At 52.5% G+C, this 112,603-nt stretch overlaps 1 protein-coding gene across 28 annotated transcripts; it reads left to right on the forward strand.

Moving 5' to 3' along the window:
- The first annotated feature begins 6,375 nt into the window (after positions 1-6,375).
- SMARCA4 (SWI/SNF related BAF chromatin remodeling complex subunit ATPase 4) lies at positions 6,376-109,399 on the forward strand. Of its 28 annotated transcripts, none has more exons than XR_012428389.1 (36): positions 6,376-6,551; positions 30,533-30,782; positions 31,687-31,819; positions 32,599-33,003; positions 33,327-33,425; positions 34,030-34,342; positions 35,734-35,860; positions 37,633-37,806; positions 40,858-41,031; positions 42,251-42,418; positions 42,532-42,582; positions 49,683-49,813; positions 49,994-50,051; positions 54,257-54,378; positions 56,738-56,888; positions 59,645-59,808; positions 65,894-65,960; positions 66,506-66,616; positions 68,617-68,859; positions 70,420-70,533; positions 71,236-71,343; positions 72,315-72,401; positions 73,193-73,239; positions 74,985-75,151; positions 77,491-77,654; positions 80,034-80,261; positions 80,513-80,611; positions 80,869-80,946; positions 81,659-81,877; positions 86,713-86,808; positions 88,368-88,621; positions 105,029-105,137; positions 105,563-105,664; positions 106,231-106,673; positions 106,833-106,975; positions 108,910-109,399. XR_012428389.1 is itself a non-coding variant. In XM_065535365.1 (36 exons), exons 2-36 carry the CDS (start codon positions 30,561-30,563, stop codon positions 108,940-108,942), a joined length of 5,094 nt encoding a protein of 1,697 aa, XP_065391437.1. In that variant the 5' UTR covers positions 6,376-6,551; positions 30,530-30,560; the 3' UTR covers positions 108,943-109,399. The 28 variants fall into 28 exon arrangements, 21 of the variants coding, with proteins under 21 accessions (XP_065391437.1, XP_005588045.1, XP_045236277.2 ...); XR_012428390.1 differs by having other exon boundaries at positions 105,032-105,137; XM_065535365.1 differs by having other exon boundaries at positions 30,530-30,782; positions 106,541-106,673.
- Positions 109,400-112,603: the final 3,204 nt, after the last annotated feature.

Consider the following 112,603-nt stretch of genomic DNA (forward strand, 5'->3'; position numbering starts at 1 on the left):
GCGCCCGCCACCTCGTCCGGCTAGTTTTTTTTGTATTTTTTAGTAGAGATGGGGTTTCACCGTGTTAGCCAGGATGGTCTCAATCTCCTGACCTCGTGATCCGCCCGTCTCGGCCTCCCAAAGTGCTGGGATTACAGGCTTGAGCCACCGCGCCTGGCTTTTTTTTTTTTTTTTTTTTTTTTGAGACAGAGTCTCGTTCTGTTGCCCAGGCTGGATGGAGTTCAGCGGCACGATCTCAGCTCACTGTAGCTTCTGCCTCCTGAGTTCAAGCAATTCTCATACCACAGCCTCCCAAGTAGCTGGGATTACAGGCGTGAGCCACCGTGCCAGGAATTTTTTTTTTTTTTTTTTTAATTGAGAAGGAGTTTTGCTCTTAGTTGCCCAGGCTGGAGCGCAATGGTGCAATCTAGGCTCACTGCAATCTCTGCCTCCCAGCTAATTTATTTATTTTTAGTAGAGACAGGGTTTCTCCATGTTGGTCAGGCTGGTCTCGAACTCCCGACCTCAGGTGATCCACCCACCTCAGCCTCCCAAAGTGCTAGGATTACACACATAAGCCACCGCACGCCTGGCTGATTTTTTTTTTTTTTTGAGATGGAGTCTCGTTTTGTCGTCCAGGCTGGAGTGCAATGGTGTGATCTCAGCTCACTGCAACTTCTACGTCCCAGGTTCAAGCGATCCTCCTGCCTCAGCCTCCAGAGTAGCTGGGACTACAGGTGTGTGCCACCATGCCTGGATAATTTTTGTATTATTATTTTTTTTAAAGTAAAGATGGTGTTTCCTCATATTGGCCAAGCTGGTCTCAAACTCCTGATCTTGTGATCTGCCTGCCTTGGCCTCCCAAAGTGCTGGGACTACAGGTGTGAGCCACTGTGCCTGGCCTACACTTACGATTTTTAAGAGGCTGTTACTGTCTTCTGTTTTCAGAGCAGTGCATTTCAAGTTTACAAAATTGCCTAGCATGGTAGCTCACACCTGTAATCCCAGCACTTTGGGAGGCTGAGGTGGGAGGACTGCTTGAGCTCAGGAGATCAAGACCAGCCTGGGCAACATGGCAAAACCCCATCTCTACAAAAAAAAAACAAAAATTAACCAGGTGTGGAGGTGCGCACCAGTAGCCCCAGCTACTCAGGAGGCTGAGGCGGGAGGATGGCTTGAGCTCTGGAGGTTGATGCTGCAGTGAACCATGACTGTGCTACTGCACTCCAGCCTGGGTGTGACAGAGTGAGACCTTGCCTCAAAAAGTAACTAACTGGCCGGTGCGGTGGCTCACACCTGTAATCCCAGCACTTTGGGAGGCTGAGGCAGGCGAATCACGAGGTCAGGAGATCGAGACCATCCTGGCTAACACGGTGAAACCCCATCTCTACTAAAAAATACAAAAAAAACTAGCCGGGCGAGGTGGCGGGCGCCTGTAGTCCCAGCTACTCGGGAGGCTGAGGCAGGAGAATGGCGTGAACCCGGGAGGCGGAGCTTGCAGTGAGCTAAGATCCGGCCACTGCACTCCAGCCTGGGCGACAGAGCCAGACTCCCTCTCAAAAAAAAAAAAAAAAAAAAAAAAAAAAAAAAAAAAAAAAATTGGCCGGGCGCGGTGGCTCAAGCCTGTAATCCCAGCACTTTGGGAGGCTGAGACGGGCGGATCATGAGGTCAGGAGATCGAGACCATCCTGGCTAACATGGTGAAACCCCGTCTCTACTAAAAAATACAAAAAACTAGCCGGGCGAGGTGGTGGGCGCCTGTAGTCCCAGCTACTCGGGAGGCTGAGGCAGGAGAATGGCGTGAACCCGGGAGGCGGAGCTTGCAGTGAGCTGAGATCTGGCCACTGCACTCCAGCCTGGGTGACAGAGCGAGACTCCATCTCAAAACAAACAAACAAACAAACAAACAAACAAAAAAATTAGCCAGGTGTGGTGGCGGGCGCCTGTAGTCCCAGCTACTCCAGAGGCTGAGGCAGGAGAATGGTGTGAACCTGGAAGGCGGAGCTTGCAGTGAGCCGAGATCACGCCACTGCACTCCAGCCTGAGCGACAAAGCGAGACTCCCTCTCAAAAAAAAAAAAAAAAGTAACTAACTTAATAAATAAATGTTTATAAAGTCATTAGAAGAATTGGTGTGCAGCCCCAGGGAAAAGTAATAGCTGGATGAGACCAGCACAGCAAAACGCCTTTCCTGAGAGAAGCAGAGCTGCTGAGGCCCAGACTCAGCCGGGCTTACTCTCTCACATCTGCAGGTGATGTTCGGGAAAGCCCGGCTTGATTTGCCTTGGGACAGCTTCCAGCAGCTCCAGTTCAGGGTTGGAAAACTTGTTCTGCCACTGTCTTGTGGATGCCACTCCCAGATTTATATATTTATTTTTTGATGGACTCTCGCTCAGTCACCCAGGCAGGAGTGCAGTGGTGTGATCTCACTGACTGCAATCTCCGCCTCCTAGGTTGGAGAGATTCTCCTGCCTCAGCCTCCCAAGTAAAACTGGGACCACAGGTGCCCGCCACCAAGCCTGGCTAACTTTTGTATTTTTAGTAGAGACAGTGTTTTCCCATGTTGGCCAGGCTGGTTTCAAACTCCTGGCCTCAAGTGATCTGCCCCCCTTGGCCTCCCAAAGTGCTAGGATTACAGGAAAGAGCCACAGCGCCCAGAGCAATCTTAGGTGGATTTTCTCCATTTTAGTTGTACTCATTTGTGTGTGTGTGTGGGTGTGTGTGTGAGTGTGTAGTAAATTTTATACGATTTGCTTCCTACGTAGGTTTGCATATTCACCCCCACATTCAAAATACTGATCAGGGCTGAGGTGAGTGGCTCACTTGAGGTCAGGAGTTCCAGACCCACCTGGCTAACGTGGTGAAACCCCGTCCCTACTAGAAATACAAAAATTAGCCAGGCATTGTGGTGGGCGCCTGCAATCTCAGCCATTTTGGAGGCTGAGGCAGGAGAATTGCTTGAACCCAGGAGGTGGAGGTTGCAGTGAGCCAAGACTGTACCACTATACTCCAGCCTGGGAGACAGAGCAAGACTCCATCTCAAAACAAAACAAATTAATCAGATAGTATGTAACATTTTTGAGATTGGCTTCCCGCCCCTCCCCTCCCTGCTCCCACCCAGAGCATAATTTCCTAGAGATTCATTCATCTCAGCTGTTGTGCATCTCAGTAGTTTATTCCTATTTAGTTTTTTGAGACTGGGTCTCGCTCTGTGGCCCTGGCTGGAGTGCAGTGATGAAATCATGACTCACGCAGCTTTGATCTCCTGGCCTCAAGTGATTCTCTCTCCTCAGCCTTCCGAGTAGCTGGGACTATAGGCTGAATGAGCACCCCTTGCTCATTTTTTTTTTTTTCTGAGACGGAGTCTTGCTCTGTCGCCCAGGCTGGAGCGCAGTGGCCGGATCTCAGCTCACTGCAAGCTACGCCTCCCGGGTTCACGCCATTCTCCTGCCTCAGCCTCCCGAGTAGCTGGGACTACAGGCGCCCGCCACCTCGTCCGGCTAATTTTTTGTATTTTTTAGTAGAGGCGGGGTTTCACCGTGTTAGCCAGGATGGTCTCAATCTCCTGACCTCGTGATCCGCCCGTCTCGGCCTCCCAAAGTGCTGGGATTACAGGTTTGAGCCACCGCGCCCAGCCGAACCTTGCTCATTTTTAAAAGTTTTCTAGAGATACCGTCTCATCTCCCTATGTTGGCCAGGCTGGTCTCAAACTCCTGGGCTCAGGCGATCCTCTTACCTCGGCCTCCGAAAGTGCTGGTATTACAGGCATGAGCCACCATGCCTAGTTTGATGATTACTCTTGATGGAGACCCAAAGTGCCATAATTCAGAGCCAGAATCTTTTTTTTTTTTTTTTTTTTTTTTGAGACGGAGTCTGGCTCTGTCGCCCAGGCTGGAGTGCAGTGGCGCGATCTCGGCTCACTGCAAGCTCCGCCTCCCGGGTTCACGCCATTCTCCTGCCTCAGCCTCCCGAGTAGCTGGGACTACAGGCGCCCACAACCGCGCCCGGCTAATTTTTTGTATTTTTAGTAGAGACGGGGTTTCACCGTGGTCTCGATCTCCTGACCTTGTGATCCGCCCGCCTCGGCCTCCCAAAGTGCTGGGATTACAGGCGTGAGCCACCGCGCCCGGCCAGAGCCAGAATCTTAGAAGAGCTTAATAAATTCAACTTAAGATAAAAAAAAAAAAGGCTAAAATAAAACACAAAATTTCTGACAAGTGTGGGCAGTCAGGTTTCCATATGTAGTTGGTAGAAGGGGTATGCTTAGTATAAACATAATGTGAAATGCTGGGTATTTCCTGAATTGTGTTAAAACCACAGCTACCGGCCAAAATAAAACTATTACCCTGAGTTTCTGTCTTGGAAGAATTGTTTTCTGAACTGTATATCTCACTGCTAGGTTTAGGGAAATCACCTTTTCTTTTTTTCTTGTGAGACAGAGTCTCGCTTTGTCACCAGGCTGGAGTGCAGTGGCACGATCTCGGCTCATGGCAACCTGTGCCTTCTGGGTTCAAGAGATTCTCCTACCTCCGCCTCCCAAGTAGCTGGGACTACAGGCGCATGCCACCACCCCCAGCTAATTGGAAAATCACCTTGAGGCCCAGATTTGAGGGCAAGAGGTCATCTTCCCTCCCTCCCCCTCCTTTCTTTCTTTCTTTCTCTGTCTTCTTTTTTTTGAGACGGAGTCTCCCTCTGTCAACTCTGTCACCAGGCTTGAGTGTAGTGGGGTGATCTCGGCTCACTGCAACCTCACCTCTGCCTCCTGAGTTCAAGCGATTCTCCTGCCTCAGCCTCCCGAGTAGCTGGGATTATAGGTGCCCACCACCATGCCCAGCTAATTTTTGTATTTTTAGTAGAGACGGGGTTTCACCATGTTGGCCAGGATGGTCTCCATCTCTTGACCTCGTGATCTGCCTGTCTCGGCCTCCCAAAGTGCTGGGATTACAGGCCTGAGCCCGGCCAATTTTTTTTTTTTTTTTGGAGGTGCAGTCTTGCTGTGTCACCCCAGCTGGAGTGCAATGGTGCGCTCTCGGCTCACTGCAACCTCGCCCTCTGGGGTTTAAGCAATTCTCCTGCTTCAGCCTTCTGAGTAGCCAGGATTATAGGCGCCTGCCACCATGCCAGCTAATTTTTGTATTTTTAGTAGAGACAGGGTTTCACCATATTTGTCAGGCTGGTCTTGAACTCCTGACCTTGTGATTTGCCTGCCTTGGCCTCCCAAAGTGTTGGGATTACAGGTGTGAGTCACCGTGCCTGGCCTCTTTTTTTGTTTTTTGAGACGGAGTCTTGCTCTGTTGCCCAGGCTAGAATGCGATGTTATAATCTCGGCTCACTGCTAGCTCCGCCTCCCGGGTTCACGTCATTCTCCTGCCTCAGCCTCCTGAGTAGTTTAGGACTACAGGCGCCTGCCAACATGCCCGGCTAATTTTTTGTATTTTTACTAGAGACCGGGTTTCACCATGTTAGCCAGGATGGTCTCGATCTCCTGACCTCATGATCCACCAGCCTAGGCCTCCCTAAGTGCTGGGATTACAGGCGTGGCCTACCGCGCCCGGCTAATTTTTGTATTTTTAGTAGAGACGGGGTTCACCGTGTTGGTCAGGCTGGTCTCTAACTCCTGACCTCAGGTGATCCGCCCGCCTCGGTCTCCCAAAGTGCTGGATTACAGGCGTGAGCCACCAAGTTCAGCCTCTCACACTGCGCTCTTTTGCTTATTAATCTTGCTTCTTGTCCTCCTCCCCCACTAGACCGTGGGATCCACGGTGGCTGAGATACAGTAGCAGATCAATAAATATTTGCTAAGCTAATTAACGGCACTCGGGAGGTTTTGCAGAGAAGGCGGCCACGGTCGGGCCCCGCCTAGCTCCCCAAACAGGCCTTGCCGCCCCAGATCAGGGATCAAAGCGGTTCCCAAGCGCGCCCTTGGTCCGCGGAAAACCACTGCCCGGTCTTGGCCCAGGCGGCCGGTCCTACGGTCCAGGGTTCCTATTTCCGAGCCTCAGGAACCTCCTTTCCCCATGGATCCCACAGCCACCGGGATCCCATCCCCCAATTGCCCCGCCGCCACCGCCGTCGCCGTCGCCGCCGCAGTGGCGCCCGCTCTGCGCATGCTCCCGTGCGTCAGGACGCGCGGCGTGCGGAGGGCGAAGCTGCCCGTGCGCAGGCGCGAGGCCTCGCAGCCCGAGTGGGGCGGTGCACGGGACGCGCGTGCTTCCTCCGGACCACGCCCACCTCTGTCAGCTCTGGAGCGGGCGCGCACGCGCGGGGGGAGAGGAAGGGCGGGCTGGCGCGCGCACAAGGCTGGGCAGGCGGCGGAAGCTGGAGAGGCCGCCGCGGTGCTGAGGGGGAGGGGAGCCGGCGAGCGCGCGCGTAGCGGGGGCGCGGGCGGCGCGCGTGTGTGTGAAGGGGGGGCGGTGGCCGAGGCAGTCGGGCGCGCGCGCGAGGCTTCCCCTCGCTTGGCGGCTGCGGCGGCTTCTTTGTTTCGTGAGGAGAAGCGAGACGCCCACTCTGCCCCCGGCCCCGCGCGGAGGGGCGGGGGCGGCGCCGGGAAGGCGACGGCGCCGGCGGCTCCCGGTAAGGAACGCGGGCCGCGGGGGCAGCGCGGCGCGGGGCCAGGGAGGGCGGTTTGAATGGAGCCGGGGCGCCGAGGGGGGAGGGGGCCGCCGGCGCGCCCTGTGCGGGACCGGGGTACGGCGGCGCCCGAGGGTCAAGAAGCGCCGCCGGCAGCCGCGCTCGTGGGGAAGGCCACAGCGTCGCGAGGCCGCGGCAGCGGCGGTCCCCGCGGAGCGGCGGGGTGGGTGGGGGGCCCGGGCCGCGTGGAGGCCGCGCGATCCTCTCTGCGCGCGCTCTCGCCGGGGTCGCCGGACAAAGCTCGCCCCCCTCGCCCGGCACCCCTACAGTAGCCCTCCCAATTGCAGCGGCTCCAACAATAGGCAGGCGTTGGGGCTTTTCTGGCTGCGTGTTAAGGGGTCCGACCCGAATGTTGCCTTTTTGGCGAAGCTACGATCTGGGCTCAGTAGCCAAACCTCCAGATATGTCCGGCGTCGGCCGGACACGGGCATTAGCGGCCCCCTTGGGCTAGCCGACTTCAAATTGTCTTAAAAACGCGTCATTCCAGATTTTCAAGGAAAGGTAAAGGACTCCCCCAATGACTTTCAGTTAGTGACTTCAAAATGTTTGCCCGGAATTGGGGTTGGGGATGGGGTCGGCGGCAAGTAAGGGAGCACGGTGGAAATCCTTTGCTGTGTAAAAGCATTGCTTTTCTTTTGCATCCTTTTTCCTCCTTCCCAATTGGTTTTTCAGATTAAGGCTTTTATTTTCAACGTGGACCTTTTAGGCGAGTGTTTTGTCCGGATCTTGAAGACACCAGTCTTGATTTTTTTTTTTTTTTTTTTTTTTTGGTCAATGTCTCCTTGGGGAAAGTAGAAAGGGAGTAAGCGGAAAAGCCACTTCGCAGGAATTTGAAACAAGTTTTCAGTTTGGATTGATAGGGTGCATTAAGCTTGATTCCTGGTGCTGTCAGTCACTTAGCACACTGTCACTTTAGGGAAGTGCTTAACCTCTCTGAACCTCTTAGTTTTCCTCCTTTGTGAAAGCTCCTTTGTGAAAGGGGGTAATCTCCCAAATGCAGTTGGTAAAAGCCTGTAAAATGGTTCCTGGCAAGTGGGAAGCACTGTTGTTACTGTCTGGTTCAGTCTCCCTCATTGTTCAGCAAATAACTTCTTGAGGTCCTACTAAGTGTTGGATGGTCGGGGGGTTGGATCCTGGAACCTCTGCAGTCTTGGAGGGGATCGGGTGGTCAACGTGGGAACAAACACTCTTGGCCTGTCATTTAATGCTCTTGACCTGCGCTGTGAGAGGGACACAGCGGACAGGCAGGGGATCGGTGGTAGCCAGAGATCACGGGGGCTGCCTGAAAGAGGGGCCCTCAAAATCAGGGAGGATATATGTAGGATTGTATTTTGTTTTTGAGACAGTCTTGCCTGTCGCCCAGGCTGAAGTTCAGTGTCCCGATCTCCGCTCACTGTAACCTCTGCCTCCTGGGTTCAAGCGATTCTCCTGCCTTAGCCTCCTGAGTAGCTGGGACTACAGGTGCCCGCCACCACGCCTGGCTAATTTTTGTATTTTTAGTAAATATGGTGTTTTACCATGTTGGCCAGGCTGGTCTCAAACTCCTGACCTCAGGTGATCCACCCACCTCGGCCTCCCAAAGTGCTAGGACTACATGTGTGAGCCACCGCGCCAGAAGTGTATTTTGACTTTCCCTGGCCACCTGGGACTAGCCATTGTTCCCCTCAGCTATACTCACGCATCACCTTGGTCCTTTCCGGTGTAGCTGTCACCCCCAGCACCGTGAGAGCTGGGGTTGTGTCTGCCTGGCTGACCCCAGAGTACTCTGGGCCTGACACATAGTAGGTCTTTAGAGAAATTCTGTGGATTGAATGAGGGGGGTGGGGTCCTGTGGAAGATCACGTGACCATCTGTGTAAAAGGCTTGGTGCAGGGTGGGGTGCAGTGGCTCACACCTGACATCCCAGCAATTTGGAAGGCTGAGGTGGGGGAATTGCTCGAGCCCAGGAATTTGAGACTAACTTGGGCAACATAGTGAGACCTCATCTCTACAAAATATATAAAAATTAGCTGGGTGTGGTGGCATGTGCCAGTGGTCCTAGCTACTCAGGAGGCTGAGGTGGGAGGATTGCTTGAACCAGAGACGTGGAGGCTGCAGTGAACCATTCTTGCGCCCCTGCATTCCAGCCTGGGTACTAGAGTAAGAATGTCTCAAAAAAAAAAAAAAAAAAAAAAAGAAAAAGGAGAAAAAAAAGCTTGGTGCAGAACTGGGCATGGGTTGTAAGGGATACAGGTTAGTTATTTTAACAGTTTTGGAACTTTCCAAGCCATTGTTTCCCGAACCTCAGTTGTCTTCCTCTCCCCTACAAAGTGTGGGGTGGTGGTTAGCGTGGGGCGGTGGTAAGGAGTACCCATTCTGGAATCAGACCTCCTGAATTCACACCCAGCTCTTGAAATCCTAGCTTAACCTCAAACGAGGCGCTTAGCAGTAGGGCCCCCACTTGTGAAACAGGTAGGACGAGGATGCCTGAAACTTCACAGGCTTCTTGTGAGGGTTGAATGAGGTCACATGGGAAGCCGCTAACACACTGCAGCACCTGATGCATAGTGAACACTCGATTTTTTTTTTTTTTTGAGATGGAGTCTTGTTCTGTCACCTGGGCTGAAGTGCAATGCCCCTGTAGTCCCAAGCTCCTTGAGAGTCTGGGGCAGGAGGTCCAGGCTGCAGTGAGCCGTGATTGAGCCACTGCACTCCAGCCTGGGTGACGAAGCGAGACCCTGTCTAAAAAAAGAAATAAAAATTAATGCATACCTAGTTAGGAAAGTAATAAATGGTTTTGCATGGGCCACCTAAAATCATTTTGTGTTCAGCCCTTTAGGAGATGTAAATGTTGATGGTGCAGGCTTTTGAGCAGGGGAGGTGGTATCATCAGAGGTAGGGTGATACAGGGCAATGCAGTGGTCTCCAAACTTTTTGTCAGTGAGGAGCATTCCAACATATGTGTATTTATTTACAATTTATTTGCATACCTTTGCTTCTCCTTGGGGACCCTCAAAACACCTGGAAATAACCTTAGACCAAATCCATGTCTTGGCTGTTTATGGGAGGTGGGAGCATGGGAGGGACTAGGGTTTTGGGCAGATGTCTAGTGGAACTTTCTTTTTTTTTTTTTTTTTTTGAGATAGAGTCTTACTTTTGTTGCCCAGGCTGGAGTGCAATGGCACGATCTCATCTCACTGTAACCTCTACCTCCTGGGTTTGAGCAATTCTTCTGACTCAGCCTCCTGAGTAGCTGAGATCACAGGTGTGTGCCACCACACCCAACTAAGTTTTGTATTTTTAGTAGAGACGGGGTTTTACCATGTTGGCCAAGCTGGTTTTGAATTCCTGACCTCAACTGATCCACCCACCTTGGCCTCCCGAAGTACTGGGATTACAAGCATGAGCCACTGTGCCCGGCCCTTTTTTTTTTTTTTTTTTTTTGAGACAGAGTCGTTCTGTCGCCCAGGCTGGAGTATAGTGGCGCGATCTTGAGTCACTGCAGCTGCCGCCTCCCGGTCTCAAGCGATTCTCATGCCTCAGCCTCTCGAGTGGCTGGCACTACAGATGTGCACCACCACGCCCAGCTAATTTTTGTATTTTTAGTAGAGACTGGGTTTCACCATGTTGGCCAGGCTGGTCTCGAACTCCTGGCCTCTTGTGATCTTCCCACCTCAGCCTCCCAAAGTGCTGGGATTACAGGAGTGAGCCACCGTGTCCGGCCAGTGGAACTTTCTATCAGTAAGGAAACTTTCTATCAGTTCCATCGGTGGAACTTTCTATCAGTAAGGAAACAGAGGCCTAGGGTTATTTTCTTTCACAAGCGCTGTCAAGTCAACTGCCTGGGTTTGACTCCTGGGTTTGTCTTTTTCCGTCCCTAGGTCATCAAGGCTGCCGTGGCACAGAGGGACCCATTCATGGTGCCTATAGACAGAACACAATGTGAATGGCGCCCCCTGGAGTTGTGCAAGAAATGACCCAGTCACTCTGCCCCATTTATGTGGCAAACAAGCATGCATTTAGTGCCTGCCATGTGCCAGGCACTGCTGGGGAGCTGGGTGTTCCGTGGGGAATGGGCAGACAAGGGTCCTGTTCTCAGTAGCTCACATCCCACTCTTGATTTGCAAAGCGGGGCAGTATTAGTACCCAGGTTGTAGGATTGCTGCAAGAGCTCAACAACCAGTGACAAATGCGAAGTGCTTAGGATGGTGCCTGGCATGTAGTGCTAAACAGTTGTTAGGTCTCATCATTTATCGGGATTTCTGCAACAGCCTGGTGGGATGACATAGATAATATATTTTTTCCTCTCGTAAGAAGTTCTATATGTTTCTTTTTTTTTTTTTTTTTTGAGACGGAGTCTTGCTCTGTGCCCCAGGCTGGAGTGCAGTGGCGCGATCTCGGCTCACTGCAAGCTCCGCCCCCCCGGGTTCACGCCATTCTCCTGCCTCAGCCTCCCGAGTAACTGGGACTACAAGCGCCCACCACCTCGCCCGGCTAATTTTCTTGTATTTTTAGTAGAGACAGGGTTTCACCGTGTTAGCCAGGATGGTCTCGATCTCCTGACCTCGTGATCCGCCCGTCTCGGCCTCCCAAAGTGCTGGGATTACAGACTTGAGCCACCGCGCCCGGCCAGTTCTATATGTTTCAAAGTGGTAGCAAAGGAATTAGCTCCTCCATTTTGTCCTTAATGGTTGCGCGTTAACAGCAGGGATACATTCTGAGGAATGTGTTGTGAGATGATTTTGTGGTTGTGTGAAGATTGTAGAGTGTGCTACACACATCTGGATGGTGGCGCCTCATCCACATGTAGGCTCTGTGGTATAGCCTGTTGCTCCCAGGCTGTAAACCTGTACAGCATGTCCCTGTACTGATTATTGTAGGCAATTGTGACCCGATGGTGTTTGTGTATCTAAATATATCTAAACATAGAAAACATATGGGAAAAATACAGTATTATGATCTTTAATAAATTTTTCTAACTAGACAATTCAAAGAGGAAGGTATAATCTTATGAGACTATTTTATATTTGGTCTGTCATTGGCCAGAATGTTACGTGGTGAAGAAAACCATGCTTTGAAATTTCACCATAAGGCATTGGAAAGGGGAGAGTGTCTTTAATGGCATGGGTTTTGTTTTGTTTTGTTTTGTTTTTTTGAGACGGAGTCTTGCTGTGTCGCCCAGGCTGGAGTGCAGTGGCGTGATCTTGGCTCACTGCAAGCTCCGCCTCCTGGGTTCACGCCATTCTCCCGCCTCAGCCTCCCAAGTAGCTGAGACTACAGGCGCCCGCCACCACGCCCGGCTAGTTTTTTGTATTTTTAGTAGAGACGGGGTTTCACCATGTTAGCCAGGATAGTCTCGATCTCCTGACCTCGTGATCCACCGGCCTCGGCCTCCCAAAGTGCTGGGATTACAGGCTTGAGCCACCGCGCCCGGCCTTGTTTTTTTTTTTTGAGGTGAAGTTTCCCTCTTGTTGCCCAGGCTGGAGTGCAATGGCGCGATCTTGGCTCACTGCAACATCCGCTTCCTGGGTTCAAGCGATTCTCCTGCCTCAGCCTCCCGAGTAGCTGGGATCACAGGCGCCCGCCACCACATCCGGCTAATTTTTTGTATATTTAGTAGGGATGGAGTTTCATCATGTTGACCAGGCTGATCTTGAACTTCTGACCTCAGGTGATCCACCTTCCTCAGCCTCCCAAAGTGCAGGATTACAGACATGAGCCACTGCGCCTGGCCGGGTTTTTAAAAATATCAAATGTTCAGCCAAGTGTGATGGCTCATGCCTGTAATCCCCACACTTTGGGAGGCCAAACAGGGCAAATCACTTGATCCCAGGAGTCCAAGACCAGCCTGGGCAGCATGGCAAAACCCCATCTCTACAAAAAAGTTAAAAAATTAGCCGGGCGTGGTGTTGCACGCCTGTAGTCCCAGCTACTTGGGAGGTTGAGGTGGGAGGATCAAGCCCAGGAGGTGGAGGCTGCAGTAAGCTGTGATTGCACCACTGCACTCCAACCTGGGTTATGGAACAAGACCCTATCTTTAAAAAGCCGGATGGGTTGGGCTGGGTGCAGTGGCTAACGCCTGTAATCCTAGCACTTTGGGAACCTAAGGCAGGTGGATTGCCTGAGCTCAGGAGTTTAAGACCAGCCTGGGCAACACGGTGAAACCCTGTCTCTACGAAAATACAAAAGAAAGTAGGCGGGCGTGGTGGCATGTGCCTGTAGTCCTAGCTACTTGGGAGAGTGAGGCAGGAGAATTGCTTGAACCTGGGAGGCCGAGGTTGCGGAGATTGTGCCACTGCACTCCAGTCTGGATAACAGAGCAAGACTCCGTCTCTTTAATAAAAAAAAAAAAAAACAAAAAAAAAAACCCCGGGTGGGAAGGATAACAGCTGCTCTAATACTGGGGGAAGGTATGAGAGGGAACAGGTCAGAATGAAGCCTGAGGCTGAATGGAGGAGCTTCAGGTGCTGCCACCCTCATAGGTGTCAACCCTAAGGAGACATAGCAGACTCATTAGTATGCCCAGTGATTTCTTGATTGAAGTTTTCTGTTAACTGCATCCTGAGGAGATTAATTTTTCAGGGTGTGGGATTGACGGGCATGTGAATTGTGGCCTCAACTCTTTTTCATATATGGGAAAGGGCCTGGATGGAAGTGCCAAGTGTAGCTGGGTTTGTTGTTACAGGGCAGAGAGAAGGGGTGCATTGATTTCCCTCCAATTCCCTCAGGGAAGGGGGCTTTCTTTTTTTTTTTTCTTTTTTTTTGAGACGGAATCTCGCTCTGTCGCCCAGGCTGGAGTGCAGTGATGCGATCTCGGCTCACTGCAAGCTCCGCCTCCTGGGTTCACACCATTCTCCTGCCTCAGCCTCCCGAGTAGCTGGGACTACAGGCGCCCGCCACCAAGCCCGGCTAATTATTTTTTTGTATTTTTAGTAGAGACGGGGTTTCACCATGTTAGCCAGGATGGTCTCGATCTCCTGACCTCGTGAATCACCCTCCTCGGCCTCCCAAAGTGCTGGGATTACAGGCGTGAGCCACCGCGCTCGGACGGAAGAGGGCCTTCTTTAGAAAACAGTTAAATGTTAGCAGGGTGGAAACCATCCCTGGCCCCTTTCAATTTTTTTTTTTTTTTTTTTTTTTTTTTGAGACAGAGTTTCGCTCTTGTCATCCAGGCTGGAGTGCAATGGCGTGAGCTTGGCTCACCTCAACCTCCGCCTCCCAGGTTCAAGCGATTCTCCTGCCTCAGCGTCCTGAGTAACTGGGATTACAGGCATGCGCCACCACGCCCGGCTAATTTTCTATTTTTAGTAGAGACAGGGTTTCTCCATGTTGGTCAGGCTAGTCTCGAACTCCCGACCTCAGGTGATCCACCTGCCTTGGCCTCCCAAAGTGTTGGGATTATGGGCATGAGCCACCGTGCCCGGCCTCAAATTTTTTTTAAGTCCCAGACTGGTTTCCAGAGCTTTACTGTTGGGGACTCTGTTACCTCCCTAAAGGGACATAGCTTCATCTATGTATGTGGACACTTGTCACTGTGAACCGTTTTGCCCTGCGTGCAGCCAGCTGTGAGTGTGATAGAGGAGCACGAGCCCCATTTTTAGTGGCAAACGACTTTAAAATGGTTCTTTGAGGTGCTTTTTTTTCCCCCCCACTTTTTATTTTTTTAGAGACGGAGACTTGCTGTGTTGCCCAGGCTGACCTTTAACTCCTGGACTCAAGTGATCCTCCGGCCTCCACCTCCTGACTAGCTGTAATTACAGGCGTGATCTGCTGTGCTAGCTCTTGGGGGTTTTTTAGGTTTTCTGTTGGCCACTGACAAGTCATGCCCCAGTGGCTCAGGAAGCAGGTGGCTGATGTGACAGTTGCTGCTCACCTGTTCCAGTGGGAGACTTGAGGGGGAGGGTCTGCTGTATGCGACCCAGCTTGCCCCGAAAGTCCCAGTAAAGGGGCACAGTGGATGTCTCATTGTGCCCAGGGAGCTGAAACTGGCCCTGTGATGATCAAATGTGATTCTGGCACAGCCTGGACTGGCTGGGCACCAGAAGGCCTTCCCCACCTCCTGGAGGCATCTCCTGGGTGCTCCCGCCTGTGGGAGTGGCTCTTGGCTTGCCCTTCCTCTTGGCTCTGCCCTTCCTCGATCTTCAAGGTTCTCATCCTATCCCTTTTGATCCTCGGCCTGAATCAGTTACTCAGGCCCTGGAGTCAGCGAGACTTGAGGTGGGATTCTCTTCTGCATGACTTAACCTCTTTGAACTCAGAATTCCGTTTTCCCAACAGAATCTCCCTGACCTCCACCCCCCACCTCAGGAACCAGGGGCTGAACCCTGGCCCTGCTTGGCTTTGCCAAGCCTTGCTCTAGGGCTTGGTCAGCCTCGAGGAAGGGGGGTCTTTTTATGTTTATTTAAAAATTTATGTTTTAGGTTTGACTTTCTTTTTTTTTTTTTTTTTTTTTTTTTTTTTTTGAGACGGAGTCTCGCTCTGCCACCCAGGCTGGAGTGCAGTGGCCGGATCTCAGCTCACTGCAAGCTCCGCCTCCCGGGTTCACGCCATTCTCCTGCCTCAGCCTCCCGAGTACCTGGGACTACAGGCGCCCGCCACTGCGCCCGGCTAGTTTTTTGTATTTTTTAGTAGAGACGGGGTTTCACCGTGTTAGCCAGGATGGTCTCGATCTCCTGACCTCGTGATCCGCCCGTCTCGGCCTCCCAAAGTGCTGGGATTACAGGCTTGAGCCACCGCGCCCGGCCTTAGGTTTGACTTTCTTAGAAGTGGAGGTCTTGCTGTTATCTCCCAGGCTGGTCCTGAACCCCTTGGCTCAAAGGATCTGCCTACTTCAGCCTCCCAAAGTGCTGGGATTATGGGCGTGAGCCACCACACCCGGCCCCTTTTTATATTTCTTTCTTTTTTTGAGGCGGAGTTTGGCTCTTGTTACCCAGGCTAGAGTGCAATGGCATGGTCTTGGCTTACCACAACCTCTGCCTCCTGGCTTCAAGTGATCCTCCTGCCTCAGCCTCCCGAGTAGCTTGGATTAAAGACATGCGCCACTACGCCCAGCTAATTTTGTATTTTTAGTAGAGACGAGATTTCTCTGTGTTGGTCAGGCTGATCTCAAACTCCCAACCTCAGGTGATCCGCCTGCCTCAGCCTCCCAAAGTGCTGGGATTACAGGCTTGATTCACTGCGCCCGGCCCCCTCTACGTTTCTAACAGCACGTCCCAGCCGAGACCCTGGTGCTCACCCTTGCCTCTTCTCTTGCCCTCACCTGCACATCCATTCCATCAGCATGTCCAGAGAAATTAAAGTCATCAGACCGTGCCACTCCTGTGCCTGGAACATTCTAGCACCTCCCCACTGCACTGGATGCTCCTGGAGCCCCTTTACTGCGGCCCTCAAGGCCTATGACTTCTCCCCTACACCCCACTTGCAGCCGCACCCACTTGTCCTCTGAGGTATGATATGAAATATATTTGGTCTTTGTGCCACATGTCATAGGAGTGATAGGGGTGTCTTTTAAAATTCATAATGAGCCCCTTTTGATCACAGCTGAGTTTATGCTTATGAGGTGATTTAGGGTGGGGCTCCTAGATAGCCCAGGATGGGGCTGGTCACCAGAAAGACCAAGTGGTTAGAGGGTGGCATGCGCAGAGGGGGTGGTGAAACTCTGCATCTCTTCCATCTGGTTGACTGCGAGTCGTATCCGTTATAATAAACCATTAATGGGAAGTGAAGTGCCTGCCTTAGTTCTGGGCGCTGCTTTAGCAAATCAATCAAATTGAGGAGGGGGCTGTGGGAATTCCCAGTTTATAGGTGGCTAGGCAGAAGCACTGGACCCTGGGATGTGCAAGTGGCATTTGTAGTGGGAGCAGTCTTGTGGGGCAGGTCTTCTTTTCCTTTTAGAGACAGAGTGTCACTCTCTCAACCAGGCTGGAGTGCAGTGGTGCAGTCATAGCTCACGGCAGCGTCCAGCTCCTGGGCTCATGTCATGCTCCTGAGTAGCTGGGACTACAGGTGCGCACCACTGCCAGGCTTAGCTAATTTTTACATTTTTTTGTCAAGACAGAGTGCTATGCTTCCCAGGCTGGTTTCAGACTCTTGGCCTCAAGCAGTCCTCCCTAAGCGCCGTGGTTAGGCGAGCCCACTGCATCTGGCCGATAAAGTCCTTAACTTGTGGGAGATAGGGTCTGAATTGAGTTAAATTATAGGACACCCAGCTGGTGTTTGGAGACTTGGAGAATTACTTGGAAAAGACCCATGCGTCTGGTCACAGAAGTGTTCTCTGTTGTGAGAGTATTTTCTCTGAGTTGGTTTTCTCTGAGTTGGTGTCAAAAGTGCTGTGTGAGAGTGTAGAGAAACGAAGTGTGGGCCGGGCGCCGTGGCTCACGCCTGTAATCCCAGCACTTTGGGAGGCTGAGGCGGGTGGATCAGCTGAGGTCAGGAGTTTGAGACCAGCCTGACCAACATGGAGAAACCCAGTCTACTAAAAATACAAAATTAGCTGGGTGTGTTGGCTCGTGCCTGCAATCCCAGATACTTGAAGGCTGAGGCAGGAGAATCGCTTGAACCCAGGAGGTAGAGGTTGCAGTGAGCCGAGATCGCACCATTGCACTCTAGCCTGGGCAAGAAGAGTGAAACTTCATCTTAAAAAAGAAAGAAAGAAAGAAAGAAATGGAGTGTTTTCCCACCCTCCCTGCTCCAGCCACACTGGCTGACTTGCTGTGCTTTGGAATATGCCAAGCACGGTCCCACCCCAGGGCCTCTGCACTTGCTGCTCCTCTGTGGTAAATAACCACATGATGCCCATGTCACTACAGATCTCCGCTCAGACATCATCACTAAGATGTCCCAGGCCACCATAGACGGAGTACCTGTCATCTGTTAACCCTGCGAACCCTCCTTGATTAGATTTATAGCACTCCCACCGTCTATGTGGCATTGTGTCTTTTTTTTTTTTTTCTCTTTGAGACAAGGTCTTGCTCTGTCACCCAGTGGGGAGTGCAGTGGTGCAGTCATAGCTCATGGCAGTCTGGACCTTCCCACCTCAGTCTTCCAGGTAGCTGGGACTACTGCTGCATGCCAGCTAATTTTTGTATTTTTAATAGAAACGAGGTTTCACCGCGTTGGCTAGGCTGGCCTCAAATTCCTGGCCTCAAGTGATCTACCTGTCTGAACCTCCCAAAGTGCTGGGATTACAGGTGTGAGCCACCGTGCCCACCCTGAGTACTTTTTTTATTTTTATTTTTTGGGGGAGGGGAGATGGAGTTTTGTTCTTGTTGCCCAGGCTGGAGTGCAATGGTGCGATCTTGGCTCACTGCAACCTCCGCCTCCTGGGTTGAAGCGATTTCGATTTTCCCGCCTCAGCCTCTGGAGTAGCTGGGATTACAGGTGTGCACCACCACGCTCGGCTAATTTTTGTTGTTGTTGTTGTTGAGACGGAGTCTCGCTCTGTCGCCCAGGCCGGAGTGCAGTGGCACAATCTCAGCTCACTGCATCCTCCGCCTCCTGGGTTCAAGCGATTCTCCTGCCCCAGCCTCCACACCAAGTAACTGGGATTACGGGCGCCCGCCACCGTGCCAGCTAATGTTTGTATTTTTACTAGAAATGAGGTTTCACCATGTTGGCCAGGCTAGTCTCAAACTCCTGACCTCAGGTGATCCACCTGCCTCGGCCTCCCCAAGTACTGGGATTACAGGCATGAGCCACCGCACCTGGCCCTGAATACTTTTTTTTTTATAACGCTTCCACTTCCTATGTGACATTGTTTTGTGTTTGGCTGTTTCTGTCACTCTGCTGTCCACTCCGCCAGGTAGGAACTATGTTGTTCTCTGCCAGATGCCCGGAGTTTGGATCCGACTTGGTGCATTCAGCGCTGTTAGTATTTGGAGGTAGTCATCAGTAAGTCCTCTGCTGTGGCGGTGGAGAGGGCCTGTCACGAGTAACACTGGGCAGGTGTGGATTCTGCATCTCCCTGCCCACTCTTGGCCTTTGCGTGCCCCTGTTGTGGGGACTCCTCTTGCCCTCTCCACACAGTGTCACTCATCGTGCTCAGTGTTGCATATATAGCTGATAACAGCAGACCCAGTGGTGGCGCAGGACATACATCCAGTGGGCCTGGGCCAGCCTAAACAAAAGAATAGGGACTGGGCAAGTGGTTCACGCCTGTAATCCCAGCACTTTGGGAGGCCAAGGTAGATGGACCACCAGCTCAGGAGTTTGAGACTAGCCTGGCCAACATAGTGAAACCCCATCTCTACAAAAAATATGAAAATTAACTGGGCATGGCGGCATGCGCCTGTAGTCCCAGCTACTCGGGAGGCTGAGGCAGGAGAATTGCTTGAACTCGGGAGGCGGAGGTTGCAGTGAGCTGAGATTGTGCCACTGCACTCCAGCCTGGGTGACAGAGCCAGACTCCATCTTAAAAAAAAAAAAAAAAAAAATGGGGTTATTGGTGTTCCATAGGGAGCATGGGTCAGGATGGATTTGTAACACTTGATGCAGTTACTGTATGTGTATATTTTTGCTGGGTCACATTGTCCCATGGAGACATGGTCAGAAGAGCTTGACAAACATCCATCTAATTAATACATAGGATAGTATTTGCAAGCTTGCAGTGTAGACACCACACATCCCTGTGGGGTTAGAGGGCCCCTTAAGGCAGAGAACTGTCCTGGATGCTTTTAGGTCCTCTGTGTAGGTGCTCTTAAGTGGTTTTCTTTTTTTTCTTTTTTTTTTGGAGACGGATTCTTGCTCTGCAGCCAAGGCTGGAGTACAGTGGCGTGATCTCGGCTCACTGCAAGCTCCGCCTATCAGGTTCACACCATTCTCCTGCCTCAGCCTCCCAAGTAGCTGGGACTACAGGCGCCTGCCACCACTCCCGGCTAATTTTTTGTATTTTTAGTAGGGACGGGGTTTCACCGTGTTAGCCAGGATGGTCTCGATCTCCTGACCTCGTGATCCGCCCACCTTGGCCTCCCAAAGTGCTGGGATTACAGGCGTGAGCCACTGCACCAGGCCAGCGGTTTTCAAGTGAATGAAAATAAAGGGGGAGATTTCAGCCAATAAAATCATGCGTAATTTCCAGTGCTAAGAATAATACTTGGTAACAATTTGGCTCTTGTACCTTGTAGGTAGAACTGAGAAGACATTGTAATTTATCACCATTATATGATTTAGTTTCTGAAATGTATTCCCTTTTAAATGTAGGGCAGGGCTTTGCTACTTAATTATATTGCAAGTAAAATGCCACAGAGCAGTCAGCATTGGAAAAGTGCGGTCGCCTCACGAGGAACCCATTTCCACTCATTCTCTAAGACCACCACATATGTAATTTTAGGGTTCACAGATGAGTGCCCTGCACCATCAGGTCAGATGGGGGAGGTTTTCTTATAGACCACCGAGGGAAACATTTTGTTTTGTAGTTCACGCATAGTAAACGGGCTGGCTCTGCCGAAGCCATCCTGCCCATTGCTGCTGTTCTGCCTAAGCCCCTGCCATAACATGACGCCCATGTTCGTCTGCTGCTGAAATGTGTCCATGAACAAATTTCCCCAAGCCCCAAAAAACAAAATAGCAGATGTCCTGGGGCCAAACGTAAATATAATGCTGGTTTCTCAGGCAAGGTGAAAACAACCACCATAATTCCAACAAACAAATTTCCAAGGGATCCCATTGCCTGTTAGCAACCTGCCGTGCCTGGGGCTGGTCACCGCAGTGCTTTAAAGACAAAAGCTAGGGGTGGCGTGAAAGAAGAGACCAGACCTCTTCCTCAAGCAGTCTGGTTCCACATTTGAACATCAACAGATGTTTCTATTTTAGATGATAATTTTGATGAAGTTGAAAGTAATGAGAACATGATAGTCCTCACATCCTTTGATCTTTCTGTTTTATTTCTACAGAGACACTTCCTGGGCATCTCCTGTGGGTATTTATTTTTTCTTGGAAGTTTTTCTTTAAAAATCTGAATATAAAAAGTAATAGATGGCTATTGTAAAAAATAAATAAAAAGCGCCAGACATCTGTGATATGGAAAGTGTAAGTTCCTCATCACATGCCATCAGAGAGAGCTACTGACTGTGCTGACAGCAGTTTGTTCATGTTTTCTTTTGGGTAATCTCTATGCATGGATTAACACGCATATGTGTGTGTGTGTGTGTGTGTGTGTGTGTGTGTGTATATATATACATTTTTTTTTTTGAGACAGTTTTTTTTTTTTTTTTTTTGAGACGGAGTCTCGCTGTGTCTCCCAGGCTGGAGTGCAGTGGCGTGATCTCGGCTCACTGCAAGCTCCGCCTCCCGGGTTCACGCCATTCTCCCGCCTCAGCCTCCCAAGTAGCTGAGACTACAGGCGCCCGCCACCACGCCCGGCTAGTTTTTTGTATTTTTAGTAGAGACGGGGTTTCACCATGTTAGCCAGGATAGTCTCGATCTTCTGACCTCGTGATCCACCCGCCTCGGCCTCCCAAAGTGCTGGGATTACAGGCTTGAGCCACCGCGCCCGGCCAGAGACAGAGTTTTGTTCTATTGCCCAGGCTGGAGAGCCGTGGTGCGCTCTTGGCTCACTGCAACCTCCGCCTGCTGGGTTCAAGTGATTCTCCTGCTTCCGCCTCCCAAGTAGCTGTGATTACAGGCACCCACCACCATGCCCAGCTAATTTTTGTGTTTTTGTAGAGATGGAGTTTCACTATGTTTGCCAGGCTGGTCTCAAACTCCTGAATCCAGGTGATCCACTCGCCTTAGCTTTCCACAGTGCTGGAATTACAGCAGTGAGCCACCACGCCCGGCCATATGCACATATAGTTATTCTTTCTTTCTTTTTTTTTTTTTTTTTTTTTTTTTTTGAGACAGGGTCTCACTCTGTCACTCAGATTGGAGTGCAGTGATCTCGGCTCACTGCAATCTCCGTCTCCTGGTTCAAGTGATTCTCGTGCCTCAGTCTCCCAAGTAGCTGGGACTACAGGCGCATGCCATTATGCCTGGCTAACTTTTGTATTTGTACTAGAGACGGGGGTTCTGTGTTGGTCAGGCTGGTCCCGAACTCTTGGCTTCAGGTGATCTGCCTGCCTCAGCCTCCCAAAGTGCTGGGATTATAGGCATTTGCCACCACACCCAGCCTCACTTTGTTTTTTTTTTTTTGTTTTTTTTTTTGAGACTGAGTCTTCTCTGTTGCCAGGCTGGAGTGCAGTGGCACGATCTCAGCTCACTGCCACCTCCAGCTCCTGGGTTCAAGCAATCCTCTTGCCTCAGCCTCCCAAATAGCTGGGACTACAGACCAGCGTCACCATGCCCAGCTGATTTTTGTATTTTAGTAGAGGTGGGGTTTCACCGCGTTGGCCAGGATGGTCTCAAACTCCTGACCTTGTGATCTGCCCACCTCGGCCTCCCAAAGTGCTGGGATTACAGGTGTGAGCCACCATGTCCGGCCTCTGAATTCTTTAATGGTGCCAGGACTTCTGCAGCATGGGTTGTGTGGGGGTTCTGATTGCTGGGCAATTGGAGCTTCTCAGGAGAAACTGAGGCAGTATAGCCACACCACTTCCAGACCTTTTGGCCCAGGGAAGCTGAGAGCTTATTTTTATCTCCTGTCCTCCTGGACGTTTGACTGAGTGTTTTAGATTTTTAGCTTTTACATTTTCGTGCCTGAGTAGTTTCATTTCTGGTCATTCCTTCTGGCCACTGGTCTGGATTCCCAGGCTCTGTTTTCTCCTTGTGGAGGCCCCTGCAGCGCCCGATCCAAGGGCCGCACACATCTGGATTTGGCTCCCACACACATGTACTAACTATTCTCGCCCTTTTGGCCCCTGAATCCCCTTGTCCTTTGCTTTTTCCGCCTGAGTAGGTGTGGCCTCCTGGTCTGCGATGAATTTCAGTGCTGCGTGAATTTCCCCTGCTAGTGACTTATCCTTGAGGTCTCCATCGCAGGAGTCTAAGTGGCATCGTGTAAGACACCTTAGGGACAACCTTTGGGGACCCCAGGACTTTGCTGAAGATGCCAAATCCTTAGTTTCCTGTATAGAAGGGCAGGGATGATTGATGATGGGGGAAGAAGGGGTAGAGAGAGGGGTGTTCCTTGTCCTTAGACCTCTTTCCTGGCTGTGCTCGTTCGGCCTTCCCATGTAGACATCTCGCTGGAGCAAGGCGCACCTGGCCCCACTCTCCATCCGGCTTCTACGGGGCTGGGCTCACACCGGTCCTTCAGGGAGGGTTAGCTGGCCAGGAGGAGTTTGAGGACTGAGAACAACACCATGCTTATGGCTGTGGGAGCAAGGAGGGATAAGAGATGTTTGTGCGTCAGGCACTGTGGCTTGGGCTGGGTGCGGTGGCTCATGCCTGTAATCCTAGCAGTCTGGGAGGTTGAGGTGGGTGGATCACTTGAGCCCAGGTGTTTGAGACCAGCCTGGGCAACATGGTGAGACCTCATTTCTACAAAGAAATACAAAAATTAGCTGGGCATAGTGGCACGAGCCTGTAGTCCCAGCTACTTGGGAGGTTGAGCTGGGAGGATCACTTGAGCCCAGGAGTTCAAGGCTGTGAGCTGGGATGGCGCCACTGCACTCCAGCCTGGGAGACAGAGCGAGACCTTGTCTCAAAAAAAAAAGGGGGGTTCGGGTGTGGTGGCCCACATCGGTAATCCTAGCACTTTGGGAGGCCAAGGCAGGCAGATTGCCTGAGCTCAGGAGTTCGAGACCAGCCTGGACCACACGGCAAAACCCTGTCTCTACTAAAATACAAAAAAATTAGCCGAGTTTGGCAGCCTGCGCCTGTAATCCCAGCTGCTCGGGAGGCTGAGGCAGGAGAATCGCTTGAACTCCAGAGGCGGAGGTTGCCGTGGGCCGAGATTGCGCCACTGCGCTAAGCCTGGGTGAGAGAGCAAGACTCTGTCTCCAAAATAAGCAAACAACCAAACAACAAAAGAATTGTTGGCAGCTGCCCAAATCTGTGTTCACTGATTGCCAGGGTGGGCGTGTCATGGCTGACAGCAGGTCCTGGATTGCACCTGGGGGTTTGCTGCTCTCCAGCCAGCCACTTCTGCCTAATGCGTCCCCAAAAGGGGAAGCCAGTCTGTTGTTCCTGAGCAGCACTTGGCAGGAGTGTTACTCGCGGTTTGTGCTGGCGGGAGGCTGAGTTTCGGACTGGAGCTCTCAGGAGTGTCACTCATCTTATGGCTCAGGTTTTTTTTTTGTTTTTGGTTTTGGTTTTTTGAGACGAAATCTTGCTCTGTTGCCGAGGCTGGAGTGCAGTGGTGTGATCTCGGCTCACTGCAGCCACTGTCTCTTGGGTTCAATCAGTTCTGCCCCAGTCTCTCGAGTAGCTGGCATTACAGGCATGCACCACCATACCTGGCTACTTTTTGTTTTTTTAAGTAGATACGGGGTTTTACCATGCTGGGCAGGCCAGTGTCGAACTTCTCACCTCAAGTGACCCGCCCGCCTCGGCCTCCCAAAGTGCTGGGATTACAGGCGTGGGCGACCGTCCCCGGCCCATGGCTCAGTTTTCTCATTTCTGTTCAGGGAAGGGAGCCTCTGCTTCACATTTTGATAGGAGCGTTCGAGGACCTCATCCATGTGATGCTCCTAGTGTGATACTTTCACGTGCTAAGCAGCTGCTCAGTAAACCTGGGGAGAGATGGGCACCTTGATTTCACCAGCTGAGTAGCCGGCACTTCCTGCCGTGAGTGATCGTTTGATGTTCCAGCCTGTAGAGGAGGAGGTAGAGCCACAGGGAGGTTACCCGTGAGGCAGGTGGTACTGTGGCTTCACAGTCCATGTTCAGAGTGTGGGATGCATGGCAGTGAGTTCCACTGTGGCCTTGGCCTTGTGACCTGAACTCTTTCACTGCCCTGCTGTGTGGCCTCTGAGCCTCAGGGACTCATCTGTCAGCAGGACCACTGTAGTCCCTGTACTAGTGTGGCGGGGAGGGCCCAGTGGCTGAGTCTCAGTTGTTACTGTCAGGTAGGCTGAGGCCCCTACCTCCTGGCTACATCTTCCTTCCTTGTCATTTCTTTGTGACTGAGACATCCTCAGCAGTTGTAAATCTCTGGGAGGGGAAGGCAAGCCACAGTGCCCCCTGGATTTGCAAATATCCCTTCGCTTCCTCTGTCATGACCTTGGGATAGACGAGAGTTTCTTAAATAGGACTGCAGAAATGTTAAACCTCAAAGACCAAACTTGATGAACTGGCCTTCGTTAGAATTAAGAGCTTCTTTCTTTCTTTTTTTTTTTTTTTTTGATATGGAGGTTTACTCTTGTTGCCCAGGCTGGAGTGCAATGGCACAGTGTCGGCTCACTGCAACTTCCACCTACCGGGTTCAAGCAATTCTTCTGCCTCAGCCTACCAAGTAGCTGGGATTACAGGCACGCGCCACCACGCCTGGGTAATTTTTGTATTTTTAGTAGAGACAGGGTTTCACCATTTTGGTCAGGCTGGTCTCGAACGCCTGACCTCATGATCTGCCTGCCTCGGCCTCCCAAAGTGCTGGGATTACAGGTGTGAGCCACCACACCCGGCTGATACTTTTTACTTTTTAAAAGTGGATACCGGCCACATACATGGTGGGTCACGCCTGTAATCCCAGCACTTCTGGAGGCTGAGGCGGGCAGATCACTTGAGATCAGGAGTTCAAGACCAGCCTGGCCAACATGGCAAAACCCTGTCTCTACTAAAAATACAAAAAAAAAAAAAAAAAAAAGAAAAAGCCAGTTATGGTGGCGTGCGCCTGTAATCCCAGCTACTCGGGAAGCTGAGGCAGATAATTGCTTGAACCTAGGAGGTGGAGGTTGCACTGAGCCGAGATCATGCCACTGTACCCCAGCTTGGGTGATGGAGCGAGACTCTGTCTCTAGATAAATAAATAGATAGATATCTCAGTAGCCAGTAAGCATACGGAAAGGTGCTCAGTGCCATTAGTTGTGAGGGACATGCAAATGAAGACCATAAAAAGATGCAATTGGACATTGATGAGAATGTTAAAAGTTGTAAAGACTGACAGCAAGTTTTGGGGTTGATGAAGAGCAACTGGGATGCTGTCCCTGTTTGGGAGATGGGACCATGTGTGTAGATGATACGACTATTTTGGAAAACTAGCAAAGCTAAGTTTATGCCTCCCTTATAACCACCAGTTTCATTCTTGTACACCCAGGAAGAACCAATGTCAGTGTCCACCAAATGACTCTCATAGCAGCTTGATTTGTGCTGACCAGAACCTGGTAGAGTACAATGTCTATGAAAATGACAGTGCTCAGATAAAAAGAATGGATGACTGTCCCAGACATGGTGACCCTGTGATTGTCTTTTTTTTTTTTTTTGAGACAGGTTCTTTCTGTGTTGCCCACGATCATGGCTCACTGCAGCCATGACCTCCTGGGCTCAAGCAGTTCTCCCTACTCAGCCTCCCGAGTACCAGCTAATTAAAAAAAAAAAAAAAAAAACTTGTAGAGATGGGGTCTTGCTATGTTGCCTAGGCTGGTCCTGAATTCCTGGACTCAAGTGATCCTTCTGCCTCGGCCTCCCAAAGTGCTGGGATTATAGGTATGACCCATTGCTCCCAACATTACATTATTTATATAGTTTATAAATTAGGTATCATAAGTATATACTATATATCATATTATATATATTATAGGTGTGACCCACCACACCTGTCATTTTATTGGAAGTGCAATAACAAGTGAAAGGAAGCTACAGTGGTAGTCAAAATAGTGGTTTCCCTGGGAGAGTGGTATTGACTAGGAGGGGCTCAAGAATGCCTTCTGGAATGTCGGGAGGGATATCTGACGCAGTGTTCTTGAAGCTGTTCACCTGTGATTCTGCGATCAGGGCGTGTACAAGTCAGTGAGAGTAAGCAGAATCACATGCTGCTGCCCTCAGTACTGAGCTGAGGACATGGAGTAGCTCCACGGCTCTCCACTTGGTGCTGCAGGTTGGCCAGTGCTTGTTCAAGTGCAGGCACCAGCAACTTCATCACATGCTTTGGCATTGGGTGATACTGCTGGGGATGGCTTTGCATCATGCCCAGGCTGTTTGGATCCCCTTTTCTGTCACTCCACACGTGTCTGAGCTTTCAATCCAGAAAGGAATTTGTGGATGCCGGTGGCACACGCGTTCCTGCTTCACTGCAGTCTGACTCTAGAGGCAGCATTTTCAGGAGCAGAGGCCATTCTAACAAGCTTCTGTGAAACCCCTGTTTCTAAACAGCAGACTTGCCATATTCGGGCACAAAATGGTTTTTTGAGGCAGCACCTTCGGTGTTCTCTGTGTGTCTGTTGACGAAGTTAGCACTGCTGTGAGTCGGAGCTCTTCCTGGAGTACTGTGATGGCATCGCATGATTTGATGGAAGGGAGAGGGAAGAAGTTCTAATGCTGAGTGTAAAGTATGATTAGGAGATCTGGGGGTGGTGGCATACATCTGTAGTCCCAGCTACTCGGGAGACTGAGGCACGAGAATTGCTTGAACCCTGGGGACAGAGGTTGCAGTGAGCAGAGATCACATCACTGTACTCCAGCCTGGGCGACAGAGCGAGACTCTGTCTCAAAAAAAAATGTACAATGAGGAGAGCTATAATTTCATTCACTTCCCAGTGTACACTCATTGGCTTGTCCACCATTAGAGAGGGAAAAGATGGTTTGCACTTAATGACCTGGATCTTTTTTTCTTTTTCCTGTGAGACAGCATCTCGCCCTTTTGCCCAGGCTAGAGTGCAGTGCGCAGTCATGGTTCACTGCAGTCTCAAGCTCCTGGACTCAGATAACCCTCCCACCTCAGCCTCCCGAGTAGCTGGAGCTATAGGCATGTGTCACCAAGCGCGGCTAATTTTTGTATTTTTTGTAGAGATGAGGTTTTGCCATGTTGCCCAGGCTGATCTCGAATTTCTGGGTTCAGGCCACCCCCCGCGTTGGCCTCCCAAAGTGCTGGGATTACAGGCTTGCTCGATTGTATTTTGCTGTCAGTTTCAGTTTATTTGACTTAGAATACAGACCTTCAAGTGAGGAAGAAGCTATAGGTCCCTGAATATCACAGGATCTGTGAAGTATGTGGCAGTCCTGTTGTCCCTTTTCCTACCTCATTGCAACACTCTTTGGGCCTGAGAAGCCTATGGGGACAAAAGGCCCAGAGGGAAGCGCCAAGGAGCCAATGCGTCCCCGCTGCCCTGGCCATGCCCACGTTGCTGGGCTTCCCACCTATATATAGAGGCAGCTGCAGGCGCATCCTCCCTGAAGACACACCCGCGGACCAGAGGCTTCAGGCTCCAAAATCAGCATCTTAGTAACGTAAACACAAGGTTCAGACTGTTGTCACATGGCAGAGGTGAGGGCGGCATCTCATAATCAGACAGTCCTGTTTCTGTAGCAGAATGTGTGAATATCCACATGGAGAGTCAGGTCAGATTTTGCCTCCAGATGAATTTCCTCGCAGTAACATATTTAGATGTTTTTATGTCAGGGTTCGCTGGAGTGCCAGTCACTGGTTCCTCCCCTGCTGAGTTTCCTGGTCCTCTCTCCTGCTGTTCGCCATGAAAGTGGAATGAGGTCGTTTTGAGCCTTTCGTCTCTTGTCTAAGAATATATCCCTATGGCTGGGTGCGGTGTCTGACACCCGTAATTCCAGCACTTTGGGAAGTCCAGGCTGGAGGATCCCTTGAGCCAGGATCAACAAGAGTTTGAGACCAGCCTGGGTAACATAGAGAGACCCCGTCTCTACAAAAAATTAAGAAAAATTAGCCAGGCATGGAGATGCACTCCTATGGTCCCAGCTACTCTGGAGGCTGAGGCAGGAGGATGGCTTGAGCCCCTGAGGTCAAGGCTGCAGTGGGCTATGCTGGCTCCCCTGCACTCCAGCTTGGGTGATAGTGTGAGACTCTGTATACAAAACAAAACAAAAACCCCTACCTTTCAAATTAAACTTTTTCCCCGAGATTACCTAATACAATGTAATTTTTGACCAGGAACGGTGGCTCACACCTGTAATCCCATAACTTTGGGATGCCAAGGCAGGTGAATCACCTGAAGGTCAGACATTCGAGACCAGCCTGGCCAATATGGTGAAACCCCGTCTCTACTAAAAATAAAAAAATTGGCCAGGCGCGGTGGCTCACGCCTGTAATCCCAGTACTTTGGGAGGTTGAGGCGGGTGGATCACGAGGTCAGGAGTTCAAGACAAGCCTGAATAACATGGTGAAAGCCCATATCTATTAAAAATAGAAAAATTAGCCAAGCATGGTGGTGCACACCTGTAATCTCAACTACTCAGGAGGCTGAGGCAGGAGAATCGCTTGAACCTGGGAGGCAGAGGTTGCAGGGAGCCAAGATCATGCCGTTGCACTCCAGCCTGGGGAACAAGACCGAAACTTCGTCTCAAAAACATAAATAAAACAAAAAATAGAACTTTTTCTTTTTTTTTTTTTTTGAGACAGGGTCTTGCTCTGTCACCCAGTCTGGAGATCTCAGCTCACTGCAAGCTACGCCTCCTGGGTTCATGCCATTCTTCTGGCTCAGCCTCCAGAGTAGCTGGGACTACAGGTGCCCACCACCATGCCCGGCTAAGTTTTTTTGTATTTTTAGTGGAGATGGGGTTTCACTGTGTTAGCCAGGATGATCTCGATCTCCTGACCTCGTGATCTGCCCGCCTCGGCCTCCGAAAGTGCTGGAATTACAGGCTTGAGCCACCGCGCCCGGCCAAAAAATAGAACTTTTTAAATCAAGATAATTAAAAATGTTCCTACACGTCTTACAGAATTTATCCTTAGAACCGGAAGTATGCTGGAGAGTTCAGGGGCAAAGAGATTCATTCCAAAAGGCACCTGAAACAAAAGACAGATTTGCGACGTGCTTAACCAGAGAGGGGCTATCAAAAAACCCAGGGTGTCAGAGCCAGGAAATGCAGTGTAGCTGTTAGAATTTGTGTTTTAAAGACTATTAAATGATAAGAATCGCCACAGGTAAGATTATATGAAGGAAAGCCTAGAATATATTGAGAAGTTCCACAGAGCGTGTGTGCGTCTTCAGCCAGCAAGGACCTTCAGCCAGTGAGGCGGGGAAGCCTCTTTATAGACACAAGTATCTTTCCTCTCCCACGTGTCCCTGGGTGGTTGGAGGACATCTCCTGATGCATATTAGCATCTAAAGGAAAAGGTGACGTTTCTAAGTGTCAGGGACCAAAAAGTGCCATTATTTGTGTCATCCTTTAAATTATCCTTTTTAAATTAAGTTCATTTATTTTAAGGGAAACTTGGTCTTACTACTTTCAGCGGAAAACCAGCAGAATTTGCCATAAATATTTGTTTTGGCTGAATTGATGGCATTTCAGTCAGAGGCGGTTTTTTTTTTCTGAGACAGAGTCTCACTCTGTTGCCCAGGTGGGAGTGCAGGGGTGTGATCTGGGTTCACTGAGACCTCTGCCTCCCAAGTTCAAGCGATTCTCCCGCCTCAGTCTCCTGAGTAGCTGGGACCACAGGCGTGTGCCACCATGTCCGGCTGATTTTCGTATTTTTAGTAGAGACGGGGTTTGCCTGGTTGGCCAGACTGGTCTTGAACTCCTGACCTCAAATTATCTGCCTGCCTTGCCCTCCCAAAGTGCTGGGATTACAGGTGTGAGCCACCGCACCCGGGCAGTCAGAGGCTATTTGAGCCATAGTCCTGCTCTTTCTGTTAGGAAGATAAGCAAGTGGAGAGCAGTGTGAAGGGTAGACCAGCACCCCGGTGAGACATTCTCTGCCGTGATCAGGAATATGGCAGGAGACCCTGAAGGTCCCTGTGGGGCAGTGCTTGTCTGTGAGCGTGGCCCACCTGTGCCTGAGATGTTGCACTTCCTCTGAGAGTGGTCGTGAAGAAAAGGTTCGGGTGACTGGGGTGAAAGGTGCTGGCTTCCTGTCGGAAGGAGATTCTGATGTCCCTTGCTATCCCTGTCCTGCCTCACCCTGGGTCGTGAACCCCAGACTGACTGGGACTTTCTGCCAGCAGGAGGCCACTGTCTGCAGCTCCCGTGAAGATGTCCACTCCAGACCCACCCCTGGGCGGAACTCCTCGGCCGGGTCCTTCCCCGGGCCCTGGCCCTTCCCCTGGAGCCATGCTGGGCCCTAGCCCGGGTCCCTCACCGGGCTCCGCCCACAGCATGATGGGGCCCAGCCCGGGGCCGCCCTCAGCAGGACACCCCATCCCCACCCAGGGGCCTGGAGGGTACCCTCAGGACAACATGCACCAGATGCACAAGGTAGGGGCCCCTGCCCCCTAGGGCTGCAGGCAGCCTCTGGACCGAGGGCCTTACTCAGAGGACGGGGGGAAGCCTTCTTGTTGGAGGTGGCATGCCTTGGCTCAGCCCCCTACGCCGGGGCCCATGGCCGTGAACAGAGGGGTCAGCTCGTCGGACTCCAGCCTGTGCTGGCACATGATCTGGGCCTGAGCAGCACATCGTGGCCCGTGCGGACACCTGCCCCACCGTTCCCGCTCCCTTGCTTTCTGCGTGGGAAATTTGGGAATATCACTCCAAAGTTTTCTTTTGGTAACGAAGAAAAACATCCAAATTACTAAAAAGGCTTTTAGCCACGTTGTTTCCCCCGTTCTGGCTGTCGAGCTCACCTGTGCCGCTCGCAGAGCCGAGCAGCGGGTGCCCTTTTCTCCAAGGCGCGCCCCTCAGCCACTCTCTTTACCACTCACCTGCGCTGAGCAGGACCTTCAGTCAGCAAGGCGGAGAAGCCTCTGTATGGTCACAAGTCTCTTGTGTGTGTCCCTGGGCATGGTTAGAGGACATATTCTCTTATACATACAACATCTGAAAGAAAAGGTCGTATTAGCATCCATAAGAAAAGTGATGTTTCTAAGTGTCGGGGCCACAGGAGGTCCTGGGTGGTGGAAGATGAGGATTGCCTGGCCACAGTCTCCCAGGTGCTCGTGCTCCACTGGGTGACATTTATTTTGTGTACCTGTCTTGAGGCCTAAGTAGGTGTCAGAACCCTGCCTTAGAGCCGAGCCGTGTAGTAACGCTGGGGACTGGGGAGATGCATGTTGTCATAGGTGGCCATTCTCAGTGCCCTCGAGCTTCTCTTGGGCAGCGCATAGCCGTGCCACCACCTCACGTTCCACATGCTCACCCTGCCTTGTCATGGTCCCTCTCGCAGCCCATGGAGTCCATGCACGAGAAGGGCATGTCGGACGACCCGCGCTACAACCAGATGAAAGGAATGGGGATGCGGTCAGGGGGCCACGCTGGGATGGGGCCCCCGCCCAGCCCCATGGACCAGCACTCCCAAGGTACCAAACTGCTTTCCTTCCTGTCTTGTGTTTGTCATACACCAGAGTCCTCAGATCATTTTCTTCCCCTGGGTTCCCACAGGATGGATTCCGGGAGTACCTAGGATGATTTAGCCGGGTGGGTGGCCTGCCACAGAGGGCTGTCTGGCGTGTCATGGCTGGTGCTCTGTTCTGGCCACCTCGTCTTGGAGCAGCCCCAGAAGGGGAAGTGCTGGTTGGGGGGCAGACCGTATTCAGCATGGGTGATAGAGGACGGCTGTGCAGGGCAGCAGCCCCATGCCACCGAGGAACTTACTGAAAATACAGATTCCTAGGGCCTGGGACTCTGCTTTAATGAGCCCAGCAGGTGCCTTTTCTGTACGAGGACAATTGAGAAGTGATATGGTGGGTGACTTGCTAAGTTCTTGCTGTCATCAGGGGTGGGAAGCTCAGGGGCTCCACTGGGAATGGAAATGTTGGGAGCGGGCCCAGCCAGCCCGAAGATGTGGACCCCACCTGTGGACAAGCAGGCGGAGGCCGGGAGAGAGCCGTGATTTCATGCACAGGTTCTCAGCATTAACCAGCAGCACCTTACTGAGACGTGGGTTAAACCAAATCCACCATGCCGGCTACTGGGCTGAGGTGTCTCCAGCGCGTGCCCTCCAGGTGCCCCTGATTGACTCAAGAAGGATGCCATTTGGTCGTGCCCTGTCTCAGAGTAGGAGCTGGTGTAGGGAAGAAGTTGTAAAAATCACAGACGTACGCTGCCTAGTGACCAGTGGGCTGGCCTTTCTCTGCAGGTTACCCCTCGCCCCTGGGTGGCTCTGAGCATGCCTCTAGTCCAGTTCCAGCCAGTGGCCCGTCTTCAGGCCCCCAGATGTCTTCCGGACCAGGAGGGGCACCGCTGGATGGTGCTGACCCCCAGGCCTTGGGGCAGCAGAACCGGGGCCCAACCCCATTTAACCAGAACCAGCTGCACCAGCTCAGAGCTCAGATCATGGCCTACAAGATGCTGGCCAGGGGGCAGCCCCTCCCCGACCACCTGCAGATGGCGGTGCAGGGCAAGCGGCCAATGCCTGGGATGCAGCAGCAGATGCCAACGCTACCTCCACCCTCGGTGTCCGCAACAGGACCCGGCCCTGGCCCTGGCCCTGGCCCTGGCCCCGGTCCCGGCCCGGCACCTCCAAATTACAGCAGGCCTCATGGTAAGGCTGGCTGCCCTGGCCCTCAGGTGTCTCAGAGCGAATGGCTGGGGCGTGAGTGGAGGAGTGGACAGACTGGGCTCTGCTGCCAACTGGGTTCCCCGGTTTGGGATTGCACGGGCCCATGCTGCACTTCTGGGTGCTCGGGTGGTGGGGGCAGCTGTCCTGCTAAATGCTGTTTCCCCAGCTCCCTGCTTCCCCTGGGGGTGCTGGTTAATAGGTGTATCTGCTGTGTCCCCTGAAGCCAGGGCTGCCCACGGGGCTGGGCGCAGGCATAAACCTGGGGAGCACTATTTTCTCTTTTGTTTGTTTCTCCCTACGTGTAGGTATGGGAGGGCCCAACATGCCCCCCCCAGGACCCTCAGGCGTGCCCCCTGGGATGCCAGGCCAGCCTCCTGGAGGGCCTCCCAAGCCCTGGCCTGAAGGTGAGCTCCCTCTTCTATGGTGGTGCACCCATGCCCTGACTCCCCGTTGCAAGCTTGGGTGGCGCAGGCCTTGAGATGAGCCCTGGCAGGGAGGAAGGGCCAAGGTGGCCAGCCTGAACCGCAGCCTGCACTTTTCTTGTGGTGGTCCCCAGGTCTCCCCTGTAGCCAGTCAGTTCCCAATGACTGTCATTTTATCCCATCCCTCGTGGCCTTCACCCAGTCCCTGAGCCCTGTATATGTGGTTGCTCAGTAAGTGCTGCAGGCTCCCATCTGGTGGGCTCAAAGAGGCAGTGGGACTCATTACCCACCCTCTTGGAGCCTGAGGTTTAGCGATGGGCATTGAAGGGCAAATTGCTTCCGTTGGATTTAGCACTGGGAGGAGACGACAGGAAATGTTGCTGTAGAGCCACAGACAGAACACTGAAGCCTCAGGGGTGTGGGGCTGGCCCCAGTGAAGGGTGTGAGGGACAAGGGTGAGGCTGAGATCTGGAGGAGGTTGGCGCCCAAGGCGGGTGTGAGGGACACCCCTAGGTGAGAGGTGGGAGATGGGCGGGGTCTGCCTGTCCCCAGGGCCTCGAGCAGCCCAGCAGCTTTCTGTTTCCAGCCTGGATGGGCCCCAGAGCTCAACACGATACCCTGGCTCCTTGCCTCCTCCCAGGACCCATGGCGAATGCTGCTGCCCCCACGAGCACCCCTCAGAAACTGATCCCCCCGCAGCCAACGGGTCGCCCTTCCCCTGCGCCCCCTGCCGTCCCACCTGCCGCCTCGCCTGTGATGCCACCCCAGACCCAGTCCCCCGGGCAGCCGGCCCAGCCCGCACCCATGGTGCCGCTGCACCAGAAGCAGAGCCGCATCACCCCCATCCAGAAGCCGCGGGGCCTCGACCCTGTGGAGATCCTGCAGGAGCGCGAGTACAGGTGAGGGCGTAGCCCCAGTTCCCATATGTCCCATATGTCCCCCTGGGGAAGCCACTCAACTTTCTCCCCCGCCTTAGGAAACAGTGCCCTGTGCCCACCGCTGCCACTTGGCCTACACCTCCTTCCTCACCTCCCTGCTCCCACTCTGGCTGCGGTCTGTTTCCCACACAGCAGTCTGAATTCTCTTTTTTTTGAGATGGAATTTCACTCTTGTTGCCCACGCTGGAGTGTAATGGCACGATCTCAGCTCACCACAACCTCCATCTCCCGGTTTCAAGCGATTCTCCTGCCTCAGTCTCCTGAGTAGCTGGGATTATAGGCATGCGCCACTGCGCCTGGCTAATTTTATATTTTTTTAGTAGAGACAGGGTTTCTCCATGTTGGTCAGGCTGGTCTCAAACTCCTGACCTCAGGTGATCTGCCTGCCTTGGCCCCCCAAAGGGCTGGGATTATAGGCGTGAGCCACGTCGCCTGGCCTGAGTTCTCTTTTCACGATTGATTGACGTCAGATCTACTCCCTAGATTAAAACCTGCCTGTAACTCCAATTATCTGCCCAATAATCTTTGCCTATGTCCACTCCTGCCCAGCATCCTTCCTCACCCACCCCACTCTCTCTGTTCCTCTTTTCATTTATTTAATAAGTTAGGCTTTTTCCTGCCCCAGGAACTTTGCACAGGCCGTGCTGGCTCCTTCTACTCATTCAGGCCTCATTGCTGGGATTCCCTCCTTATGGAGGCCCTTCCCGTCACTTCCAGCCACTCTCTGGAATTGCAGTGGTTATTTTATTTTTTTAAATCTCTGTTATGGACTGTTTTTTCTAATGAGGCTGAGAGTTCCTTGACTTGCTGATCTTGTTTAGTGGTAAGGCCCTGCGCTCAAAATGGTCCCTGGCATACAGTTGGTGCTCAATGAGTATGTGCGGAAAGACTGATTAAGAGGATTAGTTCACATAACCTTCCTATGTAACCTTTGTAATCTTCAGACCACACCTCTAGGGTCTCTCCAAGGGGTCGCCTCAGTTTTGAGATGAGAATGCTGAGGTGTGCAGGTGAAGTAGATTCTCACGGCCCTGTGCCTCATCCATGCCAGGGCTGCATGAAAACCCCGGCCCACCTGATGCCAGAACCTGGCTCACACCACTGAACAGGCATGAACTGGGCGCGCCTATCAGGAATCTTGTTTGCTGCCCCCTGAGGCCCGGTCCTGAGGAGTGTCCCTGGCTGCCTCCCTCTCTGCTCTGCCCTGCGGCCAGCATCCTCTTCTGAGGCATCTCTTGCCTCATGACCAGCACCTTCCTTCCTTGAGGGATGGGTCCCCTGCAGCTCCAGCTATAACCGGGTGCCCTGGCAAGCCTCTCACTGCCTTTGCTCCTTCTCTTCTCTGCCCCCAGGCTGCAGGCTCGCATTGCACACCGAATTCAGGAACTTGAAAACCTTCCCGGGTCCCTGGCCGGGGATTTGCGAACCAAAGCGACCATTGAGCTCAAGGCCCTCAGGCTGCTGAACTTTCAGAGGCAGGTGGGTGCCGGCACGGCCGCAGCTTTCCAGGAAGGGCCTTTGTCACCAACACTGCTGTTAAGCCTCCAAGTATGGCTTGCTGGGCTGGTATTACACCTGCCTGGGCTGTGAAAAGCAGCTGTGGCCACCCATGGGCACTCATTCACTGCAGAACCTTCCTCTTGCGTCCTGCACAGTGCTGGAGACATGGACCTCTCTACCCTAAAGCACTTGCCTCTTGAAGCAGACTTGCAAGGGCTTCTTTCTTCCTTTTCTTTTCCTCCCTTTCCCTTTTTTTTTTTTTTTTTTTTTTGGGAAACAGTCTTGCTCTGTCACCCAGGCTGGAGTGCAGTGGCACAATCTCTGCTCACTGCAGCCTCCGCTTCCCGGGATCAAGCAGTTCTCCTGCCTCAGCCTCTCAAGTAGCTGGGATTACAAGTGTGTGCTACCATGCGTAATTTTTATATTTTTAGTAGAGACAAGGTTTCACCATATTGGCCAGGCTGGTCGCAAACTCCTGACCTCAAATGATCTGCCTGCCTCGGCCTCCCAAAGTGCTGGGATTACAGGCATGAGCCACCATGTGCTGTCCCGCATGGGTCTATTTCTGAGGGTACTGTTCTTAGTGAGACCCTGGAGTGCAGTGGAGAGATCACAGCTCACTGCAAACTTGACCTCCCAGGCTCATGTCATCCTCCCACTTCAGCCTCCTGAGTAGCTGGGAGTATAAGCGTGCACCATTACACCTGGTGAATTTTTCCTTTTTTTGAAACAGAGTTTCACTCTGTTGCCCAGACTGGAGTGCAGTGATGCTATCTCGCCCCACTGCAGCCTCTGGCTCTGTGGTTCAAGTGATTTTCCTGTCTCAGCCACTGAGTAGCTGGGATTACAGGTGTGCACCACCATGCTGGGGTTATTTTTTTTATTTTATTTTATTTTTTTTTTGAGACAGAGTCTCACTCTAGCCCAGGCTGAAGTGCAGTGGCACGATCTTGGCTCACTACAACCTCTGCCTTCCAGGTTCAAGTGATTCTCCCACCTCAGCCTCCCGAGTAGCTGGGATTACAGGCATGTGCCACCACGCCTGGCTAATTTTTGTATTTTTGATAGAGATGGTGTTTCACCATGTTGGCCAGGCTGGTCTCGAACTCCTGACCTCGGGTGTTCCTCCTGCCTTGGCCTCCCAAAGTGCTGGGATTACAGGCGTGAGCCACCACGCTGGTTTTTGTGTTTTTAGTAGACTCAGGGTTTCTCCATGTTGCCCAGGCTGCTCTCGAACTCCTGAGCCCAAGCCATCCACCTGCCTCGGCCTCCCAAAGTGCTGGGATTATAGGCATGAGCCATTGCTCCTGGCCACCTAGTTAATTTTTCGGTTAGTTTTTGTAGAGGTGAAGTCTCACCATGTTGCCCAGGTTGGTCTCAAACTCCTGGGCTTGAGCAGTCCTCCCACCTTGGCCTCCCAAAGTGTTGAGATTACTGGTGTTAAGCCACACACCCAGCCAAGGGTGCTGTACTTCTGAATGACTCCTAAGAAGCTGTGTGTGTGGTAGAGGGGGGCAAGCTGGAGGTCTGAGAGGACCCACTGGCTAGGTGTCCAGAAGTGATCACCTTCTGTCCTGTGCTCGCCCTGCCCGGGGACACCTATTAGATGTCCCCTGCACACACGGACTGGGTGTGTAAGGCACTTAAAATGCTCCTTTAGCGGTGTAGCATGTGACGTCATCATGCGTGTTCGTCATTGTGGATGCCACAGAGCCGTGCAGCGCATGGGCATGTCCTCTTCCCTCCTACAGCTGCGCCAGGAGGTGGTGGTGTGCATGCGGAGGGACACAGCGCTGGAGACAGCCCTCAATGCTAAGGCCTACAAGCGCAGCAAGCGCCAGTCCCTGCGCGAGGCCCGCATCACCGAGAAGCTAGAGAAGCAGCAGAAGATTGAGCAGGAGCGCAAGCGCCGGCAGAAGCACCAGGTACACCCCGGTGGCCCCAAGGCCCTGCAGCCCACCCACCTGGCTGCCTGGCTTGTCCCAGCGGTTGTCACGGGGCTGTGTTTGCTTTGTTCCTAAACATGCTGCTTGTCTCTCTCTTTTGCTCATCGTAACAGTATTTTAGGCACTGAGAGCGTATTGGTGTAAAAACCGAATGGTAGGGAGAAGATAGTGATCAAATCCCTGCATAGTATGTCTGGAAGGTGATAGGGCACAAAGAAAAATCAAGCTGGGATAGAGAGAAAGGAAAGGGCTGTTGTAGACCTGATGTTGGGGGAGTTCTTTCTTTTGGAGGTGACATCTGGGCAGACCCCCAAGGGAGGGAGCCACACAGATCTGTGGAAAGAGCTTTCTGGGAAAAGGAGAAGGTGCAAGGGCCCTGGGGCTGGAATGTGCCTATGTTTTCTATGGAAAGTAAGGACCTGCATGTAGCCAGAGTACAGTGAGTGGCGGGGTGAGCTGAAGGAGGGGAGGGCAGGGAGGTGACGGGCAGGTGATGTGGGACCTTGTGAGCTTCAGGGAGGATTTGGGCTGTTGCTCTGAGTGAAGTGGGAGCCATAGAGAGTTCTGGGCAGCACAGGGACTGATCTGACTCAGGGTTTCCCAGGATGAATCAATAAGATGGAAATCTTCAAATCTAAAGTCAAGTAAGGATTTGGGGATGATTGTGCTGATTTGGTCATTTATAGATTTTCTAGAGATTTTCTATCATTTATATCTTACTGGTGTAGTGTAAAATAATCTAGACAATCAGCACAGCAATCTCTGTTAACAATTTTTTTTTTGAGATGGAGTCTCGCTCTGTCGCCCAGGCTGGAGTGCAGTGGTGCAATCTTGGCTCACTGCAACCTCCGTCTCCTGGGTTCAAGCAATTCTCCTGCCTCAGCCCACTGAGTAGCTGGGATTATAGGCACCTGCCACCATGCCTGGCTAACATGTTTTTTGTATTTTTAGTAGAGATGGGGTTTCACCATGTTGGTCAGGCTGGTTTTGAACTCCTGACCTCAAGTGATCCGTCCACCTCGGCCTCCCAAAGTGCTGAGATTGCAGGCATGATCCACTATGCCTGGCCAACATTTTTTTTTTTTTTTTTTTTTTGAGACAGAGTTTCACTCTTGTCATCTGGGCTGGAGTGCAATGGTGCGATCTTGGCTCACTGCAACCTCTGCCTCCTGGGTTCAAGGGATTCTCCTGCCTCAGCCTCCTGAGTAGTAGGGATTACAGGTGTGCGCCACCACACCTGGCTAATTTTTCTTTTTTTTGAGACAGAGTTTCACTCTTGTTGCCCAGGCTGGAGTGCAGTGGTGCAATCTCGGCTCACCACAACCTCTGCCTCCTGGGTTCAAGCGATTTTCCTGCCTCAGCTCCCCAAGTAGCTGGGACTACAGGCACTTGCCACCATGCCTGGCTAATTTTTTGTATTTTTAGTAGAGACGAGGTTTCACTATGTTGGCCAGGCTGCTGGTCTCAAACTGTTGACCTTGTTATCTGTCCGCCTTGGCCTCCCAAAGTGCTGGGATTACAGGCGTGAGCCACTGCTTCTGGCCGCCAGCATTTTTATATATGTTATTTCAGCCTTTTTACTTGTATATTAATACAATGTTAAATTGCTGTTTTTTTATTTTTTCTAAAATTTTGCTGTCTTTTTTTTGAGTCAGAATCTCACTCTGTCGCCCAAGCTGGAGTGCAGTGGCGTGATCTCCACTCACTGCAGCCTCCTCCTCCTGGAATCAGGCGATTCTCCTGCCTCAGCCACCTGAGCAGCTGGGATTACAGGCATGCGCCATCACACCTGGCTAATTTTTGTGTTTTAGTAGAGATGGGGATTCACCCTGTTGGCCAGGCTGATCTTGAACTCCTGACCTCAAGTGATCCGCCTGCCTCGGCCTCCCAAAGTGCTGGAATTACAGGCGTGAGCTGCTGCTCTTGGCCACATTGCTTTCTTTGTTTTTAAGTATCACGGAAACATGACTTTTGATGTCCACACTGTATTCCATTTCATTGGGTACAGGATCTGATCATTTATGTCAACTTTTTCTTGTTTGAGGACATGCAACATATTTCAGCTTTTGAAAATTAAAAATCATGCTAGGACAGGAATTTTTGGCTTGAACATTTTGGGACTGGTCTCTGGTATTTCCTTAAAGTAAATTTGTAGTGATGGAATAAGTTGGGGGGAGGGTTGGAAACATTTTTGAGACGTTTCATATCCATGCTACGCTGCCCTGCAAGTCGACTGCCCTGTGTGCCCACCTGCTGTGTTCGAGGGCCTTTCCCACCCACAGTTGCCATTGCTGAGTTTTATCATCAGAGAAACCCAACCGCAACAGGCAAAGGGCGTTTTTTGTGTATTATATTTATTTTTTTTGAGATAAGAGTCTCGCTCTGTCACCCAGGCTGAAGTACAGTGGTGTAATCTTGGCTCACTGCAACCTCTGCGTCCCGGATTCAAGCGATTCCCCTGTCTTGGCCTCCTAAGTAGCAGGGATTACAGGCATGCGCCACTACACCTGGGTGATATTTTTTATGTTTGTAGTAGAGATGGGGATTCGCCATATTGGCTGGGGTGGTCTCGAACTCCTGACCTCAGGCATTCTGCCCTCCTTGGCCTCCCAAAGTGATATTCTAGGTTGTTGTTTTTTTTTCTTTTTTGAGACAGAGTCTCGTTCTGTTGCCGAGGCTGGAGCACAGTGGCACAATCTTGGCTCACTGTAAGCTCCACCTCCCGGTTCACGCCATTCTCCTGCCTCAGCCTCCCTAGTAGCTGGAACTATAGGCGCCCGCCACCATGCCCGGCTGATTTTTTTTTTTTTTTATCATTTTTAGTAGAGACAGGGTGTTAGCCACGTGTTAGCCAGGATGGTCTCAATCTCCTGACCTCGTGATCCACCCACCTTGGCCTCCCAAAGTGCTGGGATTACAGGCATGAGCCACCACACCTGGGCAGTATTCTAGGTTTTAAACAAGCCTTACGGGGGATGTGTCCGCCATGCTGCTGAGGGGTCAGCCTTCTCTTTTGCGTGTTCTCTACAGGAATACCTCAATAGCATTCTCCAGCATGCCAAGGATTTCAAGGAATATCACAGATCGGTCACAGGCAAAATCCAGAAGCTAACCAAGGCAGTGGCCACGTACCATGCCAACACGGAGCGGGAGCAGAAGAAAGAGAACGAGCGGATCGAGAAGGAGCGCATGCGGAGGCTCATGGTATGGTCCCGCCTTCTTGACATGCACCCTTCCACACGTGTGGCTGGTACTGCAGGTTCCAGGGGTCGCTCCCCAGGGTCACACCAAGGCATTTCAAAGCTTGGAGTTAGAAGTGGGGCGAAGGAAAGAGCAGGCGCGGGCTTGGGAGTCAGTCCTGGGCTCGGATCTTTGCTGATCCCTCTGATCATCAGAGTGACTGTGTGACCTCAGACCACTTTGCTGTCTCCTCTGCCTTCACTGGAAAACGGAGGTGGTGCCCCCTCCCCTCATTCTGTGAGAGCCACAGGTGGTGCGATCCAGACCCCCCACCCCTAGGATAAACATCTCTGACCATTTATTTGTGGCTGAGTCGCTGGTTGGACAGATATTGGGAGCGCATTCTGAGCCAGGTGCTGCTCTGTGTAAGGGGGACACAGAAGGGAGCACGACACGGCCTCTGTCCTGGTAGGTTGTGCTTGAGGGGCAGATATACGAATGAAGCACAGAGTAGTGGATGGTGACAGCTGCAGTGAGGAGGGTGAAGCGGAATGGAAGGGGAGGGACAGGGTAGTAAGTGAAGGCTTCGGAACAGAGGCCCAAAGGGTGGCCCTGATGCACAAATGCAGAGACCTAGGAGAGGAGCCCCAGGCAGCACGGAACAAAGGTCGAGGTGGCAGGCAGCCGTATGCCAGGGACAGCCGGTAGCCCTGGGCTCCCAGCACAGCATCGTGTGAGGTGGGAGGTGAGGTCAGAGCTCACAGGGGCAGGTGGGGCGTGGGACCTTTCAGGCCATTGGGAGGACTGTGGGTTGAATTCTGATCGTGAATGAGAGCCTCACCCGGGAGGGTTTTGGCTGTGGGTGATGTGATCTGATGTCTTCTTAGAAAGGTGAGGGGCTGCTGTAGGAGTTGGTGGGAGGGATGCACCTTGGACTTTGTGGAGAGAAGGCTTTGGGTTTGGGGTGTGTTTCATGAACAGAGTGGATAGGACTGGCTCGTGGCCTCTGTAACTGGCTCCTGGCGGGACCATCTGCTTAGCAGGTGCCTTTGGAACCTAGCCCTTGGTAGGTTTTGAGGAAATAGTTCCTGAACAGGGAGTCGATTGCTGTGTGAAGGGTCAGTGGCGTGGCACCCCCATGAGCCATGCACGCCCTCAGTGCGCCTCTGGGTTGACTGGCCATGGGTGCCCACAGACGTGCACAGTGTGCCACCACATTGCAGTAACCCCCACGCTTTTGTAGGCTGAAGATGAGGAGGGGTACCGCAAGCTCATCGACCAGAAGAAGGACAAGCGCCTGGCCTACCTCTTGCAACAGACAGATGAGTACGTGGCTAACCTCACAGAGCTGGTGCGGCAGCACAAGGCCGCCCAGGTCGCCAAGGAGAAAAAGAAGAAAAAGAAAAAGAAGGTGTGCTGGGCCTGGTGTGGCGCCTGCCGTGGGTGGGATGGGAGCGGCCGCCTTCGCGTGTGTGGCCTCAGCCTGGCGGGTCAGAGCCTGACTGTGTCTCTCTCTATTTCCAGAAGGCAGAAAATGCAGAAGGACAGACGCCTGCCATTGGGCCGGATGGTGAGGTGAGGAAGCAGGGCTTCTTTTGGAGGTACCAACCCAGCCCTGAGGCGCTGGTCTGTTTCAGACATTAAAACCTATGTTCTTTTAAAATTATGAACAATGATATATGATGATGGTGAGAATCCTGGGGTGTCCTCTGACCCCCATCCCACCCGCCCCTTCATCCCACACGTTATGTTTTCTTCCAGACCTTTTTCTATGCATGTGCCGCAGGATTCATCTTTCAGGTTTTACTTTATTGTAACGTCTGACTTACAGGAGAGGCGCGAGAACCATCCCGAGATGTCCTGTGTGTTCTTTACCCAGAGTCTCCATTTTCACGTTTTGTATTTTGTTTTGTTTCTTTGAGACAGGGTCTGTCTGTCACCCAGGCTGGACTGCAGTGGCGCATGGCTCATTGCAGCCTCAACCTCCTGGGCTCAAGTGATCCTACCCTTCTGAGTAGCTGGGACTACAGGCATGCCCCACCACACCCAGCTAAGTTTTTTTTTTTTTTTTTTTGAGATGAAGTTTCGCTCTTTTGCCCAGTCTAGAGTGAAGTGGCGCGATCTTGGCTCACTGCAGCCTCCACCCCGCGAGTTCGAGCAATTCTGCCTCAGCCTCCTGAGTAGCTGGGATTATAGGCATCCACCACCACGCCCGGCTGATTTTATTTTTATCTTTATTTTTATTTAGATAGAGTCTCGTTCTGTCACCCAGGCTGGAGTGCAGTGGCATGATCTCTGCTCACTGCAAGCTCTGCCTCCTGGGTTCACACCATACTCCTGCCTCAGCCTCCCGAGTAGCTGGGACTACAGGCGCCCGCTACCACGCCCGGCTAATTTTTTGGCTTTTAGTAGAGATGGGGTTTCACCATGTTATCCAGGATGGTCTCAATATCCTGCCCTCGTGATCCACCTGCCTTGGCCTCCGAACGTGCTGGGATTACAGGCTTGAGCCACCGCGCCCAGCCAATTTTTCTCTTTTTAGTAGAGACGGGGGTTTCACCATGTTGGCCAGGCTGGTCTTGAACTCCTGACCTCAGGTGATCCACCTGCCTCAGCCTCCAAAAGTGCCAGGATTACAGGCATGAGCCACCGTGCCTGGCATAATTTTTTAAAATTTATTTTTTATAGAGATGGGGTTTCCCTATGTTTTTCAGGGTCTCCAATTCCTGGGCTCAGGCATTCTCCTGCCTCAGCCTCCCAAAGTGTTAGGATTATGGGCCCCCGCACCTGGCCTTCACATGTGTTTCTACCTAAACTCTTTGAGAGTCAAATTCAGACATGACAGTGCTTTACCTCTATCTATTTCTGTTTTTTTTTTTTTTTGGAGACGGAGTCTTGCTCTGCCGCCCAGGCTGGAGTGCAGTGGCCGGATCTCAGCTCACTGCAAGCTCCGCCTCCTGGGTTTACGCCATTCTTCTGCCTCAGCCTCCTGAGTAGCTGGGACTACCCGCGCCCGCCACCTCGCCCAGCTAGTTTTTTTGTATTTTTTCGTAGAGACGGGGTTTCACTGTGTTAACCAGGATGGTCTCGATCTCCTGACCTCGTGATCTGCCCGTCTCGGCCTCCCAAAGTGCTGGGATTACAGGCTTGAGCTACCGCGCCCGGCCACCTCTATGTATTTCTGTATCTACTTCCTGAAGACAAGTTTGCTACTGCACACTGTGCCGAGGTGACGGAAGCAGGAGGTGAACATTGGTACAACACTGTTTCCAGTCTGCAGGCCTTTATATAAGGTTTGGCCAGTTTTTCCAGTTGTCTTCACAGCAGCAGAAAACTCCAGGTCACATTTAGTGGAGGTCCCTTTAGTCAGCTTTGATCTTAAAGAGCTCCCTGTGTGTGTGTGTGTGTGTGTGTGTGTGTGTGTGTGTGTGTGTGTGTGTGTGTTTGTTTTTTTTGCAGAGATGGGGTCTCACGTTGCCCAGGCTGGTCCTGAACTCCTGGGCTGGAGTGATCCACCTCAGCCTTCCAAAGGCTGTGATTATAGGCGTGAGCCACCACACTTGGCTTCAGGCCAGCTATGTCAGCCAGTGGCCCTGGATTTTGGTTTGTCTGATGTTCCTTGTGGTTAGAGTCAGGTTATGTGTCTCTGGCAGGCAGACCCAACATGGCCCTGGGTACCTCTCAGGGCATCACGTCAGGAGTGCATGGCAGAGGTTTGCAAATAAGGTCACTGGTGATGCTGACTTTGAACCCCTGCCAAGGGATCTCCACTGTCCAGTTTCTGTTTTTTTTCTTTTGTAATCAGTAAGTACCCTGTAGGAAGACACTTGAGACTCTGTAACTATGTTGTAACTCCTCAGAATTCCAGCTACTCCTTTTAGTATCTTTTTTTTTTTTTTTTGCCTGTATCAGTTTTTGCTGTGACAGCTACAGGATGGTGACTTTTAGTTCCATCATTCTTTCTGCATTGATTTATTTGTTTTTCTATTCTAGGTAAAGCTTTCTCTTTGGTCCTGTTAGACCTGTGGCCATGGTCTGCCAACCCCGGGTGTAGACTTATGGATTCTTGTTTAGTTGAATGAGTGGATTCTGATCCTTTAAAATGATTTCTTTTGGCTATTTAGCTTTAGCCAGTAGAAGCCCCTTGACATTGGCTCCTGTTTGCTTTTGGCATGTGCCCACCATTCCTGGATCACTTCCTTCCTCACCAGGTTTTTCTTCTGCTTTCCCTGCCTGAGTTCCCTGGACCCAGCTCTTCCCCCGGGGAGTCCTGATTCCTTTTTTTTTTTTTTTCCCCCAAGAAAAGGTCTCCCTGCATCACCCAGGCTGGAGTATGCAGTGTACGATCATTGCTCACTGTAGTCTCAACCTCCTGGACTGAAGTGATCCTCCCACCTCAGCCTCCTGAGTATCTGAGGCTACAGGCACATGCCACCATGCTTGGCTAAGTGTTCTGTATTTTTTTTGTAGAGACAGGGTTTCACCATGTTGCCCAGGCTTGTCTCAAACTCCTGAGCTCAAGCGATCTACCTGCCTTGGCCTCCCAAAGTGCTAGGATTACAGACGTGAGCCACTGTGCCTGGCTATATTTCCTTTTATTACAGAAGAATATTTACATGGCAAGATCTGACTTTGGGGGTGCTCCTTGGTAGTGGGCCATCACTGCTTCTAGGAGCCTGATCTGGGAAATAGATGTATATACACTTAATCTGTCTGCGTTGCTGCTTGTATACGTTAAAAATCGTGGCTGGGCATGGTGGCTCGTGCCTGTATTCCCAGTACTTTGGGAGGCCAAAATGGAAGGACCACTTGAGCCCAGGAGTTCGAGACCATCGTGGGCAATATGGCAAAACCTTGTCCTCTATAAAAATTTTAAAAATTAGCTGGGTGTAGTGGCATGTACCTGTTGCCTCAGCTACTCGGGAGGCTGAGGTGGGAGGATCCCTTGAGTCCAAGAGTTTGAGGCTGCGGTGAGCTGTGATCTCACCATTTCTCTCCAGCCTGGTCAAGACAGTGAGACCCTGTCTCCCACACACAAAGAATCTTGAGGTTGTGTTGACACCTCCAGTTCTAATCCAACAGCACAGGGTTGATTGTCATCCTTTCCCCCTTTCCTTAATTCTAAAATCAGGAACCTGATTTCCATGAACAGTAAGAGACTGACTTACCTGCTTCATTCTAGAATACACAGAAAGTATGTTCCAAAGTGCTAACGGACACCTCTATGCAGAAGTTTCTTAGCTAGAGTTCAGTATTTATAGAGTTCCTCCACTCCAGGGTATGTGTTCCAAATATGGTGTTCAGAAGTTACTGGGGCCAGGTGCAGTGGCTCACGCCTGTAATCCCAGCACTTTGGGAGGCCAAGGTGGGCAGATCACCTAAGGTCAAGAGTTCAAGACCGGCCTGGCCAACGTAGTGAAACCTCGTCTCTGCTAAAAATACAAAAAATTAGCCAGGTGTGGTGGCGCACCCCTGTAGTCCCAGCTACTTGGGAGGCTGAGGCAGGAGAATCGGTTGAACCTGGAAGGTGGAGGTTGCAGTGAGCCAGGTTCGCAGCTACTGCACTCCAGCCTGGGTGACAGAGTGAGATTCTGTCTCAAAAAAAAAAAAAGAATTACTTAGGGTCAGGCGTGGTGGCTCATGCCTGTAATCTCAGCAGTTTGGGATGCTGAGGTGTGTGGATCGCATGAGCCCAGGAGTTTGAAACCAGCCTGAGCAACATGGTGAAACCTCATCTTTACAAAAAATTAGCCAGGCTTGGTGCGCACGCTTGTAGTCCCACCTACATGAGAGACTGAGGCAGGAGGATAACTTAGCCCAGGAGGTCCAGGCTACAGTACATTGTGTTTGTACCACTGCATTCCAGCCTAGGGGGCTTTTTATTATTACTTGAGACAGGGTCTCTCTCTGTCAGCCAGTTCTGTCTCACAGTTCTGGAGCCATCTGGAATACTCAAGAAAAAAGTCATGGGCCAGGCGCAGTGGCTCACGCCTGTAATCCCAGCACTTTGGGAGGCCGCGGCAGGCGGATCACGAAGTCAGGAGTGCGAGACCAGTCTGGCCAGTATGGTGAAACCCTGTCTCTACTAAAAATACAAAAATTAGCCGATGGTGGTGGCGGACTCCTGTAGTCCCAGCTACTGGGAGGCTGAGGCAAGAGAATCGCTTCAATTCGGGAGGCGGATCACGCCACCGCACTCCAGCCTGGACGACAGAGTGAGATTCTGTCTCAAAAAAAAAGAAGTCATGAAATGGGAATGTGCATGAAGTAGAAGCTTGTGCTGAACCCTGCTGTGGCTGCCTGTCCCGTGGAGTATTGAGAACAGGCACCGGCACTTGCTGCTGCTTGTGAGTTTTCCTTGTTCTCAGCCAGTGGTACGCAGCCTCTGCTGTATGTTCTCGTCACCTGGGGAGCTCTCTATTTTTATTATTACTATTATTTGAGACAGGGTCTCTCTGTTGTCCAGGCTGGAGTCCAGTGGTGAGGTCATGGCTCACTGCAGCCTCGACGTCCTGGGTTCAAGTGATCCTCTGGGGACGTTTTTCTGAGTAGTAGCTAGGCGTGAAGGCATGTGCCTGGCGTTGCAGCTGCTCAGGAGGCTGAGGTGGGGAGATTGCTTTAGTCTGGGAGTTCAAGACCAGCCTGGGCAACATAGGGAGACTCTGTCTCTCCAAAAAATAAAATAATTACCTGGGCATGGTGTTGTACACTTGAGGTCCCAGCTGCTTGGGAACCAGAGGTAGGCGGATCACTTGAGCCCAGGGCTTTGAGGCTGTGATCACACCTGTGAAAAAGCATGGTACTGAGCCCATCTTCAAAAAATAAAAAGTAAATTAAAAATTTAAAAAAGCAGGCCGGGCCTGGTGGCTCACGCCTGTAATCCCAGCATTTTGGGAGGCCGAGGAGGGTGGATCATGAGGTCAGGAGATTGAGACCACGGTGAAATTCCATCTCTACTAAAAATACACAAAATTAGCCGGGCACGGTGGCAGGCGCCTGTAGTCCCAGCTACTCCGGAGGCTGAGGCAGGAGAATGGCGTGAACCCAGGAGGCGGAGCTTGCAGTGAGCTGAGATCGCGCCACTGCACTCCAGTCTGGGTGACAAAGCCAGACTCCGTCTCAAAAAAAAAAAAAAAAAAGCAAGGATGCCCAAGCCTCACTCCAGAGCAGTTCAATCAGAATTTTGGGTGTCGGGGAGGCATGTAGCAATCGGCACCTTTGACCACTCCTCCCAGTGATCTCAGAGAGGTTGTGGAGTTGAAAGTCCTTGATTGAGGCAGCCTGCAGAGCCCATTGTTGGGGTAAGAGGTTGTTGTGACCCTCTGTGGTGGCTGCTCTGTGGGTGAGCTTTCAGCGCATGGAGACTGATATCCCTCTGCTCTGTGGACAGTGGTGACACTATGAGGGCAGCAGTTTTGCAGGTAGTTATAAATTCCTGCAAGATGGAAACCAAAATTTAAACCAAGAACTTTATCCCCTTCTTGGGAGTTTTCTGTAGGAAATGTACAAGAATCAATGAGGGAGAAAATGTTTATCCATTGAATCTCAACAGGAGGAGTTTCATATTTGTTGCTAAGAGGAATTATTTTTGAAATATTTCAGTTAGCTTTTTAACAAAAAAGAATGAGGACCCTTGATGAAGTCTACAAATAGAGTATAAGTGGGAGAAAAAAAAAATCAAGGTCCAAAAAATGTAAATTAATATAGCCATTAGTGTAAAAAACAGGGAGAAAGTGGAAACGTCTAACTCTTTGTTTCTTATCCATGGAATTCATCTGGAAGGATGGACAGGAAACTGATACCAGTGGACAACTGTGAAGAGAAAAACTTAGGCTGGAGGACAGGAGAAGGGAGAGAGCCCACATTATACTATTCAGTTTTCGTTAAAAAGATAAAAATGGGCCTTAGGAGGCTGAGGTGAGCAGATCATGAGGTCAGGAGATTGAGACCATCCTGGCTAACACAGTGAAACCCCATCTCTACTAAAAATACAAAAAATTAGCCAGGCTTGGTGATGGGCGCCTGTAGTCCCAGCTACTCGGAAGGCTGAGGCAGGAGAATGGCGTGAACCTGGGAGGCAGAGTTTGCAGTGAGCCAAGATCGCGCCACTGCACTGCAGCCTGGGCGACAGAGTGAGACTCCGTCTCCAAAAAAAAAATGGCGCGAGCATAGTGGCTCACCCCTGGAATCCCAGCACTTTGGGAGGCCAAGGTGGGTGGATCACATGAGGTCAGGAGTTTGAGACCAGCCCGGCCTGAATTTTCAACTGTGAATGTCTGGACTATTTGAAAATTGCAGTGTATATGTCAGTTAACTTGAAGAAACAGGTGTTGGGAGGCTGAGGCAGAGAACTGCTTTAACCCAGGAGGCAGAGGTTGTAGTGAGCCGAGATCATGCCACTGTACTCTAGCCTGGGCGACAGAGCTACACTCTGTCTCAAAAAAAAGAGAAAGAAAGGGAAAAAAAGAAACAAGTGTCACTTAGCCAAGACTCATGGATTATATATTTTTACTGGATTACTGAGTATACAGTTTGCCCATTTTCACCACCACTGGCCATGTTTGCCTGCCCTTTTCTGTGCAGACAGTTGAGTGGGTGCTTCCCACCTTGGCCTCTGTAAGCCTTTGGTCTGGAGGCCCTGCAACCTCAATGTCGCACGGATGACTCTTTTTCAGCCTCTGGACGAGACCAGCCAGATGAGCGACCTCCCGGTGAAGGTGATCCATGTGGAGAGCGGGAAGATCCTCACGGGCACAGATGCCCCCAAAGCCGGGCAGCTGGAGGCCTGGCTCGAGATGAACCCGGGGTGAGTTGGGTCTTGCGTTCCAGATGCAGTGGGGATCTAAGTCCTCGGTGGGCCTTATTCCAGGGAGGTGGCAGCTGGGGGCAGTTTTACTTCTGTTTGGATCCTTGGCAGGTTTGGTAGGGAAAGTGCATTCTGCTGGTTCTGAGCAGATTTATATGAAAGCCCTTATATTTTTTCTAGGTATGAAGTAGCTCCGAGGTCTGATAGTGAAGAAAGTGGCTCGGAAGAAGAGGAAGAGGTAAGAATGCATTTCCTGGCTTTCAAGGCTCTCAGTGTCCACTGGCAGTGACTTCCACCCTGTGTGCCATGAGACCCTCCCCTGCCCTGTCTGGGCATCTTGTGGGGCAGAGAACAGCTGGGGCCCAGGCCTGGCTGAAGTCGATGCTTTAGAGCTGTGCTATCCAATAGGGCAACTTCTGGCGACATGTGACCGTTTCCATTTTAAATTAAATCAGTCACATTACGTAAAATTTAAGACTCATTTTCTCTTTCATACTGACTGCATTTCAGGTGCTTGGCATCCCTTCTCCGGGAATGGTCTACCTCATTTGCCTGTTTCTTTTTTTTTTTTTGAGATGGAGTCTTGCTCTGTTGCCCAGGCTGGAGTGCAGGGGTGCAATCTCACCTCACTGCAACCTCCGCCTCCCAGGTTCAAGCGATTCTCCTGCCTCAGCCTCCCGAGTAGCTGGGACTACAGGCACCTGCCACCACTTCCAGCTAATTTTTTTATGTTTAGTAGAGATAGGGTTTCATCATATTGGCCAGACTGGTCTCGAACTCCCGACCTCAAGTGATCCACCTGCTTCAGCCTCCCAAAGTGCTGGGATTACAGACATGAACCTCCACATCCGACTTGTGATTTTTTTGTTGTTGTTTTGGAATGAAGACTTGCTGTGTTGCCCAGGCTGGAGTGCAATGGCGTGATATTGGCTCACTGCAGCCTCCACCTCCCGTATTCAAGCGATTCTCCTGCCTCAGCCTCTCTGGTAGCTGGGACTTCAGGCACCTGCCACCATGCCTGGCTAATTTTTGTATTTTTAGTAGAGACAGGGTTACACCATGTTGGTCAGGCTGGTCTTGAACTCCTGACTGGTGTTTTTTTTTATTTTTTGAGACAGAGTCTCACTCTATAGCCCAGGCTAGAGTGCAGTGGCACAGTCTCACTCACTGCAACCTCTACCTCCCAGGTTCAGGTGATTCTCCCACCTCAGCCTCCTGAGTAGCTGGGATTACAGGCGCATACCACCATGCCCGGTTAATTTTTAAAGTGTTTTTAGTAGAGATGGGGTTCCACCATGTTGGCCAGGCTGGTCTCAAACTGCTGACCTCAAGTGATCCACCCACCTGGGCCTCCCAAAGTATTGGGATTACAGGTGTGAACCAGTGCACCCGTCTTCCAGTGGTATTTCTTGTTTTAAGGTCTGTTCTGTCTTAGAGTAGTCACTCTAGCCCTCTTATGGTTATTGTTTGCATGGTACATCTTTTTCCCTTCTTTTACTTCTTTTATTTTCAGTCTGTTTCTTTGAATCTACAACAGCATATGGGTTTTGCATTTTCAGCTGGTATGACAGTGACTGCTTTTTGACTGAGTTTCTAAGACCATTTACATTTACTGTAATTTCTGATATGATTGGACTTACACTTGCTGTTTCTTTTCTGTGCCTTCCGTTTTTGTTCCTCCTTTACTGCCTTCTTTTGTGTTTAATGGCTTTTTTTCTAGATTTTTATTTTTATAATGCCTTTTTTTTTTTTTTTTTTTCCTCAGACAGTCTCGCTCTATCGCCCAGGCTGGAGTGCAGTGGAGCAATCTCAGCTCACTGCAATCTCTGCCTCCCGGGTTCAAGCAATTCTCCTGCCTCAGCCTCCGGGGACTACAGGCGCCTGTCACCACACCAGCTAATTTTTTTTTTTTTTTGTAGTTTTGGTAGAGACAGGGTTTCACCATGTTGGTCAGGCTGGTCTTGAACTCCTGACCTCAGGTGATCCTGCCCACCTTGGCCTCCCAAAGTGCTGGGATTACAGGCAGGAGCCACCACCCCTCGCCTCTCCTATTTTTTTGCTTACCTCTTCATGTTTAGTTGAAGTGTACTTTAGCTAAGCTGGAGTCTGACTTACCTGTGGGAGATTGTGGTGGCCTGTGGTCTGTTTAATAATTTCCTTGGGCTAAATCTGTGAAATCTGGTTCTCGCACAGTATGTGTAGCCTCTGCTATATTTGCTCAGTTCTTTTAAACATTTTTTGGCTTTGTCTTATTCGTGATTTTTTTCCCTGGTTCATCAGGGGCAGACAGTGTTTCTTTGTCACTTAGTGGTCATCTAAAGATTGGGCACAGTTTATGCTCAGACACGCACCTTCTTTCTCCTGCTGATGGTTCAGTTGTATGAGGAGGTGCATTCCACATTTGGGCCATTGTCGGGTTCTCCCTCGCACTTTTGCTTTTCTGGGCCCTTTGGCGTCTGTGCATATGCACAGACTCAGCCTCAGCCAGCAATACGCTTTTTCCTACCGCGGCTGATCTCACCTCCATTGGCAGTGCCACTGGGCTTGAGCATTGCCTCCTTCTACAAGTGACTGAGCCCCTTCCATCTCCCTGCCAAGCCTCACAGCCTGCAACTCTCCAGCCATAAGACCTTCATGTGTCCAGAGCTGTGAGGCAGAAGAGGTGAAAGTGGCCCACAGTAAAAGTGCTGCAAACTCCCGCTCTTCCCACCTGAAGTTCAGTTTTTTAAGGTTCAGTGATTCTAGTAGACCTTTGGTCAACTTGGTGAGCTCTGAAATGCTCACTTTGTCAATTTGTCCTGCTTTATAGTTGCTTTTTGGGGAGGAAATTTGCCCACCTCCTCATTTGAGTTTAGCCAGAAGTCTCACTCCTGTTTTAATTCCAGTATGTCTGTACCAGCTCTGATTTTCTTGCCTAAAATGTTGGTGTTATTACCACCTGTTTATTCCAAGTGATCTGTAAAATCATTTTTTGTGATCTAAGGGAAATCCCACTGGCTTTTCACTGGAATTATTTAACAGATTAATTATAGATAGTATTTTTAAAGCTTTGTAGCAGTTCCAGTATAGATAAGGGAACAATCCACTGTGGTGTATTTGTATGATTTAAGTGGCAAGACAAGAATAGTTTAAGATAAGGAAATGCATTCATGTCTATTTTCTCAATATGTGTTATGCAAAATCCCAGTAAAGGCTGGAAAACCATTAAATGACACAACGTGAATGCTTAAACAAGTCCATAGAAACTTTCAGTAAACTGAGATGCCTCATGTTGCCAGTGTTATTAGACATGTTATAGATGGTTGAGACTTGTCAGTAAAGCTGGAAGTAAATTACAAGCAATAAATATTGAAAGTTGGCTCTAAGATATTTAAGGCCAGGTGTGGTGTCTCACGCCTGTAATCCCAGCATTTTGGGAGGGCGAGTTGGGTGGATGATCCGAGGTCAGGAGTTTGAGACCAGCCTGGCCAACATGACGAAACCCCGTCTCTACTAAAAAATACAAAAATTAGCCGGGGATGATGGTGGGCTCTAAGATAATACCTAGGAAATCCAAGAGAATCAATGAAAACCTGCTTTAGTAGGTTAGCAGAGAATAAACGTGTAATGTTCATTTTATAACAGGGGTAGGAGGGATATGGAGTCTACTTCTAATTAGTAACAAAAGTCCAGAATACCCTGAGATAGCCTTAGAAGAAGTGTCGGGACCAGGTGTGGTGGCTCATACCTGTAATCCCAGCACTTTGGGAAGCCAAGGCAGGCGGATCATGAGGTCAGGAGTCCAAGACCAGCCTGGCCAACATAGTGAAACCCCGTTTACTAAAAATACAAAAATTATCCAGGCTTGGTGGCGTGTGCATGTAATCCCAGCTACTTGGGAGGTTGAGGCAGGAGAATCGCTTGAACCTGGGAGTTGGAGGTTGCAGTGAGCCGAGATCATGCCACTGCACTCCAGCCTGGGCAACAGTGCGACACTTCGTTTCAAAAAAAAAAAAAAAAGATGTAGCCAGTATGGTGGCATTTGCCTGTAGTCCCAGCTACTTGGGAGGCTGAGGCGAGAGGATTGCTTGAGCCCAGGAGTTTGAGACCAGCCAGGGGAAGGTAGCGAGACCCCATATCTACAAAATTTAAAACATTTGAGCTGGGCGTGGTGGTGCGTATCTGTAGTTCTAGCTGCTGGGGAGGCTGAGGCAGGATGATCTCTTGAGTTCAGGAGTTCGAAGCCATCTGGGCAACATAGTGAGACTCCCATATATTAATAATAATAAATACATAATTTTAAAAGGAAGACGTAAATAACAAACATCACACATTCCAGGATAGGTAGAAAGGGTGAGGGCTGTAAGAAGATCACTTGCTTCTAAAACTATGTTCTCCCCATGGGAGTCCCGTTCCCCCTCTCTGGGGAATGAATCGAGGTGACACGGGCTTGTCTCTTGGTAGGAGGAGGAGGAAGAGCAGCCGCAGGCAGCGCAGCCTCCCACCCTGCCCGTGGAGGAGAAAAAGAAGATTCCAGATCCAGACAGCGACGACGTCTCTGAGGTGGACGCACGGCACATCATTGAGTAAGGGATCCTGACACACACTGTTCTGTGCCAGCTTCCTGTGAGGTGGCGCTGGTGGGAGTGGCTAGAATCCCAGCCATCCCTAGACGACATTCAGCACTGTCCAGCCAGCTGCTACTGTGGAATCACAGAGAGCAAATTTATTTACTTCACATTTCATGTATTTTATAGGGATTTAATAGAGCAAATGCATTCGCATGGTTCACCATATGCTTACGAGGTAGTCAGGTGTGTGGGAGAAGCCCTCCTCCCCCCGTCCCCTGCTCCTCAGCTCCCTCCCTTTCCACTGCCCTCCCTGGGGAAACTTTCCAGCCTCGTGTGTCATCTTTCAGAGATGCTGTCTGCATTAGCAAGGAAAATGTGCATGTTTTTGTCTTTTCATTTGCATACATATCTCCGGTGTACATTGGTGTGCACCTTGTTATTTTCACTGAACCTTCCCTCTCGGAGGTGATCCTGTGTCCGTGCAGAGTGCTCCCAGTCTGGTCCTCAGTATGCAGTGTCATACTGAGTCACGTTATATTCTCATTTTTGTAGGCCTGTCCTTTGGTGGCAGGCATTTAGGTTATATTTCTCATCTTTTGCTCCTGTAACACATCACAGTTAACACACTAATCTCATCATTGCTTATGGTAAGGAATGAATGGATCCTGTTAAAAGGCAAGAGAGGGCCGGGCACGGTGACTCACGCCTATAATCCCAGCATTTTGGGAGGCCAAGGCAGGCGGATCCCTTGAGGTCAGGAGTTCAAGACCAGCCTGGCCAACATGGTGAAACCGCATCCCTACTAAAAATACAAAAATTAGCTGGGCGTGGTGATGTGCACCTGGAGTCCCAGCTACTTGCGAGACTGAGGCAGGAGAATCGCTTGAAATGGGGAGGAGGAGGCTGCAGTGAGCCGAGATAGCACCACTGCACTCCAGCATGGGCAACAGAGTGAGACTCCATCTCAAAAAATATGTATATATATAGGTGGCTGAAAGTCACTTTTTTTTCTTTTTTTTGATTTCACCAGGCTGGAGTACAGTGGCACGATCTCAGCTTACTGCAACCTCCACCTCCTGGGTTCAAGCAACTCTCCTGCCTCAGCCTCCCGAGTAACTGGCACTACAGGCGCGGGCCACCATGTCCAGCTAATTTTTGTATTTTTAGTAGAGATGGGGTTTCACCATGTTGGCCAGGATGGTCTTGATCTCTTGACCTCGTGATCCACCCACCTCGGCCTCCCAAAGTCCTGGAATTACAGGCATGAGCCACTGCACCTGGCCAAAGTCACTTTTTAAAATAAAAAGATTCAGATTATATTACAAATTGCCTAAGTTTTGACAATTCTGGTTTTGTATGAACCTGTTCAGTCTGTGTTTCTTTTCACCTTTAGGCTCATGAATTGTTATTAGAAAGAATGGGTCCTATTATCAGCGTCTGGCTAGGTGCAGTGTGTCTTTATGTGCTTTGGCAAGTGACAGCATTCTTTTTGTTTGTTTGTTTTGAGACAGTCGCTCAGGCTGGAGTGCAATTTGTTTGCCTTGTCGCCCAGGCTGGAGTGCAGTGGCTTGATCTCTCAGCTCTCTGCAGCCTCTGCCTCCCGGGCTCAAGCGATTCTTTCACCTCAGCCTCCTGAGTAGCTGGGGTTACAGGCATGCACCACCACCACGCCTGGCTAATTTTTTTTTTTTCTTTATTTTGAGATGGAGTCTCGCTCTGTCACTCAGGCTGGAGTGCAGTGGCATGATCTCAGCTCACTGCAGGCTCTGCCTCCCGGGTTCACGCCATTGTCCTGCCTCAGCCTCCCGAGTAGCGGGGACTACAGGCGCCCGCCACCACGCCCGGCTAATTTTTGTATTTTTAGTAGAGATGGGGTTTCACCATGTTGGTCAGCCTGGTCTAGAACTCCTGACCTCGGGTGATCCGCCTGCCTTGGCCTCCCAAAGTGCTGGGATTACAGACATGAGCCACTGCGCCCAGCCTAATTTTTGTTTTTTGTAGTACAGATGGGGTTTCACCATGTTGGCCAGGCTGGTCTCGATCTCCTGGCCTCACGTCATCCGCCTGCTTCAGCCTCCCAAAGTGCTGAGATTACAGGCATGAGCCACCGCTCCCGTCTGAGTGACAGAATTCTTGTTCTGTGGTGGTGCAGTCAGGACCCAGAGCTCCCAGGAGTCCAGTCTGGGCCCCTCAGGCTCAGTGTGCGCTGCCCTGCCTGGCCTCACACTCTCCGGCTGCACCTCTGTATGTCTTACAGTGCTGGCCACAGGTCATTCTGCAGAAAGGGCCACTCCACAGAGTTTGTGTCAGGAGCGAGCACGTTGTCACAGATAGGAACGTGTGTCCTTACTCAGCGCTTCCGTCTCACTCCCAGGAACGCCAAGCAAGATGTCGATGATGAGTATGGTGTGTCCCAGGCCCTGGCACGTGGCCTGCAGTCCTACTATGCTGTGGCCCACGCTGTCACCGAGAGAGTGGACAAGCAGTCAGCGCTTATGGTCAATGGTGTCCTCAAACAGTACCAGGTGAGGTGGGGACTGGGGAGGCCACTGCCGTGTAGCTGCCTCGGTGCAGGTGTTCCCAGGTGGTGGGGGCTGCGGACGTCAGGCAGACCTGAGTTCACTTTTTGCTCTTTGTGGGCAATGCACTTTTCCCCTCTGAGCCTCGGTTTCCCCATGTGTAAAACAGAGATGTGGTCTGGTACGTTAGCTGCCAGGAGGAAGTGCAACAGCAGAAAGTCAGTGTCTACTGAGTGCCTGATGTGCCAGGCAGAGTGGGAGCGATTTGCACGCCAGTGGCCTCACGGAGGAGATGGGGCCACCTGAGGAGCAGAGAGGTGCAGCAGCTCCTCAGCATCACACCGTGTGTAGGGCTGAACCAGGGCCGGAGCTCAGATCTGGGCATCTGCTTGCTCAGGACAGGTTACCTGAGCTCTGTGTGGTGTGAAACGGCAAGCGTCTGGAGCTTAGATCTAGGAGCCGGCAGCCCTGGACTCCGCTCTTTCTTCTGGGGATGGGGTAGCAGGTCCTGTGTGAGGGTGAAAAGATGATGGCTCTGAAGCTTTTCACCTGGGCCTGACTTGGAACAGTCAAGAAGCAGAGCTGCTCATGCTTTTAATGCGGCCCGCCATCCCGAGCTCATTACAAGGTCCCACAAGACAACCAGCACAACTCCAACCAAAGAACAGGCCTCTCTGGTTTTCCATTTGATTGTGATCCCTCTTACCCAACTCTCTTTTCTTTTCTTTTCTTTTGAAATGGAGTCTCTCTCTCTTGCTCAGGCTGGAGTGCAGTGGTGCGATCTTAGCTCACTGCAACCTCTGCCTCCCGGGTTCAAGTGATTCTCCTGCCTCAGACTCCCGAGTAGCTTGGACTACAAGTGTGCACCATCACGCCCAGCTAGTTTTTGTATTTTTACTAGAGACAGAGTTTCACCATGTTGGCCAGGCTAGTCTCAAACTCCTGACCTCAGGTGATCCACCCACCTTGGCCTCCCAAAGTGCTGGGATTACAGGTGTGAGCCACCTCACCCAGCTCCAACTTTCTTTAAGACAACTCTTAAACCTTTTGTGTTAATATCAGCATTCAAAACTGCGCATGCACCTATAGTCCCAGCTACTTAAGAGGCTGAGATGGGAAGATCACATGATCCCAGGAGTTGAAGATGGGCTGGGCAACATAGTGAGACACTGCCTCTACAAAAATTTTTTTTTTTTTTTTTTTTTTTTTTTTTGAGACGGAGTCTCGCTCTGTCGCCCAGGCTGGAGTGCAGTGGCCGGATCTCAGCTCACTGCAAGCTCCGCCTCCCGGGTTCACGCCATTCTCCGGCCTCAGCCTCCCGAGTAGCTGGGACTACAGGCGCCCGCCACCTCGCCCGGCTAGTTTTTTGTATTTCTTAGTAGAGACGGGGTTTCACCGTGTTAGCCAGGATGGTCTCGATCTCCTGACCTTGTGATCCGCCCATCTCGGCCTCCCAAAGTGCTGGGATTACAGGCTTGAGCCACCGCGCCCGGCTTACAAAAATATTTTTAAAATTAGCTGGGGGTGGTTGCACACATCTGTAGTCCCAGATACTCGGGCGGCTTAGGTGGGAGGAGAGCCCAAGCCCAGGACTTCTGAGCTGTAGTGCCCTATGTCGATTAGGTGTCTGTACTAAGTTCAGCATGAATATGATGACCTTCAGGAGTGGGGGACCACCAGGTGGCCTAAGGATGAGGGAATCTGCCCAGGTCAGAAATGGAGCAGGTCAAAACTGATGTGCTGATCCGTAGTGAGATAGTCCCTATGAATAGCCACTGCACTCCAGCCTGGGCAGCATAGAGAGACCCCATCTCTATAAAACAATAGTGAAACAAAGGCAAATCTCATGGTCAGTGGAATTTTCCAGGAGTCCAATGCAGTTAAAAAAATTAGAACTTGGCTAGGCGCAGTGGCTCACGGCTGTGATCCCAGCACTTTGGGAGACCAAGGCGGGTGGATCACCTGAGGTCAGGAGTTTTGAGACCAGGCTAGCCAACATGGTGAGACCCTGTCTCTACCGAACATACAAAAAATCAGCTGGGCATGGTGGTGCATGCCTGTAATCCCATTTGCTTGGGAGGCTGAGGTAGGAGAATTGCTTGAACCCAGGAGACAGAGGTTGCAGTGAGTCAAGATCGGGCCACTGCACTCCAGCCTGGGTAAGAGTAAGACTCGGTCTCAAAAAAAAAAAAAAAAAGAATTAGAACTTGGCCAGAACTTACTTCCTCAATCCATTATGAAAATTTCCAAATTTTCCTTCATAATGTTATCTTCAGTTTGCAAATAGTCTTCTATTTAAGGCCTGTATTTCAGAAAGCTCCCAGGCTTTGGAAATCCCTCCCATAATCTTGAAATGATGTTCAGGCGGCGAATTCCTCACCAAGTCGCCCTGAAGCCCTCGTGGTTTCCTGAGTGCAGGTGTCCCGTGGTGTGGGCAGGTTTTTCCTGTGTGCTGTGTGGGGCATGGTCAGGCAGGGACAGGCGGACAGTGTAACAATTGGGAATGAGCTGTTGGGATGTGCCCCAGAAATGTTACGCTTGTCCATCATTAGCACAGTCACCCTGCAACTTCACAGACGCTATTGTAAGGATGAGGTTCCGCAATAAAGAATCGGGTTGGTTCAGAGGAAAAATCCTCGGTAAAGGCAGTCAAGGGTGGGATGTGGCTCAGGCAGAACTCGTGGCTGACTCTCTGAATGTGGAGAACCCTCTGGTGTCCTACCCGGCCTTCAGTCCTGACGTGGCCGTGTCTGTCTTTGCAGATCAAAGGCTTGGAGTGGCTGGTGTCCCTGTACAACAACAACCTGAACGGCATCCTGGCTGACGAGATGGGCCTGGGGAAGACCATCCAGACCATCGCGCTCATCACGTACCTCATGGAGCACAAACGCATCAACGGGCCCTTTCTCATCATTGTGCCTCTCTCGTGAGTACCCGGTGCCAGCAACACCGCACACGCTGCTCACACGCTCCTGTGTTCGTTTCCTAAGTTTGCCACAGTAGAATACCACAAACGAGGTGGCTTAATGACGGAAATGTATTTTCCTGGAGGCCAGAAGTCCAAGGTCAAGCTATAGTAGGTTGCTTCCTCCTGAGGCCTCTCTTCCTGGCTTGCAGGGATGCGTGCTTACACGTGTCTCCCTGTGCCTTCACGTGGCCCTTCCTCCGTGCGTGCTTGTGTCCTCATCTCTTCTTCTTAGAAGGACACCAGTCAGGTTGGATGAGGGTGCATCCTAATGGCCTGCTTTAATTTCATTGCCTCTGTATTGGCCCTGTCTCCAGGTACAGTCACATCCTGAGCTACTGGGGGTTTGGACAGCTCCACCCGCCTTGGGGCTGTGCACAGCTCCACACATCACAGCCTCTGCCTCTGGGTCCCAGAGCAAGTGGGGGCATGACTGCTTATCCCCTTCACCCCTGAGGAGGCCTAGGGTCCCTCTCCTGGGATGTCCTTGGTGTCCTTTTCAAGTCCCACAACCAGCAAAGTCCATGCATGGGAGTCGCAGGAGACAAAAACCTCCCACTAGAAAAGTAGGGTGAGGCCATTGAGGCTCCATTGAACAAACAGTCTCCCCTTCCTCGCCATGCAGTGCGATGCTAAGGCCACCAGAGCCGTCAGGCACATCCCAGCGTGGCCCAGGTGCTTGGGCATGGTGGGATCTGGATACCCTAAGAGGCTCTCACTTGCCACTGCCTGGCTCCACTGGCCTTTTTCTTCCAGCAAACTGAGAGTCCGCCCCCTTGCCCACCTCTCTGGACATCTCCCTACCCAGCTCAGCCCCTGCACCAAAAGGGAGACCAGCCCAGGGTTTTCCCAGAAAACCCCAGGGCTGACTCTTACTGGTCCAGTTCAAGTCACATGTCCAGCACGCAGGCAGTCACTGGCCTGGGGGTTAGTCTGCTCTGATTGGCCAAACCTCAGCATGGCACTTGGTCCGGCCCTAGAGCACAGCCCCTAACTCCAGCCAGGCACTCACAGGGACCACCGCAGCCACGAGTCAGCAGCGCACCCCCAACCCCCAGCAGGCTGGCGAGCTGCATGCCCATGCCCCAACCCCATGGGAAAATGCCCTCCTGTCTGTAAGACAGCCAGGCCCCATGGTGGGCCTCACATCCTGACTGTTGCAGGTAGGACTGGAGGAAAGGTGAGGACCCCAGAACCCTCCCAGGTTTACCGTGGAGCTGTTTCTCTCTTCTGTCCCCCTGCTTCCCTCATGGCGGGTAGAACAGACTGCCCTGGAGGAGCAGGGCTTCCTTGTTGTGCACAGTGCTACAGGCAGCCGCACCTCCCCTCGTGGTCAGACCCAGATTGCTATAGTGATCCCGCTGCACCTTCCTGAGTTCTGTCCCCTGTCTGTCCGGAGGCTGTTCCTTCCGGCTCTGCCCATCTCCTGGCTCCCCTCTGCCCTTCTTCCCCCAGAGGATGATGGGTGCGGTGGCAGCCGCCCTCTGAGGTTCCCGATTTTCCCTCCTTTCACTTAAAAACTTCTCAGATCACCATCTCTGCTGGAACGCCGCTCTCCGGGGTGCTGTTGTTTTGCAGCCTTGGTTCTTAGTTAATTTTTGCTTTAAAAAATTTTTTTTAAACTTCATTTTGAAATGATCTTGTTATTTATTTATTTATTTATTTATTTTTTATTTTTTTATTTTTTTTTTTTGAGACGGAGTCTCGCTCTGTCCCCAGGCTGGAGTGCAGTGGCCGCATCTCAGCTCACTGCAAGCTCCGCCTTCCCGGGTCTACGCCATTCTCCTGCCTCAGCCTCCCGAGTAGCTGGGACTACAGGCGCCCACCACCTCACCCGGCTAGTTTTTTGTATTTTTTAGTAGAGACGGGGTTTCACCGTATTAGCCAGGCTGGTCTCGATCTCCTGCCTTGTGATCCGCCCGTCTCGGCCTCCCAAAGTGCTGGGATTACAGGCTTGAGCCACCGCGCCCGGCCTATTTTTATTTTTTGAGAAGGAGTCTCACACTGTTGACTGGCCCGGAGTGCAGTGGCGCCATCTCGGTTCACTGCAACCTCCACCTCCCGGGTTCAAGGGATTCTCCTGCCTCAGCCTCCCAAGTAGCTGGGATTACAGGCATGCACCACCACACCCGACAATTTTTTTATATTTTTAGTAGAGGCGGGGCTTCTCCATGTTGGCCAGGCTGGTCTTGAACTCCTGACCCCGTGATCTGCCCGCCTCGGCCTCCCAAAGTGCTGGGATTAGGGGAGTGAGCCACCATGTCTGGCGAACTCATTTTTATAAAACATTGAAGTGTTAGTGTAAAGAATTACTATGTACCCTTCACGCATCTTCCCCATTCTTTCATAACCCCAGGACAATTATGAAAACCAGGAAAATAACATGGACGTAATACTAATAGCAAACCAGAGGCCTTATTTACCAGTCTTGTCAGTTTTCCCACAAGTGGCCTTGTTCTGGTCCAGGATCCCACACTGTCATGTCTGTGTGGCATGCCTGTGGCAGTTCCTCATTTCATCCTTCATCCTTGTCGAGCTTGACGCTGTTGAATCCTGGTCGAAGCTTTGGTAGCCTCTCCTTCAGTTTGGGTTTGTCTTACGTGATCACGTGGAGCAACGCCACGCCCTGCTTGATGTGCCTTAGCGGGGAAGGCATGAGATGTTGAGGCCTTGGGCTCTTGGGCAAGGTGCCTGCTGGGTTTCTCACTGTAAACCTAGGAGTTACACTTTCCATTAATAACTATCTCGTGGGAACGCACTTTGACAGTATGTAAATATCCCATTTCTCTTCCTACTTTTCCCAGTCATTTCAGCATCTGTCCTACTCCATTTCTTGTTGCCATAAAGGAATACCTAAGGCTAGGTGGTAAAGAGGTTTAGCCAGGTGTGGTGGCTCACGCCTGCAATCCCAGCACTTTGGGAGGCCGAGGTGGGCGGATCACCTGAGGTCAGGAGACCAGCCTCACCAACATGGTGAAACCCTGTCTCCACCAAAAATACAAAAAAAAATTAGCCAGGCGTGGTGGCGCATGCCTGTAATCCCAGCTACTCCGGAGGCTGAGGCAGGAAAATCGCTTGAACCTGGGAGGCAGAGGTTGCAGTGAGCAGACATCGCACCATTGCACTCCAGCCTGGGCAACAAGAATGAAACTCTTTCTCAAAAAAAAAAACCCAAAAAAACCAGAGGTTTATTTGGCTCATGATTCTGCTGGCTGGAAGACTGGGCACCTGGTGAGCGCTTCAGGCGGATTCCACTCCTGGTGGAAGGCAGAGGGCAACCAGTGTAGAGATCCCATGGGGAGAGAGGAGGCGAGCGAGGTGGGGGTGCCGGGCTCCTTTTAACAGTAGCTTCCAAGGGAGTTCAGAGAGCAAGAACTCACTCATCCCCCATCCCCAGTATGGTACAGGCCATTCATGAGGGTTCCGCCCCTGTGACCCATTCGCCTACCACCAGGCCCCACCTCCAACACTGGAAATCAGATTTCAGCATGAGGTTTGGAAGCACCAAATACCCAAACTATAGCAGCAAACATCGGATAAGTCTTGCCTGAAAAAATAATTACATGAGAGTTGCTAGATACATGGTTACCTGTTTCTATCCACCCTTCTCTGCAAATTACCTGGAATTCTACTATTAGGAAGAGCTTTCTCTTCTCCCCCATGTGCTTGTTAGGGTAATTCTTATATCATTGTGGACTCACGCAAACAAATATTATTTATTTCGTTGCTTCAGTTTTTTCAGGTTCGGCCTAGGAGAATTCTCCCTGGATGAATTGTGTCCTTTCTATTGATTTAGTCATTTCTTCATATGAGTATGGACCCACGGATTAAATTATTTATTTTCTACTCCAGGCTATGCACCAGTGCTGGGTTTTGTTTTGTGGCTCAAATCCATCCAGCTTTGGCCACTGGGAGCTCTTTAGGTTGGCTCTTCTGTCCTTTGACACGCCCCCAGCATTGGGTGAATTTTGAGGACTTTCTTGCTTTTTGGCACCAAGAGATGCCACAGGCTTACATAGTCCATTTCCCGCCCACTCCCTCGAATCAGCCATTTCTCCACGGAGCCTGGTTTCCCTTCTTACAGAATGGGTTTGGGAACCAAGACCTGGGTCCTGGATGGGCCTGTTGCTTCTGGGGTGTCGTTGCTCCCGGGGCCCTCTCAGTGGTCAGTGCTTGGAGATTTGTGTCCGCGTGCTGATGCTATGTGCACATATCGTCTAAAAGGCCTTCTCTGCCTCTGCATCTGTTTCTGTGTTAAGCTGAACATGAGTTCACGCCACTGTCTGCGGCTCTGAGTGGGGACCACAGGTTCCTTCTCGCACTTGCACCCTGTGCGTGTTCCCAGTCTCAGCGTCCGTGGACAGCAGTTTCAGAGGAGTGAGCCCGTACCTCTGAGAAGCATCTTGAGCCACTAGAACGCAGGCCTTGGGACCAGTTCCTTGTGTCTTCAGGCATCCAGATTGCAGTCAGATTCCATTTCCAGGGTGATAGAGGTCAGCTCCTTCCCTCACTTCAGTGAGGTTGTGAGGTGGGTGCTCCTGCAGTCTTTCCACACCACGCCCCACCTGGGCAAGTGTCCACACTGTGGAACGCCAGCTCCTGCAGGCCAGAAGAGGGCCCGCGCCCTGGGGAATGTTTACAACGTATGGGCATCCGACCGTGCCGGCCCTCTCAACTGGGAATTGCTGCCTCCTCCCATGAGCTGCTTGTCCTGCCTCCGTTTGGACTTCTGTCTCCGGAACCTGTCCCCTCAGGCCCCTCCTGACCCTTGCTCCTGGCTCTTCTCCCTCCCAGTGCAGATGCTTCTCACATCTCCGGCTTCTCCCTTGGTGCCCTGACTGTCCCCCATCATTCCAGGGAGGTTTCACTGTTCCTAAGTCAGCGGAAGCGCAGGGTCAGGCCCTATGGGCCAGGTCCAGTGGCTCCAAGATGCCATCAGGGACCCAGCCTCCCCCAGGTTTTTGCCCAGTCATTCTTGGGTGACTCCAACCCTCAGGCTCCTTACCTCATGGTTACAAGACGGCTCCACTGCCTCCCTCACCTCATCCAGGTTCCAGGAGAGTGGACAGGGCAAAAGGCAGCGGAAGCGCAAGGCTGCTGAGCCCCTGCTCCCCACGCTCCTTCAGAAACTATCCCCATTGGCTCTGCCGCCTGGTTGGCTGTGGCTTCCAGGGGGGCTGAAGATGGGTTCATGGTGGACACAGCACCTCCCTCCTGGAACTGCTTGGGGGTAAACCAGGAGTAGTCCCTGGAACTCCAGCTTCGAGCCCTGTCTTTACGAACCACCCCGTCTAGACTTTCTGAGTGGCTTCACTCCCCCACTGAAAACTCCCGGCCCCAGTCTTCCTCCCAGAGCCCGCCCCCTTGGGGACTCAGCTTTATCGCCGCCTCCACCCTCTCCTCAGTCTCTAGGCTGTCGGTCCCAGGTGACTCACCCCTCCCCACTGCATTCTGCCTTCCCCCACGTCCTCCCTCATCCCAGTCCTGGTCATCCCACAGGGGAGCAGCCACGTGTTGCCACTCCCTCCCATCCCTGTCCTCCTGCCTGCCACCTGAGCCAGGCCCTGCCTCGCCCCTCACTGTCCTCGTTCTCTCTCACAGTCAGGAACCTTCCATGGCTGGAGGGTGGCAGAAAGACAGTTTGGTGTCTCCCATATCCCCAGGTCTCCACAGCACTGTTGATAGCCTGGCTCTGGGCATGAAGCCTGTGTTCTGCAGCTGCATTTTCCTGGCAGCAGGTGCAGGCTCCCCCAGCCCTGGCAGTGTTGTTTCTGTCCCCCATCACATCTCTGTGTCCCTACTTCTCACTCTAAAAGCCCTTGTCCTCTTTTCCCAGTGGCCTCCCTTGTGCCCTCCGAGGCAGAGCCCTTTACGTCCTCGCCAGTCTCCTTCCCTCCCTCCCTCCACCGCCCTAAACACAGTTTCTCTGCCCACTCTGGGGGCCGTGACCATGTTGGCCTCGCCCTGGCAGCCAGTGGCTGTGGGTTTGCACAGTGAGCCGTTGATGAGAGGCCAGCACTTGACTCTCATTTCCTTGTCCCATCAGAACGCTGTCCAACTGGGCGTACGAGTTTGACAAGTGGGCCCCCTCCGTGGTGAAGGTGTCCTACAAGGTAGGTCACGGCCGCTGAGGTTTCCGCTCTTGCTACGGAGGTGCAGGCAGTGGGCGAGCGGGACATCCACACACACCTCTGCCCAGTGAACCTGGGGAGAATGCTGGGTCTCCCGTCACACGGAGTCTCCAGGACAGCCTGGAACTCCAGTCACATGGGTCCGGGAGTTTGGACTGGGCAGGGACAGAGCAGATTAGCTCAATGGGGAGGAGGCAGGAGTGAGCATGGTGGTCAGCACTCAGAGGCCAGCTCGGGAGCCTGAGATGGGGACCCAGCCACCAGGAATGGGCAGATGGCGGTGCAGGCTGCGCGATTCCCTCAGGCCCTGGCCACCGCTGGCCCGCATTGCTTCCCCTTCCCTCTGCAGCTCATGTTCTGCATGGGGAGGTCTGGGGACGGGCCAGCGGCCCTGCCAGCCCCTTTCCCCACTCCCCTCTGTGAGGACAAGCTCTCCCACCGTGTCACTGGGCAGCTGCAGGGGGTGCCTGTGCCCCTCCTGCCACCCGGCCCCAAAAGCTGAGCTGCGTATCCTGCTTCCCTTACAGGGATCCCCAGCAGCAAGACGGGCCTTTGTCCCCCAGCTCCGGAGTGGGAAGTTCAACGTCTTGCTGACAACGTACGAGTACATCATCAAAGACAAGCATATCCTCGCCAAGGTAGCGTGTCCCCGGGGGAAACGCCAGGCCACGGGCCTAGTGCTTTGGGGCTGCTGCTGCCTGACCACGATGTTCACACGTGGGTCACGCGCCCGTCCCCTCCAAAGCCCCTGCGAGTAACTTCCCAGAGCCCCACCTGCATGTGGGTGAAGACAGCTGCCCTGTGTAGGGGGAAGGCCCAGGTAGGGGCGTCCTCGGGTTTACCTCCCCAACTGTCTCCAGGCAGGCCCTGAGTCAGGCCCAGAAGCTGGGGCCAACTACACAGCATGAGCTCTGCCTCCTCTCGGGCCTTTTGCCCAGAGAGCCTCAGCACCAAGGCGTCTCCTGACCCACCTACAGGGTCCCCATGGGCCTTGGCCAGACCAGTCTTGTCCTCCTGTCTCTCACTGCTTTGGCTGTCCCTCCCTGGGGCCCTGGCTTCTCACCACAGGCCATGGGCTGAGATTCAGCGTGTGGGGGAGAGCTCGAGGGCCAAAAACCATGACTGCCTCCTGGCCTTGGGCAGCTGGTTTGGGCTGTTCTGTGAGGGTCCTGCTGGCTTGGAAGCCTCTTCTGGGATGAAACTGTGAAAGCAGTCCCAGCATGGCCATCAGTGATGAAAATATGGCCCAGATAGAAAACAGACATAGTCCTCTGCCTCCAAAAACTCATGTTCCTCATTCGAGGAGGGGTCGCAGGTAAAGATGTACCTGGTCTCACTCCTAAACATCCAACTGAGTGAGTGTTGAGCAGTAGAATTTTTTGCGGTTTTTTTTTTTGAGACCAAGTCTCGCTCTGTTGCCCATGCTGGAGTGCACTGATGTGATCACGGCTCGCTGCAGGCCTAATCTCCTGGCCTCAAGCGATCCTCCCACCTCACCCTCCTGAGTAGTCCCACCAAGCCCAGCTAATTTTTTTAAATTTATTTTTTATGGAGATGGGGTCTTGCTGTTCTGCTGATCTCAAACTCCTGACCTCAAGGAGTCCTCTCACCTTGGCCTCACAAAGCACTGGGCAACTGTGGCTGGCCTAACAGTGGAGTTCTTGACCCAGGGATGGGGGGGATGGAGGAGCTGTTTATGGGTTGCCCCGCCTCTCAGTGCATGGCTGGAGTGACGATACTGGGGCTGTGGACTGGGTGCTTTCTTTCCTTTTTTTTTTTTTGAGACAGAGTCTCACGGCTGTCACCCAGGCTGGAGTGCAGTGGAGCGATCTCAGCTCACTGCAACAGCCTCTGCCTCTTGGGTTCAAGTGATTCTCCTGCCTCAGCCTTCCGAGGACTGGGTGTTTTTTCCCTGAGCCAACACGGGAGGAAACTGAGGCCCGGGGAGTTGGGTATCCTGCGTGCAGGCTCTTGCCTCAGGTCTGTGCTTCAGGTGCTTCCTCTGCGGCTGACTCTGTAGAAAGCCAGGTCGTGTGCAGGCCCAGGAACCAGGCTCTGAAACCCCATGCTCCCCTGCCAGTGACTCGGGTGACGTAATCACCCCACAGTGGGAGTGCTCTTTGAGTGCGGCCACTGCGCCCCCTCCTGACCTGCATGGCCCTGTATGTAGTGGCGCGGCCCCTACCCCATGGGGCACACGTTCTGAATCATAGGCTGCTCATTAGAAATGTACCCATCACCAACCCAGTTCCCCTGAGACCCTCCACACCAGCGGGACAGACTCCCCAGTCAGCAAGATGTATCTTCTGTCAGAATGTGCTGGGCATTTTTCTGTGCTGTAGATTGATATGTGTGATTTTGCGGGGAAGCCAGATTACTTTTTTGCAATTCGCTTTGCTCACCTGACAATAGTCATGGGGTCACGGGCCTGTCTCTACCTGAGGCTTGCGAGAGGCTACCTTGTGTGGCTCCAACTCGGTGAGTCGGCCCTGGGGCAGGACATCAGGACTGTGCTCTCCACCCAGCTGCGCTCTTCCACCTGGAGCCTTCCTGGCTCCTGGGCACAGAGTGGGAGATTCTCCCCCTGTGCTGGGCCACCTGCTGCCCCCGCCCCTGATTGCCCACTCTGTGCCGGCAGATCCGTTGGAAGTACATGATTGTGGACGAAGGTCACCGCATGAAGAACCACCACTGCAAGCTGACGCAGGTGCTCAACACGCACTACGTGGCGCCCCGCCGCCTGCTGCTGACAGGCACGCCACTGCAGAACAAGCTTCCCGAGCTCTGGGCGCTGCTCAACTTCCTGCTGCCCACCATCTTCAAGAGCTGCAGCACCTTCGAGCAGTGGTTCAACGCGCCCTTCGCCATGACTGGGGAAAAGGTGGGTTTATCCAGTTGTGCCCATGCTGACGGTTCCAGGTGCGGCTGGTTCTTTCTGCTGGCTGGAGCGTGTCCAGCGCCTGCTACAGCTGGCTAGGCCTGTGCTGGGTGCCTGGCGAGATTCCGCATCTGCATGGAGCCAGGGGAGCCCTGGAACCCAAGGCTGGGGCAGCCATAAGGGCCCCAGGGGAGCAGGGCAGAGGTCATGATGGTGAATCTCGGAATGCTCGGGGCGTGTCTGACTCTATGCTCCAGGTGTAGAAGGAATGGTGAGGAAGATGGCCCTGAGGCAGCTGTGGAACCGCAAGTGTGTGGAGAGCACCGCTAGAGTCTGCAGCGTGCTGTAGGCCCCTTTAGGTGCCCTCAGAACTCACCCTCAGGGCAGTGGGAAGGAAGCTTGGAAGATTCCAGTTAACGAGGCCGCATGGTCCGGTTCTGTCTTATGTTGTTTTCGAAAAGCGCAGTGGCCAGTGTGTCTCAGTGTCTGGGTGACAACATCAGCCAGGCTGTGGCATGGCGGCATCATCATGGATGAGTAGCCCCACACCAGCACTGGTCCCTGAGCCTAGAGCCCCCCTTGCTGTTGGAGGTTGAAACTGTGGGACGGGCTGTGTTTCTTTCTGAGGGGTTTAGCCAGATGCTGAAGTGTGGGTAGAACTACAGAGGTTACCTCGAAGTGCCCTGCCCACCCCCTTTTTCCCACCTTAGACAGGTCCAGGGCAGCTGGGGCCTTCCTGGTGTCGTCCATGAGTTCCCTGCCCTCTCGGCTGCTGGTCAAGGCTGTGACTCTTCTGACAGAGAAACTGAGGCATTCCCCAAAGCCTCATGATAAAGGGGTCCCCAATTTTTAGATTCCCAGGCCCCCCACACCAAGAGCCAGGATCTGATGCCGTAGTTTCGGCGCTTTCTGAGCCGAGCAAAAGCTCTGCCAAAGGATTGCTTGGGAAGCAATAGAAGAAAAGTTCTGGCTTCATCTTATTTTCCTTTAACTTTTTAATTAAATCATTTTAAAAGTTAGTTCTTAGTAGAGGAGTAGGCGCCGTGGGAGGTCAGGGTTTCTTTCACCTAGTTCCACCCAGGCTGAATGAGAGCCCTCCCTGAGAATCACTCTGTGTAAGCCCCACGTGGTCAGGCTGGCCCCTGCAGCGCTGCTGGCGTGAGCTTGGTGTGTGGTGGGTCTGTGGGCACTCCAGTCTGTGTTACTCGTGGAGAGCAGCATGCCCGCTGCCGGGGTCTTTCTGGTGAGGCACAGGGAGCAGGGTGAGACGCTTCCCAACTGGATGGGGTGAGCAGATGGTCCACACAGAGGTTTGTGCTCTGGGTACTGCGGCTCCATGTCCCAGGAATTACACGGAGGGAACCAGATCCTTACAGTTTCCTAAAGAAGAGGGTGCCCTGCTGGGCCCCCAGAAAGCATAAAGCGGTCTGAAAAGCCACATGCCAAGGGCAGAGTCACCCCAGGGGACCCCATACCCCCGTCTCCACATCTGCACCTTCTAGTGAGACCTCCGTTGCCCTCCTTTGGAGGTAATGCTTGCTTCTCGTGTCTTGGTGGGGCCAGGTGGACCTGAATGAGGAGGAAACCATTCTCATCATCCGGCGTCTCCACAAAGTGCTGCGGCCCTTCTTGCTCCGACGACTCAAGAAGGAAGTCGAGGCCCAGTTGCCTGAAAAGGTGACGGAGTTTTGACGGGAGCCACTGGTGAAGCAGCCTCATGTGGGGGCTTTCCCCAGGGCTGGGCGTGCTCAGGGTCTCTCCCCACAGTCCCGGGCCTGCCCTGGTCAATCCAGCTTGGGGGCGGCGATGACGCCACTGGGTCTGTCATGCTCTATGCTGCTGTTCTGCCGTAGGGATTAAAAAGCACTCATAGACTCACATAGCTCACAATAGGTTAGAGCACAAAATCCCACTTCCTGTCGGGGGCCAGGTGCCTGTGCAGGCTCTCCTGGCCACATCAGGAGGGGCCGTGGGCTTGGGGTCGCCCCCTGGCCCCCAGTCATGGCTCTGGGTTTTCAAGGCCTGCAGCAGCCACACCCCCGGACCCAGTTCCCACAGCAAGACCCGCAAACTCGGGGTCCCCAGCCACAGTTGCCCCTCTTGCTCTTTGTTTCCTGGCTGGCTGTGGAGAGGCCCCCAGGAGATGGCTGAGGGGCCCTTTCTGGCCCAGTATCCCCCGGGTATCTCTGTGTGCTACTTCCTCTCTTTGCGCAGGTCTCCCCTCTTCTCTCCAGCTGTGCGGGACTCCTCACCCACACCCCAGTGTGCCCTGGTCAGAGCTCATATGACAGGGCCGGGGAGGTCAGAGCTCGGTTTGGGTGGTGGGAGTCGGGCCTCAAGCCACCTTGGGCCCTCGTGAGCTTCGTGTGCCCCCTGCAGGTGGAGTATGTCATCAAGTGCGACATGTCTGCGCTGCAGCGAGTGCTCTACCGCCACATGCAGGCCAAGGGCGTGCTGCTGACTGACGGCTCCGAGAAGGACAAGAAGGTGGGCCCCGGAGTCCCCCAGCTGCATTCCCCACTGGGTGTCAAAGGCGGGCAGTGTGGCAGGCAGGGCAGAGCACGCTCTGACCATCGGGTCATGATCTGGTCCTGATCCCCAGGGCGTCTGGCCAGCCCTGGTTATGATGGCTGGTGGCTTGTGTCAGGACACACTGACTCAGTTGCCAGTGGCTTCCCCTTTGCTTATGAAACACTGACTCCTTCTGCAATTGGCAGCCTGGGCCCAGCACTAACCCTAGCAGGGTTAGAGTGTTCTAGAATGCCCCCCTTCTCTCTCTTATTAAGTGAAAGGGAGGGAGCGGGCTGTCTCCTTCAGGGGTTGCTCTTGAGAATCCTGGGCCCCAGGACCCACCTGCCTGGCTCTGCTCAGCAGGAGTGAAATTGTCCTCCCAGAGAATACACCAGACCCCTTGCCTCTGACCCCAAGGCCTTGACTTCGGCCTGGCTTCCCCCAGACGTTGTGTCTGTGCCCCTCCTCCCCTGAGCTGAACAGCAGTGTGTTCCCTAGTCCATTCCCAGCCCAGAGCACGCACCCCCCGCCCCTGCCCCCACCTCCTTCCTCATCCTGGAGCCCAGGGAGCCTCCTGAGTCATGGCTCACCCAGCTGAGACCCTCTAGGGAATCCAACAGTAACAGTGCCCAGAACAAAGGTGGCATCACAAAGCGTCGGGGACTCTGCCTCAGCCCTTTGCCAGTCTTGTTTCTGTCCCGTCGTGCTGGCCCTGTCCCCGCCATCTGTCCTCTGCTGTACCAGGCAGTCGTGTGTTTCCCAGGGCTTGTTGGGGGCCTCCAGGCCTCCAGCCTGCCATCTCCTCCCAATTGCTGTGCCTAAAGCCACTCCTCCCCACTAGAGTATCCCCACGGCCCTTCTCCCAGCAGCCACCCATCCACCAAGCCCACCCCACCCCGCCCCAGGAGGGCAAGACCCCATTTGGGACCCTCTCATCTGCCTCCCAGGGCAAAGGCGGCACCAAGACCCTGATGAACACCATCATGCAGCTGCGGAAGATCTGCAACCACCCCTACATGTTCCAGCACATCGAGGTGAGCCCGCCGCGGCCCGGACGGCTCAGGGCCTGCCGTCCACTGAGCTCTTAGGCAGAGCTGGCTTGCTTCTCCTCGACAACTCTTTAAAAATAGATTCGAATATTTTCATTAGGTAATGCTGGTACATCTGTTCCTTGTTTGATCTTCACTTCTCCAGTGCTTACGGAAAGAACCCCGGCAGTTAGGGCGCAACATGCAATAGGAATACAGGGCCCTGAAAGCTTACCCTCAGAGAACAGGAGCGTTTGGAGACGTCTCTGGGGGACGTGTCCCCCCGCCAAGGGGGCCCTGCTGCATCTCTTTGGCACGCTGACTTTTCTCACGTTGCGGGGCGTCAAGAGTCATCACCCTCTTCAGTGAAGTGTGGGGGAGTCAGAACCCTTTTGGGTCATGGTGCCTTTGAGAATCTGGGTTCTTCTTAGAAGCATGCGTATGTTCGTGTTTCTTGGTGTAAAGTGTTGGGGTCGTTGGAGACCCCCTGATGCCCACCAGGAGAGCCCCTGGGGCTGTCTCAGCACCCTGAGCATGGCTGTGGCCCCATGACGTCCTCGTGCACTCGGTGTGAAGAGTGCTGTATGGGATGTCCTTTCCTTCGTTGGAGGAGTGTGAGGGAAAAGATGTCAGTGGACTAAGAAGGATGGTTTTGGCATCTGTGTCTGGTCTCAGAGCTGCCGTGGGCCCACAGTGCAGAGGCTTTGTCCTCTGAGCACCAGAGGTGTGTGCGGACCGCAGGGGTGCCCGGTGGCCCGCACCTGCCTGTCACTGACGCCTCTCTCTTTGCCTTGCAGGAGTCCTTTTCCGAGCACTTGGGGTTCACCGGCGGCATTGTCCAAGGGTGAGAAGCTTCCCAACTGGATGGGGTGGGCAGGTGGTCCATGCAGAGGTTTTCTGTCATTTTGTTGCCTTTATTGCTGCTGTTATGTTTGTTCAATTTCAAAGGCAGAAAATTAGAAAATACAGAAAAATCCAAAACAAAGAATACAAATTTTTTTTTTTTTTTGAGATGGAGTTTTGCTCTTGTTGCCCAGGCTAGAGTGCAGTGACGCAATCTTGGCTCACTGCAACCTCTGCTTCCTGGGTTCAAACAATTCTTCTGCCTCAGCCTCCCGAGTAGCTGGGATTACCGGCGCCTGTCACTGCCCAGCTAATTTTTTGTATTTTTAGTAGAGATGGAGTTTTACCATGTGGACCAGGCTAATCTTGAACTCCTGACCTCAAGTGATCCACCCACCTTGGCCTCCCAAAGTGCCGGGATTATGGGCGTGAGCCACTGCACCTGGCCCCATAATACATATCTTTAGTGCTCGGAGAGCTGACCACTATTAACCCCAAGAGACAGGATTCCTGAGGCAGGATTCCTGGCTTACAGATCCCACTCTGCCGCCTCCAAGCTCTGTGACTCTAGACAGCTTTCTTTTTTTTTTTTTTTTTTTTTGAGACGGAGTCTTGCTCTGTAGCCCGGGCTGGAGTGCAGTGGCCGGATCTCAGCTCACTGCAAGCTCCGCCTCCCGGGTTTACGCCATTTTCCTGCCTCAGCCTCCAGAGTAGCTGGGACTACAGGCGCCCGCCACCTCGCCTGGCTAGTTTTTTGTATTTTTAGTAGAGACGGGGTTTCACAGTGTTAGCCAGGATGGTCTCGATCTCCTGACCTTGTGATCCGCCCGTCTCGGCCTCCCAAAGTGCTGGGATTACAGGCTTGAGCCACCGCGCCCGGTCTAGACAGCTTTCTTAACCTCTCTGAGCCTAAACTCTGTTCACTAGTATAGAGGCACTCTTTATACTATGTGGGTGTTTTGTATAGCACCCTTTGTAAGGTGCAGCTCCGACTCTTTTACGCCCCTAATGGATGTGGATGTTGTGTCTAGATTTTCACCATTGCAAAGAACCTTGCTAAAAGCATTCTTCCAGCTAAAGCCTCCATTCAGTTCTCCTGGGGTATTAAGCCATTTGCAAGACGAGAGGCACCTAATGAAAACATGACAAATTCTTTTTGATGTTTTTTATACTGAGTTATGGAACAGGGTCCTATACACCTGGCTTCAAGGCCTAGAGGCCTGGCTTGGTCATGTGGTCAGCCATATCACATTGTACCCCTGCCAGCCTCAGTGTCCACATCTACCACACTCGGGGTGTTGGCTAAAGGGAACGTGAGAAGCCGAGGTGGCCCTTCCTCCTGGGCCTGGCAGACCATGGGTGTCTCCAATGTGGCATTTGCTCTTGGGGCTTCTTTATCAGGCAAGGAGACAAGGTCCAGCTTCCCGGAGCACCCCTGTTCCACCCCCATGTTGTCCCGGCCACGTGACCCACAGCACCTCCTTTCATCATCATGAATGTCTGGGTTAGACGAGAAATACATGTGCCACCCTGGTAATGTGCCTTCCAGCGAGGGTGGCCGGGCTTATTTCAGTTGGGGGAAACGGCTTTGCCGAAGCTTTGGGTGATGTCTGCTTAGGAAGCATGTCTGTGCCCTTGAACCCGACACCCGGCCTGGAGGCGGGCGATGCACCTCCTGCCTTACCTGCCCGCAGGCTTCCGGGTTTAACATCCTGCGCCTTCTCTCCTGTCTCCTCCACACTCCAGGCTGGACCTGTACCGAGCCTCGGGTAAATTCGAGCTTCTTGATAGAATTCTTCCCAAACTCCGAGCAACCAACCACAAAGTGCTGCTGTTCTGCCAAATGACCTCCCTCATGACCATCATGGAAGATTACTTTGCATATCGTGGCTTTAAATACCTCAGGCTTGATGGTGAGTTCATATGAGCCAGTGAGGCGTTTGTTACAGAGTTTTGTCGTTGCAGCTGCCACAGAAGTTTCTCACTGGGATTCCCTCCCGTGAGGCAGGGTAAGGCCCAGGCGCTCTGGGTCCAGTGGCCAGAGTGGGCCTAGGCACAGGCTGAGCGTCTTGGGCACTCAGCACTGGGATGGGCCCTGGATTGGATGCCGGGTGTCCTGACTCCTGGGCTGACAGTCTTTCCACAGCACTGCTGGGTACACTGGGGAAGGGGTGCCCTGTGCACCTTTAGCTGGAAGTGCCAGAATTCCATCCCATGTGGACACAGGGAAGAAAGCACCGATTGGCTTACATAGCGCTAACCCCTGGAGGTTAAACATGCTTCAGGTACAGCTGGATCCAGGCATGCAGGCGATGTTGGAGAGACTCTTCTCCAGCTCTTGACTCTGCCTTCTTCCATCTTGGCTTCCCTTCTACCTGCTCAGTGTCCCCAACAAAAGCAGGTCCCAGGCTGGCTCTCATTTGGCTGCTGTGAGCCACATGCCCATTGCTGGGCCATTTGTAGCAGCCCAGTGGCTGCCACCTTGCCACAGGTCAGGCCTGGAGCTGGAATCAGACTCTGTGACGAGCACAGAGGGAGGGAAGCAAGCACTTCCAGGCAGGAGCAGCCGCTGCCGGAGAGAGGCCTTCAGCCCAACCGCCCGCCCTGTGGTCCCTGATGGGAGAGGTCGCCGTGTGTGTTTTTGTGCCCACCTGCCCCAGCACACGGAAGCTCAGGGAGGAGAGGCTGTGAGACACCGACAGGGCACGTGAGACATGTTATCTGTCAGTCCCAGTGGGTCAGGGAGGCCCTGGAGTGAGTTCTCCGTGAGATTTACTAGAACGGGGCTTACGAGAAACACGAGCGTGAGCTGCTGGGACAGACACAGCTCAGCCAGTTCATTGTTCCCCACCTGGGCCGACCTGCCCAGGTGCCATCCGGAATGTGCTCTCTGCATCCCTCCAGCCACAGGTCCTCCCCGGGGTTCTGTCCAGGATCACTCTACAGACACAAGTCTTGCAGGGGTCTCCCCAGCTTGCCTTAATCCTTAGGGGCTTCCCACTGCTTTGAGACTGAAAACCAAAACCCTTCAGGGTCCGCGTGGCTGGGCCACCCCCTACCCTTTGCTCTCCTTTGGTCTGTCCAGCGGCTTCTCCCGTCCTTGAGAGGGCCAAGGCTTCCTGAGGACCGTCCCATCTGTGTCGCATCCCTGACTCCCCCAGGAGAGAGCCCAGTTCCCACCCATCCCAGTGCCTTTGTGGCTACTCCATAAGGACAAGGACTTTGGTCAGTTCAACTACAGATGTGTCCTCTGCATGTGATGTGGTCACAGCCACAGGGATAGAGAATCTGTTGAGAGTGGAGGAAGGGTAGGAGCTCAGTGAAGTCTCCTGAGACTGCAACTCCCATGAGTGGGCTGGCATCTGGGAGCCGGGTAGCCCCTCACCTCAGCCCCTCCTCCGAGCTGGGGTACCAGGGGCACATCTGGAGCCTGCGAGAGGGCGGGACAGCAGGCGGATGGCCAGGCTACTACGGGCTTCCACACTGTGCCTGGGCACATGTAGGCTGGTGGCAGGAAATGGCTGGTTTTTATTTCATCACCAAAATGACTTCAGTGTTCCAAGGGCACCTCCGTCCGAACTCCCAGCAGCCCAAGGAGTGTAGACGTTGCCTTAATGCCCACAACACTGAGGGCATCCTTGATTGTCACCCAGGAGACCTGCACTGGCTCCTGGACTTGGGTTTTCTGGGGCATGGGGACACTGATCCTGCCAGAAAGGATACGAGCCCCGTTTATAAGGTCCCCATGCTCTTACCTGTAGAAGATTATCTTTGTGAACCACAAAACCTTTTGAGACAGGGCTGAGGGCAGGTGCACCCACAGTCACTGTCCACCCATCCCCAGGTCCCTTGTGTTGCGAGCGGCAGTGTTGCCAGCATTGGCCACTGTGTCTCCCGCTCCCCATGGAGTGGCACGTGGCAGAGTAGGGGAGAGAGTCCAGGGCTGTGGTGGTGGTGGCTGTGCTGACGCTGTGGCCTACTGTGAGCTGGGTGCCGGGCTCTGCGCTCCAGGCCCACCTCCTCTAGTTCTCCCAGCGGGGCCTGTTTTCATCTCTGGGATGTGTGGAGAGGATTTTGTGGTGAAACACTGGAAATCCGGTTACTCGCCAGTGGCCCACGGGCCTGTGTGGAGAGTGCGGAGCCGGGGATCTGGGGGTGCTGGCAGGCGCTCATCCTGCGCCTGCTCTCAGAAGCAGGGTTCCCACTCTACCCTTGAGGTCACCTCTCTGATGCTGTTCTCTGTGCCCGTCAGGAACCACGAAGGCAGAGGACCGGGGCATGCTGCTGAAAACCTTCAACGAGCCCGGCTCCGAGTACTTCATCTTCCTGCTTAGCACCCGGGCCGGGGGGCTCGGCCTGAACCTCCAGTCGGCGGACACTGTGATCATTTTCGACAGCGACTGGAATCCTCACCAGGTAAAAGCGGGCTGGGCCCCAGGTCGAGGAGAAGGAAGGGCTGCCTGCAAAACCTCAAGGAGACACGGGCCCTGGCTTGAGGGTCCTCCAGTCTCCTCCACATTGTGGTAGACCCCAGGAGCCGGGAGGATCTGCATCTGTATCTCCATAGGTCATCAGGGAGAAAAGAGGAGGGGTCCTCCTATTTCCCAAAATACAAACAGCCTTTCCCTCTGATTGGGAAAGCAGTGTATAAGCCATCCGTCGGTTTGGTTTTTCTTAAATCCTGGAATGGCACCAATGAGGAGGAGGTGGAAAGTACCCTGATCAATCTGTGCCATTACCGTGGGGCGGCCCCTGCAGCGTCCCCTGTGAGTGGGCACACTGGCACTTGTTCAGGCAAAATTGGGGGTGAACTCCATGCCAGTTCGTTTACTTCCTCCTCTTGTTCCATAACCGTGTACCCCTCATGGGCCTCAGCATCGGTGGATACCAGGTCGTGCTGTTACATAGCTACGAGAGATTGAAAATGCGTACAGCTTTTCTCTGTTTCGTTATAAGACTAATAGGTTCTTGTTGTTTTTAATATGCAAACACCAGTGACGTGGTCAGGAGTCCCTTTTCCCTTCCTCTCCAACCCTGCTCTGTTCTGAGCCTCTGCCTTCGCACATGTGTGTGCTGAGATTAACACAGATGCGGCGTGGTCTAGCATGTGCCTCTTCCACCAAGCAGTGGGTGTCAACTACCGAGTGCACATCGGAAGCCACCCGGCCGTCTAATTGACCACCAGGCGTCCCGGCAGATGGCCGCCCCAGGACATCTGCTCTCAAACTCTGGTGGTTGGCAGGCGTCCGGCTTTTCTGTTGATCAGCCTGTTCACCAGCCCCGCAGGGTCCCTCTTTCTGTCGGAGTGTTGTGCGAACACCCTAGGTCTGCTCAGCCCTCAGACGTGGTGTCGCTCCACCCAGGCACTGTCCTCTTCATGTTCTGGTTGCTTCTGCCAAAGTGGTTTCACTCCCGCCGCTGGGGTGTGAACGTGCCCTGCCCTTCCCTGCAGCGTGAGGGCACCAGCGTTCTCAGTGTGTAAATTGTCACCCGTCTGATGGGTGAATGCCCTGGTGGTCACTGATGGCCCTCTTACGATCAGGCTGGGGTGTAGCTTCTGCCCAGACCCTGGTGACCAGCCAGTTTCCTGAGAGGTGGTAGGGTTGTGCCTCCCTGTTGGCAGGCCGGCAGCAGACAAAGGCTGCACCTCAGGGCCTGGGGCGCGTTGGGAAGGGCTGGCCCTGCCAGGAAGTGTGCTGACAGGGCAGGAGGGCTGAGCGGCAGACACAAGGCACTCCTGGTCCCCACCAGTTGTGGCCTCTGCCACCCCATGGGTGCCAGTCTTCAGTTTCGGAAGCATCACTGGTACTCAGCCTGGTCCCGCAGCTCCTGGGCCCACAGACAGGATTTCGTGGGAGCCTCCTCGTTCTGTGCTGGGGTGATGATAAAACTGACAACCCAGGCCAGACATGGTGACTCACGCCAGTAATCCCAACATTTTGGGAGGCCGAGGTAGGCAGATCAGCTGAGGTCAGGAGTTCGAGACCAGCCTGGCTAACATGGTGAAACCCTGTCTCTACTAAAAATACAAAAATTAGCCAGGCATGGTGGTGTATGTCTGTAGCCCCAGCTACTCAGGAAGCTGAGGCAGAAAAATTGCTTGAACTTCGGGAGGCAGAGGTTGCAGTGAGCTGAGATCGCGCCACTGTACTCCAGCCTGGGCGACAGAGCGAGACTTTGTCTCAAAAAAAAAAAAAGCCCAGGCACAGCACCCGCGTTGTCGGGAGCTGACTGCACCAGTCACTGGGCCATATTCCTGGTTCTTATTCACTAATTCAAGCCACGCAGTAGCCAAGGGATGGGCCCCGTGTCAGCTGAGGGAGTTTTGAGGCTCACAGAGGTGAGACTTGGTTCCAGTTCTGTGTGCATTTTGAGAGTGGCAGGGCCCACAGCCAAACCAAGCACTGCCACAACGCCACCAGGCTTTGGCCACATCCTGTAAATGGTGCTCAACTGTGCAAGTCCACGCTGTGGGGAGCCATGCCGCTGCCACAGGAGCTGCTTGGGAATATAACCCCCTTGGGGTTGGTGCTTTCTTCCCGAGTATCTGTTGGGTCCCAGTAAGGTAGAAGGTGGCACTTCTGGAGGAACGTGATGAGAGCCCCCTTCCCCCCAGGGACACATGGGGCCCAGGCTCCACCAGCTCTGTCTTCGTGCAGCGGCAGATCAGGCTGGGCAGAATTGCCAGGCTGAGAGTGGTACTCACAACACACCTGTCCAGCTAGTATCGGAGGCCGCCTTCCCTTTTATGACCTCCTGGGCTCCTTTGGGATTGACTGGCACCTCTTCCCCCAGGACCTGCAAGCGCAGGACCGAGCCCACCGCATTGGGCAGCAGAACGAGGTGCGCGTGCTCCGCCTCTGCACAGTCAACAGCGTGGAGGAGAAGATCCTAGCCGCGGCCAAGTACAAGCTCAACGTGGACCAGAAGGTGATCCAGGCTGGCATGTTCGACCAGAAGTCCTCCAGCCACGAGCGGCGTGCCTTCTTGCAGGCCATCTTGGAGCATGAGGAGCAGGATGAGGTGAGCCCAGCGCCGGCCCCGACCCCTCCCCAGCGTGAATGGTGGACGCATGAGCGGCTTTCATTTTTGTTTTTTTACCTTTTTTGCACTCTTATTTTTTTTTGCATCCCTTTGGAGTAAAGGGAGTGTGGGCTGAACGGAAAGAGGATGAGTACTTGCTTTTTCTTTGAAGTGGTTTTTTTTTCCTAAACTGCTGGTGAAAGACGCCGGATTGACAGCCCTGGAGACTGAAGTCCTCTATTTATCCACAGAGCAGACACTGCAGCACGGGCAGCGGCAGTGCCAGCTTCGCCCACACTGCCCCTCCGCCAGCGGGCGTCAACCCCGACTTGGAGGAGCCACCTCTAAAGGTGAGAGGGGTAGTTCAGTCTCCATGCCCATTCAATCCTCGGCTTCTCGGCTGAGACGGCCAGCAAGGGCCCTGGTCCCACGGAGCGTGCGTGTGCGTGTGCGTGTGTGTGCCTTTCGCTGCCGTGTGGGTCCCCATCCACCGCAGCCGTGCCGGGACCACCAGCTCATTCCCACGGACGCCGCCGCTCACCTCTGAGCTTGGCAGCCGCCCACCCCGGCCCCTCCGCAGCGGCGCTGACAGTTTGCAATCTTGTAGGAGGAAGACGAGGTGCCTGATGACGAGACCGTCAACCAGATGATCGCCCGGCACGAGGAGGAGTTTGATCTGTTTATGGTAAGCACCGCGGGCTGGACAGGATGGTTCAGGCATCCCACCGTGCCGCCACCAGGAGCAAAGCAGAGGTCCTAGTGCCCATGGTGGTGTCCCCAGCAGGTCAGGGAACTGGGGACAGCTCACAGTGCAGCCCACTCATGCCTCCAGCCTGACCCTTCTTCCACCCCCAGTCTCCTGAGCATGGCGTCGGAGGGCAAGATGCACACCCAGCCATTCTGTGTGTGACCCTAGACCCGCCCCACCGGCTCTGTTTTCTAACGGGCTCTTCAGGGCTTCATGCACTCCCTTTCAGAGGGAGTTCGCCGTATCCAAGGCCAAGGGACTGACCAGACCTTCAGTCGCAGAGCCCCCTCGCCCCTGGGTGGGAAACAGGAAGTAAGGCACCCAAGCAGGGGCCTCTTGGCCCACAGGCCGTATGCCTCCACCGGCGCTGTGCCGCGCAGCTGCCGCCCTTCTGCTGGGGTCTGCAGCCCTCTTGTGCAACCTTCTATCTTTTCAAGTTTCCTCTACCTCCCGAGGCAGAGCCCCTAGTCAGGGTCGGACGTAGCCAGGCCGGGTCAGCCACCGAACAATGAAGAGCTGCTGTTTAACTCTTGCAGCAGCATGGGTCCCCACGGGCAGAGAAAGGCCCTTCTGAGCCCGGCGTTCTGGCTCTAGTGTGCCCCTGGTGCCCGCATGCTGATGCCTCTCCCTTTGCCTCCCTACCCACCAGCGCATGGACCTGGACCGCAGGCGCGAGGAGGCCCGCAACCCCAAGCGGAAGCCGCGCCTCATGGAGGAGGACGAGCTCCCTTCGTGGATCATCAAGGATGATGCGGAGGTGGAGCGCCTGACCTGTGAGGAGGAGGAGGAGAAGATGTTTGGCCGCGGCTCCCGCCACCGCAAGGAGGTGGACTACAGCGACTCACTGACAGAGAAGCAGTGGCTCAAGGTACATGCCGGAGAGGCCCGGCAGGCCCCGCAGGCCAGTGCCAGGCAGGGCTGGGGAGACAGAGGGCCCACCGCCAGGACTCAGGCCTGGGTCCAAAACGCTCCCCTTGGGCCACTCCTGGCCAGGCTCCGCGGACAGCCGAGAGCCTTCTGTTTTGGGCCAGGGATGGTTAGGTCCTTCTGGCTCCTCCTCAGAATGCAAGGAGGACCCATAGTTCCTGAGTAGCTCAAAACCTGCTGCTGGGTATGGTTGGTCTTTCAAGTACAAGGGTTTACCTCCTCCCGAGGTTAAAAATCATGTCGCTGATCTCAGTGGAGTGCTGGCTTTCCCAGTACCTGCCAGGAGGGAGGCACAAGGGTGAATCATGGACTATTGAGGCACCCTGCAAAGCGGTGCATTGCCGGCTCCAGGAAGCCTCACTTTGGGCAAGTCCCCCCCATGTGCTGGGGAGACTCAATCACAGGAAGGGAGGAGCGGGCAAGCCCCCAAGGGCCTCTGAACCTGGCAGGCGCTGCACAGGGCTGGCAGCTGCTTGTGGAGCTGACGTGAGGGCCATTTCTCAGCAGATGACACCTGGCCCTGCAACAGCAGCTACAGATGTCTGAGTCAGTCATGCGGTGCTCCTGGGACCTCCCCCGACCCACCCTTCCCAGCCTAAGGCACACTGTGACAGGTGCCTGGCACTGACGTCCTCACTGGGGTTACGGTGACAAATCAAACCCCTTCCCATCTCAGGGGCTCTGAGTTACGGAGATGATGATTCAGACTCCATCCATGAAGTTGTGTCATTAAAATGTCCTGAAGTAACAATTCCGAGAAGGCAGGTGGCGGCTTTTGGCTATGCTGTACAAAGTGCCATACCCAGGAATGAGCCATGTGGCCCAGCGCATGTAGCCAAGCAGCCCCAGGCTCCTCCTGGGACCTCAGCAGCCCAGACTCATGAGCTTGCCTGCCAAGCTGTGCACCAGAGGGCGCTGTTGAAACACACCAGGAGCCCAGGTCACAGGCCATCCTGTTCCCCAGCCAGCCTCCCGAGCAGAGCGCTCCGGGACCCAGAAGAGAAACCCTGAAAAGCCGGAGTGTGAGCCCTGCCGCAGACCTGTGTGACCGCAGAGCTGTCTGACTGCTGTATGAGTGTCACCGGCCCTGCATTTTTTTCTTTTTCAATAGAGACAAAGTCTTGCTATGTTGCCCAGGCTGGCCTCCAGTTCTTGGGGGGCTCAAGTGATCCTCACACCTCGGCCTCCTGAGTAGCTGGGACGACAGGTACACACCACCACGCCTGGCTAGTTTTAAATTTTTTGTAAAGTCAGGGTCTCACTGTGTCACCCAGGCTGGTCTCAAACTCCTGGGCTCAAGCAATCCACCCGCCTCGGCCTCCAGAGTAGCTGGGATTACAGGCATAAGCCACCGCGACCGCCTCAGCCTTGCATATTTGAGGCAGTGAGTGCCTTTTAAACTTAAGATCAGTTCATATGCGGATGCTCTATGTACACATTTTTCTAGGTGTAATTTACATACCATACAATTCACCCTTTTAGGGTATATGACACAGTCATCTTCAGTGTATCCAAGAGTTGTGCATCTATCACCACAGTCCATTTTAGGACATTCTCGTCACTCCCAAAGAAGCCTTGCCCCGATTTGCCATTTCCTGTTAATTCATTGATTCTCCCCAGCCCCAGGCAACCACTGATGTACTTTCTGTCCGTATAGTTTTGCCTGTTCTGGGCGTTTCCTGTCAGTGGAGTCCTACAGTGTAGGATGCTTTGGTGTCAGGCTTTTTTTCATACAACTTAACGTATTTACGCGTGATGCAGCAGGTGGTCGTGCTTCATTCTTTGATGGTGAAATGATCCTACCTCGTACAGATTTGTCACGTTCTCTATTAAACCTTTTGAGGGACCCCTAGCCTGGTTTCCTTGGTGACTATGCCAGTTCACAGCCCCACCAGCTGTGTACGAGGGTTCCTCTCTCAGCATCCTCAGCAACCCTTGCTGTTCCCTCGCCCGCTGATTCTAGCCATCCCAGCAGGTATGAAGTGCCATCTGAGTGTGGTTTGGATTTGCATTTCCCTGATGGCTAATGGTGTGGAGTATGTTTTTTTTTTTTTTTTTGAGATGGAGTCTTGCTCTGTCGCCCAAGCTGGAGTGCAGTGGCCGGATCTCAGCTCACTGCAAGCTCCGCCTCCCGGGTTCACGCCATTCTCCTGCCTCAGCCTCCCGAGTAGCTGGGATTACAGGCGCCCGCCACCTCACCCGGCTAGTTTTTTGTGTTTTTTTAGTAGAGACGGGTTTCACCGTGTTAGCCAGGATGGTCTCGATCTCCTGACCTCGTGATCCACCCGTCTCAGCCTCCCAAAGTGCTGGAATTATAGGCTTGAGCCACCGCGCCCGGCCCTGTGTGGAGTATGTTTTCATGTGCTTATTGGCCCTTTGTGTATTCTCTGTAAAGACATGTCTATTCACATCATCCTTTACCCAAATTTAAAATATATTTATCTTAATATTGAATTGTAAGTTATTTACAGGTGCCTTATCAGATATCATTTGTAAATATTTTGTTCCATTTTGCACAGTTTTTCACTTCCTCGATATCCATTGAAGCACAGAAGTGTTTCATTGTACTTGCAGTTGATTTTTCTTTTTCACCTGTGCCTTGGTGTCGTATCTAAGAAACCATTGCCGGCCGGGCGCGATGGCTCATGCCTGTAATCCCAGCACTTTGGGAGGCTGAGGTGGGCGGATCATGAGGTCAGTAGATTGAGACCATCCTGGTAAACATGGTGAAACCCCGTCTCTACTAAAAATACAAAAAAATTAGCCGGGCGAGGTGGTGGGCGCCTGTAATCCCAGCTGCTCGGGAGGCTGAGGCAGGAGAATGGCGTGAACCCGGGAGGCGGAGCTTGCAGTGAGCCGAGATCGCGCCACTGCACTCCAGCCTGGGTGACAGAGCGAGACTCCGTCTCAAAAAAAAAAAAAAAGAAACCTTTGCCATATCCAAGGTCACAAAGACTTGCCCTTGTCTTTTCTTCTAGGAGGGTTATAGTTTGAGCTCTTCCATGTAGATGCATGTAAGATCCATTTTGAATTAAATTTTATACATGATGTGAGGTAGAGGTCCATCTTCATCCTTTTGTATGTGGAAATCCAGTTGTACCAGCAGCATTTGTTGAAGAGACTGTTTTTTCCCATTGAGCCCATCTTATTACACATTGTATTCAAATTCACAGTTGTGAAAAATATTATACAAAACACGCTCTCCCCACTACTGGTGGCCTTGGAATTGGCACCACTCTTCTGGCAGACATCTGTTGCCAAGTGAACACAAAGCCTTCAAAATGCTCCTATGGCCGCCATTGAAAATGGCCATGACTGTGGCAGCCTAAAGCAACAGAACTATTTTCTGTCCATTCTGGGTCAGAAGTCTGAATCCACGGTGTGGGCAGGGCTGTGTTCCCTTCGAGGCCCTAGGGAAGGACCCTTCCTTGGCTTTTCCAGCTTCTGATGGTTCTAGAAGCCTCCTGGCTTGGGGCAGCATCACCCCATCTCTGCCTCTGTCTTCATGGGGACTTCTCTGTGTCCCCTTCTGTCTCCTTTAAGAACATGTTTTAAAGCTTAATCCCAAAAGTAAAGACCTCATTTGTAAAAAAGGTCCCATTCTGAGGTTTTAGGTAGACATGAGTCTGGGGGCACCTGCTGCTCTGCCCTGGGTCTGCAGGGGGACTTCTCCCAGTGCCTCCTGCCTGCTGTGCCCTCCATGCTGCTCCTTTGGCCCGGATGCCTTCCCTCCTCCCGGGCCCCTCAGGCTCTCAGCTTCTCATCTCCTTTAAGACACGTCTGCTCCATCATTGTGGTGTCTCTCTCTTCCCTGTTTCCTGGCACCTGACATGTTTGTCACCCCACTTGTGGGATGTTGCCATCTGATCACCATCTCCCTTTCAAGGGTAGGGGAAAGGGCCCCGGCTGGTTTGAGTCACTGCTGTGTCCTCAGCGCCAGGCACAGTGCTCAGCTCACTGGCACAGCCTCGGCGTGAGGGGAACAACCAGCTTTTGGGTCCAGGCCCTCCTTCCTTTTCCAATTCTGGGATTCCCTAGACACCTGGCTACCTAGACTGCATTTTTTAACCATTGGGATAAGTTATTAGTTAATACCATTGAATTAATACCTGGGGATTCTCTTAATGTTGTTCATATTCATGTTCTTCTCAGCAGTTTTACCATGAGGGAATCTGTCTTAAACAATGTCAGTTGTCAATACATTACTTAAAATAGCAACAACAATAAAAAAAAAAAAAAGTGGTCAGACCTGGCAGCTCATGCCTGTAATCCCAGCACTTGGAGAAGTCAAAGCAGGAGGATCATTTCAGCTCGGGAGTTTGAGACCAGCCTGAGCAAAATAGCAAGACCTTTGTCTCTATTTAAAAAAAAAAAAAAAAAAAAAAAAAAAATGGCCAGGCACAGTGACACATACCTGTAATCCCAGCACTTTGGGAGGCCGAGGTGGGCGGATCACCTGAGGTCAGGAGCTCAAGACCAACCTGGCCCACATGGTGAAAACCCGTTTCTACTAAAAATACAAAAATTAACCAGGCGTGGTGGCGGGCACCATCCCAGCCATCCCAGAGGCTGAGGCAGGACAGTCGCTGGAACCTCTAGGAGTCGGAGTTTACAGTGAGCCGAGATTGCACCACTGCACTCCAGCCTGGGCGACAGAATGAGACCCTGTCTCAGAAAGAAAGGGAAATGACCTAAATGCCCAAGAACAAGGGGAGGCTAAATTAGGGCACGTTGTGCACTGAAACACTAAACAGACGTTAAAAAATTTTGTTGTAGAAAATTACAGGAAAAGATATCCATGACACAGCCAGCAGTGTGGCACGTGGGCTACAATTCCAGCGTGGCCTTCAGTTCTGCACACGTGCGTCAAAGGTGGGGAGAGTTCTGGAGGTGGGTGGCGCTGAGGGCTGCACAACACTGGGGACACGCCTGATGCCCCTAAACTGTGTAATAGAACATGGCTGCCATGGTAAATTTTATGTTATATATGATTTATAATAATTTTTTTTTTATGCCCAGCTACTCAGGAGGCTAAGATGGGAGGATCACTTGAGCCCAGGAGTTCAAGTCCAACCAGGACAATGTAGCAAGACCCCATGTTTAAGAAAATTTAAAAATAGGCTGGGTGCGGTGACTCACACCTGTATTCCTAGCACTTTGGGAGGCTGAGGTGGGCGGATCACAAGGTTAAGAGATCAAGACCATCCTGGCCAACATTTTGAAACCCCATCTCTACTAAAAATACTGAAATTAGCTGGGTGTGGTGGCTGGCGCCTGTAATCCCAGCTACTCAGGAGGGTGAGGCAGGAGAATCGCCTGAACCAGGGAGGCGGAAGTTGCAGTGAGCCAAGATCGCACCACTGCACTCCAGCCTGGTGACAGAGCGAGACTTCATCTCCAAAAAATAATAATAATAATTATATATATAGATATATGAAAGAAGAAATAGATGGAAGCCAGGCACAGTGGCTTACATCTGTAAACCTAGCACTTTGGGAGGCTAAGATGGGAGCACTGCTTGAGACCAGGAGTTCAAGACAAGCCTGGGCAACATAATGAGACCCCATATCTACAAATATTTTTTTAATTAGCTGAATGTGGTGACACGTGCCTGTAGTTCCAGCTTTTTTTTTTTTTTTTTTTGAGACGGAGTCTCGCTCTGTCGCCCAGGCTGGAGTGCAGTGGCCGGATCCCAGCTCACTGCAAGCTCCGCCTCCCGGGTTCACGCCATTCTCCTGCCTCAGCCTCCCGAGTAGCTGGAACTACAGGCGCCCGCCACCTCGCCCGGCTAGTTTTTTGTATTTTTTTTAGTAGAGACGGGGTTTCACCGTGTTAGCCAGGATGGTCTCGATCTCCTGACCTCGTGATCCGCCCGTCTCGGCCTCCCAAAGTGCTGGGATTACAGGCTTGAGCCACCGCGCCCGGCCAGTTCCAGCTTCTTAAGTGGCTGAAGTGAAAGGATCTCTTGAGCCCTTGGAGTTCAAGACTCCAGTGAGCTACGATGGTGCCACTGAACTCCAGCCTAGGCAACAGAGCGAGACCCTGTCTCTAAAAATAAATGAGTAAATAAAAGAAATAGATGGGGAGGGTGTGGAACAGAGGTGTCAACATCTCCTGGGTGAAGGGATTTCAGGAGCACATTCTTCTCTGTACAGAGAAGATAGTTATTTTTTTGGTCAAGAAATTCAACCATTAGTGTTTTAAGGACATGCTTGGGTGGGGTGCCTGCTGGGGCCGTGCTGGTCTTTCACTGCAGCCCAGGGACCTCTTGAGAGTCCAGTGTGTGTTATGCCCCAAGCCAGCCACACTGGAGGGAGAGCGGGTGCGGGGGCCCTCCTCCGTGTCCCAGCCCGGCCCCCGGGATAGCGTCACGGCCTCTGCTTGTCGACCTGGGTGCTGGCTGTCCTATTTTACTACTATTGACCCTGAAGGCCATTGAGGAGGGTACGCTGGAGGAGATCGAAGAGGAGGTCCGGCAGAAGAAATCGTCACGGAAGCGCAAGCGAGACAGCGATGCCGGCTCCTCCACCCCGACCACCAGCACCCGCAGCCGCGACAAGGACGACGAGAGCAAGAAGCAGAAGAAGCGTGGGCGGCCGCCTGCCGAGAAGCTCTCCCCGAACCCACCCAACCTCACCAAGAAGATGAAGAAGATTGTGGATGCCGTGATCAAGTACAAGGACAGGTAAGCGAGGAGGCGGGGTGGGCGGGGCCTTCATGGGTCCCTGTGGGAGCAGCCCTGGCATCTGCATTCTGACCCTGCACACTCAGGTTTGGGCCGCTCACTCTTTCACTTATCCACAAACACTGAATTAATCTCTGTCTTTGAGCCTGGCCCTGAGGAACACACTTTCAGGAACAGGGAAGCACACACATGTTTCCGCCATGATGAGAGGAAATGTCACATGTGGTCGAGAGGAGAGGCAGGGATGCGGGTCTCGGGGAAGGGGACATTGCAACAGAGCCTTGAGAGATGGGAGGTTTGGGAGAGTGCACCAGCAGAGGCCACAGCAGGCGGAGAGGCTCTGCCAAAGCTGTGGCCTGGTGGCCTCAAGAGGCAAGGTGGGATGAGGGGATATGTGGCAGTAATGGGTGCTGCCCGTGTGGCCAGGAGGATGGCGACAAGAGGTTGGCATGTCTAGAGCAGAGAAAGTGGCAGCCCTTTCCTGTCCTTGGACGCTCCCAGGCTCCCCGTGCTGTCTCTGTGTTGGTGAGATGGTGGCCACGTTCCTGCTCTCTGCCAGGCTCTGCTCCAAGCCTGGAGGTCGCTGTCCTCACAGATATGTCCCATATATGAGGCAGCATGTGGTTCCAGCTGTGGCCACGGCGCAGTGGTGGATCATAACGTGTTGGTGGATCATGAGTGCCATTTATATATTTTTCATTTACTATTATTCTTTTCCGTGAGTGACTCTATATGAGCACCATTTAAATAAGAAGAAAGGAATGTTCTCACCGGCTCCCCAGGGAGGTGTGTGCACCTTCTGCCAGCCCAGGGCAGGTCACAGAGCTGGGCAGGAGCCAGCAAGGGGTGTAAGTCCCGTGCCTAGCCCAGGACTCACCCAGTCTTCCACTCTCCAAGGTCTTATTTCACTTCCTGGTACACACTGGCCAGTACCGCTGTCCCCGCAATGGGGAGGTTGTACTGTTTGATTTTAAAGTAACAATTTGCTGTTAGTCATGAAGCAGAGGGTGGGGGAATTGTATCTGTTGGAGGGGAGAGTGAAGGGAGCCCACATGCATGGTTTGGAGAGAATCTTACCAAGTGTGAGGTTTTAGAGGATGGTAACAATTGGAGTGCCTAAATGGGTAAAAATTACTGTGTAAGGCCAGCCGTGGTAGCCCACACCTGTCAACCCAGCGCTTTGGGAGGCTGAAGTGGGAGGATCACTTGAGGTCAGAAGTTCGAGGCCAGCCTGGACAACATGGTGAAAACCTGTCCTTACTGAAAATACAAAAACAATTACCTGGACGTGGTGGCACACGCCTTTAATTCCAGCTGTTTAGGAGGCTGAGACAGGAGAATCACTTGAACCCAGGAAGTGGAGGTTGCTATGGACCAAGATTGCACCATTGCATTCCAGCCTTGGGTGACGGAGCAAAACTTCAACTCCAAAAACAAATACTGCTTTAAAAGGTTCTTTTAGCCAGGCGCGGTAGCTCACGCCTGTAATCCTAGCACTTTGGGAGGCTGAGATGGGCTGATCGCTTGAGGTTAGGAATTTGAAACTAGCCTGGCCAAGATTGTGAAACCCCTTCTCTACTAAAACTACAAAAATTAGCCGAGTGTAGTGGTGCATGCCTGTAATCCCAGCTGCTCAGGAGGCTGAGGTAGGAGAATCTCTTGGAGCCGGGAGGCGGAGGTTGCAGTGAGCCAAGATCACATCAGTGCTCTACAGCCTGAGCGAGAGTCTGTCTCAAAAAAAAAAGGTTATTTTATTATTGGAAGAGAAACAGATAATGAAGGAAAAGAGACTTTCAGATTCAATGCCAGATCTGAAAATGTCATGTATTGTCAGTATTGAGAGAAAAAAATATTGACTCTAATTTACAAACCTAACTCCAAGGCTAAGTCCTCAAAGAGGAAAGTGAGTGGAGGACTTAACTTACTTAAAGTGTGGGATACGGCTGGGGGCAGTGGCGCACGCCTGGGGTCCCCGCTACTCGGGAGGCTGAGGTGGGAGGATCACTTGAGCACAGCAGGTCCAGGCTACTGTGAGCTGTGATCACACAGCTGCACTGCAGCCTGGGTGATGGAGTGAGAACCTGTCTCTTAAAAAAATAAAATAAATACAGAATACTTTTTAAAAATACGGGCCAGGCATGGTGGCCCATGTAATCCCAGTACTTTGGGAGGCTTAGGCGGGCGGATCACTTGAGGTTAGGAGTTTGAGACCAGCCTGGTCAACATGGCGAAACCTCATCTCTACAAAAAATACAAAAAAAGAAATGAATTGGGCGTGGTGATGAGTGCTTGTGGTCCCAGCTACTCGGGAGGCAGGGCACGAGAATCGCTTGAACCCAGAAGGCAGAGGGTGCAGCGAGCCAAGATTGCATCACTACAGTCCAGCCTGGGTGACAGAGTGAGACAATATCTGAAAAAAAAAAAACAAAAAAAACTGAATTTTCAAAAATCTAATGACAATGACAGACCCTCCCCATGTTTTATTTGGAATGATATTCTTGTGAGGGAAACTTAACATTACCAACCTGAAGAAGGTCCTTGAAGTGCAGTGGGGAAAGCACGGGCGTCTCCATCACACTGGTCTCCTGGGTATCCACGTAGAGAGGATGAGCCCTGACCCCCCGCCCCCCCGACACACACACCATGCACTTGGATCCACGTGACATGGACTATAGATGTAAGAACATGAAAGGTAAAACAAAGTTCTAGAAGAAAGCACAGGAGAAAATCTTCATGAATAGGCATCGATTTCTTCCACAGAAGCCAAAAGCCACTAATCACAAACAATTGAGAAATTAGACTTCACTAAAATTAGTAACATCTGTTTATTAACGGACACGCTGATGGAGACAGTGAAAACCCCTCATAGATTCGGAAAAGACAACACAATTTAAAGCTGGGCAGGAGCCGGGAACAGATGCCTCGTTACACAGGACATCCCAGGACTAATCAGTGTAGGGAAAGGTGCTCACATCATTGCATTAGCATCACAACTTCAAGGAAATGCTCGTTAAAACCAGAGTGACTTGCGCCAGCACCCGCCCTAGAATGGCCGAATGCCCATCAGTGCTGGCAAGTCTGAAGCAGTCTGACCTCACGCCCTGCGTGTAGAGTATGCAGCTCTTTGGCGGTCTTTTCTGTTTTGCTTTGCTTGTTTTTAACCATCAAACTGCAGAAGACAATGTTTTCTGAGGTTCAGCCTGTGCACGCCCTCTGACCCAGCAACCTGCAGCCCTCGCTCTACGCGGGAGAGCTGAGTACGTGTCCACACAGACAGACATGGCCATAGCCACTTTGCTCATACTCTCCCAAAACAGGAATCAGCCCAGTGTCCATCTACAGGGGCATGGATCCGTGGGGGCGTAATTGTACAGGGCCCCAAATAGCTGTGAAACAGACTACCTGAAAACTGCTACCTGGAAGAAGCTTACATGTTACTGAGTGAAAGAAGCCAGATGCTAAAGAGGGCCTACTGTGTGCCTCCAGTTCTGTGAGAGTCAGAAGCTGATCCACAGCGATGGCTGCCAAGCAGTGCTTACCTTGAGAGAGGGAATTAGCAGGAAAGCCACATGATGAGCCTTCTAGGATACTGGCGATATTCTCTCTGTAGATCTGGACGTGTATATGATGTGTACATGCACCAAGGTGCACACATGAGATATGTACGCTTCTCTGCATTCCATTACACCTTGGTTTTTAAAAAGACAGAAACAGCATGCTCAACCTATTAAGACCCTGAATATTTTCAGACAAAAATGTATGTCTGTGTTAGTCCATTTGTTTTTCATTTTAGACTCACAGAAAGAGCCCTCTTAGGGTCATATTTAGTTGTATATCATCTGACAAAAGAGGAAATGGCTCACCCAGCTGCTACAGTCAGTCTTCTAGCCTGTGTAAGATTTGATGATAAATCATACAATAAATTAAAACTTCCGGCTGGGCACAGTGGCTCATGCCTGTAATCCCAGCACTTTGGAAGGCCGAGGTGGGTGGATCTCTTGAGCCCAGGAGTTCAAGACCAATTTGGGCAATGTGGTGAAAAACCATCTCTACAAAAAATACAAAAATTAGCCACGCATGGTGGTGCCTGCCTATAGTCACAGCTACTCGGGAGGTTTAGGTTGGAGGATCACCTAAGCTCGAGAAGTTGAGGCTGCAGTGCACCATGATCGTACCACTGCACTCCAGCCTGGACAATGAGAGTGACACCCTGTCCCAAAAAAGCCACAACAGTACAGGCTGGACATGGTGGCTCACGCCTGTAATCCCAACACTTTGGGAGGCCGAGGCAGAGGATCACCTGAGCCTAGGATTTCAGATGAGCCTGGACAACATAGTGAGACTCTGTCTCTATTTAAAAAAAAAAAAAAGGCCGGTTACGGTGGCTCACACCTGTAATCCCAGCACTTTGGGAGGCCGAGGTGGGTAGATCACGAGGTCAGGAGATCCAGACCATCCTGGCTAACACAGTGAAACCCCGTCTCTACTAAAAATACAAAAATATTAGCTGGGCATGGTGGCGGGTGCCTGTAATCCCAGCTACTCGGGAGGCTGAGGCAGGAGAATGGCATGAGCCCGGGAAGCGGAGCTTTCAGTGAGCCGAGATTGCGCCACTGCACTGCAGCCTGGGCGACAGAGCGAGACTCCATCTCAAAAAAAAAAAGATAAAAAAAAAACCCAAATCCTAACTCTTACTGCTAAGTGACTGCTTTATCGAAACTGTTCTGTTTCAGGACATGCAATTCTGGTGGAGATTTTGAGACCTGTTTTGAGAAGAATACCGACATTTCAGTCACACAGCAGTGCTCCTGTCTTATCTGGGACCCATGTGGGAGGGTGCCTCAGTGAGGGATTTGATTTATGTTTTCAATTTAACCTCACATCTTCCTGGAATGGATGGATTCACAGACCTGGGGGTTGCCCATTAGACTGGGAGTAACTTATGTTGGAATTATAAGTAGGACAACAAAGATGACTATTAAAAAAAGCCTCCTGACTGGGCGCGGTGGCTCATGCTGTAATCCCAGCACTTTGGGAGGCCGAGATGGGTGGATCACAAGGTCAGGAGATCCAGACCATCCTGGCTAACACAGTGAAACACCGTCTCTACTAAAAATACAAAAATTAGCTGGGCGTGGTGGCGGGCGCCTGTATTCCCAGCTACTCGGGAGGCTGAGGCAGGAGAACGGCGTGAACCTGGGAGGCAGAGCTTGCAGTGAGTGGAGATCACGCCACTGCACTCCAGCCTGGGTGACAGAGCGAGACTCCATCTCAAAAAAAAAAAAAAAAAAAAAAAAAAAGGAAGCCTCCTTAATACTGGAAGGAAGCACAGCAGGTGTGGGTCTGTCCACTCACTGTAATGTGATTTGCACAGGAAAACATCACATAGGGCACATCAAGTCAAGAAAGATAGTTGTTGAAAAGCTGCCTCAGCTGGGCATGGCAGTTCACCCCTGTAATCCCAGAACTTTGCAAGACGGAGGTGTGTGGATCCCTTGAGACCAGGAATACGAGACCAACCTGAGCAACATAAGGGGACCCCGCGTATGCAAAAAGTACAAAAATTAGCCAGGTGTGGTAGTGTATGCCTGTTGTCTCAGCTCTTCAGGAAGCTGAGGCAGGAGGACCACAAGAGGCCAAGGCCACAGTGAGGTATAATCACCCCCCTGCACTCCAGCGTGGGTGGCAGAGTGAGACTCTGTTGCAAAAAAAAAAAAAAAAAAGCGAAAGAAAAGCTGCCTCCATTTAGCAATAATTTCCAACATGATGTTTGGATACAAAATTGGCGTACTTAATGGATATTTCTGATATTCTTAACGAAATTTGAAGCTATGAGGGAAAACAACCTCAGGGTCCACCCTGTTGCACGGTTTGGGGAAAGTCCGCAAGATCACCCTCACGTGCCGTCATTCTCAGCCTGTTACGCCTGCAGTTATGATTTATTACAGTGCAAGGCTACAGATTAAAATCAACCAAGGCAAGAGGTATATGGGGCCTCTTGGGGGCCAAGGTGGGCGGATCACTTGAGGTGATCTGGACGGTTCCAGACACAGGACTTTCCTTTGTCTCCTCCCTGTGGAGTTGCAGACGGCACTCATGTTCCTGGTGACGCTGACAACATTGCCAACCAGAGAAGCCTCTGTGTCCAGAGTTTGTTTTGTTTTGTTTTGTTTTCACTCTGTCACTCAGGCTGGAGTGCAATGGTGCAATCTCGGCCTGCTGCAATCTCTGCCTTCTGGATTGAAGTGATTCTCCTGTCTCAGCCTCCTGAGCAGCTGGGATTACAGGCTTACGCCACCACACCTGGCTAATTTTTGTATTTTTAGTAGAGATGGGGTTTCACCATGTTGGCCAGGCTGGTCTCGAACTCCTGACCTTAAGTGCTCCGCCTGCCTTAGCCCCCCGAAGTGTTGGGATTACAGGCGTGAGCCACCGCACCCACCCTGTGTCAAGCATTTTTACTGGGACTTGGTCATAAAGACACAGCTGGCTACCCATATGACTGACCTCCATCTCAAGCCCCTCTGCAGGTCGAGCAGAAACTACATAGCCCAAAGCCCCAACCTAGGACTGGTTCCAGACCCCATGTAAACCGAGACGCCCATTAGGTGTGACATTCTAAGTGCCCAGAGATCACCTCCCAGTAGTGCTGGGCAAAAGACCTCATTTGGGGTGAAGTTACATTCATTTTTATTATTATTATTTGCCCATCATTGGCTAGAAGTTACATTCTGTATGACACATCTGTCAGACCCATGGAAGGTTCCACGCTACCAACTGCGTGGCAGGTGGTGCTCATGTCACTCGGCCCTTCCTTGGCGCCACACAGCTGCACCAGGCTGAGAAGAGCTTGAATGGAATAAAGTCAGACACAGCTAACAGCTTACTTTTTTGTCTCCAACTTTCAATTGCTCCTTTCTAAGAAAAGAAAAGACAAATTATTTTTAATTGGATTTGTGTGTGTGTGTGTGAGGCAGAGTCTCACTCTGTCACCCAGGCTGGAGTGCCATGGCGTGATCTTGGCTCCCTGCAACCTCCACCTTCCAGGTTCAAGCGATTCTCCTGCCTCAGCCACCCAAGTAGCTGGGATTACAGGTGTGCACCACCATCACGCCTGGCCGGAATTTTTGTTTTTTAGTTTGCTTTCCAGAAACCCCTAATTAGTTGAACTCTGTAATTGAGTTAAATGTGAAGCCTGAAAAGAGATTGGCGTCTGTGTAGACCTGAGTTCTGACAATTCACAGAGTGAACACAGGAGGTTATCCTCTGGATTCGGTGTCAGGAGCCTGCCTCGCCGAGCTGGAGACTGTGCCCGTGACTGCAGGTGGGAGTCACGTGGTCCCTCTAGGTGGTGACATCTGAGGACAGAAGTGGTTCAGCTGGGCACCCGCTGCTGTGTTGGGGCCAGACCCTTTAGGAGAGGCAGGGACGCCCTTCCTGTCAGGTGGAATCTTTTCGAATATTGTTTTTGATCATTGGAGATACCCGCAGCCCCCTAGTTTGTATTTTATACCGGCAGAATTGTGTTTGACGTGACCTCCGTGATGACCTCCTCATACGTGTCCAGTTGTCTTGCCTGGAAAGCTTTTACTCTGTTCCTCTGCAGTCAGATTCACAGCCACAAGACCCCTCCTCCCCAGGCCCCGGAGTGTGGCACTGCCGGCCTTCACAGCCACTGTCCTTTACGTTGTGGACACAGTGCACTGACAGGCCCCTCCTGCTCAGCGGCCACCGTGGGAACAGGCTGGAGTGTTCTGTGGTACCATGTGGGCAGTTCTGGCCTCTGCTGTCCAGGGACTTGTGGTGGCTCCAGTGGGAAGGGCCACATAAGCAGAACAGGAAGCGTGAGCAGTGTCCACTGGGAGGTGAGGGACAGGTGTCCCAGGCAGAGAGGACACAGTGCATGCAGAGGCTGGAGGGAGGCTAGGGGCTTGAGCGGGGCTGTGCCAGCACCAGGGGCCTCACAGGGGCCCTGGGCCACACACCTGCCCTCAGCCAAGGGCGTTTCTCCTTGGTGGTTTGAAATCTCAAACCACATTGAGGAACCTGCCAGAAATCGAAACCAGAATGAAGAAATTAAGTTGCATGTAGGAGATTTTACTTCAAAATCAGAACATGCAGAAATGTTCGCTGTGACTCTGGGTCAGGTTCAGACTTGTGGGGCTGTGCACTGCCAGTTGATACCTTCTTCCCTGGGTTCTTTTTTTTTTTTTTTTTGAGACGGAGTCTTGCTCTGTAGCCCAGGCTGGAGTGCAGTGGCACAATCTTGGCTCACTGCAATCTCCGCCTCCCTCCCTGGGTTCTTTATAGCAGTCGGCAGCTGGTGGCTGAGGCATTTGGGGCACTGTGTCCAAATGTCAAGGCCGCATGTTTGTCAGGGGGCATCCCCTTGGTGTGCTTGGTAAGGGCTCAGAGAAGGGCATCTGCTGGCCCACATGGGTTCAGCAGGCAGGCTGCTGAAGACCACCCCGCCAGCCACCAGCCTGCCTGCGACAATGAGAGGGCAGAGATGCTGCTACAATAAAGACCATGCAGGCCAGGCGCAGTGGCTCACGTCTGTAATCCCAGCACTTTGGGAGGCCGAGCCGGGCCGATACTTGAGGTCAGAAGTTTGAGAACAGCTTGGGCAATGTGGCAAAACCCCGTCTCTATTAAAATACAAAAATTAGCCAGGCATGGTGGCACATGCCTTTAATCCCAGCTACTCGGGAGGCTGAGGCAGGAGAATCGCTTGAACCCGGGAGGTGGAGGTTGCGGTGAGCTGAGATCACGCCACTGCACTCCAGCCTGGGTGACAGTGAGACTATGTCTCAAAAAAAAAAAAAAAAACTACATGGTAGACAATGGTGTTGAACTTGATGCCTGTGCTGAGGTCAGGAGACACATGCGCACAGCCTCAGGGCTAGAGAGGCGCTCAGAAAGACGGAGTCGGGTCCAGGCTGCCGCAGCTAAGCCTCACAAAGCTCTGGCCCCACAGGGTGGGTCCTCTGGGTTCCATTCCCACTCCGCACTACCTGGAGGCAGCAGCCCTGTGGTTACTGTAGGAGGGACTTGAGTATGGTGAAGATCTGAGCTCCACATCTGTCTCTGTGCCTCAGTCTCCACATCTGCAGCACAGGGGCCTGACTGAAATAACGTGGCCAGGCACACAGCCCAGAGGCCAGCACCGTGTGCACTGTGAGAGGGGATGATGGTCCCCAGCCCAGGGCCTGAGCTGCTGCCTTGCCAATTCGTGGTGACAGCTTTGGCCTGAGTCTAGCAGGGGCTGGCTGCTACTGCACTCAGCCAGAGAGGCCGAGGTGAGCAGATCATGAGGTCGGGAGTTTGAGACCAGCCTGGCCAACATGGTAAAACCCCGTCTCTACTAAAAATACAAAAATTAGCCAGGCCTGGTGGCAGGCATCTATCATTCCAGCTACTTGGGAGGCTGAGGCAAGAGTATCGCTTGATCCTAGGAGGCGGAGGTTGCAGTAAGCTGAGATCTCGCCATTGCACTACAGCCTGGGGGACAAGAGCAAGATTCTGTCTCAAAAAAGAAAAAAAGGCCGGGCGCGGTGGCTCACGCCTGTAATCCCAGCACTTTGGGAGGCCGAGGCGGGCGGATCACAAGGTCAGGAGATCGAGACCACGGTGAAACCCCGTCTCTACTAAAAATACAAAAAATTAGCCAGGCGCGGTTGTGGGCGCCTGTAGTCCCAGCTACTCGGGAGGCTGAGGCAGGAGAATGGCGTGAACCCGGGAGGCGGAGCTTGCAGTGAGCCAAGATCGCGCCACTGCACTCCAGCCTGGGCGACAGAGCGAGACTCCGTCTCAAAAAAAAAAAAAAAAAAACTTGGAGCCTGGGCACAGTGGCGCACGCCTACAGTCCCAGCTACTCAGAAGGCTGAGTTGGGAGAATCACTTGAACCCGGGAAGCGGAGGTAATAGTAAGCCGAGATTGCGTCACTGCAGCCTGACTGACAGAGGGAGATTCTGTCTCAAACAAACAAACAACAAAAAACTGAACTCATGCCAGACCAGGGCTCATGCCTGTAATTCCAACACTTTGGTACACTGAGGTGGGTGGATCACATGAGCCCAGGAGTTCAACACCAGCCTGGTCAACATGGTGAATCTTCATCTCTACAGAAAATACAAAAAAAATAGCTGGGCATGGTGGCATCCTGTAGTTCTAGCTACTTGGGAGGCTGAAGCAGGAAGGTCACCTGAGTCCAGGAGGTCAAGGCTATGGTGAGCTGAGATTACACCACTGCACTCCAGCCTGAGCAACAGAGTGAGACCCTGTCTCAACAAATGAAACTGAACTTGGATTTCATTGTTCAACTGTATTGAACCCATAATAAGAAATAGGTGTCCCCGGGTGTGGTATTGGCGTGTTAGAATCTATCAGCTTATTACAAATACTGGTGCATTGGAAGCCATCAACATCATAACCTGTAGCCAGGCGAGAGCCTTGATGCACAGACCTCTCAACAGAGCTCCTGGCACCTCTGTCTTTACTGGAAGCCTGTGCCTGGCCGCAGGGAGGCGCCTTCAGACCATGTTCATTGACAGATTCACTGGTGAACTTCCTTTCACTCCCCGATGCATGAGTCAGAATGTTTTCTGTGTCACAGCTGTAAGTCTAAATAATTCTCAAGGTAATACTTTATAACGTGTCAAAACATTCAACCTAGGCTCACGCCTATAATCCCAGCACTTTGGGAGCCAAGGCTGGCGGATCACTGGAACTTAAGAGTTCCAGACCAGCCTGGCCAACATGGCGAAACCCCATTTCTACTAAAAATACAAAAATTAGCCAGGCGTGGTGGTGGGTGCCACCTTCCAGCTACTCGGGAGGTGGAGGTTGCAGTGAGCCAAGATCGTACCACTGCACTCCAGCCTGGGTGACAGAGTGAGACTCCATCTCAAAAAAAAAAAAGAAAATGAAATTCAAATCTCTGTTGATAAATGATGTTTTGTTGGAATGCAGCCAAAGCCCACCAATTTCTGCATTGTCTATGGTTCCCTTCATGGAACAGCGGCAGAACTGAGCAGTTGCAACAGAGGCAGGCCCAGCAAGCCTCAAATATTTACACTGGGCTGAGCGCAGTGCCTCACACCTGTAATTCCAGTGCTTTGGGAGACTGATGTGGGAGGATCCCTTGAGCCCAGGAGTTTGAGACCAGCCTGGGCAACATAGTGAGACCCCATCTCTACAAAATATTTTTAAAATTAGCCGGGCGCTGTGGCGTGTGCCTGTAGTCCTAGCTACTTGGGAGGCTGAGGCAGTAGGATCTCATGAGCCCAGGAGTTGGAGGCTGCAGTGAGCTAGGATGGCATCACTGCACTCCAGCCTGGGCAACAGAACAAGACCGTGTCTGTAAAAAGAGAGAAAAGAAACAGTTCCTAGACTGGAGCAGGTGTTTGCAATAATGCATCCAACAAAGGACTCCCCAGGGAGGGAAATGGGCCAAAGATGGGAACAGGCGCTACTTGGAAGAGCCTGTGAAACGGTGCTTGACTTCTCTGCACAACAAGGAAACGTGTTTAGGGCCACGTTGTAGAATGGCTGCAAGGACGAGCACCGCTCACGCTGGCTCAGTATCTACCAAGTAGAGGATTTCCCCACCCTGTGACCCAGAGTATCTTCTCCCAGATAAATTCCCAGGAGAACTGCAAACTAAACACTTGTTCCTGAGTGTCCACAGACACTTGCTTCCTGGTTTCCAACCCTGGGCACAGCCCAGATGCCCAGCAGCGGGAAGTGGACATGGCTGGTATGTGCCCACTTCAGGACCTGCCGCTGCACTCGGCAACAGGGACAGCGGGAAGGTAGGAAGCCATGCCAGGCTTCGGGGCTCCCGTGTGTTTCTGCATCATCAACTTCAAGAAGCAGCGAACCTCGGCCCAGGATCACCCCTGGGGAAAGGACTGACAGGAGCACATCTTTAGCCTCATGCTAAAGATCTGTGCATTGGGCCAGGCGCGGTGGCTCAGCCTGTAATCCCAGCACTTTTGGGAGGCCAAGGTGGATGGATCAAGAGATCAGGAGTTTAAGACCAGCCTGACCAACATAGTGAAACCCGTCTCTACTAAAAATACAAAAATTAGCCAGGTGTGGCGGTGCGCCTGTAATCCCAGCTACTTGGGAAGCTGAGGCAGGAGAATTGCTTGAACCTGGGAGGCAGAGGTTGCAGTGAGCCGAGATCGCACCACTGCATTCCAACCTGGGTGACAGCGCGAGACTGTGTCTCAAAAAAAGATCTGTGCGTTGGTGTTAAGTCAGATATTAAGAGGTGTGGGCTGGGGTATGTGTGGGGGTCAGAGGAGGCAATGTTTGCCCTGAGATGAGAACAGAACCCAAATTCCCATGGGGGTGGAATCCCCTTTGTAGGCCCTGACATGAGCGTGAGAGTGGAGCTAGGAGCACTGACATCAAAGGTGATGGCGCCTATCCGGAGGACTCCGGGTTTTGTTCCAAGGGGAGGCTGCGGCATATCCCTCTTTAATATAGTGGTGAGGGAGGCTCTCGGCACCCCGTCTGCTGCAGCAAAGCCTGAGGACAGGACCTCTGGAGAACTCTGCACCAGAGCGAAATCCTCAAACTGGCCCCTGGGTGGTCTTTTTTTTTTTTTTTTTTTTTTGAGACGGAGTCTCGCTCTGTAGCCCAGGCTGGAGTGCAGTGGCCAGATCTCAGCTCACTGCAAGCTCTGCCTCCCTGGTCCACGCCATTCTCCTGCCTCAGCCTCCCGAGTAGCTGGGACTACAGGCGCCCGCCACCTCGCCCGGCTAGTTTTTTTGTATTTTTTAGTAGAGACGGGGTTTTACCGTGTTAGCCAGGATGGTCTCGATCTCCTGACCTCGTGATCCGCCCGTCTCGGCCTCCCAAAGTGCTGGGATTACAGGCTTGAGCCACCACGCTCGGCCCTGGGTGGTCTTTATTCATCCAGAACCTAATTCTCCTAGAGGTCCGGAAGGGGGTGCTCTTGTACTTTGGTTTTGTGTTTTGTTTTTGTTTGTATTTTGAGACAGAGTCTCACTCTGTCATCCAGGCTAGAGTGCAGTGGTACAATCTCAGCTCACTGCCACCTCTGCCACCCAGGTTCAAGTGATTCTCCTGCCTCAGCCTCCTGAGTAGCTGGGATTACAGGTGCCTGCCACCACACCCGGCTAATTTTTGTATTTTTAGTAGAGACGGGGTTTCACCATCTTGGCCAGGCTGGTCTTGAACTCCTGACTTCGTGATCCACCCACCTTAGCCTCCCAAAGTTCTGGGATTACAGGCGTGAGCCACCGCGCCCAGCCACACTTTGTGGTTTTTTTTGTTTTGTTTTGTTTTGCTGCCTGTAGCTGTTTCTCATTAGCCTGATGGAGGTGGTGTTGGGGTGGCGGGGTGCTATCATAAAGCCTTCTGCTGTCACAGTCCTGGGGTCTTACTTCCTGCGCTGCCTGCATAGGGAGCTGCCCTCCAGGGCAAGGGCCACAGTGTGCAGCAAGCCCCCCATGGCCACAGGGCAGGGCGTTTCAAGCCAAGAGTCTGCACTGTTTGCTGGCCACTAAGGGCATTGAGTGGATCACAAAACTGGCTTGCTTTTTTCCTCAGTGAAATAGAAATGGGGTTTTGCCATGTTGCCCAGGCTGGTCTCAAACTCCTGGGCTCAAGCAGTCCTCCCATTTTGGCCTCCCAGAGTGCTGGGATTACAGGCATGAGCCACTGCACCTGGCCAACAACTGGCATTTCTTTAAAAATGTAATAGAATGGAAAGTGGCAGAGCGCGCTGCTTTTCATAGACGAGAATATCGCACTGGGGCTCTTCTGTTGCTCCTGCCTGTGCTGCACATCCTGCTTCACAGCGTAAGGTGCAGCTCTTTGATGTGCCTCATCGTAACAGGTATAGGGTGGATGCCGCCATTGTGAAGAGAGAGGAGAGCTCTTTGCTTAAAAAATTCCGTAGAGTGGAGAGCAGGATGTGCCGGCTTAGGCGAGGGAAGAGGTACAGGCCTGCTCTGCCTGAGCTGCAGATGGGACACATGCTTCCAGACTCGAAGGGGAGTCGTGTCTTTCTCCAGGGCCACCAAGCAGCAAGTGTCTCTGCTGCGTGTTCTTTCCTGAGCCTGTGGACCGGGTTTACCAACAGTTGCCCGTGGCCGAGGCGGCCACCAGCCTGTGCATAAGAAAAAGGAAGCCTGTGCTTCCTTTTCTTATGGAAAAAGGAGGGCCCATGTCGAGAATGCTGGCTTAGAAGGGTATGTGCTCCTATACTGGACCAGCTGGTCCCACACCCAGGACCAAAAACACCTCCTGGCGGGAGATGGGGAGATGTAATGTACTTCATGAGCACACACTGGAGAAGGACAGCCCTGGAAGGCAGAGGCTCAAGGCGGGCTGTGGCCAGGCCAGGAAATTCACTCCCACCTCGACTTCCCTCCTCAACACAGCTGGCCTGACACTGCTGCCTGCTTCAGAGTTTAGTGTGCATAAAGTGTGACTGGCCCAGCAAGGAGGGGATGATGGCGATTGTCAAGTCCAGGGGAGGTGCACGGACAGGATTCTGGCTCCTGTGTGTGACATCTGCATCTCAGGAGGCTCTCGTTTTAGAAGCCGGGTCAGGGGCTTTGTGATGCACACAAACGCCAAAGAAGCAGGAGGCCTTCTGGGATCCCGCCCGCGGGCAGCCTCCTGGAGGCAGGCCTGGCCCGTCTGCCCCTTGGTGACATCAGGATCCCCCAGCGACAGAACCAAGGAAGCCACCATGTTGTCGCTGCCATTTTCCAGGACAGTAAACAGAAACAAGATAAGGAGCACTCAGGACACCCAGACAGATGATGGGGCCAGCCAGTGGCATGAGCGGGCTGCCCTGCCCTCTGGAATTTTCTGGAAAAGAACATAAGGATAGAAGCGGTGCTGATGAGGCAGCTGGAGTTATCAGAACTCAAACTCAGCTCCTTCTTCCCATCGGGCCCCGTTGGCCACTTTTAGGCCTCATCCGCCTGATGGCTCCCTGCTTAGGGCCGTTTCCCGGCCAGGCCCTTCCTCTGGGCCAAAGCAGAGGGGAGAGCGCATTTGCCATGCGTTCTCATTTTCCCAGCCTGCGGTCTAGGTTCTGTCAGAGCAAGGTCAGCTCTCAGAGCTTCTGTCCCCACCCACCCCATCCTCCTGAGCCAGGCTCAGGTATGGGCAAGACCTGGTAAGAGCTGGGAGTGCTGTGCACGAGGCCTGGTAGCGTCTCATCACCGCCGCTGTGCCGAGTACACGAGGGCACTTCCTGTGGTGTTCGGGGGGTTAGATCAGTCCCCAGTGAGGACAGAGCGGAGATCCAGATGCATCCCAGGCCAGGTGCGGTGGCTTCTGATTATAATCCCAGCACTTCGGGAGGCTAAGGAGGGAGGATTGCTTGAGGCCAGAGGTTTGAGACCAGCCTGGGCAAAATAGTGAGACCCCCATTTCTACAAAAAATTTTAGCTGTGCCTGGTGGTGCACACCTATAGTCCCAGCTACTCGGGAGGCTGTGCTGGGAGGATCGCTTGAACCCAGAAGGTTGAGACTGTGGTGGGTCATGATCACACCACTGCACTCCAGCCTGAGCAACAGAGCAAGACCTTGTCTCAAAAACAAATGTATTGACCGGGTGCAGTGGCTCATGCCTGTAATCCCAGCACTTCGGGAGGCTGAGACAGGCGGATTATGAGGTCGAGAGATTGAGACCAGCCTGGCCAACATGGTGAAACCCCGTCTACTAAAAATACAAAAATTAACTGGCTGTGGTGGTGGGCACCTGTAATCCCAGCTACTCGGGAGGCTGAGGCAGGAGAATTGCTTGAGTCCTGGAGGCAGAGGTTTTAGTGAGCCAAGATCACACCACTGCACTCCAGCCTAATGACAGAATGAGACTCCGTCTCAAAGGAAAAAAAAACAAAACCGCGTCACAGGCCTGTGTGTGTGGTTGTCGCTGGGGAATGTTCCAGAAGCTACAAGAAAGCACATGTGCAGGCCACGCGTGGTGGCTCACACCTGTAATCCCAGCACTTTGGGAAGCCGAAGTGGGCTGATCACCTGAGGTCAGGAGTTTGAGACCAGTCTGACCGACATGGAGAAACCCTGTCTCTACTAAAAGTACAAAATTAGCCTGGCATGGTGGCGCACGCCTGTAATCCCAGTGACTCCAGAGGCTGCGGCAGGAGAATCGCCTGAACCTGGGAGGTGGAGGTTGCAGTGAGCTGAGATTGCGCCATTACACTCCAGCTTGGGCAACGAGCGAAACTCCGTCTCAAAAAAAAAAAAAAAAAAAAAGTGCAAGAAATAGCTCCTGAGCCAAGTTTGAATTTCTCATCCTCTCTGTCCTCAATGTGGGGACCTGCTGAGGTGGAGTAGGGGCTCCCAGGTGGGCGGGCCGAGGGGTGACGCCTGCCGGTTCTGCCTTGCAGCAGCAGTGGACGTCAGCTCAGTGAGGTCTTCATCCAGCTGCCCTCGCGAAAGGAGCTGCCGGAGTACTACGAGCTCATCCGCAAGCCCGTGGACTTCAAGAAGATAAAGGTAACACTGACGCTGTGCCTGTGCCGTGCATCTGCCCGCGGGAGGAGACTGACCCAGGGGCACCCCCATCCGAGAGCTGTGGTGTGTGGGCGGAATGACCAGAAACTGCCTGGGCAGAGCCTTGGGATGCCTGGTTAGGGACCTGGTCGTGGGCTTTTGGGGTTCCTTGTAAGGGTTGGGGGTGTCCTGTGGGATGTCAGTGAGCAGTTGGTGTTGGGTGTTCCTTCAAGGTCCTGCTCACTCAGTGCTGGGCCTCAGTCATGCAGTTCCCATGCCTGGTGGGCCGGGTTACCAAGGCTGGGGCTTCAGCCACATCCTCATAGGCGCGAGGAATCCTGGCCCGCGGGGTCCCCAGCACACAGCGGGACCTGCGGGCAGGCGAGGCGGGGTCCTGAGGTAAGACCTGCTCCTCCCGTCCATTGCAGGAGCGCATCCGCAACCACAAATACCGCAGCCTCAACGACCTAGAGAAGGACGTCATGCTGCTGTGCCAGAACGCTCAGACCTTCAACCTGGAGGGCTCCCTGGTGAGGGCACGGCTGGGGGATGGGGATGGGCCACTCCCACAGCTGGGCTTTGAACCAACCCGCCCCTGCTTCCTTTCTGAATTGATGGGTTAAAAACAATTCCCGCTAGCTGTGGTGGTTCGTGCCTATAATCCCAGCACTTTGGGAGGCCAAGGCGGGAGGATCACTTGGGGCCAGGAGTTCAAGACCAGCCTGGGCAATGTAACAAGACCCTGTCTTTAAAAAAAAAAAAAAAAAAATTTAAATTTCCAACAACTTGGGATATTTTAGCAATTACAAAAGCAGTACGTATTTACCAAAGACAATAAAGATAGGCACAACAGAAGAAATAGAGTCCTCTGTCTGTTGGAATTTTGTTTTAAATTCCCTGGGGCACACTCTCTTCAGAGGAATCCTATGGGTGTGTTCTTTCCTGTGATAGAATTGACACATACACAGCCTCAACTTGGCAAACTTTTCTGAAGTGTGTTTGGGATTGATGCCTCTCAGAAAAAATACTTGACTTGGATGCGTTTGGGGAAGATGCTGGCTTCAACAAGGGACATGCATTTCTAATGTTATTGCAGACCTCAGAGATTCTGCAGAAGGAGGGAGGCACCTGCAGCCATTTCCAAACCAGTGTGCCTGACCTTTCACCCCGGAGCATTTCAGAAGCCTGATGCTCTCTGGGGTACCTGTGGAGGAAGATCATGGAGAGGGCCTTCCACCCTGGGTGGGCTGAAGCCCCGACCCACTGAGGCTCGCACTGGCCACTGATCAGCTGTCCAGGGACAACACAGGGCTGGGGCTGGGGCTGGGGCTGGGGCTGGGGCCAGGGCCGGGCAGGCAACCCTCCAGTCAGGCCCATCCACTCAAGCCCCTGGTGTCTCCGCCCAGATCTATGAAGATTCCATCGTCTTGCAGTCAGTCTTCACCAGCGTGCGGCAGAAAATTGAGAAGGAGGATGACAGTGAAGGCGAGGAGAGTGAGGAGGAGGAAGAGGGCGAGGAGGAAGGCTCCGAATCTGAGTGTGAGTCCCGGGGGGGTTCAGGATGCCGGGGTTCACGCTGGCCCAAGAGCCCCCAAGGTCACAGCTTTTCACAGCCCTCCCAGCTCCCAGACACCCCTTGCTGTGAGGGTGCTGCATTCCCAGAGCTCAAGGCTGTCTTTCCCTCGTGGTCCCCTCTAGCTCGGTCTGTCAAAGTGAAGATCAAGCTTGGCCGGAAGGAGAAAGCACAGGACCGGCTGAAGGGCGGCCGGCGGCGACCGAGCCGAGGGTCCCGAGCCAAGCCGGTCGTAAGTGATGACGACAGTGAGGAGGAACAAGAGGAGGTGAGGTCGGGCCCCCGAGCAGGCAGGGCTGGTGGGTGGCGGGAGGCATCCCAGGGACCTGAGAGGATAGCCCTGCGGGGCAGTGCTCTTACTCCCCCATGCTGCAGGTAGGGAAACTGAGGCTTGACCTGCCATGGCTGACCCCAGGTCACACAGCCAATATGTGGCAGGGCTGCCACTGAAACCCAAGCCTGTGTGACCCTGGAACCAACTCTTAGTACCCGTGGGTGTCTGGGGACTGGGGGACATATGAGGTCTCAGGACAGGCAACAGGCGGTCCCATGGCACCAGGGCTGCTGGGCTGAGGCCGGGGAGGCCAGGGCTTGAGTAGGGTCGAGTGGGAGGTGCTAGGATTGGGGACCAACCAGGCAGTGCCTTGTCTCCTCAGTGTTGTAGAGAATGGGCAGAAATGCCAAACCCACAGTGGATAGTTTTTGGGGGACAGTAGGAAGCCTGAGCAGATCCACTTGCTGGCTTTAAATAATCTTCACCTTTGTCTCTGGCCCTTCTGGCTGTGGGACCTGGCAGGTCACTTTGCTTCTCAAGCTTCAGTTTCCTCTTATGCAAAGCAAGGAGGCTGCATGGATGAGGGAACTGCCCCCACTCAGGCCTGGCTCCCACTGAAGTCTGGTGAATGCCATTTTGTCAGCACAGAAGCAGCAAATTTCAGTGCCTGGAAATCAGTCTGACAAAAGAGGCATGTGACCTTTGAGGACATTCATTAAGTCCTCATGGGGAGGGGTGGCCCTCCAGGCAGGAGGGCCATGGGCTGTGGTGGTGTGTCTCTTGCCCAAGCCAGAGCAGGGTGTTTTATGGCCCATGCCAGGCTGTTTAAAAATGTTTTACGAGGCCGGGTCTGGTGGCTCACACCTGTAATCCCAGCACTTTGGGAAACTGAGGCAGAAGGCTCACTGGAGCCTGGGAGGTCGAGGCTGCAGTGAGCCGTGATAGCACCGCTGCACTCCAGCCTGGGCAACAGAGCAAGACCCTGTCTTAAAAAAAAAAAAAAAAAATTAGGCCAGGTGCGGTGGCTCAAGCCTGTAATCCCAGCACTTTGGGAGGCCGAGACGGGCGGATCACAAGGTCAGGAGATCGAGACCATCCTGGCTAACCCGGTGAAACCCCGTCTCTACTAAAAAATACAAAAAACTAGCCGGGCGAGGTGGCAGGCGCCTGTAGTCCCAGCTGCTCGGGAGGCTGAGGCAGGAGAATGGCGTAAACCTGGGAGGCAGAGCTTGCAGTGATCCGAGATCCGGCCACTGCACTCCAGCCTGGGCTACAGAGCGAGACTCCGTCTCAAAAAAAAAAAGTAGCAAAGATCTTTCACAGTCAGGAAGAGCCAAGATGGTTTGGAAGCTGTAGGTCAGGGGCCAAGGGCCAGGCAGGTGACATGGGACAGAGCAGGGAAGACACATGGAGCCTCGCAGGTCCCGAGAGGGCCGAGTGTGGTCACAGGGACTGGTCCTCTAGAGAAACATGAAGTTCAGGCGTGGCTATGGCTGCAGTAGCTTCTGTTGCCGGCATCGGTGTTTTCTTTTTTTTTTTTTTTTTTTTTTTTGAGACGGAGTCTCGCTCTGTCGCCCAGGCTGGAGTGCAGTGGCGCGATCTCGGCTCACTGCAAGCTCCGCCTCCCGGGTTCACGCCATTCTCCTGCCTCAGCCTCCCGAGTAGCTGGGACTACAGGCGCCCACAACCGCGCCCGGCTAATTTTTTGTATTTTTAGTAGAGACGGGGTTTCACCGTGGTCTCGATCTCCTGACTTTGTGATCCGCCCGCCTCGGCCTCCCAAAGTGCTGGGATTACAGGCGTGAGCCACCGCGCCTGGCCTCATCGGTGTTTTCTTGAGCAAGTTTATTTAAAGCTTGGCAGGCCCCTGGCAAAGTGCCCTAGCAGGGGCAGCCAACACATACTCTCTCCTCTTGTCCCCTCTCCAGGACCGCTCAGGAAGTGGCAGCGAAGAAGACTGAGCCCCGACATTCCAGTCTCGACCCTGAGCCCCTCGTTCCAGAGCCGAGACGGCATAGGCCTTAGCAGTAACGGATAGCAGCACACGTAGTTTCAGACTTGGGGTAAAACTGTATAAACAAAAGAATCTTCCATATTTATACAGCCGAGAAGCTGTAGGACTGTTTGTGACTGGCCCTGTCCTGGCATCAGTAGCATTTGTAACAGCATTAACTGTCTAAAAGAGAGAGAGAGAGAATTCCGAATTGGGGAACACGTGATACCTGTTTTTCTTTTCCTTTGCTGGCAGTACTGTTGCGCCGCAGTTTGGAGTCACTGTAGTTAAGCGTGGATGCATGTGCGTCACCGTCCACTCCTCGTACTGTATTTTATTGGACAGGTCAGACTCGCCGGGGGCCCGGTGAGGGTATGTCAGTGTCACTGGATGTCAAACAGTAATAAATTAAACCAACAACAAAACTCACAGCCTTGCCTGCAGGTGGACTCATGCCTGGCTCCCGGGGTTTCTGCCAGCAGGAGTGGTGGGGGCCACCTCATGTCCAGGTCCCTGTCCTTCTCCTGACACCAGAGCCCATGGGGCCTGTTTCACAGAGGAGGATACTGAGGCCCCGGCAGGGGAAGAGGACTTGCCTGGCCACACATGTGGCCTTTGCCGCTGCAGGTCTCCAGCATTTGTTCAGTTGAGACCTATAGTGCAGGGAGCAGGCGGCTCCGTCCCTACCCTGTCCGTGGCCAAGCCTGGGTTGGGGAGACCCTCACAGAAATGGGCAGACGCCACATAGAGCTCTCAGGGCCATGATGCAGGAAGCTCAGGGCATAATGGGAGCCCAGGTGGTCAGGGAGGGCTTTCAAATCCAGAACGTAATTTGAGTTTTTGTTTTTTGTTTTGTTTTGTTTTTGAGACGAAGTCTCTGTCACCAGGCTGGAGGGCAGTGGCAGTATCTCGGCTCACTGCAACCTCCGCCTCCTGGGTTCGAGCGATTCTACCGCCTCAGCCTCCTGAGGAGCTGGGTTTACAGGGTGCGCCACCACGCCCAGCTAATTTTTTGTATCTTAGTAGAGACGGGGTTTCATCATGTTGGCCAGGCTGATCTCAAACTCCTGACCTCAGGTGATCCACCTGCCTCGACCTCCCAGAGTGCAGGGATTACAGGCATGAGCCACTGTGCCCAGCCGCTAATTTTTGTATTTTAGTTAGAGGCAAGGTATCACCATGTTGGCCAGGCTGCTCTCAAATTCCTGATCTCAAGTGATCCACCCACCTTGGCCTCCCAAAGTGCTGGGATTACAGGCATGAGCCACCGTGCTTTGAGTTTTTTACAGTAAGTCTTGGCTGGAGTGCAGTGGCTCAATCTCTGCTCATTGCAACCTCTGCTTCCTGGGCTCAAGCAATCCTCCCACCTCAGCCTCCTGAGGAGCTGGGATTACAGGTCCACACCACCACGCCCAGCTAATTTTTGTTTTTGTTTTTGTTTTTTGGTTTTCGGTTTTGGTAGAGACAGGGTTTTGTGATGTTGCCCAGGCTGGTCTCAAACTCCTGAGTTCAAGCAATCCACCCGCCTCAGCCTTTCAAAGTGCTGAGATTACAGATGTGAGCCACTGTGCCCAACTAATATGAATTCTTACCATTTTTGTCTATTCATTAAGAGCCATTATTAGTGGGTCATTATGGTCATGCTTGGCTTTAATTCTTGAAATATGGTTTCTTCTAGCTCTTTGAACCTTTTTTTTTTTTCTTTAATTGAGACAAGGTCTTGCTCTGTCACCCAAGCTAGAGTGCAGTGGTGTCATCACGGTTCATAACAGCCTTGACCTCCTGGGCTCAAGTGATCCTCCTGCCTCAGCCCCCTAAGTAGCTGGGACTACACCAGCACACCAGCACACTGGGCTAATTGTTGTGTGTGTGTCTAGAGATAATGTTTTGCTTTGTTGCCTGGGCTGGTGGTCTGAACTCCTGAGCTCAAGTGACCCTCCTGCCTCAGCCTACTTTTTTCTTTTTTTAAATCAAGACAGGGTGTTGTCCCGGCCGGGCGCGGTGGCTCAAGCCTGTAATCCCAGCACTTTGGGAGGCCGAGACGGGCGGATCACGAGGTCAGGAGATCGAGACCATCCTGGCTAATATGGTGAAACCCCGTCTCTACTAAAAATACAAAAAACTAGCCGGGCGAGGTGGTGGGCGCCTGTAGTCCCAGCTACTCGGGAGGCTGAGGCAGGAGAATGGCGTAAACCCGGGAGGTGGAGCTTGCAGTGAGCTGAGATCCGGCCACTGCACTCCAGCCTGGGCGACAAAGCGAGACTCCGTCTCAAAAAAAAAAAAAAAAAAAAAGACAGGGTGTTGCTCTGTTGCCCAGGCTGGATTGCAGTGGTGTGATCATAGCTCAACTTTCAGAGCTCAGATGATCCTCCCTCTTCAGCCTCCAGTGTGTCTGGGACCACAGACATACACAACCCAGCTTGAACCTATTTTTAGTAGCTGCTTTGAAGGCTTTAGGTCCAACATCCGGACCCGTTCCTCCACAGAAAGGTTCTCTTGACTCCTTTTTGTCCTCAGCGTAGGTCACACTTTCCTGTTTCTTCACATGTCTGGCAAGCTTTTGTTGTCAGAAAGTAGACATTGTATTTTATTTATTTGTTTTTAATTTTTGTATGTTTTTGAGATGGAGTCTCTCACTGTCGCCCAGGCTGGAGTGCAGTGGTGTGATCTTGGCTCACTGCAGCCTCCACTTCCCGGGTTCAAGCCATTCCCTCGCCTTAGCCTCTGGAGTAGCTGGGATTACAGGCACCCGCCACCACGCCCGGCTAATTTTTGTATTTTTTTTTTTTGAGACGGAGTCTCGCTCTGTCGCCCAGGCTGGAGTGCAGTGGCCGCATCTCAGCTCACTGCAAGCTCCGCCTCCCGGGTCTACGCCATTCTCTTGCCTCAGCCTCCCGAGTAGCTGGGACTACAGGCGCCCACCACCTCACCCGGCTAGTTTTTTGTATTTTTTAGTAGAGACGGGGTTTCACCGTATTAGCCAGGCTGGTCTCGATCTCCTGACCTTGTGATCCGCCCGTCTCGGCCTCCCAAAGTGCTGGGATTACAGGCTTGAGCCACCGCGCCTGGCCAATTTTTGTATTTTAATAAAGACAGGGTTTCACCGTGTTGGCCAGGCTGGTCTCGAACACCTGACCTCAGGTGATCTGCTCACCTCAGCCTCCCAAAGTGCTGGGATTACAGGCTTGAGCCACCGCGCCCGGCCTTGTTTTGTTCTTAATTCTTGTTTTTCTTTCTTTCTTTCTTTTTCTTCTTTTATGTTTCCCCTCGGAGACAAGGTCTTGTGCTGTCACTGATACTGGACTGCAGTGGTACAATCTCAGCTCACTGCAGCCTCCTGGGCTCAAGCCATCCTCCCACCTCAGCCTCTCGAGCAGCCGGAACTACAGGCTTGTGCCACCACACCCGGCTAAATTTTTTTTTTTTTGGGTAGAGACAGGGTTTTTCCATGTTGCCCACAGTGGTCTTGAACTCCTGGGCTCAAGCAATCTGCCCGCCTCAGCCTCCCAAAATGCTGGGATTACAGGCGTGAGCCACCACTCCCGGCCCAATTCTCGTTTTTCTTTAGAAGGAGTCACCCCTGGGTCAGCCGAGCTGATACATCAGTCGGTGGTTGGTCAGAACTTGTG

The sequence above is a fragment of the Macaca fascicularis genome, chromosome 19 (genome assembly GCF_037993035.2).
Source record: "Macaca fascicularis isolate 582-1 chromosome 19, T2T-MFA8v1.1".
Taxonomy (NCBI): Eukaryota; Metazoa; Chordata; class Mammalia; order Primates; family Cercopithecidae; genus Macaca; species Macaca fascicularis.

What these genes read in the sequence shown, in the direction of transcription:
- SMARCA4 (XM_065535365.1), top strand. Translation starts at nt 30,561, where the DNA reads ATGTCCACTCCAGACCCACCCCTGGGCGGAACTCCTCGGCCGGGTCCT. An exon ending in TAAATACCTCAGGCTTGATG is followed by an intron (nt 75,152 to 77,490) that starts GTGAGTTCATAT and finishes TGTGCCCGTCAG; the next exon opens with GAACCACGAAGGCAGAGGAC. An exon ending in TCTGCACACGTGCGTCAAAG is followed by an intron (nt 86,809 to 88,367) that starts GTGGGGAGAGTT and finishes TTGACCCTGAAG; the next exon opens with GCCATTGAGGAGGGTACGCT.